At 44.9% G+C, this 143,738-nt stretch overlaps 1 protein-coding gene and 2 long non-coding RNA genes across 12 annotated transcripts; 1 reads left to right on the forward strand and 2 right to left on the reverse strand.

The window, feature by feature from the left end:
- Positions 1-4,824: 4,824 nt before the first annotated feature.
- LOC116484763 (uncharacterized) lies at positions 4,825-11,271 on the reverse strand. Of its 2 annotated transcripts, none has more exons than XR_009210325.1 (3): positions 11,042-11,271; positions 10,303-10,785; positions 4,825-6,266 (listed from the first exon to the last, which is right to left on the reverse strand). It is a non-coding gene; the product is annotated as an uncharacterized LOC116484763 (long non-coding RNA). The 2 variants fall into 2 exon arrangements; XR_004252662.2 differs by lacking the exon at positions 11,042-11,271 and having other exon boundaries at positions 4,825-5,736; positions 6,149-6,266; positions 10,303-11,018.
- A 225-nt stretch (positions 11,272-11,496) lies between these two features.
- MAP3K9 (mitogen-activated protein kinase kinase kinase 9) lies at positions 11,497-99,000 on the forward strand. Of its 9 annotated transcripts, none has more exons than XM_058429667.1 (13): positions 11,497-12,108; positions 20,214-20,627; positions 60,080-60,260; positions 71,444-71,592; positions 72,522-72,697; positions 78,891-79,131; positions 81,324-81,590; positions 83,078-83,231; positions 85,451-85,519; positions 86,999-87,111; positions 87,699-87,740; positions 88,155-88,958; positions 90,660-99,000. In XM_058429667.1, exons 1-13 carry the CDS (start codon positions 11,742-11,744, stop codon positions 91,142-91,144), a joined length of 3,462 nt encoding a protein of 1,153 aa, XP_058285650.1. In that variant the 5' UTR covers positions 11,497-11,741; the 3' UTR covers positions 91,145-99,000. The 9 variants fall into 9 exon arrangements, with proteins under 9 accessions (XP_058285650.1, XP_058285649.1, XP_032035550.1 ...); XM_058429666.1 differs by having other exon boundaries at positions 11,750-12,208; XM_032179659.2 differs by having other exon boundaries at positions 11,750-12,208; positions 81,324-81,446.
- Positions 99,001-109,322: 10,322 nt separating this feature from the next.
- On the reverse strand, positions 109,323-123,067 carry LOC116456223 (uncharacterized). The gene is made up of 4 exons (XR_004244572.1): positions 122,909-123,067; positions 121,559-121,764; positions 117,623-117,715; positions 109,323-109,466 (listed from the first exon to the last, which is right to left on the reverse strand). It is a non-coding gene; the product is annotated as an uncharacterized LOC116456223 (long non-coding RNA).
- Between the last annotated feature and the right edge of the window lie 20,671 nt (positions 123,068-143,738).

Raw genomic sequence — 143,738 nt, forward strand, 5'->3', positions numbered from 1 at the left:
AAATGTTGGCTGTGATTACAGTGAGTGGTACAGTTGGTAGGTCGGTGGCTTCGTCTTTGTATACTAATGGAGGGTATGTCTATCAGTGCCCAACCTACTGCCTAGTACTCAATAAGCTGTCATCACTCTGCCATCCCTTGCCCACATCCCAGGAAGGAGTGTACCCATGCAAAAGAATGGCAATTCCATCATGTACAGAGCTGGGGAAGAGGGCAGACTATAAGATAATGAAGAGACATCATGAAGCTGCAAGCAATTGCACCTGACCGGGTATCAACAAAACCCAAGGAAGCAAAGATGGGAAGACTTCAGATTGGAATCTCCCCTACTTTTCATAAAACACAAAGCACGGGAGAGTTTCCCTGATGTTCCACTGGCCAAGCAGGCTGCTCTCTGGGGCTCCCACTGACTTCACAAAGGGCTCCATCCAGTAACCCAGAGAACAGGCAACTGTCTTAAAGGTCTCATCAGTGTCAGGAGACTCGTGTCTCATGTCTGTGAGCAAAAGATTCACAGCCTTCAACTAGGAAAGGCAGAGCCACTTAAAAGGTCTCCTTGAGGCCGGGCGCGGTGGCTCACGCTTGTAATCCCAGCACTTTGGGAGGCCGAGGCGGGCGGATCACAAGGTCAGGAGATCGAGACCACGGTGAAACCCCGTCTCTACTAAAAAAAATACAAAAAATTAGCCGGGCGTGGTGGCGGGCGCCTGTAGTCCCAGCTACTCGGAGAGGCTGAGGCAGGAGAATGGCGTGAACCCGGGAGGCGGAGCTTGCAGTGAGCCGAGATTGCGCCACTGCACTCCAGCCTGGGCGACAGAGCAAGACTCTGTCTCAAAAAAAAAAAAAAAAGGTCTCCTTGAGTAGAAATCTGGAAAACCACGTTAAAGTAGAAAGTATTTTATTATTTGAGTTTGAATGTTTTCTAATCATTATTGCGCCCTTAGTCATTGTATGGAGTTAAGGTTCTCAGGACTAGACTGTTGTCATTTAACAGTTCTTGAATGAACTCCAGATGATGTAATCAACTGCCCACTTGACATCTCCACTTGGGTATAGAACAGTGATCTCAAACTTATCATGTCTAACATTAAATTGCTGAGATTTGCCCCCAAACCAGCTTTTACCACATTCTCCATTAATGGCAGTGCTAGCCTTCCAGTTGCTCAAACCAAACACCTTGATGTCATCCTTGACTCCTCTCTTTCTTTTATTCCCTTTCTGATTCATCAGCAAACCTGGTTGGTCTACCCTCAAAATGTATTTCTAAATTCTGACCACTTTTCACCATACCCATTGTCACCTCCCTTTTCTAATTTGCTGTTATCCCTTGACAGGCTTATTGAATAGCCCCTTCCTCTCACAGTCCCTGCACTTGTTTTCTGAAGCCTGTTGCAAACCCAGTAGCCAGAGTGAGCTTGTTGAAAAGGCAGACCACACCATTCCTCTGCTCATTAAAATCATTGGTGTGGCAGGGCATGGTAGCTCACGTCTGTAATCCCAGTACTTTGGGAGGCCACGGCAGGAGAATTGCTTGAGCCCAGGAGTTCGAGACAGTCTGGGCAACATAGTGAGACCTTGTCTCTACAAAAAACAAAACAAAGCAAAACAACAACAACAACAATTAGCTAGGTGTGATGGCGCATGCCTGTAGTCCCAGCTACTCAGGAGGCTAAGGTGGGAGAATCGCTTGAGCCCAGCAGGTTGAGGCTGTAATGGGCCGAGATCACGCCATTGCACTCCAGCCTGGGCAACAGAGTGAGACCTTGTCTCAGAAAAAAACGAAAACAAAAGCAAACCTCTTCAATAGCCTGTCTCATTTAAAGTAAAACCAAAGTCCTCCTTTGACCTGAAGGACCCCATGTGAACAGGCCATCCTACCTCTTATAACTCTTACTACCCTTGAGTTTGCTATCTTTTCCTGAATACACAGGCATTTTCCTGTGTTAGGGCCTTTGTACTACCGTGCAGTTTGCCTGAATGCTCTTCCCCTGTATCTGTATGGCTGGTTTCCTAAATTCTTTCAGGTGTCTTTACTCAAAAGTCACCTTGTTGGCCGGGTGCCATGGCTCACAACTGTAATCCCAGCACTTTGGGAGACCAAGGCAGGTGGATCACCTGAGGTCAGGAGTTCAAGACCAGCCTGGCCAACAAGGTGAAACCTGTCTCTACTAAAAATACAAAAATTAGCTGGGCATGGTGCCATGTGCCTGTAGTCTCAGCTACTTGGTGGCTGAGGAAGGAAAATCACTTGAACTGGCAGGCAGGGGTTGCAGTGAGCTGACATCATGACATTGCACTGCAGCCTGGGCAGCAGAGTGAGACTCTATCTCAAAAAAAAAAAAAAAAAAAAGTCACCAATCACCTTATCAAGGAGGTTTTCTCTGGCCACTCAGAAAAGTAGCCCCTCCTAACATTTCACATCCCCCTTCCCTTTTATTTCTTCTTTGCATTTACCCCTCTCTAATCTGGTATTATGTATTTTAGTTGCTTACCTTGTTTCCCCTATTAGAACATGAGCTTTATGAAGGGAAGAGATGAAGGGATTTTTGCAGGAAGGGATTTTTGTTTGCTGTGTTTACTATTTTATCTCTAGTGCCTTGAATGGTACCTGACACGTAGTTGACACGTGTATAAATATTTGGTGAAAAAAGGAATGAGTAGAATAAAAAACGAAGGACCCCAAATTAGCACAGACCTTTTAGCAAGTCACTTATCCTCTCTACACTTCAGTTTCTTTGAATGTGAAATTGAGTTTCGCGTAAGACAGCTCCCAGTTTCCCTCCAGCTATGTGCAGACATCCCTGAGTTAACTTGAAAAGCTGGGAGCACAAAGGGTCTGAAGATTTGGGTTCAAGCCCCAGTAACATCACTTGCCTGAGTCTTCGTTTCCACACTTAGTTAGCCCGCACAACAAATTGAAAGGGCTCCACCCAGCGGCCGCGAAGGTTAGTCTCGCTCTTAAACTAGAAAAAGCGTAATTAAAAAAGAAGGCGCCATACCCCTCAATACCACACGGCGGCGCAATGGTCCACCTTTGTCCCTAAGAGGGCACTGCTGTGCCAAGTCCATTACGAAACAGCCCCCACTACCGTGCAATGTATTATTCAGACAACTGTGACGGTTGCTCATTCCTCAGATCTTATTGGTTTGTTTAAATAACAAAAACATTTAAATTGTTACTGTTTTAGATAAGAAGGCACAAATCTCAAAACCAAAACAGAGAGCTTACGTTTGAGCTCAGTCTTGCCAATGCGATTTGAAGACCAAGGTTTGCCGGGCACTGTGGCTCACGCCTCTAATCCCAGCACTTTGGGAGGCCGAGGCGGGCAGATCACCTGAGGTCAAGAGTTCGAGACCACATGGTGAAACCCCGTCTCTACTAAAAATAGAAAAATTAGCTGGGTGTGGTGGGTGGGCGCCTGTAATTCCAGCCACTCGGGAGGTTGAGGCAGGAGAATCGTTTGAACCTGGGAGGTGGAGGTTGCAGTGAGCGGAGAGGGCGCCACTGCACTCCAGCCTAGGTGACAGTGTGAGCCTCCGTCTCAATAAATAAATAAATAAATACAGACCAAAACGTTTGAAAAGCCAAAGAAGTCTAAATCCGTGTCAGGTGAGGGGTGCCACAGCCATGCTAACTTAGTCCACGTATATGTCTGCACATAACCAAGAATTTCCCTCCATGAGGGAATAAAGGGACTGTTTGGATTCCAAGACCTTTTGTTTGCTTGGAAGAAGCTGTTAAAGCCTCTAGCAAATAAAAAAGACTGTGAACCTAAGTAAGCCCTTAAGTAACAGGAGTCATTGTCATTATTGTTACTTATTAGTAGTGTCATCCTCAGCTTCTGTTTTCCTTCCTCCACCATCTCTCCAACTAACAATAATGCTTTTAGTTTGAATTTCATATTTAAAAAGATAAAAGTGATTTTGTAGTTCTTTATTACAATTACACAAATATCACATGGTTATTTTTGCTGTAGGAAAAATAAAGAAAAGTAAAATGAAGGTGACATAGTTTGGCCATCTGTCCCCACCCCAATCTCTTGTTGAATTGTAATCCCCAATGCGGGAGGTGGGGCCTGGTGGGAGGCGATTGGATCATGGGGGCGGATTTTTCATGAATGGTTTAGCACCATCCCCTTGGTGCTGTCTTCAGGATAGTGAGTTCTCATGAGATGTGATTGTGTAAAAGTGTGTGGCACCTCCCCCGTCACTCTCTCTCTTGTTCCTGCTTTCACCATGTGACGTGCCTGCTCCTCGTTGCCTTATGCCAGCATTGGAAGCTTCCTCAGGTCTCCCTAAAATCAGATGCTGCTATGCTTTCTGTAAAAGCTGCAGAATCGCGAGCCAATTAAACCTTTTTCCTTTATAAATTACCTTTTCTCAGGTATTTCTTTTTTTTTTTTTTGAAACAGAGTTTTGGTCTGTTATCCAGGCTATCTCGGCTCACTGCAACCTCCACCTCCCAGGTTCAAACGATTCTCCTGCCTCAGCCTCCCCAGCAGCTAGGACTACAGGCACGCACCACCTCACCTGGCTAATTTTTGTATTTTTAGTAGAGATGGGGTTTCACCATGTTAGCCAGGCTGGTCTCGAACTCCTGAACTCAGGTGATCCACCCGCCTTGGCCTCCCAAAATGCCGGGATTATAGGCGTGAGCCACCGCACCTGGCCAGGTATTTCTTCATAGCAATGCCAAGAACAGCCTGACACAGAAGGCACTAAAAATTACCCATGCTCCACCATCTAGCTCAGAAATAGCTGTTAAGATTTTTATATTATCCATCCAACACATTTGTAATTATATTTTATAAGGATTTTTTACTACTCTTTCATTTATTATTATACTGTACACATTTCCACATCATTAAAATTTTTCATAATTATCAACAATAACATACTGTTTTTTTAATAACCTGTTTAAAATGGACAAAAAGTGTATATATTTATAGTACACAACATGATGTTTTGACATATGTATGCACTGTGGAGTGGTTAAATCAAGCTAATCATATGCTTTGCCTCACATATTTTTTTGTGTGGTGAGAACACTTAAAATCTACTATCTTAGCAATTTTAAAGTATAAAATATATTGTTATTAACTGTATTGACCATGGTGTACAATAGATCTCTTGAACTTATTCCTTTTTGCTAACTGGTAACCATCATTTTCCTCTTTTTCTATGAGTTCAACTTTTTTAGATTCCACAAGATCTGTTCCATAAGAGAGTGAGAGTTCATATGATATTTGTCCTTCTTTGTCTAACATACTATTCTAATTAGAAAATCAGAATATTTTAATGGTAGAAAATATTAAATAGTACAGGACAAAGAAAAAAATCACTCCTGATCTCATAATCCAGATTGGTGATAATTGCTGTTCACCTTTTGATATATTTCTTTCAACAATATTAATGCATATATGTTTTTCATAAGATTAGGAATATATTACATATATAGTTCTCTTAATTTTTCAAATTTATTTAAAAATTATTTGAAAATTACAACAGATAGATTTCTTTTTTTTCCACTTAACATGATTATTTTCCCAGTCATTTCATGTTCTTCGAAAACCCCGATGATAGTAATAATTTTCTCTTTCCTGAAATCTCTCTTCTTGTGATTGGATCTGTTTGAGGTCCTGGACGGAAAGGCTTGGATGAAGTCCTTGCAGACTCAGCATGGTTGCAAGCAGTATTATTTCAGAGGGCTGTCCCATGGGCTCACTCTGCAACCAGGCTGGATGAAGCAGAAATGATTTGACCTTCACTCCTTAATTAAAGGCTCTGATCATTGTTAAAATGCAACTTGCTCTCCAGAGATGCGACATTCTAAACAGCCCCCCATAGTTTATTGCTTTTCTTAACTGAGGTTTTCCTAAAAGACGAAAGATTCCTTACCTTTTTGGTGGTTCAAGCTGCATTAACTCATAATTCCTCATAGAGGAATTAAATACTATCAATTGTAATAACATTTACAATTTATTAAGCACTTATTATTATGTATTAGGCACTGCCAGGAGGACCTCTTACTTCATCTAACCTTCATAGCAACCCCATTTTATACAATCTCATGTTACCAACAATGAGACAGAGGCTCAGAGAGGTGAAAGGCCTCCCACAGTCATGACAAGTTGATAAAGAATTCAAACCTGGGTCTGACTCCAAAGGTCTGTTCCATCAGCCCTGCCACACATCTGCCCAAACCATTTGCTTAAAATCATATTTAATGCAAATGGAGTTGATGAATCAGGAACTAGGGCTTCTTTCCTGAAATGGAACACATGAGAGGTGAAGGTGGTGGGCTGGCTCTTTTAGAAAAGGTCAAAGGGGCCAGGCACGGTGGCTCAAACCTGTAATCCCAGCATTTGAAGAGATGGAGGCAGGAGGATCACTTGAGGCCAAGAGTTTGAAGCCAGCCTGGGCAACACAGTGAGTCCTTATCTCTACCAAAAATTAACAAAATTAGCCAGGCGTGGTGGCATGCACCTGTAGTCTCAGCTACTCAGGATGCTGAGGCAAGAGGACCCACTGAGTCCAGGAGTTTGAGGCTGCCATCCATGTGATCAGTGAGCTATGATTGTGCCACTGCTCTCCAGCCTGGGTGACACAGTGAGATCTTGTTTCTTAAAAAAAAAAAAAAAAAAAAAAGGTAAAAGTCTGCTTGAGGGATTTTTTTTTTTTTTTTTTTTTTTGCATCAAAGTACTAATTATAATATTTCCCAAAAGAATCAAGGAAAGGGTGACATTCATTAGCTAAGTCACAGTTTAGGCTCAAATAATAACAGTAACTACATGCTAGATTATGTGTTAAGCACATAACATATATAGGATAGGTACAATTATCCCTAATTTCCAGGTGAGGTATCTGGGGCACAGCAGGGTTAACTTGCCTAATGGCACACAGGAAGCACAAATTCAAATTCAGTCAGAAGCCAAGACCCCAAATTCTTCATTAGTCTATGACGCCTGCCCTCTTTCTTCCTTCCCTTCCCTCCTTTCCTTCCTTCCTTTTCTCCCCTCCCTGCTTCCTTCCTGTTTCTCTTTTTCGTCCTTTCTTTCTTTCCCTCCCCTCCTGCCTTCCCTCCTTCCTTCACCCCTTCCTCTCCTCTCCTTTCTGTTCCTTTTTTTTTTTTTTTTTTTTGAGAAAGGGTCTCGTTTTGTCACCCAAGCTGGAGTGCAGTGGAGGAATCTCAGCTCACTACAGCCTCAACATCTCTGCTCAAGCGATCCTCCCATCTCAGCCTCCCAAAAGCTAGGACCACAGGCACCACCATGCCTGGCTAATTTTTCTATTTTGTAGAGATGGGGTTTCACCATGTTGCCCAGGCTGGTCTTGAACTCCTCAGCTCAAGTGATCCACCCATCTTGGCCTCCCAGAGGCCTCTGTTCCTTTTTCCTTCCTTCCTTCTCTCTCTTTCCTTTAGGGAAAACCCTGGGTTCAACTTCCAGTCAAGAGGCCTGAGTGTAATTAAAGAGTGTTTCTTGGGGGTAATGGGCAGGTGAAAGAAGGAAAAAAATATGTTGACTATTTGCTGGGTGTGAGCAGCAAGCTAAGAGCTTCTGCATGTCCTGTCTCATTTAATCCTATAAGCATCCATTAAAACCAGGTATTATTGTTACACCTACTTAAAACTGAGGAAACTGAGGTTCAAACAGGTGTCTTGCCCAAAGTCACTGCATTTTTAAAGGACAAAGCCAGGATAAACCATGATCTGTTGACTTAAGTCTAATGCCAACTTGCATCTTGATTGCTATTTTCTCCCTTCCTTATGCTATGCTTTTCAGCGTGGTAGAGAAGATGTTTCTTTTTTGGGGTGACATCTGCCAACCCCCTTCTCAAAAACTTCATAGTGGTAAAATCTTGGTAATTCAACCCGATTTTCAAAGTCTTTTACAATCTGCCTTTCTTTTATTTCATCAATTTTATTTCCCATCACTCCCTTTTCGCATTCTCTCCTCTTCTCTGGCTGAAATTTCTATTATTGCTGGCCTCTACATTAATTTCTATTTCCACATCTTTTATTCTCTATTAATCAAGTTGTATATATCTTTCAATGCCCAACTTAAGCATCTCCTCATCCATTCTAGTCCTCAGGGAAGGCAGTATTTGATCACCTGACAGCCCTACTCAAAACCTTTCAGTGATAATCTTTTATATGCTGAACAAAACCAAGGTTTCTTCGCCCAGGATTCAAGTCAGCCATCCAGTTGCAAAGAAGTACTGAGAGTCAATTATGTGCTAAGCACTCTCTAGGTGCTGGGAGAGCTGTGGAGAACCAGACAGACTGGTTCCTACCCTTATGGTGGATGCACTAGACATTAAATAATTACAAATAATCACAAATAATCAATTACGTAATTACTAGTGTGAATCAAGTAATTACAGGGCCCTCTACAATCTGGTCTCAACCTATCTTTTCAGTTCTTTCTCATCCTTCTGTTCCATGCAAATGGTCCCCCTCTCCATGCTTTCCTACCTCTGTGGCTGTGCCTATTCCCACCCTCCTTTCCTGAACACACTCTTCCCTGCTCCACCCCATTCCTCTCCAGGACCAGTTCTGGTTCTGCTTCTTCCATGCAACCCTGCCAGACAAGTTTAGTCTGAAAGATCTACCCTCATTTGAGTTCCTAGCACTTATCCATTCAACAAATATTAACTGAATGACTTGTTGAAATGTTTGATGAATGATTCTTTACGAGATTCTAAACACACGCTATGGTATTAAAGGTTTAAGTTGTGCAGGGAATTAGTTTTCCTATTGGGAAGGATCAATGATTTTCCTCCTCTCTTCCCCTCTTCCCAGGGAGTGGGAAGGAATCCACAAAACTAAATAGTAGAACATACAAAATTACGGAGAAGCGAAATGACAATAAACTTACCCAATTACTCAAAATCCGACTACTTAGAGACCCACCACTGACATTTTTCTCTTTTTAGTACTTTTTTTCCTGTTTCTGTTTTGCTGTGTGTCTACAGTTTGTAAAACTCTTTTTCCCTCAAGTTAAAAAAAAATTTTTTTTTTTGAGATAGGGTCTTGCTTTGTCACCCAGATTAGAGTGAGGTATAGCAAACACTGTTCACTACAGCCTTGACCTTCTAGGCTCAAGCAATCTTCCTGCCTCAGCCTCTCAAATAGCTGGGACTACAGGCTAGCACCACCATGCCTGGCAAATTTTAAAAATTTTTGTAGAGATAGGGATCTCGCCATGTTGCTCAGGCTGGTCTCCTTCCTGGGCTCAAGTGATCCTCCTGCCTCAGCCTCCCAAACTGCTGAGATTTCAGGCTCGAGCCACCATACCCAGCCCCAGGTTAAAATTTTATCAAGACAATTATTTTCCTATGGCCTTTAAAAAAACAGAAAATACCTCCATCCCCACACCCTTGCTCTCTTCTGCTTGAGGGTGGAATGGTTTTCTCTAAAACAACACCTAGAGAATTTACTCAGACTCATCCATATCTTTTCCAGTTCATGGATCCTATGTATAATAAGAACCTGAGCATTGTTTTAGGGTCTTTACTTAAACAGAAATCCTTTCTCAAGACCCACTCTGGATGCGTTTCAGAACAAGCCTCATCTCTCTCCTTCAAAACCTCAAATGTGTGCTATGACTATACAGTGTAGTCATATTGATGAGCAAACCACAGAATGTCCAAACTATGAGGACATAGGATATCTTCCAGTTCACTCCCCTCACTTTAAGAGTAAGTACACTGTTAGGACACCTGCCCAAAGTCATGCAGCTGCCTAGTTATCTTTCCAAATTGCCCCACTGTCTTTAGTTTGTGTAATAATAAACCCCAAACTAAAATTCAACAAAAGCACTCACTCTTGCTAAATAAATTATGTCTATTCCTACCACTGAAGGGGAAAAGGTAACAAAGTTTGGTAGAGATTGGGCTAGATCCTTCAGCACTGGCTTATTTAGAAATTTCAGAAGACTAGGTGAGGTGGCTAAGGCCTGTAATCCTAGCACTTTGGGAGGCCGAGGCAGGTGGATGACTTGAGCCCAGAATTCAAGACGAGCCTGGGTGACACTGTGAGACTTTGTCTCTACAAAAAAATAAACAAAATTAGCCAGGTGTGGTGGCACGTGCCTGTACTCCCAGCTTGGGAGGGTGAGGTGGGAGGATCGCTTGAGCCTAGGATGTTGAGGCTGCAGTGAGCCGAGACTGCGCCACTGCACTCTGGCCTGGGCAACAAACTGAGACCCTGGAAGGAAGGAAGGAAGGAAGGAAGGAAGGAAGGAAGGAAGGAAAGAAAGAAAGAAAGGAAAAGAAAAGAGAAAAGAAAGATCAGAGAACCTTTCTTACTGGAAGTCAACGTTGCCATGACAGGATTAAAGCAAGAAGAAACATCGTGGGCCTCCTATCTCGTTCTTAATGTTCAAAACGCAGGGTATAGCAAAAACATATAGGAAGAGGTCGTCCTCACTCATGAACTCAGCATCGGCTTCTACGTTTATTCTGCTTTGGTTCTTGTTAATCTGACCTTTGTAGGTTTCGCCACGATCCAAGGTGTAATTCCAACAGGCAAAAGATGCCTAAGGATTGTCGAAAAGTTGGCTCCCTTCAGACAGACCAAGCCCAATTCATGGCAGCGTTCCCAGCCCCAGTTTGAAGCCCAGTAAGGTGGTCTCTTGTCTTTCTGAATTCTGAAAAAAGAGTGGTATTGGAATCTCTTCTTACCGGATCCCAGCAGAGGGCGAGCTGTGGTGCAGTCCTCATAAAGGGGAGAACTGTAGTTTTCAGAGTTCTTCTAATGAACATCCCAATGGGCCTAAAAGGCTTCAAAAAGAGATGAAAGGTTCCGGGTGAGAGTGGGCGTGAGCGAAGCTGATCCCTCTAGGTTGGACTTAGGCAAAGCCAGATCCAAGAGGGAGAATCCACCTGTAAAAGGGATCTGGGGAAGAAAGAGCTCTGTTGGGGGTGCAACCGAATGAAGAACACCGGTGCTGCTCAGTGCAGCCCCTACTCATCCATGGCAAACAAAGGCAGCGGCCTCCCTTCCAGCCTTTTAGTTTGAATGAAGGCTCAGCATTACCTTTTAGGATCCACCCTTCCCTCCTCAGGCACCCAATGAGGCCGGAGCCTCTTCCTGCCGGGAGGTGCTGAACTCTCCCAGGAAACGGACAGGTGCCGCCAGCCAATGGTGGGAGCTGCGGCGGGCCAGTGGGCGGGAAGAGTGGGTAGACCTGGGTTTGAGAATGAGAGAGCCCGCAAAGGGGGAGGGCACGGTGCGTCGGCGGCGCAGGGGGTGAGAGGGACCTGCGAGGCGGCCAGCTAGGATGCCCCAACCACGGCGGAGGAACCGGGGACTGGGCGGCCGCAGCCAATGGGAAGGCGGCGGGCACGGGGCGGGGCGGGCGTGGGGTGGGGCCCCCTCGGGTCCGCAGGGCTGGGGCGGAGCCAGGCCCGCGTCAGGTGGTCCCGGCGAGCGGGCGGTGCGGGGGGCGGGGCACGGCACGGCGCGGAGAGGAGAGCGGCGGCCGGCGGGCGGCGGCAGGCACCGGCTGCGCGAGCAGGTACTGGCGGCAGAGGTGACGAGGCCGCCCCCAGGGGGGCGAGCGGGCAGGCGGGGACTCGGCCTGCTGCGCCCCTAGGCTGCGCGGAGCGCTCGCGCTCGGCACTCTTCTCGTACCGCGGCAACAGCGCCGGCGAGCCGGCTCTCCCAGCCCTGCCAGCCCGGGCCCTACCTGCGGCCGCCGTCGTGGGGGGGGTTCCTCCCAGCTCTGCGGAGGCGCATGAACAATAGGCGGCGGCGGCTCCTGCGGGCGGCGGCGGCCCCGCACCCTATGGATCGGCCGCTCCATGGAGCCCTCCAGAGCGCTTCTCGGCTGCCTAGCGAGCGCCGCCGCTGTCGCCCCGCCGGGGGAGGATGGAGCAGGGGCCGGGGCCGAGGAGGAGGAGGAGGAGGAGGAGGCGGCGGCGGCGGGCCCCGGGGAGCTGGGCTGCGACGCGCCGCTGCCCTACTGGACGGCCGTGTTCGAGTACGAGGCGGCGGGCGAGGACGAGCTGACCCTGCGGCTGGGCGACGTGGTGGAGGTGCTGTCCAAGGACTCGCAGGTGTCCGGCGACGAGGGCTGGTGGACCGGGCAGCTGAACCAGCGGGTGGGCATCTTCCCCAGCAACTACGTGACCCCGCGTAGCGCCTTCTCCAGCCGCTGCCAGCCCGGCGGCGAGGACCCCAGTTGCTACCCGCCCATTCAGTGTAAGGCGAAGGCGGGGCCCGGGAGCCGGGCGGGGAGGGGGAATGACGGAGGCCTGGGGGGCGGTCGGGGAAGGGGGAAGCCCTGCGCGAGGGCTAGGATGAGGGCGGGGGATGGGGAGGACGATTGACCTGGGTGTGGGTGGCGCACGCTTGGGCTGCCTGGGCTTCGCTTGATGCGCTAGATAAGCTCGAAACGCCTCAGGGCCCTGCCCGCACTTCAGGCGCTTGGGCTTCTTCACCTTCATTTGGCCACCTCAGCAGTCGCTCCCGATTTCCACATCCTGAAGTCCCAGCCTGAGAATTTGCCAGTTTTCCAGTCCCTTCCTCTCTTACCCACCCCTCGCCGCCCCCATTCCCAATCTGGAAGTGTTTATGGCAAGCTGGTGGTTAGTGTCCTAGCCTTAGTCCCCAAATCAGGGACCTTACCACCACCACTTCTAACGCCTGTCCCCGCCCCTTAAAGGCATTTGCTTTCAAAGAGATGGGGGTGTCTCCGCAGGGCTGGGTTGCCTCACAAGTCCTGGAAACGTGTGAACTCAAGGCTCAGGTGCCTGTAAAATGTCGGGGTGATTTCTTGGATCCTATTCCTTATATCTCAGAAGTTGTACCTTTAGGAGTCTCACTGATTAATGTGCTAAGAGGGATGTGTGTGTTGAGAGTGGGGGTGGGACAAGTGATGATTAGAGAGGAAAAAGTATGTCGTTCCCCCATGGGAGATCAGGATTGTAAGGTACAGTGGCTGAATCCCAGTCCTTTGACAGTGAGGCTGTTTGGGAAATACATTTTCTTCTTTCTTCTCACCCTAGATCCTTGCCTATATTTGGAACTGGTCAAATCTCAGGGGGACCATGCTCAGGGGTCCCTCCCAGGGCCTTTCTCCCAGTGTCCTGGTTTCCATCAATTTTCCAGGAGCCCCATATTTCATACCCTATAATGAAATCTTTGTTTTTTTGAAGGGAGTTAAATTGCCATCGGAATCCCTTAATCATACTAGTTTCAGAAAAAACACGTAAATATCTCTTTAGTGCAGTTTACACTATTTTGTATTTGAGAGTTTCCATAATGTCTTATCTGTTAAAAAGGTATCGTTAATATGTATTAATTACTGTTTATTCCTTATGTTGTATACTTTCATCTTAGTTGATTTTTTAAAACGTCATTAGCAAGGACCAACTTTAAATATTTAGTTTTAAGATTTCCTTTGTAACAATTACGTTTCTGGCTCTGTAACTTATTTTTTACCCCAGCAATTGTGTTACTTTAATCTTGAGTTTTTTTGTTTTTCTGTTTTTTTGAGACGGAGTCTCGCTGTCTCCCAGGCTGGAGTGCAGTGGCACAATCTCAGCTCACTGCAACCTCTGCCTCCCGGGTTCAAGCAATTCTCCTGCCTCAGCCTCCTGAGTAGCTGGGATTACAGGCGCCCGCCACCATGCCTGGCTAATTTTTGCATTTTTAGTAGAGATGAGGTTCACCGTATTCCCAAACTGGTCTCGAACTCCTGACCTCAAGTGATCCGCACGCCTTGGCCTCCCAAAGTGTTGGATTACAGGCGTGAGCCACCGTGTCTGGCCTGTCTTAAGATATTTTTTAAAAACTAGCACATAATATCAGAATCATAGCCTCTTCGCTTGTTTTTCTGCTCTTCTTTTTCTGTTCGTGTTTTGGCTATCAAATCGATGTTCAAATCTTTAGGTTCCCCCTCTCCCTCTCATTCAGTTTAAAACTTCATTTTTCTTCATTTTGATCTTTAAAATGCCTGGAGGTAGCAAATTACTTTAAATTGTTTCCAGATACTACATCTTTTTGGGACTAGTTTGGTAGGCTTAAGGCTAAGCATCCTGGCATAGTGTTTTGAAAGTGTTGAAAATGAACTTGGTCGTATATTGGAAGAAATATGAATAGCCTGGCATGTTAGAAAACATAGTGTCATTTTAAACATAAGTCAGATTTTGATTCTGTGGGTGAAGTTTTATGATTTTGTTTTTAGGGACAGCTAATGTCAAAGTAGAAGAGCTAGGTGAGGTTCGTGATCAGGAACTCAGTTTCTTTAATATCTTGTGCTCTGGCTGCTGGAGCAGTCAAGAGTCAGTATGACTTAGGCTGAAAAACTGTCCACAGAGCTAGGCATGGTAACAGTGTGCTACTTCTTCATTTGGTGGCCAGGACTTATCTTCATTGTCATACAAGTTACCTTGGATAGAGTGGATTCCTAAATCTGGAACCCAGATGTTGAGAAAGTAGGAAGTAACTTGTTCTAATGGAAAGAATTGACTTGAAGAATATGGCATTTGAAAGACCCAACACGTTCTTTTATTTGGCCTCACCAGGAGTTCAGATCTTGACTAGAATTAATTTTTGATAATTCAGAAAATTTAGTTTCAGTCAAAAACTAATTATTGAGTACCTAGTGAATGATAGATACTGTGCAGTGTGTTAAGTACCAGAACATAGAGAAGTGATAAGATCAGAAGGTGCTTATAAGTTACATGAGGGAGATTAATGATGTAAATATAAAACTTCAGTGCAGTGCCTTGGTGAAGATGCAGTGCCTTGTTTCATCAGAGGGTGAACTTGGGCTGTCATTGACATCTATGTGCTCTACCAGATCAGTTCGTGTCACTCGGAAAGTGAAGACAATTGGCAAACCTTGTCTCCGAAGACTTGGAATGAAATTGAGCCGCTGACACCTCATCGCCAGAGTTACCCTTTTGAACTTCCCCTCTGAGCATGTGTTGTGACATTGCATTCTGGACCATGAATAGAAGACATTAAGTCAAGCAATAGCGTTCAGCATTAGTTTCATATTACTGTTTCTTAAAGTGAAAATTTAGCTTCAAACTTTATTTAAAAGCTTTTTTTGTTTTTTTCAATTTTTAGAGACAGGGTTTCTCTCTGTCACCCAGGCTGAAGTGCAGTGGCATAATCATAGCTCACTGCAACCTTGAACTCCTGGGCTCAAGAGATCCTCCCACCCCAGCCTCCCAAAGAAGCTGGGACCAGAGGCGCACGCCACCATGCCCAGCTAATTCCTTTTATTTACTTTTTTAATAGAGATGAGGTCTTGCTTTGTTGCCCAGGCTGGTTTCGAACTCTTGGCTTCAATCATTCCTTCCGCCTCAGCCTCCCAAAGTGTTGGGATTACAGGTGTAAGCCACTGTATCTGGCCTCAAACTTTATTCAAAACAGAAGGGGAAATTACTAAATATTATGACAAAGAAAACATATAAAAATGGTACTATAAATCGTTTTACATTCATATAGTGCTTTAATCCTCTCCATTGTAGGTACTTGTTAGAGTTTAGCTGTCTATGGATGACAAATATAAATAACCCAGGCGCTCACCCATCTTCTTTATTTTAGTGAAAGATGAAAAATGTGTAGTTCCAAACTCATTATCTTGGGAGATGCAATCCTAGGTATTATACGAAAGTTTCTCTTACAAGAGAGTTGTTTCAGTTCTCAAACAGGGCATACGTTAAAGTTATTAGTTTATGCTTTTTATTATCTACATCCACTAGAAATAGAAGGACATATTTTCAGATGTACCTAAGATTTTTAAGTGAGTGAAGTATATACCATTTACTTACTCAAAACCCACCAAAATGTGCCTAAACATTCCGTTTCCAAGCATACGATTGAGAGGGAATAACATCTTGACTTTAAAAATGGAAGAACTAAGGATTTATTCCTGATATTCCTGGAAATGTCCTTTCACAGAAACTGAAAAATGTGCTGAATGCAGCTTGACCTGATTCTTATTTAGAACCAGGTCTTGACTGGAGCAGGGAAGGGAAGGAGAGCCCCACATACTCTGCTGCGACTGAAGGTCTAGTTCTTTTGTTCCTATCCAAAGGGACTGAGCAGGGAAGGAAAAAGAAGGTCCTTCCTCCCTCCCTTCTTTCTGGGTTCTGTCTTTTATCTGTTTGAAAGCTGTGTTCTATAGTTTTCTTGGAGTCAGGTCATAATATTTTCTTGACTAAATAGCAAGAACCTGAGATTTTTATGTTCTACCCAAAGAGAGGTTATTGCTTTCCCTTTCCTGCAGAGGTTTTTGGAGGAGCTGTCCTTTCAGCACCGTAGTACTGAATCATATCTTTTAAACCTCCCTGCATTTATTTTTTCAATCCCTCCTGCATTTAAATAAATATTTAACACCTACTGTGTGTTTACAACTATGCTTAAGACTGGAGGAAAGAAGGGAGGGTACAAGAGAAAGTACAACAGTTAAAATTCCCTCAAGGAGAATTCAGATACTCAGTTGAGGAAATAAGAAAACAGATACAAATTTGTTAAGTAACCACACATCTTTTCATATGTGTAAAAGCTGCTAGAAAAACATGAATGTTCCTTCCCTCCATGACCAGGAAGACTCTTAACATGTATTTCTCCAAGAGGGTTTCTAATCTTTCTTTATAACATAGGCATATTTTTCTCATTCATATAGATGACATCAGGCACAAATTAGTAATCAGTCGGGATTCATTTTGGGGCTCAGAAACGCTCAAGCTATTTTGAGCAAGAAAGAGATTTAGCACAGGAAATTCTGTGCTTGCAGAATTGTTGGAAGGGCTGAGAGAAGAGGCTCTCAGCTGGACCTATGTGAACAACGTTCAGAACATAGCAGAACTGGCCCACCAGGTCAGCTGCTACTTCTCTAATTGGGAACATACAGAATCAGGAGCTGCCATTGAAGCTGTTGGCTTCAAAAACACCTTGTATCTGCAGCCCAGAGATTAGGCAACTACTTGGCTATGAAACATTCCTCTCCACATCTACAGACTTAGTGATTGGACAGCAACATGCTGTTGCAAAAAATCCCCGCAGCAAGAACATGGTCTTCATCTCACTTCTGCCTCTCAAATATTGTGCATCTAACTGCAGAAGTTCATTTGCATTCAGAACTTCGGCGTAAAGGAGTCTGGGAAATGTAGTTTTTAGCTTCCTAGCCTCTGTAGTACTGAAATTTATGCTAGAAGGATTTTGGAATGGATGCCGATTGCTAGTCTGCAATATTCTTCCACGACATTCATTATTCAGGAAGATTGCTAGATAAGGTGATAACCTCTTTAAACAGTTGGGATTTTGGGGTCAGGATGGGCTATACTTTTTGTATATCTAAAGACTATCCACCTAACTTATCCACCTAAGAGTTTCCTTTGTGCAGACTGCCAGTTGCATTACAAAATACAGATGGGATAGCCCCAGATGGGATAGAGGTACTATAATTAAGCAAGAACAGATTTTTTAGCACCACCAGCATCTGAGTGGAGAACGGAGGCGTTACAGGGCTGGCTGAGTAAGGAAGGGAATAGTCAGCAGTGGCAGTTCCTCTTTTGGTCTTGCCAAAAGTTCCGAAATGTATCTTCGTTTTCTTAGTTTTTTTTTTAGTAAAGTGTGATTATTTCCTGTATTTGTTTCAGAAGGTCCAGTTCCAGTTCATTTTTTTTTTTTTTTAAGATCTGAATTTGATTTATTTCCTATTGAGATAGTGTGTTAGTCCATTCTTGCATTACTGTGAAGGAATACCTGAGGCTGGGTAATTTATAAAGAAAAAAAGTTTAATTGGCTCACGGTTCTGCAGCCTGTACGGGAAGCATGGCACCAGCATCTGCTTGGCTCTGGTGAGGCCTCAGGGAGGTTTTATTCATGGCGGAAGGTGAAGTGGGAGCAGGCATGTCATGTGGTGGGAGCCAGGAGCAAGAGAGAAAAACCAGATAGGTGTCACACTCTTTTAAACAACCAGGTCTTGTGTGAATTCGAGCAAGAACTCACTCATTACTGTGAGGAGGGTGCCAAGCCATTCATGGGGGATCGGCCCTCATAACCCAAACACCTCCTACCAGGCCCCACCGCCAGCATGGGGGCTTGCATTTCAACATGAAAATCAGAGGGGACAAATATCCAAACCGTATCAAGTAGTTTTTTTTTTCCATTTTATTTCAAGGATCTCTTGGTCACCTACAAAATGTTTGGCATGGCAAGTGCAGTGGTGAATAGGGCAGACAGAATCTCTGCCCTTGTGGGTCTCATAATCTGGCCTGGACAATAGGCATTGAACAAGTAATTAAGTAATTATAACCTTGATACCTCTTGTGGAATGGAAACTGCCATGGAAGTGTTTGATAGGGGCCTGACCTCATTTGGTCTTGGGGATGGAGAAGTTCCACTATGAAACTGGTATTTAAGACCTGAGGTATGAGCATGAATCAGCCAGGTAAAGACAAAAGAAAAGAAGATAGAGAACAGGGTTTCATGCAAGAAATAAAACACACTTTGCTCATATAGCACTTAGCACCATATGTAGCTCGATTTATAATCACTGACAGCTATTATTATCTACCCATGAAAGCCTTTCCACACACAACAAAATATATAATCAAATACCTTAGGTTCAAACTCTGGATTTGGGAAGGAGAACGATTGGTTGGGATACTGGGTGGGATACTGGGACCATCAGGGCTTGAACTGAGGCACAGATGACTGCTGGAGTAAGATATCTCTTATGGGCCAGGTGCGGTGGCTCATGCTTGTAATCCCAGCACTTTGGGAGGCCGAGGCGGGCGGATCACGAGGTCAGAAGATCGAGACCACGGTGAAACCCCATCTCTACTAAAAATACAAAAAATTAGCCGGGCGTGGTGGCGGGCACCTGTAGTCCCAGCTACTCGGAGAGGCTGAGGCAGGAGAATGGCGTGAACCCGGGAGGCAGAGCTTGCAGTGAGCCGAGATTGCGCCACTGCACTCCAGCCTGGGTGACAGAGCAAGACTCCGTCTCAAAAAAAAAAAAAAAGATATCTCTTATGAGGCTTCTTTCCCATGTTTCAGTCACCAGGTCCAGGTAGAACCAAGTTCTGAAAGTCTCCCAAATTGACTGCGTACTCCCCATATTCACTGCTGCTGAGGTTCAGACCTCTGAGCTGCAAGGCCTCCTTAGAGGGTCCTTTTGCTGTTAGGTCTCTGTCCTCCAAGTTAGTTTCCAGCGGCTGCCAGAGTTGGTTTCCTTTCTAAATTACAGGTCTAACAACATTCCTTCTCTGAAAGATACATGACTCCTCTTGTTTACAATGTGATATTCAAGCCCCTCAGAATGGCTTTAAAGACATTTCCTGGCCTGGTTACCCTCAACAAGGCTTTGAGCCTCCTCTCCAATCCTGATGCACATGACCTGGCCACAGTAGACTCCCTGGAGGTCCTAATATGCCATATACTTCCTACTCCATGTTCTTGGCTCCTGTCCTTCCCTCTGCCTGATTGTCCTTCCCTGCCCTGATTTCCTTCATCGCCTGAGGTCTCTCCCACTCACTCTTTAGGGCCCATTTCAAATGTTGCCTTCCCTGAGAATCCTTTCCCCACTCACCTCCTTAGTGCTTTGTGCTGCTGTGGGAGCTAGTGATTTTCCTAAGCCTCTAATCATACTTCTGCAGAACCTCTTCTCATCCTATGGTTTGGTTGTTGGGTGTCTGCCTTGGCACTGAGTTGGGTGCTTCTCACCACTGAGCACACAGTAAAGCTGAGTAAGTCTCAAAGAAAGGATCTCGGCCAGGTGCAGTGGCTCATGCCTGTAACCCCAGCACTTTGGGAGGCCAAGGCGGGAGGATTGCTTGAGCTCAGGCATTCAAGACCAGCCTGGACAACATGGCAAAACCCCATCTCTATATTTAAATGTATTTTAAAGGAAGAAAGAAAAAAAAAAGGACCTCCCCCATGTTCCCTTTAGTTACAATAGTTGGTTTTGGTACAGGATTCTGCATGATTTTCCAGGTGGGATTTTTTTTCATGAATATTTATAGAATGCCTACCGTGTGCTGACCATCACTAAGGAAAATGCAAAGGAAAACAAGTTAATTGCAGTTCCTTCCCTTATGGAATTTGCTTTATAATGAGGAGACAGAAAGGCCCAGTAAACAGACAACTTGCCGTGTTTACCCATCCAGGTAAATGAAAGGTTAAATACGATGTTTTCAAGATGTTTTTGACTTGCTTCTTTTTTTCTTCCCTTTCTCAGTGTTAGAAATTGATTTTGCGGAGCTAACCTTGGAAGAGATTATTGGCATCGGGGGCTTTGGGAAGGTCTATCGTGCTTTCTGGATAGGGGATGAGGTTGCTGTGAAAGCAGCTCGCCACGACCCTGATGAGGACATCAGCCAGACCATAGAGAATGTTCGCCAAGAGGCCAAGCTCTTCGCCATGCTGAAGCACCCCAACATCATTGCCCTAAGAGGGGTATGTCTGAAGGAGCCCAACCTCTGCTTGGTCATGGAGTTTGCTCGTGGAGGACCTTTGAATAGAGTATTATCTGGGAAAAGGATTCCCCCAGACATCCTGGTGAATTGGGCTGTGCAGATTGCCAGAGGGATGAACTACTTACATGATGAGGCAATTGTCCCCATCATCCACCGCGACCTTAAGTCCAGCAACAGTGAGTATGAAGAGATGGGGCTGGAGGGGCTCAGAGCAGTTGCAGATGCATCCCACGACGTCAGTAGGAGTGGACTCCTAATGGAACCTTAGAGGGCAGTGAAACTCCTTGCTTAAACACATTCCATCCTTGAATGGAGATGTAGGAGGTGAGATGAGTGCCAAGAAAGATTGGTTTAGGAAGAGAGGAATGAGGCGCCTGAGGAGTTTGGTATAATTGTGAGCTTTTTTTTTTTAGCAGTCAAGAGTAGCCTTGCCTACTATTTTTCCACATATCAGAATGTGTAATTCTGATATGCTGTGCACAAAACTGTGGGAAGTGTCAATAGTATCACAAAAGGGATTTTCCTCTTTGTGGAACAAGAGGTAGAGCAAGCCTTTATTATCTGTTTGAATGTTTACCTAAACACCTCAACTTGACATACCCATCACAGAAGGGACTATAAGAGAGAATCCTATTGTTTAAACTGTGAGCTGATTCAGGTGGCGATGTCCATTTAGAGAACATGACTTCCTGATAATATCCCCGACCTCCTGGTAGCCCAAGGGTGGTATTAATTAAATGCCATAATTACCTAGTGTTTAATAGCAGGGAACTGAGAACCAACTGTTTATTAAGCATCCAGAATCCATAAACTGGATTTAAAGCAAGTGTTAAATATTAAATGGTGAGTTAGTAGAAGCTCCAGTCCTTCACGTTGGCTGACTCAGCAGGGCTAGGAATATGCTTCTTTTCTTTGGTACTTTGTGCTCTCTCTCGCCTAAACTGGGTGATAAAGAGGACACAATTGCATAATGGTATGTACTTAAAATCACTTGGAGCATCCTGTCCTAGAGAGGAGGGCATTTGAGTTGAAGGACTTTCGGGGTAGCACGGGCCCCCAGGGACTTCACTCTCTCTGCATCCTTCAGCTTTGAGCCTGGAAATCCTTCAGACTTTGTTTTGCTCCAGGCTGTTCCAGATGTGGTTTATTTTTCTGTTGATGCTATTGTGAATCTGTTTACTTTAAAAACTACATTTTAAGGCCAGGCACCGTGGCTCATGCCTGTAATCCCAGCACTTTGGGAGGCCAAGGCGGGCGGATCACGAGGTCAGGAGATCGAGACCAACCTGGCTAACATGGTGAAACCCCATCTCCGCTAAAAATACAAAAAATTAGCCAGGCGTGGTGGTGGGCGCCTGTAGTCCCAGCTACTGGGGAGGCTGAGGCAGGAGAATGGCGTGAACCCAGGAGGCAGAGCTTGCAGTGAGCTGAGATTGCACCACTGCACCCCAGCCTGGGTGACAGAGCGAGACTCCATCTCAAAAAAAAAATCCAAACAAACAAAACTACATTTTAAAATTATGTAAGTAGTGGCGGGGCGCAGTGGCTCACATCTGTAATCCTAGCACTTTGGGGAAGCTGAGGCTTGAGGAGGAAGAGGATTGCTTGAGCCCAGGAGTTTGAGACCAGCCTGGGCAACATAGTGAGACCCCATCTCTTAAAAAAATCGTGTAAATAGTGTCTATTGTAGAAAATCAGAAAGTGCAGCTAAAAAGAAAAGGAAGTTAACCTATAATGTTTCCCTTTAGAGAGAACGACTATTACATTTGGCATATCCTTCCTGACATTTTTAAAGCGTATCTGGTTTATACATATACAAATATACATTTATCTTTTCTACCTGTGTTCTTTTCTCCCTTAATAATAGAAAAACTCCTTCTTGTAAGGGTATGGAACATTAGATATGTATTTTAGATATGATGCATGTGAAGTATTTAAGTTACATAAAAAAATCTGGTTTCTCTTTTTCCCTTTGCCATTTTCCTGTCTCTTTATCATGATGATTTTCATCCCTGACCCCCCACTCAAATTCTATTCTTTAAATAAATTAAAACTTTTGGTGACCTCTTTTCAAAGTAACTTCTACCTAGCGATTGCTTTAAGTGATAGGGTAAAAAGAAGCAGATATATTGCTGGAAAATGTGATGGAGAAGCTGAATTTTTATTTTACTTTTTCTAATATTTTTTATCATGTTGAGAGAAGTAGGCAAAGTACTGTAGTGTTACATAATTGAACCCATTTAGAAAGTTGGGCTAGGATAACAAAGTTGTAAAAGTTAATAGTTTACTTGATGAAGTTTTGAGTTTGAGTATAATTTTAAGCTCTTCATACACATTTTTACCTCTTATGAGATTTGTATTTAGGAGTGGAGGCTCTTATGCAGGAAAATTTACCCTGTTAAGGTTCTGCTGTTTGTAGGAGAGGGCGAGAGACCTGAGTGTCATTCTGTTATTCAGGAGACAAAACTCTGGTCCTTTCTTTTTCCTTATGTGGGTTTTGCCAAGGGAAGCCATCAGGATTGCAGAAGTTGTATAATACTTAAACACTCGGCAGTATTTTAAAGGACCTTCTCAATACAGTTGATGCCAAGTAATGTTTATGGTCCATTGGACTGCATGGTTGGTGCTGATGTTGATGCTAGTTGTAAATCTTACATGTGTGGTGGGGTAGCACTTTGACGTTTGTCTGTGGGTGGATGTTTGCCAAGGATTGTATACATCTAATACGAACCTCGATGATACCACCATTCTTATTCCATTGCAATGTGTGCATGACTTGAAAATGATTGTATTTTATTTTTATTTATTTTTTTTTAGAGACAGGGTCTCACTTTGTCACCCGGGCTGGAGTGCAGTGGTGCGATCTCAGCTTACGGCAACTGTCGCCTCTCAGGTTCAAGTAATTCTCCTGTCTCGGCCTCCTGAGTAGCTGGGATTACAGGAGCCTGCCACTGCACCCGGCTAATTTTTGTATTTTTAGTAGAGACGGGGTTTCGCCATGTTGGCCAGGCTGGTCTCGAACTCCTGACCTCAGGTGATCCACCCGCCTCAGTCTCTCAAAGTTCTAGGACTACAGGCGTGAGCCACTGCACCCAGCCTTTTTTTAAAAAATTTTATTATTATTATTATTATTTTTGAGACGGAGTCTCGCTCTGTTGCCCAGGCTGGAGTGCAGTGGCGCAATCTCGGCTCACTGCAAGCTCCGCCTCCTGGGTTCACGCCATTCTCCTGCCTCAGCCTCTCCGAGTAGCTGGGACTACAGGCACCCGCCACCACGCCCGGCTAATTTTTTTTGTAGTTTTTTAGTAGAGACGGGGTTTCACCGTGGTCTGGATCTTCTGACCTCGTGATCCGCCTGCCTCGGCCTCCCAAAGTGCTGGGATTACAAGCGTGAGCCACCGCGCCCGGCCTATTGTTATTTTTTTAATAGAGACGGGGGTCTTGCTTTGTGGCCCAGGCTGAAAATTATCTTAAAAGCATTAGGCCACTTCTTTGTGCATTGCCTCCAGCTTGGGAGCCATAACTTCTTTGTATTTTGTAGACTTGGGAACACTGGCTTGTTTTCCTTGCTTTGTTAAGGGTTCCGGAGAATTGGATTTTGGTCATTGTCATGTGAGGGCAGAATACTAGGAATTATATGTGTTAGTTGACTTTGACCATTCAAGAAAAGAGTATGTATACACGGGAGCTGTCTTTGTGGGAAAGAGAAAGCAGTTGGTGATAAACGCCTAGCTGTTAGAAAGGTTCAGTAAAAAGTGTCTTATTAAAATGTTTTATTATCCTGGTCATCTACTTTAAAAAGTCATTTGCAGTTTACTGGCAGTGAAACGTGTATGGCATATAGTATCCCATGTTGATATAGAATCTACATTGAGTTTAGATTGACCGTATGTAGCCTGAAAAGCCAAACAAAATAACAGCAGCTAAACAAGGTCTACATTGACTTGTCTTTGAAAAGAAGCCCGGAGGATTTTAGGGCAGCTCCATGTTGTTGTCTGGGACCCAGGTTCCTATTTTTTACTCCCTCATCCCGGTACTTGGCTTCCATCCTCATTGTCACCCTGTGGTCCAGATGGCTGCTGGAGTGCCAGTTATGAGGTCCAAGTCACAGGCCTGAAGGAGGAGGGGAAGCAGAAGCACAGAAAAGGTGCCTCACATGGCTGAGTTGGCTCCCATTAATTTCCCAGAAATCCAGCATGGCGTATGTGCTTGTGTTAATTGGACAGAGTGTGGTCGCTGGCCATCACTAGCTGGAGAGGGGACAGGGAGATGGAGGCTTTTATGCTGGGTGTCATTGAGCCCAGCTGAGAATCAAGGTCTGTTACCAAGGAAGAGCATTGCCGCTAAGGAATTGGCAGCTAGCAGTCTTACCATGGAATCTTAATGCAGGACACGCATCGGTATGAACTATTACCTCAGATGTCTAGCAGCATACAGCCAAACAAGTTTAGCCAGGCCCTGGGACGTGTGGCTCAGACCCCTGGCTTAACTACTGGTTTATACTACTTTACCATATCACATCATTAACTTAAGCATCACACCTCAAAACTACTTGTAAAAAGCCTCTGGCTATAAAAATGGATTTATGTGTCTCTTCTCCATCAAATTGGGGAAAATCAGTTACGTGACTGTTAGCAAACACATTGTTGAAAGATGGTCGTAAATGTAAAGGTTGTGCTTTTGGGGGCAGGTAGATGGACTTCAGGATTTTTTATAGTAGGTGGCTTGGCGTAATGGCATTTGGCAGAAGAGCAGTTTAATAGTGGCCATTAAAAGTTATATAAGTGGCCAGGCGTGGTGGCTCACGCCTGTAAACCCAGCACTTTGGGAGGCTGAGGGAGGAGGATCACCCGAGGTCGGGAGTTCAAGACCAGTCTGGCCAACATGGTGAAACCCTGTCTCTACTAAAATACAAAAATTAGCCAGGGGTGGTGGTGGGTGCCTGTAATCCCAGCTACTTGGGAGGCTGAGGCAGAATCACTTAACCTGGGAGGCAGAGATTGCAGTGAGCTGAGATTTCGCCACTGCACTCCAGCCTGGATGACAGCCAGACTCTGTTTTTTAAAAAAAAAAAAAGAAAAAAGTTAAATAAGTAAAGATATGAATATTCAAGTAATATGAAAAAGCTTTGGAAAGTAAAAACATTGAAAGTGAAGGTAGTCTCATTACTTTTATATTCATATTAAATAACTTCTTTCCTTCTCTTAGAAAATACAGAAAAGAGCTGGGCACAGTGGTTTAAGCCTGTAATCCCAGCACTTTGGGAGGCTGAGGTGGGCGGATCTCTTGAGCCTAGGAGTTTGAGACCAGCCTAGGCAACACAATGAAATCCCATCTCTGTAAAAAATACAATAAAATCTAGCTGGGTGTGGTGGTGCATGCCTGTGGACCCAACTACTTGGGAGGCTGAGGTGGGAGGATCGCTTGAGCCTGGAAAGTTGAGGCTGCAGTGAGCAGTGATTGTAACATTGCACTCCATCCTGGGTGACAGAGTGAGACTGTCTCAAAAAAAATAAATAAATAAAAGAAAAAGAGAGGCTGGGCATGGTGGCTCACGCCTGTAATCCCAGCACTTTGGGAGGCCGAGGTGGGCAGATCACGAGGTCAGGAGTTTGAGACCAGCCTGGCCATCATAGTGAAACCCCATCTCTACTAAAAACAAACAAAAAAATAGCCGAACATGGTGGCATGCGCCTGTAGTCCCAGCTACTCAGGATGCTGAGGCAGGAGAATCGCTTGAACCCGAGAGGCGGAGGTTGTGGTGAGCCAAGATCGAGCCACCGCACTCCAGCCTTGGCAACAGAGCAAGTCTCTATCTCAAAAAAAAAAAAAAAAAAAAAAAAAGAGAAAAAGAAAAAGAGGCCGGTCATGGTGGCTCATTCCTGTAATCCCAGCACTTTGGGAGGCCGAGACAGGTGGATCATGAGGTCAGGAGATCGAGCCCATCCTGGCTAACACGGTGAAACCCCCATCTCTACTAAAACTACAAAAAATTAGCCGGGCATGGTAGTACGTGCCTGTAGTCCCAGCTACTCGGGAGGCTGAAGCAGGAGAATTGTTTGAACCCAGAAGGCAGAGATTGCAGTGAGCCAAGATCACATCACTGCACTCCAGCCTGGGTGACAGAGTGAGACAACATCTCGGAAAAAAAAAAAAGAAAGAAAAAGAAAAGAGAAAAACACGGGTAAAAACACTGTGGTTTTTTTCCAGTTTTTCTGTGCATTTTTGCGTGTTTATTTTTACCCCTAGAAAATATCCTAACAAAAATATTGCTTGTAGCATGCGTTTCTCCTCCCTCTGTCAGTGTGTTGTCAGCTTGTGGCCCTAATCACTACACTCTTGCCTGCACACTCCTGTTGGACAGCTGGGGTATTTCGTTGTTGTTCTGTGTAGCCTAGTGCTTTAGTTTCATATAATTGGGAATAACGTCATTCTGCTCACAAGGCCACAGCATCCACATTGCATTAATGTTTGATTTATCCCCTGCCTATACCTTCTTTGGGTTTCAACCAACTCATTCTTAACTTTATAGCTGAAAGAGCAGAGGTGAGTGGTGAACTGTATTTGGTTTGGGACTGGGCACACCTGTCTTCTTCTTTTCAGATGTCAGCTTAAATGCTCATGAGATGTTTGCTGCCTTCTCTTCTTCTAGAGGCACTTTCTTCTTTAGCCAAGCTGGTCTCCCCTTTCCTCCTTGCTGGCAGGGGTGCCCTCGCCTCATCTCTCTGCCTATCCAACCCCTCCGCAGTTTTCTGTGCTCAGCTCAAACCTGGCTGGTTCTGGTAGCCCATCACATATCCTTGCTGTAGTCAGTGCTAAGTCATCATTTGATAAATGTGTCTTACCTGGTAGTTCGTAGAAGAATATTGGAGTGACAAGAGACTAGAACCCCTGATCTAATGGCTGCAAGTTCAACTGCCATCCAGCCAGAGTGAGTCAATTTAAAGTGCTGGTAGGCATTCACAGGCCATAACAAAACAAAACACCGTGCTGTCCTGCAGGCCAACCTGCCAAGTTACACAACCTGGCCTCTTTTTTTGGCTATGATTTCAGGAGTATCCCTTACATCTCCACATAGGTTTTGTGTCTTTCGCTCCCAGCATAGTTCCAGGTGCATAGTAGGGTCCTCAATAAATGTATAGATAAAAGGAATGAATGAATGAATGAAATATCACGTGAACTGGTTTACTTATGGGATCCCAAAATGTAAATATTCTCTTTCTCTTACCCATGGATGTCATTCAGACCTCACTTGTGTGGAATTATTTATTTATTTATTTTATTTTTTATTTAGTAGAGACAGGGTCTCGCCATGTTGCCCAGGCTGGTCTTGAACTTCTGGGCTCAAGCAATCCACCTGCTTTGATCTCCCAAAATGTTGGGATTACAGGCGTGAGCCACCAGGCCCGGCCACATGGAATTTGCTTTTCATCCTCATTAGAATCCCCTGGCCCTTGATCCATCTTAATTGTCTGAGCCCAACCACCTGTTTTGGATGCTGGAGTGTGGTGTTGTGACAGTACATTGGTTATTGATCCCAAAAGCCTCTGACTCCTCCCCTCTTCACACTTTTCCTGATCACCAGCCCTGGCTAACTCACTGGCCCACGTCTCCACTGTAGCCAGTTGCCGGCTGCTAGGAGCTGCTGGAGCAGACCACTGCCCGGTGCTGTTGGGTCCACTCCCAGTCTGTTCTGTCCAACCTCAGTACTCCCTTTGTTCCCAACTTGGGGACTGCCTGTCATGCTCCTCATAGTGCCTGTTCCAATTTTGTTGAATTGTTGGATTGGCTGCTCTTCTTGGAACTGGAGGCCCATGTAGCATCTCCCCCTCCCAATTCTGTTCACTTACATCTTGTCCTCATCTCCAACCTTCTCTTGGAGTTCACAAGGTCAGGAAGCTGAAGACATGCTTTCACCAGTGTGAGGATGACAGAGCTTTTGTCTTACCCTTGGCCTCAGCTCAGCAGGCTCTAACATTCCAAGCCCTGGAGTATACCTGGACCACACACTAGCCAAAGCTCCTGACTGGTCTTCCTGTGTAGGATTTCTCATGGCTGGTGAGTTTGCTGGCTGCCAGACCTGTGGCACCCTGGGACCCACTGGATCCCAGTCTCTAGTGTCCTTCTCCTGCACGCGTGGTAGAGCCCATTCTGCCTGATGGAGGAAGCAGCTAAGGCTCAGGCACCCTGGCCAGGGATGATGTGGCATTAGACTTGCCTCGAAAAAGGATGAGGAGTAGCCGTAAAGGCAGTTTTTTCCTACAGGAGAATGAAATAGGCAATAAAACATTCCCAGAGTGGACCTGGAAGGCAGTGAAATATCAGCTGGAAAACCCAAGTCTTGGTCCTTTTTGAGAGGTAAGTAAATGACTTTTTGTATGCTTCATGGAGGCCTCTCCAAGTGAAATACTTCTGGCATTACCTGGCTCAGGTACTTCTGAATTTCTCTCCCTGTTTTTTCCTTAGTCAGGTCCTTTGGTGGTTTTTGCCACATGTTCCTTCTTAACAGAGAGTTGGAGGATGATGGATGTGTCTTGAGGATTTTCCCAGGCAAAAGTGTACAAGCGCTCAAAGAATTGGATTTATCTTTTGGTTGCAGGAGGCTATGCCAGAGGTTAGCTAGCAGCCACCTGGCATGTCTCAGAGCATCCTGTTCAGTTGATGGGTAGCATTTCCCATGAATACAGAGACATGTTCTGCAAGCCAAAATAAATACATAAGTGAATAAAGCTGAAATGAAGCAAATAACCAGCCAGGTGAACAGGACTCAGCAGAAGGAACCATTGAGGCCGGAGATCTGACTTGCAAGTCCTGTCACATCTCTTGGTTCTTGAACGTGGTTTGGGAACCTTGCCTTTCCCTTTTGTCCTGTGCCTTTGTGGCCATCTCCTGCACAAAGTTGGTTTTCTTTTATGGGCCAGTCTGAGTGCCTGGTGTTAAGAATAGAGCAGCAAACAAAAACAGACACAGGCCCTCCCCTCCAGGAGCTCCCTGTGGGTTCAGGGAGAAGGACCTTGATCAAAATAAAGTGGCACAAAATGTAAAGTCAAGACTGTGGTGAGTACCATCAGCATGGCTGATAATGGGACATGCCTCAAGAGGAGTGCTGGAGAATTCTCTGAGGAAGTTTTGTTTCTGATGTGATATGAGAGAGGCAAGAGTGGAGACAAAGTGGAAAGGGAAGGTGGGGCAAGGAGGTTCCAGGCAGTGAGGCCAGCAGGCCCAGTGCCCCGTACAGTGTGGCCTCCTGGGAGGCAAATTGCATGCTTGGATTCTCTTGCCTCCGTCCTTTCCTGTGGTTGGTGAAGAAGGATTTATAAGGGGAATGGATCTCTTTGTGGGCCACGTGCCTTCATTTCCCAGCGGTTGCTCTAGAGTCCTACCTACCTCTTCTTCCTATTTCATCACCGTGGAGGTTCTCTGCAGCTTACTCAGTGGGGCAGCAAGTAGCTCAGGACACTGGCTGAGCCCAAAAGCCCAGGTAACTTTTAAGCTCTCATAATGCTGTGCTGGAGTTGGAGCAGAAGCTTGTGCTGTATGAAGGGCCTTGGTGGGGGTTTCTGGACTATGAGCTTTTAGCTGCAGAAAACAGCCTTGGTGAGGGGTTGAGTTCAGGGCAAGAAAGGCTTTGAAAGGCGTGTGGGGTCTGATTTCCAGATGAATATTCAGTCTCTTCCTCTTTGATCTGTTTCCTCTGATTTGAGCCACTATTGCCTTGAAAGTAAATAATACATTTTATTGTATCTTCCCTTCCCCACATCCCTCCCAACCAAACCTGGTAAGAGCTAGGTATTAACCACAGTTTGTGGGTTGTCTGTGGCACCGTCATTGCTCAGGTTCAAGATTTGTCCTTCAGGATCTCTAAGGAGATGAGAGAAGAGCCTGCCTATCTCTCCTTTCCTCCGCATCTGTTGGAAAATTTTCCATTCCTTAACCTGGTTCTTCACCTCGTTTCGATGAGGTAGCTCAGGGTCACTTATGGATGACACACAAAGCAGTCATGTCAGTGGTCCGGTTGAGTCAGGAGAAAAATGTAGCTTCCGTCCCAGGTCCAGGGAGCCCAGGTCTTTACCGTGGAGTCCCCTTCAATACCCCTGACAGCCTCTTGTAGAACCACACTTTGTTCCTCTTATAATGTAAAGATTAACATAGGGCCAGGGAACCACCTGGAATCTATGCAAAATGTGGATACGTTCATTTTGGAGGAAAAAGGCCAGGGCTCTTATTATTGTAAGACTGAGAGAAGGTTATAAATCAATATCATTACAGAGAACTTAAATTGGGCATCTGTGTAAGAGGTGTTCTGGTACAGTGGAAAGAACATGGGCCCCAGGGCTGTCCTTGACACTGACTGGCCGGGTGGCCTTGGGCACATCTGTGATCTCTCTGGACCTCAGATTCTTCATCTGCAAAATGAGAGGTTTGGACAGATGGTCTCTGAGGCCCTGCCCAGGACTTAAAGCATGAATGTCTGTGTATTTGGGAATGTTAGTGACTACATGGTTTGTCTGCCTCTGCATGTCAGGCTGCTGTGTGCTCAGGTTCCCCACTTCGGGGCTTGTTCTGGCTGGGGCTGAATCTCCTGAAAGGGAATCTTTGCCGAGTGGTTTAGTGGAGAAAACAGTTGACAGGAGCCCACAAGTGGTCCCCTTCCCCCACTGCTGCTTAGGGCATGACAGATGGCCTTGCTGAGAGAAGATGCTCTGGTCACATGAACCATCCTGGAGATTCACAATAATCCAAGGACAGCCTTCCTCCTAGAAGCGGGACACAGTTAGTCCCCTGCTACTCTGTCCTTGGAGCTAAGCAAGGGGCATCCTGGTGTCTCAGAGCTTTGCTGCTGCTTTGATTTACACTTGCTTCCTGCTCCCTTTTTTGAAACAACATAGGGCTTTTCCAGGTGGGGCTCAAGGTCACTTAGGCGACTTTAATTGTGTGCCTTATATATCCCCACTCATCAGCAGAATAACAGGAAGAACATGTCCCTGTGTGATCCACTATACTGTAAGAATGAGACATATAAATTAGACATATTAAAAGCTGTGGGTTGCATGTCCCTTTCCCTCCTAACTTTCCTAAAGTTTTTGCTCTCTATAGGAAACTTGAAGGTTTTGATCTGAGAAGAAAGCATTTTCCCCTTAAGATTGGTTTTGGGAACCACTGTGGTCTAATGGAAGAAACACTGGCTTGGGAGTTAGATAGACTTGGATTTAAGCTACTTCTTGAGCACTTGACATTGGGCACGTGGCCAACCTCTTGGAGTCGCAGGAAATCTCATCTGTAAAATATGAACAACACAGAAATGAGCAGTACTGTTTTAAGATGATATGAGCTATTATGTGTCAGTATCACACAGGCACTGCATTCAGTAAATGGCACTGTGCTTTTTTTCCTTTCTAAGGAGTAGGAGAAACTTCTTTCCATTCCTTGTTATTTTAGTTGCACACAGGATATGGCTGAATTTCCCTTTTTAAAGTGGTGCAAGAGGATTTTAGGCAGCCCTGAGTAGCCCTCTCCTAACCCAGCCAGTCATAGTTTTACTATTCCCACCGAAACAGGCAGATTTAATTCTGCTGAAGCCCCTGAAAGGGATTGAGCCCCACCAGCCCCTTCTAACTGTGCAAAAGCCTCTTGTGGAAACGGCCCGTGCGTCTTGAACCCTCTGGACTCAGCCTTAACTTGAAGTGCTCGGTCCTCTGAAAAATGCAGCCTCGTCCCGTCTCTTACAGCCTTTGGCTTGATTGAATGGGACAGCTGGCCAGTTTTATGGCTCTGCCGGACTCTCAGTTGATAATTAAAATGCTTTTGCCCCAGGAGGAAGGCAATATATTTCTTTCCCTCCCTTCTCTGCTGCATTAGTCTCCTTTTTTCACATCTCTCCTGGCCTCCCTGTGTCAACTTAGCTTTCTTGTTACACAGTGTCATTTAAGACTCTGGAGTATTCAGGGTGGATTGAAGAAATTTTATTTTGAGTTTTGTGGTCTTGTTTTGGAAGGTAAATGGAGCATGTCTGGCCCTTTTTCATCTCTGTATAAGAGCTTTGTTTCCTACAGCTACTCTCTAAATCTGGTTGTGTCCAGCACGTAGTAGGTCCTTAAGAAATGTTTATAGTTTTGATAATCACAGATTCTAGCACTGTGTCTTTCCCATACATACCTCCTTCCCGCATAGACATTCTCCAAACAACACCACATCTCTTCTCCTTTAGAGCCCTCATTTAGGATGTGAACCCTCTCTTCTTTTAGAGATGAGCCCATGTGAACCGTGGGTGAAACTGGATTTGAGTCTTACCTGGCTCTGTTACTTGCTAGCTAAGGACCTTGAGCAAATGATATACCCTCTGTGGCTTAGCTTTTGCAGATGTAAAGCGGGAATAATGATAATACCACCGATCTCATCTTACGGGGTAGAAGTGAGGATTAAATAAGATCATCTAGGTGAAGTTCTTAGGAGTGCCTGGCACGTAATAAGCACCCAGTATATTGACCATTTTAATTATAATTCCATCTGCTACACTTATTCCCTTAGTATTTAGATCACAATTGGTGATTATATTTTTGGGTGGTATCTTTTGTCTTGTACTTGCATTTTCATTGTTTTAGTCATATTCTTTCCAGTTGTACTGTAGAATTTAAAAAATTCAAAATGTAACGGATACACGTGGGTAAAAATAGGACAAAATTGAAATACAAAAAAAAGTCTATCTCCAGAAAAAGAGAGAGAGAAAAAAGAAAAGTCTCTCTCCTTCCCACCCTAAACCCTGTTTACTTCTTAGAGGCAAATGCAATTAAGTATTTTTTTGTCTCTGATAACTTTTTTTTATGAAAACATAGAAATGCCAATAGAATTATCGACAGCAGAGGTGTTGCTGTTTTTCTTCCCTTGCTCCCCCTGTCTCTCTCTCCCCTCACATCATCCCCAGTATAAGACTTCGCATGTAGCAGCCCAGGTGTTTGGTGGCAATTCCAATGTGGCCAACCAAAAAATCTTGTTTTGTTTGTGTTTTTTTTTTGTCCTTAGTTCCTTTCTGGATGGACTCAAACACTTCTACTGAATGAGCTTTGTTTGTTCTCTTCAAGCCTTTGCTTTTATGTATCTATTTCATAAACTTTTCAGGAGCTTGGGACCCTAGAGGAAGGTGTTCCTTGGAGTAGCTTGTAAAGTCAGAAGCCCAGTGTGTGTCTTAGGAATTGCCTAGCTGTGAAGGTACTGACTGTCCATCCATCCCTTGGAGCAGGTTTGGGAGTGGGGCCCATTGCAGCAGGGGTACATCAGGATGCTGGCAATGACCGATCTTTTTTTTTTTTTTGAGGCAGAGTCTTGTACTGTTGCCTGAGCTGGTGTGCAGTGGTGCCATCTCGGCTCGCTGCAACCTCCGCCTCTGAGTTGACAGAGTTTTTCTCTTGTCACCCAGGCTGGAGTGCAGTGGTACAGTGGCATGATCTCAGCTCACTGCAACCTCCACCTCCCGGGTTCAAGCAATTCTCCTGCCTCAGCCTCCCGAGTAGCTGGGATTACAGGTGCCTGCCACCACGCCCAGCTAGTTTTTTGTATTTTTAGTGGAGACGGGGTTTCACTATGTTGGCCAGGCTGGTCTCGAACTCCTGACCTTGTGATCCGCCCGTCTAGGCCTCCGAAAGTGCTAGGATTACAGGTGTGAGCCACTGCGCCCGGTCAATGACTGATCTTATAGTTAAGATCTTTCTCTGCAAATCCTTGTGACTGTAAGCTGATATGGCTTATGAGGCAATATAACAGGAAAAAGTATCATTGAAAAAGGAAAAAAAAATAAAGAGTTATGCTAGATTCCAGTGTGCAGATACAACTGTTTTCATCTTTATATTTGGCTTTCCTATTATCTATATACCTCATCTCCTCCTGCCATTTTATTCACGGTGTACATGCCATCTGGACACTTAAAATTTGTTTTCATTTCTGCATTCTGTTAACCTTCAGGGTCCAAGAGGAAGGAGGATGCCTTAATCAGTGAGTACCAAGAAAAACCAAAAAACTAAAAATAAAAACAATAAATAAGAGGAAGGAGGAAAGGACTGTGGTTGGGGAATATAGCGATAGTTTTTGGATTCTGGTCATTCTTGACTTTCTTTTTTGCGTATTGATATGATTAGAGCTTACCGGAACCTTACAGTTGTGACCCAGAGAAGCTGAGTGACTTGCCTAAGGTCATCCTGATACTCATGACAGTGTTCCTTCTTTTAGCCCGACAATGGAACTCTGTTACTCTGCCAGGCTTTCCAGCTAGGACCAAAGTATTTCAGACAATAGTGGAAAGAGGATCTGTACCCCATTCGAGGAACCAGGGGGACAGTTTCCTTGTAAGGTCCCAAGGTCAAAGTTTGGGGTGAAGTCAGTGTTTTTCCTGGTTACTAACATGAACTATGTTATGTAGAAGGATAACAGTGTTCAGTATTCTTCTAGGTGGTACAATTTTTAGGAAGAAAAGAATAATAAAAACATTTTTTATTTCCTAAGCAGTAGACTCCTGACTCCCTGTGCTTAGAGATAGGAATCCCTGCTGAGAGATAGATGGGAATCCTGGAGTGGATTGTTAATAATCTCCTTGCTATTGGCACAGTTGTGTGATAGAGAGTTGTTTTCCCCTCTCCCCTGCCTTAGGAGACCTACCCTTACTAAGTATTTGGATTAAATTAATAATAAAATAGCTTGCTTTGCCCAAGTGCACAGCAGCTGGTGACAAGGAGAGATGCCACATCACATCCCATGGATGGCAATGGAAAATCAACTAAGGACTTAAAATTTTCCCACATAAGCTTCAGATGATTTAAGATTATTAGTGTAACCTGACATTATCTGATACTCTCCTTGACTTATTATTCATGGTGACAGTAATACATGGCCCTCATGTCCTTCATCCCCCAAATAGTCCTAGAGGTAGTAGAAAGAGTATGGTAGTCCCCTCTTATCTGCCATTTCACTCTCCCTGTTTTTAGTTACTCATAGTCAACTGTGGTCCAGAAATATTACATGAAACATTCTAGAAATAACGATTCATAAGTTTTAAATTGCACACCATTCTGAGTAGCGCAATGAAATCTCATGCCTTCCCACCCCTTCCTGCGTGGGATGTGAATCACACCCTGTCCAGCATGTCCACGCTGGGTGTACTACCTGCCCATTAGTCATCCACATGGTCTGTCCTGACATCCAACCATTGACATTGTCACAACGCAGTGATCCAGGGTCATCCAAAGCAGACGATCCTCTGACTACACATCAGAAGGTTGGGAGTACCAAACACTGTGTCACTGTGTCACCTTGCGTATGTCATCTACTGTACTTCATCTCATCACGTACTCATTTTTTCATCATATAACCTCAGAAGAAGGGCGAATACAGTACAACAAGATCTTTTCAGAGAGAGAGAAACCATGTTAATAAAACTTTTCTTATAGTATAGTTGTTCTATTTTATTGTTAGTGTTAATCTCTTACTGTGCCTAATTTATAAATTAAACTTTATCGGCTGGGCGCAGTGGCTCACGCTTGTAATCCCAGCACTTTGGGAGGCTGAGGCGGGCGGATCATGAGGTCAGGAGATCGAGACCACGGTGAAACCCTGTCTCTACTAAAAATACAAAAAAATTAGCCGGGCGTAATGGCGGGTGCCTGTAGTCCCAGCTACTCGGAGAGGCTGAGGCAGGAGAATGGCGTGAACCCGGGAGGCGGAGCTTGCAGTGAGCCGAGATTGCGCCACTGCACTCCAGTCTGGGCGATAGAGCGAGACTCCATCTCAAAAAAAAAAAAAAAAACTTTATCATGGGTATGAATGTATAGGAAAAAACAGTATATACAGGGTTCTATCCATGGATTGGGGCATCCACTGGGGATCCTGGAATGTGTCCCCTGAAGATAAGGAGGGACTACTGTAATCATGCTTTGTCTTTGGTCCTTTAGAATTTTATTTGAAACAGTATCTACCTGAGGTACTCCAGGAAGAGGTGGTAGTATCCCCATTTTATAACAGAGGAAGCTGAGGCTCAGGAAGGTTTAACAATGCCTTGCCCAAGAACACATAGCTAGAGAATGATAGGGCCTGGACTCAAATACCAGGCTCTTGAGTGCTTGCATGGTTTTCTTTCTGCTCTGCTTGTTGGGAACAGACTGCAATAGGAGATCCTCCTCTAGCACCTTGTTCTGCAGGACGGACCCTGTGACTCACCAGAGTCTGGGTGCAACAGGGCTAGACCTGGACATTAAACCTGGTCTTGGGGACTTTGTGGGGTAGATCATCCCCACATTTGGAACTACAGGTAGGGGATCCTTCACTTCTCCAACCCAGGACCTCTGGTACCTCCAGACCTGATGGTCCTAAAATGCACAAGACCTGAGAGCTAGTTTCTCATTTCTCTTTTCCCCAGGGCCCCTCCAAAAGCACAATTTGAACCTCAGCCATCCTTCTGTAGCCTCAGCTTTGCTTCTCCTTCTGTCTTACTCACTCTATCTCCCAGGCTGGAGTACAGTGGCCTCCCCTTCCTGGGTTCAAGCAGTTCTCCTGCCTCAGCCTCCTGAGTAGCTGGGATTACTGGCGCCTGCCACCACACCTGGCTAATTTTTGTATTTTCAGTAGAGATGGGGTTTCAACATACTGGCCAGGCTGGTCTTGAACTCCTGACCTCAAGTGATCTGCCCACCTCGGCCTCCCAAAGTGCTGGGATTACAGGCATGAGCCACTGTGCCCGGCTTCAGCTTTGCTTCTCGTTAGTGTTTGTCCTGAACCAAAATTGTGCTTGCATACAGCTGCCCAGAAGTTGGGCCATCACAAAAGCTTCCATGTTACTGGGCTCTTGTACTTACTTGTGTTTGTGTTGTGGTTTTGTTTTTTATTTTATTTTATTTATTTTAGTATTTTTTTTATTTTGAGACGGAGTTTTGCTTTTGTTTCCCAGGCTGGAGTGCAGTGGCGTGATCTCAGCTCGCTGCAACCTCCACCTCCCGGGTTCAAGCGATTCTCCTGCCTCAGCCTCCCAAGTAGCTGGGATTACAGGCATGCACCACCATGCCCGGCTAGTTTTGTATTTTTAGTAGAGGTGCAGTTTCACCATGTTGGTCAAGCTGGTCTCGAACTCCTGACTTCAGGTTATCTGCCTGCCTCGGCCTCCCAAAGTGCTGGGATTACAGGCGTGAGCCACTGCGCCAGGCCGTGCTTTGTTTTTGTTTAAACAAAAGAAGTATATATAGATATCAGATACATTCACAGATGATTGTTTATGGAATTTAAAACATTTTAACCAGAAAAGAAATATAAACATTTAAAAAGGGTTTGGACACATCTGTTAATTGCAGAGCCCTGTGTGGTTATTCAGATGCCACGTCTTTCAGCTCTGTGTAGTCTGGGAGGTGAGCGGGCCCTTCTGGGGTGTTTCTTTGCAGCTGAGTTTATGGCCAAATGGACCATGCCTGAGCAAGAGGGCAGTTCCATTCTTCCTGGAGGAGCGCTGAGCATGCTTTGTGGTGCCCACTTAACACTTTTAGATGAATATTATGAAAGACAAATTTGACTTCACTGTTCATTCCTTGATGCTCCAATTTGGATTGATTGCTGGTGGAATAACACCTGCACTATCAATGGGCGAAGCCTCCCGGCTGTTTCCTTCTTCCACCTCACAAAGATAATTTTGACTTTGCTGCTCCTGGAACTTTAGAGCTTTGTGGTGGGAGGAAAGGGGAGGGGAGGGGACAAAGAGTAGAATCCTTCAGGAGCTCTTTTGGGAGGAATTTTGAGCAGGAAATGAGGGAGCTTCTTTCTATAAGGACAGTGGATGGAATTAAAAAGGGGTATTTGAGGAAGCGTTGCTGTGGATCATATGAAACCGTTGGATGCTGAAGAAAAATAAGAGTCAGACTAATTTGAATTTACTTTAGGATGCTGTCTTCCTTCCCACCTTACCCTCGTTTGGACACAGTACTGTCCTGGGCTTCTAACATGTGAGTCCGTGGCCTTATATGCTTGACTCTAGTTGCATGGACCACGAATCTGGCCAATTTTAGGTTTCTTACAAGCATTTTGATGCTTGATTTGATGTGTAGTATATTGGTGGAGAGACTGGGATAATGACCTTCCAGGAAGAGTAAAAGTGACCCCACACAGGGAAAATAAGATATTCTAAGACTTTTCCTTACATGGGCATTCACTGAAGGCAGGGAGTACGGCATTTGAGCATTTTCCCAGCAGTTTCTGGGTATGCCTGTTATGCCCACCTTCCGCGAAGCAGGGAAGGAAGGAAAGGACTGGCTTTCACCTGGAAATTGAGGTGTAACATCTTGAGAATTTATATGGTTTTGAATTTTCCCTACCATGGTGAGATCCTCAACTCTGTCTCATGGGGAACAGGATTTGTAGAGTAGTTTTCAGAGGTAGACTAGGAAGATGCTAGGAAGTCTCATCTTCCCCATCCAATGGACATGGAGGTGGGAGGAAGGAATTAGAAAAGCATCCATATCGCAGACTGAAAGACAGTGAGTCAGAGCAAAGCTAGTCTTGGCCTGAGGAGGTACTTGAGGTTGGTTCCTCCCTGCTCTTACATGGAGAGGTTAAAAAGTGATTCATAAGAAATTTTAATTGGTGTTTCATAGCTTTCCAGGGCTATTAAGGACTTGTGGTTCAAAATGGCAACTCCCAGTGTTTTGAGCCTTTGTGGTTGGGACTTCCTTGCCTGCAACGTGATGGGATGAAGGTGGTACCTGTGGTGGGTTGTACCGCTTCCTCCTCTGCCCTCAAATCCTTTCTTCTCTGCGATGCCTGGGGTGAAGTGCAGGTCACAGAGCCTGGAATGTTTTCTTTTTGTGTAGATTATGATTCTCAACCAATATGGGTAATTTTATTACCCAAATGTCCTCATAAGAAATTGACGTGCCTGCTATTGTATACATGCTGTAAGAAATATGATCAATTTATTATATACATAACATAGAAGTCACTTCCACTGCATTCTTTCCATCCTTAGGAGTTGTACTATGTAAACACATCCCAAACAACCAGAACAGTGTGATGTAGTAGGGGACAGCATGTCAAGATACATGAGATGGGGTCTGAAGAAGGCAGAATTCCGTGGGAGGCCTTGATGGAACAATTAGGCCTTAAAGAACGGGAAGGATTCAAGAGTTGGTAATAGGGCAGGTAGGCCATAGCTATGACCTCCCAGGGAAGGCGGCCTGCTCCAGCTCAGACAGAGCCAAGTGTTCACTGACACTGTGTCCCATCACCTGGGTTCTTTAGGCAATTCCCAGACCTGGAATGTTGACTAGGAAAGCCATGCTCCCAAGAAGTTGAGTCTTCCATGTGAAACAGCTCCTCTTTCTAAGTGGCCAGAGAACCTGGGCTGGTACAGTTGTGGGCTGGTACAGTTGTGGGCTCTGAATCAGGCAGACCTGGCTTTGGGCAAAGTCCTCGACCCTGAGCCCATTTCCTCCTCTGTAAAGTGGGGATAATTCTAGTATTTACTCATGGCATTGTAATGAGGATTAAATGAAGTTATGTGTGTGTAAACCCTTATCATAATGCCTGGCACAAAGTAAATGCTCAGTAAAAGGTAGTTTTTCCTTTTTAAAAAATTCAAGAGCAGCAGCAGATATGAGACTAGACTCACAGTGTGTCACCTACTGTTCCCATTACTATTTCTTTAGAACAAATGACCCCAAACAAGAACATTTTATTAAGCTCATGGAGACTTGGGTCAGGAATTTGGAAAGAGCTCATGAGGGATGGCTTGTCAATGTCTGGGGCCTCACCTGGGAAGACTTGAAGGCTAGGGGAGGCTGCAGATGGAGGCAGGAACCATCTGAAGGTTGTTCACCCACATGCTCAGTGCCTGAGCTGGGAGAAGCTGGAGGCCAGGACTGCTGATGGGGATGCCCATGTGCAATCTGTCCATGAGCATGGCTCTCTTAGGGCTCTTGGCCTTACGTAGTGGCTCAAGGCTGCAGGCCCAAGTGTTCCAGTGAACATGAGGAAGCTGTAGCATCTTTTCTGATCTAGCTTAGAAGTCAGGCATTGTCATTTCTTCTGCATTGTGTTAAAGTGAGTCTCAAGACCACCCAGCTTCAAGTGGAGAGGACATAGACCCACCTCTCAGTGGGAAAAGTGTCAAGATCACACTGGGGAAAAGCACAGAGGGTGGGAGATGATGGACCACTTTGAAAATGCAACCTTCCATGCCTGCTAAGGGAACTCTGCTAGCAGAGCTTGGGCATACAAGGCCCTGGAGAGCCTGTGCGGCAGCTGCACCCCATGGCCACATGCCAAGAAAGAACTGCTTTCTGTTGACAAAACTATCGAGCATCTGATAGGCTTCCTCTTTTTTGGTTATTTTTATCTGATATGTAGCTGGGTACTTCAGAGGTGTGACGGAGATCTGGCAGCTGTTCTCAGTCAGTTTGAGCTGGTAAGATGAGAAAATTCAGGGCAGGCAGGTGTTTAAGGAGATGTTCTTTAGTAAGGAAAGTGGCTGCACAAAAGCCTCTGGCTTTCTGTTTCCTGCTGGTGATATCTGTGCCTGGATGAGGTGAGGGATGGAGTCCCAGCTGTGTTTTCTGGGCTTAATTTGCACAAGATGGCAAGGGCTGTAGGTGTCCAGGTTGACGCCTTTTGAAGCAGTTATATTTTAGGATGTTAGAGAGATCTAGGTGTCCTGCAGGCACATGTGGGAGGTTTGGTCAGGGAGATAGTGCTTATTCTTCTGTTTTAATCATGAGAACCTTTCACTCAGCAGCATGGGAGATGTGGGAAGTGGGTATGGCCTCCAAGAAAGAGATGAAAGTGAAGTTCCCATAGAAAGTTGGGGCTGGTTAAAGGAGTCATTTTTCAAGGCTGATGAATTGTGCTGTGCCTACAGGAGGCCTATAAATATATTAGTTCCCTATCGTGTCTCCTTCTATCCTCCAGTCCAACAAGGCAGCAGAAATCCACACCACATGCTGTTAAGTCATGCAGCAGGCACGGATGTGGGCACATTATGAGGAAGGCTGGTGCTTTGGGTTGTTTCTCCAGTGCTGGTCCACATGAATACATCTGATTTGTTCCCTTGTTCCCCAGGACACATATTCGCATTATGGCCAGCCAGAGTTGTTTGGGAGTGGCCTGTAACCCTGGACACCCTCCAGGTTCAAACTATCACCCTAGTATCCCAATCTTGTTAACTAACCAGCCTGTCTGAAAACTTTGCATAAGGCCTGGGTGCCTGTCTGAAGGATCAAGACACCAGCCAGCCCCAGGAAGCTCATCTATCCATTCTGTCTCCTCTGACATCATTCTTAGCTTGTGCCATTCCCTGAGTTCCTTGCTGCATGCCCTTGGCTGACATTGTAAAGTGCATTGCACTGAAATCTGGGGGCTTGCCAGAGATGTCCCAGATGAATGCAGGACTGAGCCGCATTCACAAGGAGTGGCTGTTCTCAGCATGCCAGAACTATGGAATTGCATCAGGTCTAGTTAGTAGCAGTCAGTAATATGTGAGTTGGTGGCTACAACTGAAAATGAAGGAACCCTGTTTCTAGGTGGCTGCAGAAGCATGGGAAGCTTTAGTTCCTGTTGGAGGGGAAGAGTGGTGGGTGAATGTTAACCTAGAGATAGGAGGAGTGGGACCACTAAACCCCCCTGAACTCACTAAATGCTAGTATATTCCTGTGAGATTGGTGACATACAGGGACTTAGCCAGAGCAAATAAGTGATGTGATGCCGGAGAGATTTCCTAGTACTCATGGACCACTCTTTCTCCGTGTATGTGAAATTAATTACTCTGTCTGACTGTCCCATCCTTCCCATCCCCAGTACTTGAGTTTGTCGTTCACCATTGTCCCCTGGACAATTGTAATAGGTTACTTACTGTGCCTCACTGCCAGTCTGTTGCTTTTTCAGTTGAATTTGTCTCACTGCAACCGTAGTTGTTTTGCTGAAACTCAAATCTTGTCACAACACTTTTCTGCTTAAAAACTACTTGTGACTCCAGGGTCATTTCCAAGCTCCTTGGCAGGGTCTGTAGTTTTCCAGTCCTGCCCCAGCCCTTCACTGCAGCTCCTTCTTCTCCCTTTCTGCCTCATGAAAGTTCTGCTCCAGCTACAAGGGACTATTTCTTAGATATGTCAAGGCCCCTCAGCCCTCTTAGACCTGGACTCACGTTATTCCCTCTGCTGGGAGTGGTCTTTCTTCTGATTCTCCCCCTGGACCAAACCCTGTCCTCTCGTACAGCACAGAGAGCAGTTGTTTATTCTGTGAGCCCCTTCTAAGGAGGCCCTTCCTCTGTACATTCTAGTTTCAGCATCCTCCACGTTAGGTGTTCAAACAAGATGGGTGGACGGGGTAGAGTAAGGCATCATCAAGAGCGTGAGAGCAGCCAGTGGTCCCCACTTTACCACTTTCTGGCTGGGTAGCTCGGGAATATCCTCACTTCTCAGCCACAGCTTCTTCATCTGTAAGTAGAGATTAAAACAGTACATATCTGTAAATAGAGATTAAAACAGTACATCTGTTTTTATATAAGTTACTGCAATGTAAAATGCTTAGCACAGTGCCTGCCATGTGGTAAGTGCTCAGTAAATGCTAGCAATGATGATGACAGTGTTATAGGTGTAGACTTATATGGCCAGAATGAGATGTGAGAATGAGAGAAGTTTGGCCTGGTGCAGTGGCTCATGCCTGTAATCCCTGCACTTTGGGAGGCCGAGGACGGTGGATCACCTGAGGTCAGGAGTTCGAGACCAGCCTGGCCAACATGGTGAAACCCTGTCTCTGTTAAAAACACAAAAATTAGCCAGGTGTGGTGGCGCATGCCTGTAATCCCAGCTATTCAGGAGGCTGAGGCATGAGAATTGCTTGAACCTGAGAGGTGGAGTTGTAGTGAGCAGAGATTGCGTCATTGCACTCCAACCTGGGTGACAAAGGGGGACTCCGTCTCAAAAAAAAAATATATATATATATATAGCTGGGTGTGGTGGTGTGTGCCTGTGGTTCAGGCTACTTGGGAGGCTGAGGTGGGAGGATTGCTTGAGCCCAAGGCAGCAGGGGGAAGACGTTGCAGTGAGCTGAGATTACACCACTGGACTCCAGTCTGGGTGACAGAGTGATACCTTGTCTCAAAACAACAACAAACAACAAAAAACAAAAGGGAGAGAGAGAGGTTCCGTCCTAGTTCCTTTATAGGATCATGTATTTATCCCTCTCTTTTCCTCTCCTTTTTTCTGTGTAGGTGACTGCTGTAACCACAGCGGTTGGTATCTTTTACCAATTTCTGCCAAAGTAGGTAGATTCTCAGGCATGCATGTTGGCTGGGAGGAATCTTGATTTTTTGGAGTAAAATCTTGGATTCTCTCCTGGTTATAATTCTGGTCTTGGATGTTGTGTCTTAGAGGCTTTAGCCCTTTCCACCCGTGGTGCTGGTGTCTCTTCACAGAGAACTAGGTGGACACTGCATTAGTCAGGGTGGGGCCTCATGGTCCTGATATATCTTTTCACAGCCAAGGGTCTAGTGTCTCAAGAGTTGACTTGCCAGGGAGTGTGACCCTCTGGTGACCAGTGGTCCTTATGCTTTGGGACTCCAGCCAGTATCCCCTGACTACTTTTAATAGCATCAGACTGGTCTGATAGGGAAGACTTTCTGAACCCTGGGCTGTGATGAAGCAAGGAGACCCTCCTTCTGTCAAATAACAATTCCCTCTGCTTTTGAGTATGTCAGGAGGGTCTTTCCTGGGATGAATAAGCAGTGAGTAATGCTTCTCCCTTGGCTGACTATGGTTGCTGGTGAACAGTGGAGCTGGGGTCCAGAGGTTTTGGAGTGGACACTTATTCTTTTCCTTTCTGATATATGAGCCTCAGCCTTTCTCACCACTAAGAGTGCTTTCTGCTGCTCTGGGGATGAGTCATTAGATAGGGCACACATTTTAGAAAAGAAAAAAGATAAGTGGATGGTGATTTGCTATGGATGGGGGTAGGAACTGGAGATTCCCCTGAGAAATGGCTACCCCTTTGAGGTGGGCATTGGTCGAAGCAACAGCGCCCTAGAGATGGGTAGAAAGTGAGAGATCTTTGGTCGGGTGTGGTGGCTCACGCCTGTAATCCCAGCACTTTGGGAGGCCGAGGTAGGCAGATCACCTGAGGTCAGGAGTTTGAGACCAGCCTGGCCAACAAGGTGAAACCCTGTCTCTGCTGAAAATAGAAAAATTAGCTGGGTGTGGTGGCAGGCGCCTTAATCCCAGCTACTTGGGAGGCAGAGGCAGGAGAATCATTTGAACCCGGGAGGCAGAGGTTGCAATGAGCTGGCACCAAGCCATTGCACTCAAACCTGGGGGACAAGAGCGAGACTTCTCTCAAAAGAAAAAAAAAAGTGAGAGATCTTTTAGTTCAGGGTGTTTCATAGTTTTTATAGCCTAGTGTCTTAAGGGCTGATGGGAGAGGATTTTTTTTTTAAATCAGAGTGGAGGTTCTAGGTTGAGAATGCTTTATTTGGGGCCCGAGTGAACAGCTATATGGGACCTACCTGCTACTGCTAGTGCCAAATACAAACCTATTTTGAGGGTGAATCTCTAACAGAGAGAGCAGAGCTTTAAGATCGTAGGGATTCCTTTGCTTTATTAATTTTTTTCTCACACTTGTGAACATTTAAGTTTTTGTCTCCTAGCTCTTCCACTAACCTTCCTTATAGTTTATCTGGATATACCGTGTAGAGGATGAGGGGTGGTATTGAGTTTGCAGGGTCCAGCCTGTACTACTCAAAGCAAAACTCAAAACTTCTGAAATGGTTTCAGACCTAGTGCAGGAGGGTTTCTTCTCCTGCCCATCAACACTCTCCCGGCAAGCCACAAGCTACTGTCTCAGCCATGGTGCTTTTAGCACGTATTTGTCCTAAATTATGCCTGGGGAGATGCTGCCTGCCGGTAAGCTTTTGCCACCACACCTTGCCAAGCTATTAGAGTTTGATCCTGACTGTCCGTGAGCTTCCCAAATACTTATTTTATTTATTTATTTATTTTGAGATGGAGTCTCACTCTGTCGCCCAGGCTGGAGTGTAATGGCACGATCTTGGCTCACTGCAACCTCCACCTCCCAGGTTCAAACGATTCTCTTGCCTCAGCCTCCCAAGAAGCTGGGATTACAGGTGCCCGCCATCATGCTCAGCTAATTTTTGTATTTTTAGTAGAGATAGGGTTTCACCATTTTGGTCAGGCTGGTCTCCAACTCCTGACCTCAGGTGATCCACCCGCTCAGCCTCCCAAAGTGCTGGGATTACAGGCTTGAGCCACCACACCCTGCCCCAAATATTTAGTCTTAACTTCTTAAGCACTCTCATTTAAATATAAAAGCCTAGTTCCCTTCCCTAGAAGGATATGAAATAAGACTCAAGTGGTTTGGTTTTTAGTCCAGGACCTCCTGGGTTCTAGTGGAAAGTGCAGTGGACTTAGAGGTAGAATTAGGTTTGACTGCTAGCTTTGGTGGCTTCTCTTCCGGTTCTCTTCTGTTCTAAACACGGGTTTCTCTCCTTGTCCCTGACAGTGAGAAGTAGCCATCAGCTTGATAGTGCCATGTAGAGACCCACTTCTAGTGCTGGGCTCTGTGTTCAGTAGTGTTATGGGCATTGGTCCATTCCAGATGTAGGATTCAGCAAGGTTATGCCCAGTGGATTTATAGTATGAGACTGTCCCCAGGCAAATAAAAGTAAGTTGTGGGTCACACTGTGGCCTGTGAGAGACTGGTATTGTAGAGATGTATCTTCTCAACATTTGACCCCCAGATGGAGGGCGCAACAGGGTATAGTGGAAGGAGCATAGGCCTAGAAGCCAGAGCAAGATTCATATCTTGACTCTTTCGCTTCCTAGATGTAGAAAAGTTACTTGCCCTTTGAGTCCCAGCTTCCTCAACTATAAAATGAGAATGCTACCCAACTTGCGGGATTGCCATGAAAACTGCATGAGGTAATGTGGGTGTGAAGTGTCTAGTATTGCACCTGGGACATAGTAGGTATGCAAAAAAAAGTAGCTGCTATTATTATTAAATAATTTATGAAAGTAACAAAAATACATGTTTATCCTAGATGATTTTGGATTTTGACAATGATGAAAGTGAAGAAAAACGTTTCGCTTATCATCTTATATACTAATGTTTTATTATAGTATAGTTACATATATTAAGCTGCCTACTATATCTTTTTTTGGGGGGGGGACAGTCTCACTCTGTCACCAGGCTGGAGTGCAGTGGCGTGATCTTGGCTCACTGCAACCTCTGCCTCCCAGATTCAAGTGATTCTCTTCCTCAGCTTCCCGAGTAGCTGGGACTACAGATGCGTGCCGCCATGCCCAGCTAATTTTTATATTTTTAGTAGAGATGGGGTTTCACCATGTTAGCCAGGATGGTCTTGATCTCTTGACCTCATGATCCACCTGCCTTGGCCTCCCACAGTGCTGGGATTACAGGCATGAACCACCGCACCTGCCCTTTTTGACATAAATTTTGTTGTTGTTTGTTTATGAGACGGAGTCTCTCTCTGTCACCCAGGCTAGAGTACAGTGACGCGATCTTGGCTCACCGCAGAGGCAACCGCTGCCTCTCAGGTTCAAGCGATTCTCCTGCCTCAGCTTCCTAAGTAGCTGGGATTACAGGCGCCCACCACCACGCCTGGCTAATTTTTGTATTTTTAGTAGAGATGGGGTTTCACCATGTTGGCCAGGCTGGTCTCGAACTCACCTCAGGTGATCCACCCACCTCGGCCTCCCAAAGTGCTGAGATTACAGGCATGAGCCACCACGCCCGGCCTGATACAAAATTTTTGAAGTGACATGTGTACATAATCTAGTTTAAAAAGCCGAAATGTATTACAAGGCTTGTAATAAATAACAAAGGTCTCCTGCTTTATCCTTTCTCATTCACTGACTTTTCCTCCTGGCTGGTGATCTTGAGGGGAGATATTGGTTTAATTTACACAGTATTTGAACACCCGGTGCCTATTAGCACAGTGCCTGATACATACAGGCTTTCAGTACATGTGGGTTATTATATTATTTTTGAAAGGTTTAAATCAATACTTAGTATAGAACATAGATTTCAGGTTGATTAATTTTACGGCAGCTTGGAGAGGCTATCCAAATCTTTCATTGTATCATACTGAGACTCTGTTGACTGGGATCTTGGTTTTGGTTTAGATTTGCAATTTTAATATGTCTGTGTCTGTTTTGTCGTAGTAATGAGCAAGATATTTTGTAGGAATTGAACTCTGTATTAATTCAGTTAGGTTAGCTGTGAGAAATAGACACGTAAAGTAACAGTAGCTGAAATAAGTGTCTCTCTTGTATGTAAAAGTTTGGCAGGAAAAGGCCTATGATTGGCAAGACATCTCTGTTTCATGAGCCTTACCTCCTTCTCGTTCACAGCTCTGCCAACTCTTGGGGCATGATCATGTCCTTACGGTCCAAGATGGTAGCTAGACCTACAGCTATCACATTCACTTTCCAGATAGCACAGTGTAGAAAGGGATGAAGAACAAAGTCCAAAGGCCTGGAGCTGGAATCTTTTAAGACAGGTTACAGAAAGCACCTACAATGACAGTTTTTAGTTACCTGGCTACATCTCAGAACGAAGAGGCTGGAAAATGTAGTGAATGTTGTGAGTGGCCTGGTGCCCATCTTGCAATTGTGGGTTCCATTACTATGGGAGGAGGGGAGAATAACCACTGAAGGGCGACTAGCAGTCTGGGTCACAGATTTCAGGCTCTTTTCCTATCATTAATCCCTTGTTAGTCCTTCCCTGATATGCTGCCAGGATTGCTAATGTAGCAGTCCCTTTCTGCTGTGTTTTCAATTTGTTTTCTCTTTCTGCTGCTGACTCTGTCCTTCTGCTTTAACCCTTACTTGGAGATTTGTCTCCCATTCACCCTTTCAGAGTTGGAGGCCTTGAGATGCTTGCTTGGATGTGCGATGGAAGCAGACAGGTAATTCCTTCCTTGGGGGCAATGACCTACTGCTTTCTGCATAACGTGCTTATAGTTGCAGCATTGAGATCAGTGGTTCCCTTGGAAGGGGGTTACTGAAAGGTATCTTTGACAGTGTTTGTATAAAGTGTAAATATTTCTGTTTTTCAAATGTGCATGGGTGCTGTTGTGTTGAGAAAATATGAATTCATTTAAAAGCATTTTCTTAGGGTGTTTAGTATTTTCTTAGTGTTTAATATGGCGTGGTGGTCTGGGGTCCTGACTGATTTCATTCAGGCCTGGGCTGAATGAAATGTCCTGGCTCCACCTCTTCCCACTTGTGGACCAGCCTGCCTGAATTTCAGTCTCCATATCTGAAAGTGGGCATAGTTATAGTGCCTATTTTCCAGTATTGATGAGAGGATTAACTAAGATTATAGGTGTAAATCACTTAGCCTAGCACCTTGTACGTTCTAAGGACTCCATAAACATTAGCTGTGGTTATTATTTTCTTCTTAATCAACACACACTAAAAGTACAAATGGCATCATAATGGCTTTTTTTTCAGCTGAAAGGACATATTTTGAAAGGTTGGAAATCATTACTGTAGCTTCTCAGGGCACTCCAATATAGCTAGCCCTGGAACAGGTAGCTGGGGACCAGTACCTAAACTGATTTAAGCAGACACCTTTTGGGATGATTTGCATTCATTTATTAATTCCAGATGAATGTTTATTGAGCACTTATTATTCCTCTTCAGGTTACAGGCACAGAAAGGGAGACCACTGTAGTTCAGCTTTATTCTAGCTCAGGAAAAGGTCACTGTATTGAATGCTCTCTCTCTCTCTATCAGGGGTGTTTTGTGCCCATTCATTTGCTTTGGTTTCCTCTTTTATACCAAAAGGGAGTGACTCCTAAGTGCCCAAGGACCCAATTCTCTCCACCTTTCTGTAGTTACTGTGGCAGGGACTCTTGGCCGCTGTGCCTGAGTCCTTGTCGGGAAGCATAGCTTTGCTGGTTGTGCCAGTGGAACCCGGTGCAGCTCTGCTGACGATGCAGAAGCTGCTGGGGCCACTGTTGCTGCTGGCATCTCCCTTCCATCTCTAGGCAGCACCACAGCTCTGCTGAGGTCGAGTCGGGGAGTCTAGGTGGTGAATCATTTGCCTTGGTAAGCAAGTCTGGCCTCTCTTGGCTTTGCCTGGAGAGACAGAGCGGGCAGAGCACCACGGGCCAGGAAAAGCTGGGGGATGCACACTGGCCGTGCTCTGGCTGCCTGGTAGTGGTCCATGAGTCAGGCTCTCCCATGCAGCTCTTGCTGTGTCAGCACAGCAGGGAGCCTGCTCTATGTTGGGTCTGAGATCATCTTCCTTCCTCCACTGGAGGCAACATGCTGTAGGAAGCAAATGTCTCAAGTGCCACTCACGCGCCCTAAAGGCTGGCTGTGTCTAATGAATAGGGCTTTTCTCTGGGGTAGAATCACTTCACCTAACTCCTTTTCCCCCTACATTTAGCTGTTCTTCAGCTTAAATGGATGGTGGAGCTTGGCTGGCTCCTGGGAAGGACTGACACAGTTTCCAGGGAGTTACAGACTCCAGGAATGTCAGAGGTAGGGAAATGGGGGCCTGATGAAGGTCACACAGTGGTGGAGCGAGAACCCAGACACTCTGGGTCCCCATCTGTTGCTTTTTTCTTTTTGCCTTGGTGTAGCTCAGAGACTGTTTTTATTAAGGTGAGACAGGATGCTGTGACACAGATCTGGAGTTTAAGCCCTGGGCTTTGGCAAGAACAAGCAGGAGTACATGTATGCCTTCCTCTATTACACCCTTCCAGGATGGATTTTGCATGTCAGGAGAGATGGAAGAACCAAGTGATGGAATGCTGGAAGCCTTTGAAAGTTTCCTTTGTGGGGTATGCTAGTTTCCTTCTCCCTACCCCAAGAAAACAAAACTGAAGGCAAGGTTCTATGCTAGGGTAGCAGATTGAACATGTGAAATGCTACAGCTACCTTTACTCCCTCCTGAAACCCAGTGAAAGCCACAGCAAACCTACAAGGTGCATGGGAGAAGAGATGATAGCGGTTATGTTTTGGAGACTGGAAAACTGATGGAGAAGTGGTAATTGACTTAGAACATTTGAGAAAGATAATTCTAAGCTGACAGTAGGGAAAGCAAAAAAAAAAAAGCAATCCCTTTATACCAAGAATCTTCTCCACTTTATGCAGCCACTTGACTGCCTTTTCTTCTTGGAAAGGGTAAAACAAGAGTTACTGGACTGGAGACACCAAGCACAGAAAAAAATAAAACAAAACATACCTCCTACACATCCTTTCTAAGGAACTACTGGAGAGTGCACACCACCAAAGCAGGGGAAGGAATCAGTAAAGAGGGGAGTGGGGTACAGGACACGGGGATTAACACAGGAGGGAGATGAAGGGAACCCCTTGGGACTGTGTGCCAGACGTAGAGGATGGGCAGCTTAGATCCGAGCAGCGTGACTCAGGATGTCACCACCAACTTACCTGCAATCATTGTGCCATTGATTTAACTGGAGGACTGACTGCCTGGGGAAGCCTGGGGCAGATTGTGTCTGCTCTTGGCTGTCTTGCTCATGTGCTGATGAAGCTCTTGTTGCCCCTCCTTGCCCTGGTGACAGATAGACTCATTTTATATTAACAGAAGTGTTTTCTTTGCCCAACCCTCGGTGCTAAAGGTAGGCCCAAGTGAATTTAGAAACAGAAAATATGAGCCAGGCACGGTGGCTCTCTCCTGTAATCCCAGCACTTTGGGAGGCCGAGGCAGGCGGATCACTTGACGTCAGGAGTTCGAGACCAGCCTGGCCAACATGGTGAAACCCCATCTCTACTAAAAATACAAAAAAAAGTATCTGGGCATCCTGGTGTGTGCCTGTAATCCCAGCTACACGGGAGGCCGAGGCAGGAGAATCACTTGAACCCAGGAAGCGGAGGTTGCAGTGAGCTGAGACTGTGCCATTGCACTCCAGTCTGGGCGACAGATTGAGACTCAAAAACAAACAAACAAAAGAAACAGAAAATACAGAAGAGTCCCACTCTCCCAATTACCTTGACCCCTACCACCAGGTGCTCCCACTGTGGTTACCTGCCCTGTGTTTCCAGGACTTGTTCATGATCTTGCCTATCAACTTTCCCAGGAAGGGCTCTTGTAAATTCCATGGGAATTCTCCAGAGACTCTGTTTAGCTTATTCCCTTTGGGAAGACTTCATTTAGCAAAGGCAGTATTTTTACTCCTCCATGGTATTGTGGGTAGAATAGGGTCCCCCACAACCCTCCACGCAAACAATATGTTGAAGTCCTAACCTGTGAAATTTGGAAATACCGTCTTTGCAGATGTAGTCAAGTTAAGATGAGGGCATACTGGATTAGGATCGGCCCTAATCCAATGACTGATGTCCTTATAAGGAGACAGAGACAGATAGGATAATGTTAGGTGAAGATGCAGACACACACACAAAGGGAAGATGGCCAAGTGAAGATGGAGGCAGAGCTTAGACTTAACGCTGCTATAAGCCACGGGACACTAAAAACTACTGGCAACTGCTAGAAGCTAGAAGGGTCAAAGAAGGATCCTTCCCTAGAACCTTTGAAGGGAGATGGCCCTGCCGACACCTTGATTTTGGACTTCTAACCTCCAGAACTGTGAGAGAATAATTTCTGTTGTTTTAAGCACCCAGTTTCTGTTAATTTATTATGGCAGCCCTAGGAGGCTACAACACAAAGCTTCATTTTTTGTTTGCCACTCACTTTTTCAAAACTAAACATTATCTTATTTAGAGATGTGTACATAGCTGGGAAAATCTTAAAGAGAAGTAAAGAAATGAATAACAGAAGTCACGGTTGTCAGATGTTTAGGGAGAGTGGAAAGGGGTAATGGAGAGAGACACATGGAACTTCTAAAGGGACTAGATGGGGTTATGTGGGTTTTCATATTATGTTCTTTAAACCATATATACATTTTTAAATTTTAGAAATGGAGTTTCACTGTGTTGCCCAGATTGGAGTGCAGTGGCTGTTCACAGACACAAACATGGTGCGCTACAGCCTTGAATTCCTGGGCTCAAGCCATTCTCCTGCCTCAGCCTCCCAAGTAGCTGGGACTATAGGTGTGCTCCACCACTCCAAGCCATATATACATTTGTACATATTACATGTATACATTTTAATGTACTCTCCTATGTGTATAATACATTTAACAATAAACTTTAAAAAATAAAACAAAACAAAACATAACCCTCAAAACCAAATTAGCTGAGTTATGTAATGTAGGAGAGATGGCATTGAATCATCTGAACCAAATGCAGGCCTGAGGACATGAGCCTTGGCACCAAGGCGAGCATTTAGCAAATTGGAGCCCCTTGTACTAATGGAGATGAATAATAAATAAGAAATCTGAAAATGACATAGATCATCAACCAAAGCTAAGTTTACCATTAGGACCTAATGGGAGAGTCTCCTCAGTGATGCCAAGTTTTGAGAGCCTGGCCTCAGCTAAATGATATTAGGTCAGATTCACAAAGCCCTTTGTGGCAAGACACCCCCCATTTCTCCCGCTGACCTCCTAACGGGATGGCCTTGAGACCATTTTAAGTGGTCTGCATTAAGCAACATTGAATCCCAAAGAAAGTCATTCAACTTCTTTGTGTAAATGGAGGATCAACATTCATTTTGGTGCTGTTTGTCTATAATTCCTCTCTAACACTTCAAATCTTTCTTCTCAAGCAGAGAAGGCAGGCCTTAGGCTCAGCACTTTGACCATATGCAGATCTGCTACTACACCATTTATTTTTCTTTCGTTTTATTTGTACAGGTTACTCAATGTTAGGAGAATTTTTGGCTTTCCCATTTACAATAGTGATATAAAATTTCTTCTTTAAAATTTTTTTTCAATTTTTAATTTTTGTGGGTACACAGTAGGTGTATATATTTTTGGGATACATGAGATATTGTGATACAGGCATATGATGCATAATAATCACATCATGGAAAATGGGGTATCCATCCCCTCAAGCGTTTATCCTTTGTGTTACAAGCAGCTCAACTATACTTTAGTTATTTTTAAATATACAATTAAATTATTTTGACTGTAGTCACCCTGTTGTGCTATCAAATACTAGATCTTATTCTTTCTATTTTTTGATGCCCATTAAATATTATTTAAATAATAATATTAAGTGGTATATATAGGTGGTGTCCTAATTGGGAAATAATCAAGAATGATGTCTTTGTGCCAGGCACATTGGCTCAATTCTGTAATTCCAGTGTTTGGGAAGCCAAGGCAGGAGGATCGCTTGAGGCCAGGAGTTCAAGATCAACCGATCTATATAAAAAATAAAAAATTAGCTGGGCTTGGTGGTGCGCACCTATAGTCCTAGCTACTCAGAATGCTGAGGTGGAAAAACACTTGAGCGCAGTAGTTCAAGGTTACAGTGAGCTATGATTGTGCCACTGAACTCCATTCTGGGCAACAGAGTGAGACCCTGTCTTGACCTGATACTCACTTTTGTCACATTATCTTTACTTATAGAAGGCAAAAGTCCATTGAGATAAGCTGAGAGTCTTCAAGTTATCTTTCTCTGTGTGTCCCCTACCCGACCTGGCACTAACTGGGTGTGTTAGTCACTGGTGAACCCCTGGCTGAGATATTACTCTTTCTCTAGTCTCCTCCCAGTGCCCCTCCACCCCCTGCCCCAATACCTGGCAATAATAAGATGGGAAAGTGGATAGTTTGAGAAGATGCACAGATATCGCATTGGTCAAGTATGTGACCAGCAAGAGATGAGTTCTTTTTTTTTTGAGACTGAGTCTCACTCTGTTGCCCAGGCTGTAGTGCAGTGGCACAGTCTCGGCTCACTTCAACCTCTGCCTCGTGGGTTCAAGAAATTCTCCTGCCTCAGCCTCCCAAGTAGCTGGGGACTACAAGTGTGTGCCACCACGCCCAGCTAATTTTTGTATTTTTAGTAGAGACAGGGTTTTGCTATGTTGGCCAGTCTCGTCTTGAACTGCTGACCTCAGGTGATCCGCCCACCTCAGCCTCCTAAAGTGCTGAGATTACAGGCATGAGCCACCGCACCCAGCTGGGATGAGTTCTTTCAAAGAGCCTGGTCCTGTGCTTGGTTTCTAAAGGGGACATGGCATAGGTTCCAGAAGAAAAAGAATGAGGTTTTTGCGTTCTAGGAGTCATACTGTATCATATGCTAGCGGAAATGATGACACCCATATATATGCAGCAGTCAGGAATGATTAGAAGTGCATATAATGTTAGATTATGTGGTATTTGGATGCTGAAGGAAGAATTCAGGAAAAAGAAGTGCAGGGTAGACTAATCAATGACAGCTTTAGGGATTAGGCAGAAACGGAGGCAGGGCTTAAAGACACATAGGATTTCTTTCTGGCCTCTGTACGGCATGGCACAAAGGTGAAGAATGTGGTTCTGAAGTCAGACAGATCTGGATTTGATTCCCTTCTCCATCCCTCACTGACTGGGCAACTGACTTAACCTTTCTGTGTCTGATTTGGAGTGCATAAAATGGGGAAAATAATTACACCTACTGCTGAGGGTTGATTTAAGGATTAACAAAAGGCGATGGACATAAACAGCATCGTGCTGCTACATAGTGAGTGACCCATAATGAGTAGGTGTCATTATTAATCAAGCATTCCATTTATCTATACAGCAAAAACGTATTGCATGGTTATTGTGTGTCAGGGACTGCCAGGCCTTCCATATCAGTCCCTTGAGCACTGAATCCTATGATTTTCATTTACGTACAGGATACCTAATTACAATAATAACTATAGTGCTCCAAGTGCCAGGTACTCTGCTAGTTGCTTTATTACTACGCCTTTAATCTTTATCCCCATTTTGTAGAAGCAGGAATTGAGGTACAAAGTTTAAGAGATTTGTCCAGGGTCACATTAAGAGTGTCAAGCCTAGGATTTAAATTATCTGCTCTTTTCCTGTTCCATACTGACTCTTGTTACTGTGAACCTAGACCCATTATGTCCAAAACTAAACTTGGCTTCTTCAAATGGGCCTTTTCTCTCAACTTCCCAATCAGGGGCACCACCATTCTTCTGCTTGTCACCCAAACCTTAAAAGCTGGAGATGTCTTCCTTCTCCATCAAGCCCCTACATCTGGTTAATCACTAGGTCTTTAGTTCCAATGTATCTTTTCCTTTCTGTTCCACTGCCTGGCCAGGCCCCCATTGACTTACGCCTGGACTAGTTAGCTCAGTACAGTCACCCATCACTTAACGGCAGGGATACGTTCTGATAAATGCATCATTAGGCAATTTCATCATTGTGTGAACAGCAGAGTGTACTTATACCACACACCTGGGCTGTATGGTGTAGCCAAAGCTTGTCCCGCTGTGGCTCAGGACACTTCTTCCTTTTTTTTTTTTTTTTTTTTTTAGCTTATCAGCTGTTGTTAGTGTATTTTATGTGTGGCCCAAGACATTTCTTGCAATGTGGCCCAGGGAAGCCAAAAGATTGGACACCCCTGGTGTAGTCTGCTGTTTCCAGGCTACAAAACTGTACATGTTACTGTACTGAATATTGTAGACAATTGTAATACAGTGCTAAGACTTTGTGTACCTAAATGTATCTATACATAGAAAAGGTACAGTAAAAATATGATATGAAAATAAAAAATGGTACTTCTTTACAGAACACTCACCATGAAATGGAGCTTACAGGACTGGAAGTTGCTCTGGGTGAGTGAGTGGTGAGTGAATGTGAAGATCTAGGACATTACTGTACACCACCGTAGACTTTATAAACACTGTACACTTAGGCTACACTAAATTTATAAAGAAAACTTTTTTTTAGACGGAATCTCACTTTGTCACCCAGGCTGGAGTGCAGTGGTGCAATTGTGGCTCACTGCAACCTCTGCTTCCCAGGTTCAAGCAATTCTTCTGCCTCAGCCTCCTGAGTAGCTGGGAGTACAGGCACGCACCAGCACACCCAGCTAGTTTTTTGTATTTTTAGTAGAGATGGGTTTTTGCTATGTTGGCCAGGCTGGTCTTGAACTGCTGACCTCAAGTGTTCCTCCTGCCTCGGCCTCACAAAGTGCTGGGATTGCAGGCCTGAGCCACCGCGCCCAGCTGAAAAATTTTCTTTCTTCAATAATAAATTAATCTTAGCTTACTGTAACTTTTTAACTTTATAAACAAAAATTGTTTACTTAACTCTTTTGTAACAATAGAGCTTAACATAAACACACTGACTGTACAGCCGTACAAAAACATTTTATTTCTTTTATCCTTATTCTATGAGCTTTTTTCTATTTACTTTTGTATGTTTGTTTGTTTGTTTTTTGAGAGAGAGGTCTCACTCACTCTGCCACCCAAACTGAAGTACAGTGGTATGATCACGGCTCACTGCAGCTTTGACTTCCCAGGCTCAAGTGATCCTCCTACCTCAGCCTCCTGAGTAGCTGTGACTACAGGCATGCATCACCACACCTGGCTAATTTTTCAATTTCTTTGTAGAGACAAGGTTTCACTATGTTTTCCAGGCTGGTCTCCAGCTCCTGGGCTCAAATGATCCTCCCACCTTGGCCTCCCAAAGTGCTGGGATTACAAGCATGAGCCACCACCCTCAACCTACATTTTTTTTTTTTTTTTTTAAGAGCCTGGTCCTGTGCTTGGTTCCTAAAGGGGACATGGCATAGGTTCCAGAAGAAACCTCAGCCTACATTTTTTTTTTAACATCCGTTTTTTGTTGTTTTTTTTTTACATTTTAAACTTTTTTGTTAAAAACTAAGACACAAATACACACTTTAGCTTTGGTCTACACAGGGTCAAGATCATCAATATCACAGTCTTCCACCTCTACATCTTGTTCCACTGGATGGGGCAAAACACACCTGGAGCTGTTATCTCCTATAATAACAATGCCTTCTTCTGGAATACTTCCTGAAGAACCTGCCTGATGCCGTTTTACAGTTAACTTTTTTTTACATAAGTAGAAGGAGTGCACTCTGAAGTAATGATGAAAAGTGTAGTTTGCTGGCCGGGCACAGTGGCTCCCGCCAGTAATCCCAACACTTTGGGAGGCCGAGGTGGGAGGATCGCTTGAGCCGAGGAGCTTGAGACCAGCCTGGACAATGAAGTGAGGCCCTCTTCTCTACAAAAACTAAAATAATTAGCTGGGCGTGGTGGCACATACCTATAGTCACAGCTACTCAGGAGGCTGAGGTGGGAGAATCACTTGAGCCCAGGAGATTGAGGCTGCAGTGAGCTATGATTGCACCACTGCACACCAGCCTGAATGACAGAGGAAGACCTTGGGTCCAAAAAAAAAAAAAAAAAAGTAAATACATAAACCAGTAACATAGTCGCTTATTAGCATTATCAAGTATTATGTATGGTACATAATTGTATATGCTATGCTGTTATATGACTGGCTGCACAGTAGGTTTGTTTACAGCAGCATCACCACAGACAACATGAGAATACGTGGTGCCATGACATTATGACAGCTGCCATCGTTACTAGGTGACAGGAAGTTTTTAGCCCTATTATTACCTTATGGTACCACCATCATGTTTTTGGCCTGTCATTGACTGAAACATCATTATGCAGTGCATGACTGTTTTTGCCATTGCCCGACAGGAGAGGTGAGGTTTACACAATGCACTCTCATGGACTTCACCAAAGTTTGGTAAAACATTCTTACATTTTTCAAGATGTAAAAGCATGACAGTTTGTTATTGCCACAGCTGTTTGTCAGTGGTAGAAGTTTACAGTGGGCTTACTGCAGTGGTACAAATATGTAAACTGCTGTGAATATAACCTTTCTCTTCCACTCAGGCAGGCATGTTGGGAGATAACAGCTCTCTCCTCTGTCTGTGTTTTAAAGCTTTCCTCTTTAAACAAATGGGGCTGGGACAACTGCATAGCCACATGCAAAAGAATGAAGTTGGGCCCCTATTATATGCAGAAATTAAAAACGGATCAATGACCTAAATGTAAGAGCTGAAACCATAAAACTTTTGGAAGAAAACATAGAATTAAATCTTTATGATCTTGAACGTGTTAATGGTTCTTAGATATTATACCAAAGTTGTGTGCAATAAATAAAAAAAAAAGTGGACTTCATCTAAATTAAAAACTTTGGTGTATCAAAAGTATCAAGTAAGTGAGAAGACAGCCAATAGAATGGGAGAAATATTTGCAAGTCATGTATCTGATAAGGGTCTAGTATCAGAATATATGAAGAACTCTTATAACTCAATAATAAAAAGACAAACCACCCACTTTAAAAATGGACAAAGTATTGAATGGACATTTCTCCAAAGAAGATATACAAATGGACAACAAGCTCATGAGAAGACAGATGTTTAGTATCATTAGTCATCAGGGAAATGCAAACCCAAACCACAATGAGTTACCATATCACATGCACTAGGATGGCATGAAGAATACCAATAATAAGGAAAATAACAAGTATCCGTGAGGATGTGGAGAAATTGAAACCCCCATAGTCTGCTTGTGGAAATGTAAAATGGTTCAGCTGCTGTGCAAAACAATTTGGTGGTTCCTTAAAAAGATAAACACAAATTACCATGTGATCCAGCAAATATGCTCCTAGATCTATACCCTCCAAATGACAAGTATACAAATATATGTGTACACATGTTCATACACACTAGTCACAGTAGCCAGAAAGTGGAAAAACCCATGTGTCTATCAGTGGACAAAAGGATAAACTGTAATATGTACATACAGTGGAATATTATTCACCCGTAAAGAGGAATGAAGTACTGATATAAGCTGTAATGTGGATGAACTTGAAAACATGTTCAGTGAAATAAGCAGGTGTGTCACATATTGTATGATTGCATTTACATGAAGTATTCAAACTAGGTAAATTTATAAAGACAAAGGAGATTGGTGATTGCTAAGGTTTGGGAGGAAGAATGGAGAATAATTGCTTGATGGGTATAGGGTTTCCTTTTGGGGTGGTGAAAATGTTTTGGAACTAGACAGAGGTGGTAGTTGTACAACATTGCGAATGTACTCAATATCAGTAAATTGTTCACTTTGAAATGGTTAATTTTATGTTTTGTGGATTTCAGCTCAAAAAAAAAAGGTCTACAAAAAATAAAATAAGGCTTTCACAAGCTTTGGTGCTTTAATGATTAGTAGTAACGGGTGCTTGGTAGATACCAGTATTTGAGGACATGATTATTGAGAGTCACCGGTGTGCACTACCACGCCCAGCTAATTTTTTTGTATTTTTAGTAGAGACGGGATTTCACCATGTTGGCCAGGCAAGTGTCGAACTCCTAATCTCAGGTGATCCACCCGTCTCAGCCTCCCCAAATGCTGGGATTACATGCGTGAGCCACTGTGCCCAGCCAGGAATTTATTTGTGACATGTGTGTCTTAGTTTCTTCATCAGTAAAACTGAGATGGCAATAGTACCTGCCTTGTAAGTTGTTGTGAGGATTAGAGATAGTGGCTATAAAATGGATGGTCCAAAAATGGATGCACTATAGGTGTTTACGAAATGATGGCTCTGACCATCAATCCATGGCAGCTAAATGCTGGAGCCCACAGGAGAGGTCAGGAGGATGGCAGAAGAGTTCTGTTCTGTGGTTTCCCTCTGATTAATGCAGACTCTGGTTTCTTCTGTATTCCTTTCTTTGCCTAGTATTGATCCTCCAGAAGGTGGAGAATGGAGACCTGAGCAACAAGATTCTGAAGATCACTGATTTTGGCCTGGCTCGGGAATGGCACCGAACCACCAAGATGAGTGCAGCAGGGACGTATGCTTGGATGGCACCCGAAGTCATCCGGGCCTCCATGTTTTCCAAAGGCAGTGACGTGTGGAGGTAAGGTCCAGGGGGGCAGGGACAGCATTTCCCAGGTCCATCTTGGCAGCACACACATTTCAAGACTTGGAGAATTGAGGTTACCTAGGATCCCAGGCACCTGAAGTAGGTCTAAGTGACCTCCCCTAAGAGTCATCTATGCCAGTTCCCATATTGCCAGGGGACAGTTTCTAATGCTTTCATCTACCAAAAAAATCCCTCAAGTGCTATACGCAGGCCACTTTTTGCTGGTGATTGCTCCCTAGGAAAGGCCAGTAGATTCCAGGGACAACATGTACTCCCATCTCTACCCTGTAAGATGGGAAGGACACTCAGTCCCTCTTGGAGAGCTTCGTGAGGATCAGTCTGGCTTGCTCAGCAATGCTAGGCTTTCGTGGCCGGTACTGCTGAACTTGGGGAGAGGATTAACCCAATGTCCTCACTCTAAGCTCCTGAGCCAATGAGTGTTCTTTGTGCAATCTCTTTTTTCTTGATGGCCTAAAAATTATCTTTTCCAGTTAATCTAGTTCATCTTTTAGTCAAGGCTCTATCTGTTGACATTGATCCAGAAATCGGAAAAAAATGGGTCCCAAATATGTGCCCAGAACTGCAAAGCCACAGACTAGAAATGACCAGCCATCCTCCTAGTAAATGTGAGCCCAAAAGGTTGCAAGGAAATAGATCTAAAAATTTTCCCAGCTGAGGAAGGATGAGCAACTACCTAGTATATGTTGTCATGGCTGTGGGACAGTGGCATCACCTTAGTATACAAAAGAAAGGACTGTAGTTTATCATTATATATCAGTCCATGGAGTTATTGTCCTGATGTGTTGTAAAGTGAGCTGTGTGTGTGTGTGTGTGTGTGTGTGCATGTATATTTTAAATAATAGCTTTATTGAGCTATTATTCACATACCATAAAGCTAACCCTTTGTACACTTTAGAGTGTATAAGTTGGCCGGATACAGTGGCTCATGCCTGTAATCCCAGGACTTTGGGAGGCTAAGGTGGAAAGATCTCTGGGGCTTGGGAGTTTGGGACCAGTCTGGGCAACATAGCGAGACCCCTATCTCTACAAAAAGTTTAAAAAGTATCCAGGTGTGGTGGCATGCACCTGTAGTCCCAGCTACATGGGAGGCTGAAATGGGAGGATTACTTGAGCCTGAGAGGTTGAGGCTGCAGTGAGCCGTGATTGCACCACTGCATTTCAGCCTGGGTGACAGAGAGAGACCCTGTCTCAAGAAGTAAATAAGCATGTAAGTCAGTGGTTTTTAGTATATTTAAAAAGCATGGGTCACCATTGTTATTAGTTTCCTAGGGCTGCTGTAGCAAATTACTAAACCTAGTGGCTTAAAGCAACAGAAGTGCGTGCTTTGTAGTTCTTGAGGCCAGAAGCCTGAAAGTGATGTGGGCAGGGCCATATCCTCCAGAGACTCTAGTGAAGATAATGATTCAAATAAGGATTCTGGGTATTAGGAAATAGATATACCTTTTTAGGGCCACCATTCAGCCCATTACAACCACTATCTATTTCCAGAACTTTTTTTTTTTTTTTTTTGAGATGGAGTCTTACTCTGTTGCTCAGGCTGGAGTGCAGTGGCATGATCTCGTCCCACTACCACCTCTGCCTCCCGGGTTCAAGTGATTCTCCTGCCTCAGCTTCCCAATTAGCTGGGATTATAGGCGCACACCACACCTGGCTAATTTTTATATTTTTAGTAGAGATGGGATTTCGCCATGTTGACCAGGCTGGTCTTGAACTCCTGATCCGAAGCAATCTGCCCACCTCGGCCTCTTAAGGTGCTGGGATTATAGGCATGAGCCACCGTGCCTGGCCAATTTCCAGAACATTTTTATCATCCAAAAAAGAAGCCCCATGTCTATCATCAGTCCTTCCCTAATCCTTCCCCCTTCTACTCCCTAGCAAACACTAATTTACTTTCTGTCTTTATGAATTTGCCTGTTCTGGGTGTTTCACATAAATGGAATCATACCATATGTGGTCTTTTGTGACTAGGCATCTTTCATTTAGCATAATGTTTTCAAGATTCATCCATGTTGTAATACAAAATTAACCAGGCGTGGTGGCTCATGCCTGCAATCCCAGCTACTCAGGAGACTGAGGCAGGAGAATCACTTGAACCCAGAAGGCAGAGGTTGCAGTGAGCCGGGATTGTGCCATTGCACTCCAGCCTGGGAAACGAGCGAAACTCCGTTTCAAAAAGAAAAAAAAAGATTCATCCATGTTGTAACTTATCTCAGAATTTCATTCCTTTTTAAGGCTTAATAATATTCCATTGTATGGATAGACCACATTTGTTTATCCATTTATCAGTTGATGGGCATTTGCATTGTTTTTGCTTTTTGGCTGTTATAAATAATGCTGCTATGGACACTTGTGTACAACACAAGCTTTTGTGTAAACATATTTTTTTCAGTTTTCTTGGGTCTATCCCTAAGAGTGGAATTGCTGAATCATGTAACAGTTCTATGTTTAACTTTTTGAGGAAACACCAAACTTTTTCATCATAGCTATACCATTTTATTATATTCCCATTAGCGATGTATGGATGTTCCAATTTCACCACATCTTTTCAATACTTGTTACTGCCTTTTTTTTTAAAAAAAAGTTATTATTATGTCTATCCTTGTGGATATGAAATAGTATTTTATTGTGATTTTGATTTGCATTTCACTAAATGACTTATGATGTTGAGTATCTTTTCATGTACTTATTGGCGAATTATATCTCTGAACCTGAAGAAATATCTATTCAAATCCTTTGCCAATTTAAAAATTAAAGTATTTGTCTTTTTATTGTTGAGCTGAAAGAGTCATTTCTATTCTCTCATCAGATATATGATTAGCAAATTTTTTTTTCCGTTCTGTAGATTGTTTTTCCACTTTCTTAAGGCTGTTCTTTGAAACAGTGTTTTTAATTTTGATGATGTCTAGTTTATTTTGTCATCTGTGGATTGTGCTTTTGGTGTCATATCTAAAAAACATTGCCTAGTCCAAAGTCATGAAGACTTACATGCCTATATTTTTTTCTAAGAGTTTTATAATCTTAGCTCTTACTTTTATGTCTCTGATCCATTTTGACTTAATTTTTGTATGTGGTGTGAGGTAGGGGTCCAACTTTATTATTTTTCATGTGGCTATTCAGTTATCCTGGCCCCATTTATTGAAAACACTATTTTTCCCATCGAATTATTTGGTCACTTTTATCAAATGTCAATTTACCAGAAATATAAAGGTTTATTTCTAGATTCTCAGTTCTACTCCATTAATCTATATCTGTCCTTATGCCAATACCACCCTTTCTTAATTAGTATGACTTTGTGGTAAGTTTTGAAATTAGGAAATGTGATTCCAATTTTGTTCTTCTCTTTGAAGATTGTTTTGGCCATTCTGAGTCCTTTGCATTTAATGAATCTTACGGTAATTTTGTTAATTTATGCAAAATAAATAGCTGGGATTTTGATAGGAATTGCATCAGATCTGTAGCTTTGTGGATTATTGACACCTTTTTTTTTTTTTTTGGACAGGGTCTCAATTGCTTGAGCTGGAGTGCAGTGGTGTAATCCTGGCTCACTACAGCCTTGACCTCCTGGGCTCAGGTGATCCTCCTTCCTCAGCCTCCTAAGTAGCTGGAGCTACAGGCATGCTCCACTTTTTCTATTTTTTTGTAGAGACAGGGTTTCACCATGTTGCCCAGGCTAGTCTTGAACTCCTGAGCTCAAGCTGTTCACCTGCCTTGGTCTCCCAAAGTGCTAGGATTAGAGGTGTGAGCCACTGCACCTGGCCCTATTGACATCTTAATAAGTCTTCCAATTCATGATCATGGGATATCTTTCCATTTATTTAGACCTCCTTTAACTTCTTTCAATGTTTTGTAGCATCTGTATATTGAACCTCATTTTACTATGCATTAATTACAGGGCAAAGTATCTAATGAGAAGAAGTGAGTTTAACTTTCCTTAAACTATCTGACCTGATCTCATTAAGTTGAGTTGTATACTGATATTCAACTATTTTTGATATATAAAATCAGCAATTTCATGTTTCAGTTTAACACTTCTATTGCTTGGCCATATGCTAATGAGATTAATACATCAATTAAGCTAAGCTGCTATTACAAAGAAGCATACAGATATGGAGGCTCACGTAAGATAGAAGCATATTCTCTTTCAAAAACTAGCTAAGTAGCCCAGGCTAGCAGGGCAACTGTGCCCCATGAGATCATTTAGGAACCTAGGTTCTTTTAGATTCCCTCAGTGCATTGACCTTGACCGAATGATTAAATTGGGTGACTGTTATGTGTGTATTACAGTTTTCATAAAAGAGGAAGGAGAACTTACTCATGGAAAGCACAGTTTATCTTTAATTTGGAAACCATCCAGAAGTTGTACACATCTATGCACACCCGATTGCCTGCACTTGGTTATGTGAGCACACCTGGCTCCAAGGGAAGCAGAAAAATGTACGTTCTAGCTGGACAACTGTGTGCCCCACTATGGAAGACAGGAAGGGTGGATTTGAGGGGACAAGCAGCCACTTGTCACACTCAACTCTCTCTTGCCTTTTTTAATGGAAAACCATGACTTCTCAGTAACATGATTGTTTTCTACCTCCAGTATTCCCACTAGCTTTCTTCTCCCAGCCTAACCCTGAAATTGCTCAGGTTTTACTGTCACACACTCCAGAGGTTTCTGCTGGCGATGATTTGGACAGAGTTGTGTCATGTATCCAAGCACCTTCCCAGTGGGAAGGGAAAGCACAAATGCCTCGTGTAGAGTCTTCTCAGGATGACAGAAATTGTAGACAAGGAAGGACAAGGCCATTGCAGAGCTTTTTTCTCCACCGAAAGAACAAGGGCAGGACCTTTCAACTTTTACCCTAAGTATCCTTGTTGTAAGACTAACCTCTAGGTCTTGCCCTATAACCATGATCCTAAAAGCAGGCTTGAAGGAAGAGCCTCTGGTGAGAGGCATCTGATGAAATTATTCTACTCTCTAGAGGAAATTGTTTGGAGGTAAACCTCAAATCAGAAGCACTTTGGATGGTGTGTCTTGGATATTGTCACATGGTCTGCCAGCAGGTCTCTAGTTGCTCTAGTCTAGACTTGTTTCCAGGACTTAGGCCTCCTGACCCAGTTTGGTTGATGATTGTGGTTTGAAAACATAATTCACCCTGCTCCCTTTCAGCTGTCTTAGCTTCTATGCTGCAGGATTTCCTTCAAGGCACAATTTGTAACCCATTAAATGGGCCTTTGATTCCTCCTTCCTCAAGCCTACCCATCTAAGTAGCTCCAAATGGTCTCTCACCTTTAGCAGAGGAAAATGTGTGCCCACTGCTGTACATACAGCAATGCTTGTACACTGGTAACAGTTGTTACCACCTACAAATGCTTAAGGGCTAGGGTCTGTGGTAAATGTTATACATCTTCTGTAGTCTTCACAAGAATCCCCCAAAGTAGGGATCATCATTTCCATTTTACAGATGAGGTAATGGGGCTCAGACAATTGAAGTCACATGCCTAAGTTCACCCAGGTGGCAGACATAAAGCTATGATTAGAACTAGATATGTGTGTAGTGACAATCTGTGCTTGTAGTTATGCCACCATCTGTACGGTCTTGTTCCTGCACTTAAGGCAGCCTCTTCTGAATGATCAGCCCACCGTGCCTAGGGCCCAGCAGGGTGTCCCAGAGAGAGCCAGGGCATGCCTAGGAACTTGGTACAAAGCGGTTTCCCAAACTGACTTGTAACTCACTGACTCATTCAAGAAGTGTTTGTGGAATGCTTGCCCTATGCCAGGTACTGGCTGAGTCTGAGTGCCCCACACCTCACCCCTCCTGGAACTCATCTAGAGCTGGAGGCCTCTGCGCCTCTGCTATTCTAGGTGCCCAGGGCCATATGGTTTGTCTTCCCACTCTTTGAGTGTGCTTCTAAAGTTCTCCTGCAAATGTTGTGATGGAGGGTGAGATGATAAAGGGCTGGATCCTCAACTGTGTAAGTTTCCCAGTCTGCTTGGATTGGGGACTGCCTCAAGAAGGCTATTGCTGAAATCGTTCCCTTTCTTTGCGTTGTGTTGGTAGAGCAGTGGTTACTGTCAGAGGGCATCGTCCCACAAGGCCTTCTTGCCTGTTGGTTGTGGGATGAGGTGGAGGCATTTTCTTAATCATTTTAAGTTTAAAAAATTACAATAGTGGCTGGGCACGGTGGCTTACACCTGTAATCTCAGCACTTTGGGAGGCTGAGGTGGGCAGATCACGAGGTCAGGAGATCGAGACCATCTTGGCTAACACGGTGAAACCCCATCTCTACTAAAAATACAAAAAATAGCCAGGCGTGGTACTGGGTGCCTGTAGTCCCAGCTACTCTGGAGGCTGAGGCAGGAGAATGGTGTGAACCCGGGAGGTGGAGCTTGCAGTGAGCCGAGATCACGCCACTGCACTCCAGCCTGGGCGACAGAGCGAGACTCTGTCTCAAAATTACAATAGTAAAACGTTTTCTATAGAAAAAATTTGAAAATATGGGTAAACAAGAAAGAAAAGACAGGGAAAGAAAATCACCCTGAACCCACTTATAGAGATAATGCGTATTGATATTTGGGTGTGTTTACTCCTATTCATGTGTTCATCTGCCTATCCCTAGTGGGATCTTTCTGTTTTATTTATTTATTTTTTTCGAGATGGAGTCTCGCTCTTTCACCCAGGCTGGAGTGCAGTGGCGCGATCTCGGCTCACTGCAGGCTCCGCCCCCTGGGGTTCACGCCATTCTCCTGCCTCAGCCTCCCGCGTAGCTGGGACTACAGGCGCCCACCACCTCGCCCAGCTAATTTTTTGTATTTTTAGTAGAGACGGGGTTTCACCGTGTTAGCCAGGATGGTCTCGATCTCCTGACCTCGTGATCTGCCCACCTCGGCCTCCCAAAGTGCTGGGATTATAGGCGTGAGCCACTGCGCCCGGCCTGGATCTTTCTGTTTTAAAATTTGCTTTTTGAATGTAATATAGCATGAACATATAACCACATTAATAAATATGTTGTTATGTCAATAAGTTTATCAATGTATATGTTACATATATACATATGTTAATAAATACATCATCATTTTGAATGAGGGTTTAGTTAATAAGAATAATTATATGTTACTTTCAGTTTACAAAGTGCTTTCACATATGTTAGTTCAATTATTTTTGTTAAAGATTATTAAACAGTCAGTGTGGTTCCTGGAATGTGGAATCACAGATAATTACCAAGTGCAAGACATTCCCCAGCCCACCTCATTCAAGGGAGAATGGTCACCTCCTTTCAGAGCATGGACCCTGACCTGACAGTCTAGAGATGGTGCAGGTTACTACAAAATAGAGCTCTGGCCCAGCACAGGCGTGGAGTTGCTGTGCCTTTTGTCAAGAAAAGTAGCTGTCCACTTTTCCTCACTTTGAAAAAAAAGAAAACATCCCTCCTCCACCTCTGATCCTAGGAAATGGTTGAAGGGATTACCAAGCCTCGGGAGGTGGTTAATTATTGACTCAAGAGTAAATTCTATGAGGGTTGGGTTAGGCAGTGAGGACTTTTAGGAAATTACTGGCAGCACTGTGGGACCTGTGTTGCGGGTCTGTCACTCAGAGGCAGTGACTTAGCTGAATGAGTTCTTCCAGGCTGCTTGCAAATGGTCATCAAAGGACTTGTTGACCTTTTAACCTTGGGAGGGCAACTAAGTTGACTAAACCTGAGGTAAATCACATTGACTTCTGCTGCCCACCTCTCCCTGGAGCTCAGATCCATGTAAACTTGTATTTCTCTTGAATTTCTCCAGTCTTTTTTCCTGCCAACAGAATACCAAGTCTTCATTTATATCACCCACTTTCCATTGTAAAAATAAAGCGGGACATTGGCAGAGGAAAACTAGTTTAGTCAGCCCCAGAAAGACTTCTTCTCTGAATGCCAGTGTCCCTCAGCAAATCTCTCACCAACATTGTAGCTCTACATAAGCCTCCTCAGACACATTCTCATTTCAGGCCCTTTTGGAGAAACCACAGGTCTACTAGCCATAGATGGTAATTTCTGGATGAGGGTTAGTTGTTGGTGTTAGTGATTCCATGTAACTCTTCTGTAAGGTTGGTATTGCTGTTTGTTGTAGGGATGAGGAAACTGAGGTTTGGAGAGGTGAACTTGCTTCCTAAAGACACATAGCTGTTAAGTGATAAAACAGGCATTTGACCCAAGTCTGTCTAAATCTTTCTCTGGTAGCATTCTGCTTACTTGGGCGGTAGTTCTCACATTCCTTTTAGCTATAGAACCCCTGAAGTGGGATAGAATGCAGACAAAGAAAGAAACAAGCCAGGTAAGAGTAGAGCTGCCCTGACTGGAGCTAATGGGGCCAGTCCCAGTCCCATAACCCCCCACCCCCGCCTCACCCCCCACATGCTTCCAGGCGGTCTGAGACACCTTCACAGGACACTTAGAGCTCAGTGTGAAAACTATCATAGAAGGGATGCAGGGACACAAACAGAACATATTTGGATCTTTGAAACACTCTGTGATCTTTCCAGGTAGTTAGGGCCCAGATACCGACTGTCTTCACCTGATTGGGAGAAAGAGGTTCTGTGGGACCTTTGGTTTTTATTCTCCAGGATGGAGGTGGGCATTTATTCCAAGAGCAAGCAATGGAGGATAACAGTGGCTTTGACCTAGGAATCTGGTTGGCAGCGCTGAGAGTTCCTGGAGGTCACTTGGTAGAAGCTCCCCAGCATGACTACTACCTGGATAAGTCACATGAAAGGTTTGTCAGGAAGTGTAATAGTGCAATTCTTGATGATGTTTGGGTTTTCCTCTAGAGGACCCAGGGCAGCCTGCAGGACTGTGTGACCATGCGCTCGCTCCCATACCCACAGACCCACTCACTCACATAGCTATGAGTGCTTCCTGTGTACCAGAGCTTGGGCTAGGTCCTGAGAATGCAAAGATTAAGAACAATTCTCCCTGCTCTTTAGGAGCCCATAGGCTAGCAGACAAACAGCTACAATACATGGCAGCCCAAATGGGCTGAGTAACATCTGGAGATGTCGGGAAGGCATCGTAAAGTATCCAATACTATTCCCATAAGCCTCCAAACTAAAATCCATCTCCTGTCTAGACGAGTCAAGACCAACTGGCTACCAGGCTTTTTGTTTTTTCCTGGCAAGATGCATAAAGAAAATGATAGTATTTGAAGGCCTCACTGGGATAAAGCCGTCATCTGATGAATGAATAAATGGTGGGACATTTGAGTTGGCTCTTGAAAGATGATTAGCGTTTACCAAGCAAAGAAATGGTAGAAGGCATTCTAGGGGGAAGAAATTGAGAATTGGTCTGGGCCCACCATGATGTACTCTGTGTATGCCCTTAGTAATATGCTCCTAAACATGTCTAAAACTTGCTTTCCTCGTGTGCAAAATGTTGATAATACCTATCAGAATTGTTGTAGAGATTCATAGTGATGTTTGTAAAGTGTCTTAGTGGCCTTCACATATAAGGTTTCATGATAAATAGCTACTGGATTTATTATTATTACTGATTATTTTGAGACAGAGTCTTGCTCTGTCACCCAGGCTAGAGTGCAGTGGCGTGATCTTGGCTTACTGCAACCTTTGCCTCCTAGATTCAAGTGATATTCTGCCTCAGCCTCCCAAGTAGCTGGGATTACAGGCGTGCACCACCACACCTGGCTAATTTTTGTATTTTTAGTAGAGACGGAGTTCTGCCATGTTGGCCAGGCTGGTCTTGAACTCCTGACCCCAAGTGATCTGCCTGCTTCTGCCTCCCAAAGGCTGAATTTACAGTTTGGGATTACAGATTTGAGCCACCACGCCTGGCCTATTATTATTTTTTAAATTAATATGACCTTTGTTGCTGGTTGCAAAACTTATTGTTGAGTTTGGTGTTGAAAATATAAGGAGAGCCATTCTTCTAACTATTCATAGCCTTACGGTTTCTTGTTCTGACTTATTCCTGGAAGGACTGAGTGCTGTGTGATTGTGTCTGGTTCTGATCGTGAATTCACAGAATAATTCTTCCGTTAAGCTTTGTACTCCACATTCACTGACTCATAGGACACGAGAAAAGAAATTCTTTATGTGGACTTGAAAGATAGGGAGGGCACACTGAAGTTCTCACAGCTGATGCGCTGCTCTGTTCTACCGATGTGGTCTACCCTTGTGAAACTTTTCCGTTTGAATTAGACAGAGATCTCCGTTAAGAACCCACTCACACTGATCTGGGAGCAGAAATCTGTTCAACCTAGTGGGCATTTAAAGAAATCTTTTATAGGAACAAAATCTACTTTGAGTGGTTAGTGCTCTGCTTTTTGTAAAGCTAAAAAAAAAAATCTGTTAATCCTGGCTGTTTGGGGAAAAAAATGTATCTGTGACAAAAGCTGAAGTTTTCTTAAAACAGAAAAAAATTATACTTGGGAGGCTGCCTCTTCTCTCAGTTTATTTCATTAATAATAATGATAACAGGCCAGGTGCGGTGGCTCACGCCTATAATCTCAGCACTTTGAGAGGCCGAGGCGGGAGGATCACAGGAGGTCAGGAGTTTGAGAGACCAGCCTGGCCAATGTGGTGAAACCCTGTCTCTACTAAAAATACAAAAATTAGCTGGGCGTGGTGGCGCACGCCTGTAATCTCAGCTACTCGGGAGGTGGAGGCAGGAGAATCTCTTGAACCCAGGAGATGGAGGTTGCAGTGAGCCGAGATCACGCCACTGCACTCCAGCCTGAGCGACTGAGCGAAACTCCATCTCAAAAATAATAATAATAATAATAATAATGATAATAAAAGAGCTATGGCCATTGGGCACTTATTTAAACACTATAGTAGCTCATTTAATTCAACAATAGCCTTGCCAGACTGACAGTGTTATTCGTGCATTACAGATGAGGAATTAGGGGCTTAAAGAAGTATAGTGCCTCACCCAAGGTCATATAGCTAACGAATTATGGAAGAAAACTTGAAAACCAAGTATGCTTGACTCCAGAGATTTTGCTTTTAGCTAGTAGGCTTTATGGTTTCCCTTTTATATCACATTAGTATTTCTGTTTCATTAGTCTCACTATGTGTTGGGGAGAATGTGGGATGCTCAGAAAAGACTCATGAGCTATTGCAGTGAAGTTGTACCTGAAGCTTATTACATGGCTTCTGTCTTCTTCCTCTCCTTAGCTACGGGGTGCTACTTTGGGAGTTGCTGACTGGTGAGGTGCCCTTTCGAGGCATTGATGGCTTAGCAGTCGCTTATGGAGTGGCCATGAACAAACTCGCCCTTCCTATTCCTTCTACATGCCCAGAACCTTTTGCCAAACTCATGGAAGGTAAGTAAGCCCTGGCCTGAACCAAACTGGAGACACTTTGCCTCTTGTAAGCATGGGTAGAGTTTGGCCAATTCTATGAGATCAGTTACTGAAAGAGGAGATAAAGTTTCAGTCACCTAAGGAGGAATCCTCTGGGCAACTGGAAAGGCTTCTTCAAGATGACGTCCACACCCTGCTGCAAGCAGGTCATATCTCCAGGGACTGTAGGAGTGAAATTAGTAACAAAAGCCTGCTATCCGGCACCTCAGCATATTATTATTTAATGCAAAATCAGAAAGTACAACAACTTTTATGTCAGGACCTCTGAATACCTTAAGAGACGTGAAGAACATCTTAGGAGAAAGAACTCTAAAAGTCATCTAGTCAAACCCCATAATTTTGTAAGTAAGGAATCTAAAGCTAAGCGAAGTTGAGTGGATAGGTGGCCACCTCATTAGGGAGTGGCTGAGCTGGGATTAGGTAGAATTCGCTTTCCCTGACTCTCGCTAGAATGCTTTTCATCCTCGCCTCTTCATCATCCCATTGTGGGTAGGGGAAGGCTAATTCATTTATTTATGGGAAACTGAAGCCCAGGGCATAATTCCCCATTGTCTGTTCTTGAATCAAGGTAGTAACATGGTAAATTGTGTTGTGGTGGTGCTTTGTACAAGAAAACTCTTTGGGCTCACTTTTCTTATCCTTAATTAACAGCCAGAATGGAATGAGTACAGAACTGCTGCATTTAATTTCCATTTTCACTCTTGATGGTTGTAATGGTGGGCAGCTTGCTTTACTTCCTGAGACTTATTTGAGGTTACCTAAATTCTGATCTCTGTTTCTGGAAGAAGTAAGAGGTAGTTTTCTGGGAAGTGAGGCCATGTAATAGCCTAAGTCTTACATGTTTGCTTCTGTCCTTTCATGCTTTCTGAGTATTCACATATTCTATTCAGACTGCTGGAATCCTGATCCCCACTCACGACCATCTTTCACGAATATCCTGGACCAGCTAACCACCATAGAGGAGTCTGGTTTCTTTGAAATGCCCAAGGACTCCTTCCACTGCCTGCAGGACGACTGGAAACACGAGATTCAGGAGATGTTTGACCAACTCAGGGCCAAAGAAAAGGTAAAAAAATTAAAAAAAAGAAAGAAAAGAAAAAAGGCATGCATTGAATTAGTAGACCTCACTCACGGGGACCTCTGGACCGAGTCTGACTGACCATCTTGATTCTAGCATGCCCACCTTCCAGCTTGGTATCTACTTAATTGTCCAAACCAGAGAAGAATGCAGTTGGGCAAAATCCCAGTGCTGGGATTACAGGCCTTTTTTCTTTTCTCACAGTGGGATGTCTCACCCTGCCAGCTGGAAATATGAGAGGTTCTGGAAATGTTTCTTGATTCTACAATAGACTTCTAGAGGAAAGTTAACTTGATATAGGGATACTTCAACCTTGAGGATAGTTACAGAACATCCTTCCCGTGTCTTTTGACATCAGAATCAGAAATAGAATATGGGCAAAAAATACCATGGGTCTGAAATTGTGTGGCATTTTTCATGTTTTTATGAAAAGTATTTCAAGCCCAAACCAACCAGGGAGTTCAGAGACTCCTAGCCTACCAGAGATCTGCTTTTTTGTTTTGGTGGCCATTCCCTAAATGGCCCCTTTCTGTTCCCTCAGTGTGTCCCTAGCAGTCAGTGTACACACAGGTGAAGCCAGTCACATGCAACTATATTGCTTATATAGGGGCAGGACTAGATCTAAGGGATGTAGCTAGGGGCAAGAGAGAAGTCTTTATAGATTTGGTTAATTTATTTTATCTTTTTTTTTTTTTTTTTGAGTCAGAGTCTCGCTCTCTCGCCCAGGCTGGAGTGCAGTGGCACGATCTCGGCTCACTGCAGGCTCTGCCCCTGGGTTCACGCCATTCTCCGGCTTCAGCCTCCCGAGTAGCTGGGACTACAGGCACCCGCCACCTCGCCCGGCTAATTTTTTGTATTTTTAGTTGAGACGGGGTTTCGCCATGTTAGCCAGGATGCTCTCGATCTCCTGACCTCGTGATCCGCCCACCTCAGCCTCCCAAAGTGCTGGGATTACAGGCCTTTTTTCTTTTCTCACTCTGCACTATGGGAATTTGGGAAGTTAATAGCCATATGATAACAATGATAGCTAAAATTGTTTATGGCTTTATGGTTTCCCACTTTTTCCACTTGAAAAATTTGATGAGACCTTTTTGTCTGTTATCCAGGAGTCCTATGGCTCCTGCCATCAGTATGTAGGCCAGGTGTTATTATTGTTTCCATCTCAGAGCTGAGGGTCAGCAACTTGCCTGAAGTAACAGAGTTAGTAAGTGGGGAAGCCGAATCTTGAATGTGGGTCTTCTGATTCCAAAAACCTATATTCTTTGTAATATTATATTCTCTGTTCTCATGCTGCTAATAAAGACATACCCAACACTGGTTAATTTATAAAGGAAAAGGTTTAATCAATTCACAGTTGCACAGGGCTGGAGAGGCCTCAGGAAACTTACGATCATGGTAGCAAACAGGTCCTTCTTCACGTGGCGGCAGGAAGAAGAAATAAGTACCCAGCAAAGGGAGAAGCCCCTTATAAAACCATCAGATCTCCTGAGAACTCACTATCACGAGAACAGGATGAGGGAACCACCCCCGTGATTCAATTATCTCCACTTGGTCCCTCCCATGACCCAGGGGGATTATGCAAACTACAATTCAAGATGAGATTTAGGTGAAGATACAGCCAAACCATATCAAATGTCACTTTTGTTCTACACAAATGACTTACAAATAATTTCTGGAGCTGATTTGAAGAGATTAAACTCTTTTTATGGAACATAGCAATTCTGAACACAGTACTGTTTGCCAAGTCAATGAGCATTCTCTAGAAGAATGGAGTGAGCTTACAGTGACTCTTTAGGGACCCTGGTGGGTGGACTTGCACTGACTGTTGAGCAGAATGATTACAAAAGACTGTTCCTCTCACTAAATACTATTCCAGCTAGAAGAATCCCAAGAGTCGCTGGCCTTTTTTTTTTTTTTTTTTGATTGCTGCATCACTGACACTTGGTTACCTTTCTTTTAATTGATGAAATTATAAGGGTACCAGCCAGTAAGAAAAATGAAGGTTGGATTTGGTCAGTAAGTAGTTACTAGGACGTCAAACTCATAATAGCTAACATTTGTAGAGCATGTGCTATGTGCCATGCTTTCTTATAATTTATATGAATTATCTTATTTAATGAGATAATAATTGTTGTGTCAATGATGTCAGTGCTATTAACTCCATATTACATGTGATGCCCATATTAACTTGTCCAAGGCCACACAGTTAATGATGGTGAAGCTGGGACCTAAACAGGCAGTTTGTTCCAGAGTCCTTTCTCTTAGCCACCGTGCTATGATGCTTCTCTGTTATAAGGCTTGTTGTTTGGTAAGTGAGAGAAAGATGTGCTTTCTCTCTGGAGAGATTCTTCTTAACTCATTCTGTATGTGAAAGATGTGATTTGCAAACTGTGCAACACAAATAGGTGTTGCAAAAGTAGGAGATTTGGCATGTTTAAGGGTCCTCCAAGTGAATGGTGTCATAGGCATACATTCCACGAATGTCCTGATTTACCCTATGATTCAGCTAATTCCTCAGGTTGGATCAACCTATTGTTTCTAAGTATTATTGTGAGAATGCATTGGTGTTGTCTGGGGTTTGTGTTCCATTAAAGAGAGCGACTTAGAGCCAAACCATCCCTAAGACAAGAGCATGGAGGAGACGAGGACCTAGGAAGCTTGAAATTTGCTTTGACTTTTAAACTTTTACACTTAACAGCAAAATCAACCAACCAGGAATATTTTTTCTGCATCTTCCATGAATTTTTCTTCTCTTGGTAATGAAAACAAAGTCACGGGACAGAGAAACAAAGGATTTGGAGGGCGCACAACAATTAATTTGAGGTTTATTTCATCAAGGAAGAAGTAGTTCAACTCTCAGATAAATCTATGTTCCCATAAAGAAGGATTGCATTCACAATATTACAATCTCCTATTATTATTTCTCCTCATTCATTTATTGACTCAATAGTTACTCAACCACTGAGCACCTAGGCCTACCACATGCTAGACACTTTTCAATGTGCTAATTCTTTTCTATCACTTTTTTTTTTTTTTTTTTTGAGACAGAGTCTTGCTCTGTCACCAGGCCAGAGTGCAGTGGCATGATCTTGGCTCACTGCAACCTCCGCCTCCCGGGTTCAAGCAATTCTCCTGCCTCAGCCTCCCAAGTAGCTGGGATTACAGGTGCACGTCACCATGCCCAGCTGATTCTTATGTTTTTAGTAGAGACAGGGTTTCACTATCATGGCCAGGCTGGTCTCAAATTCCCAATCCAGGTGATCCGCCTGCCTCGGACTCCCAAAGTGCTGAGATTACAGGCATGAGACACTACGCCCGGCCTTCTTTCTATCACTTTTATGGCTATTTTGACATTCTCCTGGGGATGGAAGACAAGCTGAATGGAGAGTTTATAGCATCAGAATATTGCATTCATTTCTTGACCTCTTTCCTTTCTTCCACTGTTTACCTGCTGCTCAGCTTCCCCAATATGGGTTCACATGCTTGTTTTCTAGCTCCAGGTTCCGTTTCTACACTATTTTGTTTTAATCCAGAATGGTTACTTATAGTGATTATTTCATTGAGTAATTAGGTTTCGACCACAGAAGTGTTGCTGTGGCTCCTTTATTGAAGAAATATCCTGCTTTTTCAGACATAGCTCTCTCCAGGTTCCACCCTACACCCCACTTTAATCCAAAGCCCAGGGTAACCAGCATTAAGAGTTTAAAATCTAGATTTAAAAATTTTGTAGACATGCTTTGTTTTCTTTCCTGTTTTCTCTCCTGTTTCCTGATTCTACATCCCCTCCCCTCTTTCCAGGAATTCAGTGCTGGGCTCACTTATGAACTTATGCGGAAGGATAAAGGGGAGGTAGGGAAGAGGTTCTGCCATCTGATGTGGCTCCTGCTTCCATTCTCAGAGCAGGACAAAAGGGCTTGTTCTTGGGTCACAAGATGCAATTCCAAATGGGACTTTGTCCCAGTTTCATCCTCTAGCTTTCTGGCTTCAGCTCTCCCCCTAGCTGTGTGACTGACTGTCCTTCAGATTTGCAGGGGCACGGTCTGCTCTGGGGTGACATCTCCTGTGCTCATTGAGCAGTTCATTTCAGGGGAGTGTGATAGAGCAGCAGCCAAATTTGGTTCTAGAGCAAGTGCCTGAAAAAGACCTCAGGAAATGTTCTCTTTTTTCCTTGCTATGCTTTCATGATTCTTCTAGAGCAAATCATTGTCCTTTAAGATAAGGTGAGAGTTGAAACCACATACTTCAGTGGATTCATTCCTCAAGTGAACATGAAGATTTAGGTGACATGCCTCACATAACTTTTGAGCAGCCACCCTGGAAACATATTTTTATTTTATTGTTAGATGTTACCTGGAGGATGATTTATGTACAGTGGATACATTTTAATCTGGATTAAGTTGGCTCTGGTTTAAAAATATCTTTTTTTGATTTTTGTTTTATCGTTTATTTTTAATTATACTTTAAGTTCTGGGGTACATATGCAGAATGTGCAGTTTTGTTACATACACGTGCCATGGTGGTTAGCTGCACCCATCAACCTGTCACCTACATTAGGTATTTTTCCTAATGCTCTCCCTCCCCTAGCCCCCCACCCCCACAGGGTGTGTGACGTTCACCTCCCTGTGTCCATGCGTTCTCATTGTTCAACTCCCACTTAGAGTGAGAACATATGGTGGTTGGTTTTCTGTTCTTGTGTTAGTTTGCAGAGAATGATGGTCTCCAGCTTCATCCACGTCCCTGCAAAGGACACGAACTCATCATTTTTTATGGCTGCATAGTATCATGGTATATATGTGCCACATTTTCTTTATCCAGTCTATCATTGATGGACATTTGGGTTGGTTCCAAGTCTTTGCTATTGTGAATAGTGCCGCAGTAAACATGTGTGCGTGTGTCTTGATAGTAGAATGATTTATAATCCTTTGGGTATATACCCAGTAATGGGATTGCTGGGTCAAATGGTATTTCTAGTTCTAGATCCTTGAGGAGTCGCCACACTGTCTTCCACAATGGTTGAACTAATTTACACTCCCACCAACAGTGTAAAAGCATTCCTGTTTCTCCACATCCTCTCCAGCATCTGCTGTTTTCTGACTTTTTACTGATCACCATTCTAACTAGTGTGAGATGGTATCTCATTGTGGTTTTGATTTGCAATTCTGTAGTGACCAGTGTTGATGAGCTTTCTTTCATATGTTTGTTGGCTGCATAAATGTCTTCTTTTGAGAAGTGTCTGTTCATATCCTTCACCCACTTTTTGATGGGGTTGTTTGTTTTTTTCTTGTAAATTTGTTTAAGTTCTTTGTAGATTCTGGATGTTAGCCCTTTGTCAGATGGATAGATTGCAAAGTTTTCTCCCATTCTGTAGGTTGCCTGTTCACTCTGATGGTAGTTTCTTTTGCTGTGCAGAAGCTCTTTAGTTTAATTAGATCCCATTTGTTAATTTTGGCTTTTGTTGCCATTGCATTTGGTGAAAAAACATCTTTTATATAATAGAAAAAATTTGGCTGGTCACAGTAGCTCACGCCTGTAATCCCAGCACTTTGAGAGGCTGAGGCAGATGGATCACTTGATGCCAGGAGTTTGAGACCAGCCTGGCCAACATGGCAAAACCTAATCTCTACTGAAATACAAAAAAATTAGCTAGGTTTGGTGGCACATGCCTATAATCCCAGCTACTCTGGTGGCTGAGACATGAAAATCACTTGAATCAGGGATGCAGAGGTTGCAGTGGGCTGAGATCACACCGCTGCACTCCAGCCTGGATGACAGAATGAGTTTCTGTCTCAAAAAATAGAAAGTAAAGTAGAACCAAGTCTGTAAATAAATACATGATTATATTTTCTATTCAAACATATATATATATATATAAATCACAGGCAATTTTAATGAAGAAGGAAGGAGCAACTAGAAACTCTTGGCCCCCATTTCTAGGGCTTGGCCTATGGCTTTAGCTTCTCTGACTGTCCCCTCAGTATGGCTGTTCTGAGCCTTCCTTTCCCCACCGTTCAAGGTGGTGTGATGTTCATTTACCAGCTATCAAGTCCTCTCTCTTCACTGAGCAACATAGGAGAGCTTTCCTGGACACCATGAGCCCCCTGGGAGCTCTCAGGCCTCACCCCAGAGCCCCTCTGCACTGAGCACCCCAGTCTTTTCTCTGATGGTTCTGCCTATCCTGCAGGAACTTCGCACCTGGGAGGAGGAGCTGACGCGGGCTGCGCTGCAGCAGAAGAACCAGGAGGAACTGCTGCGGCGTCGGGAGCAGGAGCTAGCCGAGCGGGAGATTGACATCCTGGAACGGGAGCTCAACATCATCATCCACCAGCTGTGCCAGGAGAAGCCCCGGGTGAAGAAACGCAAGGGCAAGTTCAGGAAGAGCCGGCTGAAGCTCAAGGACGGCAACCGCATCAGCCTCCCTTCTGGTCAGTGGCCGGGGACCAGCTGGGAAGTGGGAGCAGGGCAAGGAACTCGTGTGGCAGAGGATTTGTGGGAGCCCGGGACTGAGCTTGGAAACATGATACTCTGGGGCTCAAACTCCAGCCTGTTTTAAATGGGCCATTCTGTTCAGTGGAAAGACTGGCATGTTGAAAATCTACCCTACTCCAGGGAAATTGTTGCATGTGAGTGAACACAGAATATGAAGTGCGGACAACCTGGCAAGGTCCAGGCTGCTAGAAGCCTGGTGGCTCACAGGGACACATCTCACTTTAGGCAAACCTGGAGAAGGAAGCATGAAGTTGGGGGAAAACATTCCAGGGTGTGCATGTGTGAGACACGAGAGGTTTTGGCTCTGCAAAATAACTTGTCTCAAGGTTTCTTTTTTTTGAGACAGAGTTTTGCTTTTGTTGCCTAGGCTGGAGTGCAATGACAAGATCTCGGCTCACTGCAACCTCCAGCTCCCCGGTTCAAGCGATTCTCCTGCCCCAGGCCCCCAAGTAGCTGGGATTACAGGCGCATGCCACCACGCCCAGCTGATTTTTGTATTTTTAGTAGAGACAGGGTTTCACCCTCAAGTGATCAACCCACCTTGGCCTCCCAAAGTGCTGGGATTACAGGTGTGAGCCACCACACCTGGCTGACGTTTTTTTAATTAGTCCCCTGAGTGCAGTTGAGACTGGGTTTAATAATGTGTGAGAATTTACATGATAAGATTTACATGTGACCTTTCAGACACACACATCAGTTGAATAAATGTGCATTTGTTGTACTGCAGCCTTGGGGAAAATATAAAGAAATATGAAACTATTAATTAGAATCTTTGTGGTGTGTAATATATCCATGGAGGGAGCTGAATGCTAAAATGTATGTTGATGTAGATAAAGATATTCACTGTGTTCTGAGTCTATGAGGCCCTAGAAAGCAGGCTTATTAGAAGTGTAAGGAACAGGCCGGGTGCAATGGTTCATGCCTATAATCCCAGCACTTTGGGAGGCCAAGGCGGGTGGATCACCTGAGGTCAGGAGTTCAAGACCAGCCTGACCAACATGGAGATACCCCGTCTCTACTAAAAATACAAAATTAGCCGGGCAGGGTGGTGCATGCCTGTAATCTCAGCTACTCAGGAGGCTGAGGCAGGAGAATTGCTTGAACCTGGGAGGCAGAGGTTGCGGTGAGCCGAGATTGCCCCCTTTGTACTCCAGCCTAGGCAACAAGAGTGAAACTCCATCTCAAAAAAAAAAAGTGTAAGGAACAAAGAAAGAATGGTCTAATAGGGGCAGGAGTAGATCATGTTAAGCACTAAAGTGGTGGCTTAATTAAGTACAGATAAGGGAACTCATTCCATGCAGTTGAGTGAATATGTTCATGAGCCGTGTTTGCTGGTTTCCTTGCTGCACATTTGTTTTTCCTTTTCAGACAGCATGGACTCTTTAAGTACCCCTTGAGCATCTAGCATGTGTCAGCATATTGTTGTATGCCAGGATGCAGATAGAAAAGCTATAGTTCCCACCTGCAGGGAGATCACAGTCTAATGGGGAGACATAGGTGCAAGCAGCAGCTGTTTATTTTACCTCTTTGATAGATGAGGAGACTGAAACTCAGAAATTCAGAGCTGTAAGTTTTACATTCTTTATGCTGTGCTGTAACTTCCTTTGGAATGTGTCCGAATTGCAGCCATTTGCTCCATCTCCCTCATTGCCCTAGGTTCCCACAAGGGCTAGTCATTGATACCCTGCTCTGCCTGCACTTAGTGAGAAGAATCAGTGTCCCTACTTCAGTCCCTGAGAAAAGAGGACCAAATCTATCTGATAATAAATTACGTGAAACCGATAATTTTAAGTTAAATTTCCTAGAATAATCAACAATATCTCATGAGCTAAACAGCTATTCTTAATACATAACTGCTTGAAGTATATTCACTTAAATAGACAGCTTTATGAAGCTCACAAATGAAGTTCACTTGCACAGTGAATTTTCCGTCTTTTTATACGTTCATCTCCCCATGTCCCTTGGGAAAAAGAGACGATTCTAAAAGAGAACATTTCCCAGGTGAACAAAGAGCTTTTCAGGAAACTGGGGCCTGTCCCTCAAGGATGCTGAGGAATGTCATATTTCTTATATGAATTTAATTATGGGAAACGTTAACGCATACACGTGTTTGTCTTTCCCCAAGCAGATTTCCAGCACAAGTTCACGGTGCAGGCCTCCCCCACCATGGATAAAAGGAAGAGTCTTATCAACAGCCGCTCCAGTCCTCCTGCAAGCCCCACCATTATTCCTCGCCTTCGAGCCATCCAGTGTGAGACTGTTTCCCAAATTAGCTGGGGCCAGAACACACAGGGGCACCTGTCCCCTGCTCTGTCCAGCCACCGACTGGTCCAGGCTTGCTCCATCCATAACTTCTGCCACCTCTCCTCGACAATGTGTATATACATGCACATATGTACGCAAACCCTTAGCCCTTTCCCTTGTCTCTCTCCATTAACTTTACTACTGCCCCCTCTACCTTTTAGTCACATATCAGCAAAGGGATTTGTGGGTACTAATGGGATCTTTAGTGGTTTGCAAAGCAATTTAGAAACTGGTGTGTGATGTAGATACAGGTCGCTACCTGGCCTGAGAACCTAGCACACTCTTTGCCATATTTGGGGCATCGTTGTTTTTCTTTCATCCACGCTTCCCAAGGAAGGGTTTTTTTTCAAAGTACAGGTCCTAAGGAAATTTGCCATATACTTTATAATAGGCCAAATCTGGACCAATTTTATCTTTGCTACAGTATTTGCTTAAAAAAAATACACATACATGTAAGTGTGTGTGTGTGTGTGTGTGTGTGAATATACACCTATATGTGAATGAATTAGTTTCCCTGATTTAAAGACAGAATTTATTTAAAAATCCAAGATTTCGGCTGGGCGTGGTGGCTCATGCCTGTAATCCCAGCACTTTGGGAGGCTGAGGAGGGCAGATCATGAGGTCAGGAGATCGAGACCATCCTGGCCAACATGCTGAAACCCCGACTCTACTAAAAATACAAAAAAGTTAGCTGGGCATGGTGGCACCCATCTGTTGTCCCAGCTACTCGGGAGACTGAGGCAGGAGGATCGCTTGAACCCGGGAGGCGGAGGTTGCAGTGAGCCAAGATTGCGCCATTGCATTCCAGCATGGGCAACAGAGTGAAACTGTCTCAAAAAAGAAAAATCCAAGATTTCTAGCATTCCTTGGAAAATGAAATCAAATCAGTAGGTTTCTTTTTTCATGTGGCTACAGCTGGCTGGCACTAATAGCAGCTTCCATATACTCCATATTTTGCCTCAGCCCCTTCAACTCCTTGTGTTTTGGTAACCAGTTCACTCGTTTATGATATAAGCACAGTCCCTGGGGCATTTGGGTCTCAACCCTTGTTCCGAGGTATTAATGTCAGAAAAATATTCCTCCTCTCCTATCTTTCTCTAGGCCTGTTCCTTCCCCCTCTCCTACTCCAGACTTCCTTTGCCATAATCTTGAACTCCTCATTTTCTTCCCAACCTTTTCTTTCCAAGATTTCTGCATTTCCACGCCTTCCTTACCCCTTGTCTTTTTCCCCCCCTTACCTGCCCCCTTATTTGCTCACTACCCAATCCCACCCAACAAAACAGGTTAAGTCAGATCTGTTTGGAACTCTGATGTCTGGCTGGCTAAGCTCTAGCTTTACATTGGATTTGTGAAAATTGAAGAAGTCTTTCCATGTTTAGTACTTTGAGAGAGCTAAATGATTGGTGGCTGAGAACTCCATTACTTTCCTGGAAGGGTCCACTTGGGCACAGAGTTTTTGATAAGGTCTAACTTCCCTGCAGCTCCAAATGTGTGTGTGTGTCTGGTGGTATAGAGGCTAGTTTGGGGGAGCCCTGTCTGTCCATTTTCTAGATCCTGTCCAACCCTTGTGATTCACAGTGACACCAGGTGAAAGCAGCAAAACCTGGGGCAGGAGCTCAGTCGTGCCAAAGGAGGAAGGGGAGGAGGAGGAGAAGAGGGCCCCAAAGAAGAAGGGACGGACATGGGGGCCAGGGACGCTTGGTCAGAAGGAGCTTGCCTCAGGAGATGAAGGGTAAGTGCCAGATGACATGAAATTCTTTCTCTCTTGAAGATGGATGTACCATTTAAACATAGGATATGAAATAACTTTTTTTCTCTGTCGTGTGTTTGATTGCTTTCTGAGAAATTACAAGCTTCTTGATCTTTACAACAGTTTTTCACCCTCCAAGCTCCCGGAACCTCCTAGGACAGGCCTGGAAAACTTTTTCCATAAAGAGCCAGATAATACATATTTTAGGCCTTGTGATTCCTATGGCCCTGTCACAACTCTTGAGCTTCACTGTTGGAACACAGAAGCCGCCAGAGACCATGGACAATATGTAAATGAGCGAGCATGACTATGTTCCAGTAAAACCTTATTAAAGCAAGTGGCGGGCAGGGTTTAACCCACCAGTTATAGTTTGCCAACCCCTGAAGGCGTTCTACTCAGAGTAGCAAGTAGCCCAAGCATTAACCAAATTTTTTACATTTGGTTCTGCCAGAGTGTTCTGCTTACACCTGGCTCTTCTTCCAGCTTTAAAGCAGAGGAAAGAGAAGAAAGAGCAGAAGTTAACAGGACTCTCTTGCCTAGAAGCTCATGCTGGAGCAGGAGCAGGCAGAATAACCCAGCTCTGGTAGTACAGTTGTATACAACGCCAGGGCCGCTAGAACTTCTTTCAGATCTCACCCCATAGCCACACTGCCATGTATGACTGCCTCCTCTGGGCAGGGCACAAGGGGGCTGAAAGCCTGGGATATGCTTGTGTTCTCACTCGTGGGCTTGAGGCCTGGGGGTCAAATTCTCCCTCGAGTCTGGGTTCTTCACAGGCAAGGCACTCATAGTGTAGTAATGAAGATCTTTGACTCTGGCACCAAACTGCCTGGGCATGAACCCTGGCACCACCACACCTAGCTGTGTGACATTATGTTTTCTCATTTATAAATGGCATAACATTAGTACCCATCTCATGGAGTTGAGGCAGGGACCAAATAAGTTCATCTTTGTGAGTGCAGGGAGGATGAGCTGGCCCATAGTGAGCGTATGTAAATATTAGCTGTGATGAGACTTCCTGCTTCTCATGCAATTTTACATCATACCTGAAGAATGGATGGAACCATTTATACTTCATATTCTTGGTGTTGGAAGCTAGCACAGTGTTTCTTGATGTTTCTATTAAATACGTGTGAGGATAGCCAGCAGTCTCCTTCCACATTTTTTAGTGACTTTCTAAAGAGCTTCTCAGGTTGAATATTAGGCTTACAAGTGCCCCGAACCTGCAAATGGCCTTGGTAATCCTTTAAATACTAAGATTCCATGTCCAAAATCTATGATTTTCCCATGTCAGATCTGAGCTGAAGGTAAAAATAACAGTTTGATTCATAAAGGATTGACTCTCTGAAGCTAGGCTTTGTAAATCACTAGATACCTTTGAGCAGAAAGTTTAGATATGTAGGGCAAACTACCTTAGCTATGTAAGAATCCAGTGATGGAATCCTTGGGGGATGGCAGATTCTTCTACTAAGTTTTGTAGGAGCAAGAGCTCTCCAGTTTGTCCTTTGAGCTCTGGGCTAGAGTAGGGTTGAGCTGAGTCTGAGAAACTCAGTCACCCCGAGTCTCTTGATTTAAATATTTTTTTTCTTTTGGTCTTGGTAGTAAATTAACTTTATTTCACGTTGCAAAATATTAACTTTGGAATTTTCTTCTTCCTCACGAACTTTTGAAGGAATTAAAAAATATGACTTAATTTTTTCATGATTCTTAGTTCCTATTGAAGAAATAAAAGTATATTCTAACCAGACTTGAGTGAAGACCTCTTTAATGTCAGAAATTTTGAGAACTTCTATGTGATAATATTTCTGGTTTTAGTATCTTTTGACTAAAGAAAACATGTGATGAACAAAAGCCCTTTTGAATTCAGTAATGTTAAGTGAGTTTTGCATCCTCATCCTTTTAAAAAATAATACATATTTGTCCAAAACATGCATACCTGTCTATAGACTGCTTGGGTATCTATGGATTCACAGGCCCCCTGCAACCATGCTGCAGCTGCCCAGGGATCTTCGTCCTGGGCCTGTCTTGGTTTAAACAGGACCATCTTGTTAAGATTCTCTCATGGTGTGGGCTTTGTGTCTGGACGGTGGGAAGGCAGCTGGTGATGTGGTGTGAGTCCAGCCTTGGGTGTTTTGGTGTGGGACAGGCTGAGCTGGATATGCCCTCCGTTGCCTGCTACTGATTCTCTTTATTCATTGAAGATCCCCTCAGAGACGTGAGAAAGCTAATGGTTTAAGTACCCCATCAGAATCTCCACATTTCCACTTGGGGTGAGTCTCATCTTCACCCTTTCACCAACTGTCCTGGTAACAATCTTCCTTCCATTTCCTTTTTCTTACAGCATACCCTGTAGAATCAAGCCTCGTTATTGCCAGGGCTGAACTGACTTTTTTGGTTTTTTTTTTGTTTTAAGCAGTACCATTGTGCACCTTGGGAAAATTCCTGTGTTGATCTAATTTTACCATATTCTTCACTCCACTGACCACTCCAATTAGAATACTCCTGGCACTCTTGGTTTTAGAGAGGCTTAGATATGTGGCTATTTATCCTTTGGTCCTCAGCACTGGTTTTGACTTTACTAATCTGGATTTTCCTGGATCCAGAGCTGGAAGTAATGTTACGAGAGTCTCAGTTGGAAGCCCCAGGCTGTGGGTTTGGCAGCAGGTTTATCTCTGACTGTATTTTGGTTGAAACCAGTGGTGGTTGGGATGTACTTTAATTTGCTGGTATTTCTGATAGCACTTGAAAGAGAATTCTGAACAGGGAAAAAGTTGGTCCTCTGTCTCTCTCAAGATGGCTAGGACTTTGGGGAAAGTGGTCTTTAGTTGAATGATTCTTCCTAGCCTTAAAAAAAAAGAAATAAATAAAAATAAAAATAAAAAAGAGCCACTCTGGTCATAATCCCAATATTTCCAGGGCAACCATAGCCCACAGATTCCTCAGTCCTCCCTTTTACTGTCCTCTAAGGAAAAGACCAGTGCTTCTAGGCCTCTGGTTCCCCCCTCCTACAAAGTGGTTGGCGGGGTGCCCAGGCGGTATCCTCGGAGAGTTACCAGCTTTCCATATGGGCTGATGACAGGGATTTGAAAGCAAGCTCCTGTCCTGTCTCTCCACCCCGAGACAGACCAAGGGCTCTGCTTCAGCACTGTGCACTACCCACATAGGTCTGTCCCACAGTGCACTGGGTTGGTGCAGCTTTGTGGGTTGATTTTTCCTTTTGAAAAGGGGATGGCTTTGAAAGTTGCCTAAGCATGCCACAAAGCTTGGAAGGAGAGCCTGAGAAATGCCTTATGTGGAGTAGCCTGGTCCACCTCTGCTAGCTCGGCTGCCCGGTGCTTGCCTGGCTTCGCAGATCTTTGCATCACAGTAACTGTCATGCCATGAATGTGTTGTGTCCAGTGTCTGCTTTGAGTGCTTCTCTCTTAAGATGGGCTCAGGCAAGATCCCCGGCCAGCAGGGCCATCCTTATTCTTTCTGTCTGCTTGCCAGCCTGCCCACTAGTCCTTTCTACAGTTCCACAGCAGCATGTGAGGGGGATGGGTCATGCCATTGCCCTTTTCTTCCCTGGAGCATGTGCATTTCTGTTTGTGAAGCAGGTGGGCTTGCTAAGAGTCATTGCCTGTATGTACTCCAAGGTTCTTTGGTAGAATGAAGCAGGCAGGGAGAAACGTCTCCATAGACCCATAGAGCTGAGAGTCAAGTAAGGAAGGTAACCAGTTCTGACAGTTTCCTCTTTTCCTCTGATTCAGCCTCAAGTCCCTGGTAGATGGATATAAGCAGTGGTCGTCCAGTGCCCCCAACCTGGTGAAGGGCCCGAGGAGTAGCCCGGCCCTGCCAGGGTTCACCAGCCTTATGGAGATGGGTAAGCATAGCCCCTCTTGAGAGTCTTGCCTGTCTCCCTGCTCCCTGGGGGCATTCTTGCCCAAGCTTCTAGGACCGTTTAAGAACCCCTAGCACTGCTTCATGGAGGAAACATTGGGAATGTTTTTGTTCTAGAATGTTCAGTGTTCTAGAAACTCATACTGCACTTGTGTTAAGGGGCCGGTATTAGTCAGGGTTCTCCAGAGGGAGAGAACCAATAGGAACCAAAAGGAAGTTTATTAGGGAGAATTGTCTCACACAATTACAAAGGCAAAGTCCCATGATAGGCCGTCTGCAAGCTGGAGAATGAGAAAAGCCTGTAGTGTGGCTCCCAGGGAAGACAGTAGAGTGGCTCAATCCCAGTTTGAAAGCCTTAACTCCAGGGAAACCAGCAGCGCAGCTCCCAGTCTGAGGCCTGAGAGCCTCCGAAAGGCCTCTGTTACAAGTCTGTGAGTCCAAAGGCTGAAGAACCTGGACTCTGATTTCCAAGGGCAAGAGGAGAAAAAGTGTCCCTCTCCAGAAGGGAGAAACAGAGAGAGGAAGCTCAGCAAACTGAGCATCCCCCTTTTTCTGCCTGCTTTGTTCTAGCCTTGCTGGCAGCCAGTTGGGTGGTGCCCATCGACATTGAAGGTGGGTCTTCCTCTCCCTGCCCCCTGACTCCCATCTTAGTCTCCCCTGGAAAGAGCCTCACAGACACACCCAGCCACTGTGCTTCACCAGCCATGCAGGCATCCCTCAGTCCAGTCAAGTGGATACCCATGTCACCATCACAGATCCCTTATGAAAGAAATGGCAAATTAGCGGATCTTTTATTCTGCTCTAAGGAAATGGGCTCTGGAATGGAGAGTGGTTTCCCTGTGTTGGGGGGTGGATAAAGTCCCCTTGGTTCAGTGTTCATTTCCATGTCCTGCTCATCACACCATTGAACCTTTGTGTCCCTGAGACTGAGACAGGAGGCCTGGGGTGAGGGGAAAGGGCCAGATTCTTATTCCTGCCACCTCATTTCCATTTCCTGTTTCTCTTCTGCTCTTGTCATCTTCACAGAGGATGAGGACAGTGAAGGCCCAGGGAGCGGAGAGAGTCGCCTACAGCATTCACCCAGCCAGTCCTACCTCTGTATCCCATTCCCTCGTGGAGAGGATGGGGATGGCCCCTCCAGTGATGGAATCCATGAGGAGCCCACCCCAGTCAACTCAGCCACCAGTACCCCTCAGCTGACGCCAACCAACAGCCTCAAGCGGGGCGGTGCCCACCATCGCCGCTGTGAGGTGGCTCTGCTCGGCTGTGGGGCTGTTCTGGCAGCCACGGGCCTAGGGTTTGACTTGCTGGAAGCTGGCAAGTGCCAGCTGCTTCCCCTGGAGGAGCCTGAGCCACCAGCCCGGGAGGAGAAGAAAAGACGGGAGGGTCTTTTTCAGAGGTCCAGCCGTCCTCGTCGGAGCACCAGCCCCCCATCCCGAAAGCTTTTCAAGAAGGAAGAGCCCATGCTGTTGCTAGGAGACCCCTCTGCCTCGCTGACGCTGCTCTCCCTCTCCTCCATCTCCGAGTGCAACTCCACGCGCTCCCTGCTGCGCTCCGACAGCGATGAAATTGTCGTGTATGAGATGCCAGTCAGCCCAGTCGAGGCCCCTCCCCTGAGCCCGTGTACCCACAACCCCCTGGTCAATGTCCGAGTAGAGCGCTTCAAACGAGATCCTAACCAATCTCTGACTCCCACCCATGTCACCCTCACCGCCCCCTTGCAGCCCAGCAGTCACCGGCGGACTCCTTCTGATGGGGCTCTTAAGCCAGAGACTCTCCTAGCCAGCAGGAGCCCCTCCAGCAATGGGTTGAGCCCCAGTCCTGGAGCAGGTGAGTCTTCTTCCTCTTTCTCTTTCCTTTCTTTGTGCCTCCTCAGGGAGTGAAGATGTTTGCAGGCCTCATTTTCTCTTTCCACTTCTAGATTTGAGTGAACACCATTCCTCCTCTTAGCCAATCAAGAAATACAGATCTGGGATCAGGGAGGCGGCCAGGGCTGGCTGACTTTTCTCTGACCTGTGCCTCAGGGGTCTTCCCTGAGGATTGAAAGAAGACAGGCAGGTTCTAGGAAGAATCAGAAGACCTGGGACTCCTTTGGAATGTCCAGACCCTGAGTCTAGGGTAGGGTAGTGTTTTCAGGGCACAGGAAGGGCAGGAGTCTAGCTTCTAGTTATTCCCTGAGGAGGAGGATGCATTTTCCAGGAAGGAATCTTACACTGCATGTGGGAGCGATATTTTCTGCCACATAGCTGGGATTTTGCCTCTCATTATAGCATTAGTTCACACACACTCAGAAGGCAGGCTTCCACCCATTCATCACACCCTTCAACACTCACCCCTGACTCATACCTGCCTCTTCAGGCATGGAGATGAGTCCAGGCAAATTGCTATCCCTGTGCATATGACTGCCCTCGACACCTGACACCTGGGGACACACACTCTTTCCTGTCACCATCTCTTTCCTGTCACCATCTCTTTCTCCCTGGAAGACCTAAGTCTGACTTGGAAACAGCCTCTAATCCAGTAGGAAAAGGGGGGATGGTAATACCCTTTCAATGAGATTTAAGTGTCAACAACAATTGTATTTAACTGTTTGGCTTGACCTGCCCTCCTGTTTTTTGTTATACTCTGATATGTGACCTCTTTGGGAACAGAAACCCTACATTACTCACCTTTGGACTTCTGATACCTAACTCTGTTCCCATCACATGTTTATTACATGGATGAACAGTAAATGAACATGCCCTTAACATGCCCTTAACAGACATGCCCTTAAGTCAGGAGGCAGCAAGCTTTTTTGGTGAAGGGCCAGATAGTAAATATTTTAGGCTTCGTAGGCCATACAGTTTCTGTTGTAACTAAACTACGCTGCCGTAGTGGGAAAGCAGACACTGGATGTGGCTGTGTTTCAATAAAATTTTATTGTATACCTTTTTTTCTTCTTTTTGAGACAAAGTCTCACTTTGTCACCCAGGCTGGAGTACAGTGGTGTGATCACAGCTCACTGCAGCCTCGACCTCCTGGGCTCAAGTGATCCTCTTGCCTCAGCCTCCCAAGTAGCTGGGACTACAGGCATGGACCATCATGCCTGGCTAATTTTGCAAAAAAATTTTGTAGAGATGGGGTTTCATCATGTTGCCCAAGCTGGTCTTGAACTCCTGGGGTTAAGTGATCCTCCTGCCTTGGCCTCCCAAAGTGCTGGGATTATAGGCATGAGCCACTGTACTCCACCTAAAACCTTGTTTATAAACACAGGTGGCCAGCTTGTGTGTCATTTGCCAACATCTGCCTTAAGTTATTTCATTACAGATGTGACCCCCAAATGTCCTATTATTCTTACCAGATAACAGGGATCATGGCCTTCTAGTTCACTACTGTATCCCCAGTGCCTCCCAGTAGGTGCTCCACAAACATTTGGTGATTCAAGTTCTCCTGAGTGTGTAGGGATATGGTAGTGTTGGGGGGGAGTAGCGGATATCTAACCCCGAAATATGGTGCATCATCTGATGCTTCTCCCTTTGTCTTTTTGACCAGGAATGTTGAAAACCCCCAGTCCCAGCCGTGACCCAGGTGAATTTCCCCGTCTCCCTGACCCCAATGTGGTCTTCCCCCCAACCCCAAGGCGCTGGAATACTCAGCAGGACTCTACCTTGGAGAGACCCAAGACCCTGGAGTTTCTGCCTCGGCCGCGTCCTTCTGCCAACCGGCAACGGCTGGACCCTTGGTGGTTTGTGTCCCCCAGCCATGCCCGCAGCACCTCCCCAGCCAACAGCTCCAGCACAGAGACGCCCAGCAACCTGGACTCCTGCTTTGCTAGCAGTAGCAGCACTGTAGAGGAGCGGCCTGGACTTCCAGCCCTGCTCCCGTTCCAGGCAGGGCCGCTGCCCCCAACCGAGCGGACGCTCCTGGACCTGGATGCAGAGGGGCAGAGTCAGGACAGCACCGTGCCACTGTGCAGAGTGGAACTGAACACGCACAGGCCTGCCCCTTATGAGATCCAGCAGGAGTTCTGGTCTTAGCATGAAAAGGATTGGGGTGGGCAAGGGGGACAGCCGGCGGAGATGAGGGGAGCTGGCAGGCACAGCCCTTTCTCAGGGTTGGACCCCCTGAGATCCAGCCCTACTTCTTGCACTGATAATGCACTTTGAAGATGGAAGGGATGGAAACAGGGCCACTTCAGAGGGTCTTCTGCCCTGCAGGGCCTTTCTACCCATGTCCACTGGAGGGGCTGTGGCCATCAGCTCTGGCTGTGTAGGGGAGGGAGGGGTCCATGCATGTCCCCCACCCTCCACAGTCTTCCTTGCCTTTGGAGTGACTCTGCAGAGTCACTCAGCCAAATCTGTCTGCTGCTCCCTCTCCTCAGCCAGTTGGGTGTGCGCAGAGCTGTCATGGGGTCCCTTTGTCAGCCCCGAGTTCAGCTTCCCAAACACCAGTATTGGATATTCTGTGATTGATTTTGCTCCTCCTCCGCTGTCCCCCAACACCCAGGAATGGGAATCTGGCTTGGTTCGAGATAGGAGCTTTTCTGTGTCCTAAGCCCTTTCATGCTAGCAGGAATACTGAAAGTGAGGTGGCCCAGTGTGGGGTCATAGGGCTTTATAGACCTGGCACTACCTATCTGCACTTCCAGGTGCCCCACCTATTTATCTGAGCCCACAGGTGGAAAGGGGAACTGCCTCAGTGAGAACAGGGGGATGGGGGTATTAGGAAAAATACAGTAAAGTTGCAGTGAAGAGGTTCGTGAAGTATGTCCTTGTTCTTTTTGGAAACTCTCGGCAAAGGGCAAACCAGCAACTGTTGAGGGTACCCATCTAGCTACTTGGGGTCAGGACCTTTTCAGACCAGGTTCGGATACAATCATCTGCTCATCCCAGGAATAGTTTCTTGGGGGACTCGCTCACTGGTGCCAGTTCTAAGTCAGAGACAAAATTCCACTGTCTGTTCCTTTTGTTGTCTGAACTTCATGTGTTACTCCCTTCCTTTGGTCTTCACTCTAATCCCTGGAGTTTGTGGGCTTTCGGTTATGTTCGGTTAGTAGATATCACCGCAATGCCCTAGAACAGCTATGAAGCAGAATACCAAATGGCCACTGGACACTGGGACTTGGGAATTCACTCTCAACTGGGCCATCCATGTTGTGATGCCCTTGAAGTAAAATGGAGCCAGCAGGATCTGTAAATGCATGTGGCAAAGTGCTATTTATAGGGTGCCCAGGGAGCCGCTGATGTACAATAACCTTTAGGTCCCCCATACTGGAAACTGACCAAGGCCTGTGCACAGGTAGCCCCTCATGCTGGGCTCTGGACCATAAGCTGAGTAGGAAGGATAGCAGAGGCCAACCCTGACCTTTCTGGAAGTTGTTTCCTTAACTTGAATGTTGAGTTTCCTCTAAAGCTTTCTCATGTATGTCTTCTCCATGCGACTGCTCTGAGGCCTCCTGTGTTATGTGTGAACAGTTGTCTTTATGTGGGAATGACGACTTGATTGGGAGTAGAGTCTCAAGGTCATTCCCCTCTTCCCTCGAGGCTCTCTGAATGCTGCTCCACTGTCTTTTGTCTTGGAGGTCACTCAGCAGGTTCCTTGCATTTGCTGCCTGGATGTGCAGCTGGCAACAGTGATGAATTGGTCACTGCCCTTTCTCTATAACTGGGATAGATGTCCTGCCTTGGGGATCACTAAAGGGGTGACCTTGTTCCTTGCTTTATGAGCCCATTAGCACTTTGGTTCAAGGGGCCCACCAGTCTTGGATGGGAAGGCACTACTGGTTTTGTTGCCCAAGGTTTTGTTATTGCTTCTCTTCTGTGTCCTTCTCTTTGTTCAGTGAAGCCAATATGTAAGATATTGTTACAGTATTTTATTGTTCAGTGAAGCCAATATGTAAGATATTCCCCTACTCCTGGGCTAGGAGGAAAAAATGTAAATCTTACCAGCAGTTCTAGCCAACCAAGTGATTCTTCGTTCTTGATGGGGAGAAGTACATACAAAGTCTGTTCTGACAGGGCACGGTGGCTCACGCCTGTAATCCCAGTGCTTTGGGAGGCAGAGGCAGGTGGATCACCTGAGGTCGGGAGTTCGAGACCAGCCTGACCAACATGGAGATACCGTCTCTACTAAAAATACAAAAAAATTAGCCAGGCATGGTGGCACATGCCTGTAATCCCACCTACTCACAAGGCTGAGGCAGGAGAATCGCTTGAACCTGGGAGGCAGAGGTTGCAGTGAGCCAAGGTTGCGCCATTCCACTCCAGTCTGGACAACAAGAGCGAAACTCTGTCTCAAAAAAAAAAAAAAAAAAAGGTCTGTTCTGTGCCCTCCTTCCCCTGGACCCTCCATAACCTCAGGCTAAGCCACGAACACATCTGTATATCCTTGGCTCCACTAAATGGCCCTCTTGTGGCCCTCCAAACCATGCTGCCTATACACAGTGCTCTGTGGTATGAAGCAGAGATTTTTCCTTTGCTCATTTTCAACTTGCCATTGTGGTAGGTTGCAGCCATCTTTCTAGATGTAGTGTAACTGTTGTAGTGTAACTGAATGATGGTCACCTGCCATTGAGTGAGAGGTTGAATGCCATCCTTACTTGTCCACTGTGGGGAATGATAAAGCAAGGCTGGGTCTTTCTAAGGAAATAATTGTACCTGAAAGAAGCAAAAGCAGGGTTATCCGAAGGTGCTACTGTGAGCATCCATGAAGAAGGAACAGTTACCATCTCTCAACTCCTATACACCTGGTCTCTGATGGGCCCCTGACTGCTGCACTCTCTCAGTGGGGCAAGGTTGGAGATGGGCTAAGGATCTGTATAGTAGTAGCAGATCTCAGTGGCTTTCTATTCACTCAGGTTCGCTTGTTCTGTGGTCGTGGTCAGGAGCAGGCCCTGGAGCTGTGGATGAAGCCACTTGAGTGGCAGTAGCCGGCCCCCCTTTTCCCTGCCTTCCCTTTGCACAAAGACACATTCCTTCTGCTCTTGGCAGGTGCTCACTTCATGGAAGATGGTAATAGGAACAGATACTGCTCTCTGCCCCTGCTCCTTGGATTCTTCAGCTCCTACCGCTGATTCGGATTATCCCCTGTTGACTCCCTTGGGGATCCAGACTGCTGCCAGGAGGCTGAGTAGATACCTCAGTTATCTGTATGTTATTTCTGAGAGGCTTTGGCGGATCTTCTTCACTTGGCATCCTGTGGCATCCCTAGGGTCTGGTAGTAACAATAATAGCAACAATGATATCTTACATTTGGACAACTCAGAATAGTGCTAACTTTTCCTCCTGACCTTTGCAAAATGACACATTTTCCTTGTACATTTGATACACTTGCTAGTAGAGAAGGGGACATGCTTAAAGATGAAAATTCAAGTGAAGAGAAATGAAAAAGTGGCTTGGACTAATTGCTGAGTGAAGCCACCGGGCTCAGAACTGAACAGGTTGGCTGCATTCCCCATTCTGCTTTTGCTGTGTGGCCATAGGCTTGTCTCTTTAGCCCCTCTCAGATTTCCTTCCTTTAAAAGCAATCATCACATGCCTTCCTCTCAAGAGGGTTGGGTGTATGTATCAGAGAAGGTCAGTGAAGCACCGTAGCTCCTTGCCAGCTCCTAGAGGAAGCTGCTTTCATCTCTACAGGATGAATCGCTGAAGTTGAGTGTGTGGCTCTCGTCACCTTTGCCTTGAGGGAACTTGCCTTTTCTTTCGTCCTTTAGCCTCTGGAAGAGGAGTGATTTGGAGGTGGCTGAGCATGACTAATGGGGGCCCCAGTCAGGCCCATGCCCTTCTGCCGCATTTATGTAGCAGCTGGTGTTGACAAGCATTCTTTCCTAATTCCCCCACTTAACTTGTCGGACGCTGTCTGCCAATGTCATCCTCACCATTTGTGTCTTACAGAGAAGGAAATGGGAGAGGGAGGTTGGTAGCAACATCAGAGTGACAGTTGGCTGTCTCTCATTTCTTGGGGTCATCAGTCTGATTTGTTTAGAGCCTGGAATCACCCCAGTTCCTGGAAGAATCTTTGGAAAAGGGTTCCCTTGCTCTTGGGACATGTGTCATGGTCACTAAGCCCCCTTTCCCTCAGGCTACTGTTGCTCAGGGACACAGTGAGATACCCCTAGGACATCTAGACCTGACTTTTCATGAACTCTTTTGCCTCTGTGGTCCCGACATTGGAGTCCTCCCTCCCGCCTCCTTCATTTGTGTGAAGGAGACACCTCCCGAGCAATCCTAACTCATCCAGCTCACTTTTTACAAAGCAAAGAGCAGAGGGCACTGAAGACTGGATGGCTGTGAATGGCACACCTTGGGGTGGAAAGTGTGTTGGCAGGAACCTGGTGATAAAAGCTGCCTACTTCCTGGGTGTGTGAATTTGCACACATCTTTTCCCCTCTCTGGACTTCAGAAGCCTACTGTGAACTGGGGACGATGCTACTTTCCCTCCTGAAGCCCTTCTAACTTTCAAATGTATGGTCCTGGAGCCATGAGCCCTGCACAGAAACTGCAGCCTTGCCAGCTTGCTTCCCTTGGTGCAGAAAAGTGTGCGTGTGTATGAAATATATGTACGGTTTTACGTCAAAAACAGTCAAATATCAGCTGTTTCATATGGTTCACCCTAATGTACCTGCCTCTCTCTTTGGCTTTAGGTCTGAGAATGACTTGTCTTTGTCAAGGTATACTATTGTTAGAAACACATTACCAAATGCATCTCTTCTGTCGGGATCAGCGTATTCCTAGATTAGGAATTCAAATTAATGAAAATTCACATGTGAAAGGAAAATCCATTGCTGTTTCTGGAGAGGACCTCAGTCCTGGGCTTTACCCTGGCATTGCTACCTGGGTGGGTGCTCACCACTTCAGGTGCTGGTGTTGGAAGGCAGGAGGAGGAAGCTGAAATCCTGCAAATTAAGGCTAATTAACAGGGCTTAGGTGCCTAATTAGCGTGACTCAGCCCCGGACTTCTGGTTAGCTGTGCGGGCCAGGTGAGTCTCTTACGGACTTCCTCTCAGACTGCTGTTTCTCATTTTGTCCTGATGAGATATTGACAGTCATGTCCACCCGCTTCCTCATCCATTTCCCGTCTTGGGCCCTGGAAGTACCGGGGCCTCTGTAGGCTGCCTAGGGAGCCCTGGCGTTGCTCTTCATGTTGGACTCACTCCGTGATCAGGAGCCAGTACGACTGCTCCTTCCTGATTCTTACCGCCTGTGGTTCCCCATCCCCTACAGCGAGCCTGCTTTGGGCCTTGAGCTGGATAGAGGGAAGAGCTTTGGGGCCCAGCTGGTTATGGGAGCTGAGCTCTTCCACACTTCTCTTTGTTAACCCTTGGAAACAGACCTGCCTTTCCCCTGACCCGTCTTCCTACCTGTCTGGTCTGACCTGCCCTCCTTGAAAGCACTCATCACCTAGTTTTACTAGGCTGATTGGCAGATGTGGACATGATAGGTGTCTATCGAGATAGGTGTCTACCTAGTTAGGTGTCTCGGGATTGGACAGCAGAATGCCATTCCAGGGGTGCACAAACAGGCCTCTCCTACCGGAACACGAGGGATAGACGTCTGGGCATTCTGAACTCAGAGGTCAGAGTAGTCACAAGCGGAGCCCAGGGAAGTGAGGGCCCCAGGACATGCCCTGCGCTCACTGAAGTCCAAGGCTAGGTTTCAGAAGTAGTATGCTGCCCGTTCCTGAGATCCTTCACACCTGGACACCAACCCAGACAAAGCCTGACTTAAAATTTTGATACTGTATTCATCGTGGAATTTTTCAGTAACTGATTTTTAAAAAATACTGCATTGCAATATGATTTATCTCGATTACTGAGGTTCTTTTTTGTTTTTTTTTGGCACCCCCTTAAATTTTAACCCAAGGTGAGGGCCTCACTCCACTCTAGACCCAGCTCTGCCTGCCCCTCACCTGGACCTGTGAGAGGGGCTTAGATAACACTGTGAAATAGGTTTTATGTTTTTTTCTTGCCCTTCCCCTCAGGTCCTGAGTGAGGCAGCGGCTCTCTTGGGGTGCTCGCGTTTAAATAGGAGTGTGTAGACTTACAGCAATGAAACATCTAGGAGCTTTTAACTTTGGATCTACACCTGGGTGTGACATTTCCTTGGTGTTCTGGCTGCCTTTCCGGCTCTGCAGCTCTGAGGGCACTTTGTGTGTGTGTGTGTGTGTGTGTGTGTGTGTGTGTGTGTGTGTGTGTTCCCTGGAGAAGGGAAGTGATTACGGCACAGAGGCTCCTTTAGATTCTCATCTTAAACCTCTTTGAAACATGTTTAAATTCCAGAAGTGAATGAACTTCATTCATTCTCTCCTCCAGATTTCAGAAGGGACTGAAGTGAATGGAGGCTTTTTCACTCCCTGGCATGCCAAGAGCCGCATTCCCTAGCTCTGTGCCTGCACAGTGAGTCTTCAGAATTTGGCCCACCACACCCTCTGCTAGTATCGTTTCCACCACCCTCCTCATCCTCTGTCATCTTTATTTCATTCTCATCGTTTATCTCTACCTCCAGTTCAGACGCCATGCTGGCTGTGGCTCTTTTCTTCATCACCATCAGAGTGAGGCAAAGATGTATCCCGGCCTAGTTATAAAGACAAATAATACATGATAAGAAATCATTAATTTTTTCCACGTGGGGGGCGGTCCTGTCCTAGTGATTCATATATATATAATTTTTGACTCCTTACAATAATTCTGGGATGTGGGTATTACCCCCATTTAAGAATGTGGAAACCAAGGCTCTGACGGCTGTGTAATTTGCCAAGGGTCACACAGCTAGGAAGCAAGTTGCTGATCTGCTTGGTTCCAAAGTCACCTTTTTTTTTCCTCTGAGCACATTTCTCAGCCACTACTTAGAAGCTCTTGAGATAAAGCTGGCCTAGCTCAGGTCCACCTAGGTTTTGAGATTGTCCTTTGCCCAAGGAGGAGTTGTGTCCTTGGCTCACCTGTCGTCTGTCTGTGACTGGACTTGAACCCTTGCAGGTCTCAGCTGACATCCTCGATGCTGCCGGCTGCCTTCCTCTCCCTGTTTCCTCTCCATGAATCCAGGGGTTGGAAGCACACAGGAGTTGGACATGTCAATTCTGTAGCTCTTCTCCCAACACCACTGAAGGCCATGAGCCTCTCTCCTGTTGCCAGCCTGCAGGTGCCCCATTGCTGCTCTTCATTCCAGCTTCTCCTCACTTTTCTCTCAGTTTCTTGAGCTTGGAAGCCATACTGTAGCTTGTGTCTCCTCCCTGGGCACCTGAGGTCAGGCTTTTGCCTTTTTGTCACATTGAGCCACATGCCCTTGACACACAGTTGTAGCAAAGAAGGGAGGTGATGAACTTGCTCACTTTGTTTTCTGATTTCCCTCCCTACTCATCCTGCACATTCACCCACAACCACTCCCCACCGAAACCCAGACATCTTATAGTCTAAGGCTTGTAGAGGAATAAGGAAAGGAATTGGAGGTGGGTTTTACTTAGTTCACAGAAAAGCTTTCTTTGGGATTTTTCCTCCCCCTTAGGGCTTTTAAGTCTAGGTGAAGTGAAAGTTCACGTGTGTGTTTGTTTGGTTCCTCTGTAATTAGCTACTAGTTTTTAACCCTAGACCTTCTCTGCTCCAATGTCTTGTCCATGTGTCCTGACCCCGTGTCCTTGAATTCCCACTTTGCTTTGGGATTTAAGTTATTGTATGTTGTCAACAATATTTAAAGATGAAAAAGTCCTGAAGGAAACTTATCAGGTTCTTTCCTTTGGCTTTTTTTTTTTCTTTCAAGGTACTGTAAATTGTTAACTAGGGATGCCAAGCAGGCTTGGTTCAATGGCTAAACCTCTTATTGTATTACAGTGTAATGCTGATCTCAGCCTGGTCTCAACGCCAGAGCACACAGAGACTTGAATAAAACTGTTACAACGATTACCTCTGGTTTGTTGTGGTTCTTTGTAAACTCATCCTTTCCTCTTTTTTTTTTTTTTTTTCGAGATGGAGTTTTGCTCTTGTTTCCCAGGCTGGAGTGCAGTGGCGCGATCTCAGCTCACCGCAACCTCCACCTCCCGGGTTCCAGCAGTTCTCCTGCCTCAGCCTCTCAAGTAGCTGGGATTACAGGCGCCCACCACCACGCCCACCTAATTTTTTGTATTTTCAGTAGAGACGGGGTTTCATCATGTTGTCCAGGCTGGTCTTGATCTCCTGACCTCGGTAATCCACCCACCTTGGCCTCCCAAAGTGCTGAGATTACAGGCGTGAGCCACCACACCCAGCTTCTTTTTTCTTTTTAATTAAACTGAAGGCCATGAGCCTCTCTCCTCTGTTTCCAGCCTGCAGGTGCTCAAGTAACTGAGCTGTTTCCAGGGAGCTTTCATATGTAGGAAAGAAATAACTGGAGAAAGACGGAAATGCTGCAGAAAAGAGGAGGTGGGTGAGAAGCCTCTCTGAGGGTCTAGGAGCCTCTGGCAGGACCATGGGGGCCTTTGTGAATGATGGTGCTGAACAGTGCAGTCTCTGCTCACAGTTGACTTTCACACAGCTCGTGGATTTTGGCTTTCAGAGCCGCTTGTGAATATGTGCTGTTTCCTACTCCCTACAACTAATCATGCTAACATTCCTGGTGAAGTTGTGAATGGAGCTAAGAGGACAAACAGATGGAGTTATAGACATGTGAATAGGATTTGCCGGCTATGAGTCATAGATTCCTTGTGGCTCTGATGCTCTTAATGGCACTCATGAGCTGTGTGACCTTGGCAAGGCACTTAACCTCTCTGGGCCTCTTCTGGAGCAAGCTGATCACAAAGCAGCCTTTGTGCTCTCACTTTCCATGATTTTGTGTTAGGTGGGGATGAGGATAAAAGCAGACAGGATGAATCTTGTTTGAGGCCATTCTTCACTGCTTGAATCCTCTATTTCATCACTCAGCTACAGGTGGAAGAAAATGACTTCTGAACTTAAATATTCAGACACCTCATGCGTGAATGCTGTAACCTTTCATTTCTCTCTGACCTCTTTGCTCTTTTCTCTGACACCTGGGGAGGGGTGACTCCGAGGTGGGGTTCTGTGCTGGATGCTTGGATTGTGAGGGCAAGGCTGACCTTTTGCTGAGCCTTGAGGTTAGTTTGACCAGGATCCGGATAACCTTTGTAAAGCCAACTGGGCAAAGATGAAAAATTGACCAATCTCCTTGCTGGTGCCATATGGAAAGGTGCCATACTGTTTTTGTTTTGTTTTGTTGAGACAGAGTCTCGCTCTGTCACCCAGGCTGGGGTGCAGTGGCGCCATCTCAGCTCACTGCAACCTCCGCCTCCCAGGTTCAAGTGATTCTCATGCCTCAGCCTCCCCAGTAGCTGGGATTACAGGCACACATCACCATGCCCAGCTAATTTAGTATTTTTAGTAGAGATGGGGTTTCACCATGTTGGCTAGCCTGGTCTCAAACTCCTGATCTCAGGTGATCTCCCCACCTCGGCCTCCCAAAGTGCTGGGATTTCAGACATGAGCCAGGTCACCCGGCCAGGCACCATATACTGTTAACATGCATACAAATTGCTGCATGTTTCTGGAAAGCAGCTTGGCCGTATGGTATTAAAAACTACAACACAGGCCTAGTAATTCTGTTACTACTCTATAGTAATAAAAACTAGTTTAATGGTTGCTTAAAGTCAACCGTTGCACTAAGACCTAACCTATGTTATCTCATTTACAATATTTCAACATCTTTAAGAGTAGATCTGTTATTATCTCCTTTTTACATTGAAGAAAGTGAGGGCCAGAGGGTTGAGTAACATGCCCAAGACCACACAACTGGCAAATAGTGGAGCTGGGACTTGTCTGATTCTGGCATCTGCGTTTGTATCACAAGATTGAGTTGGGGCCTGGCGCAGTGACTCACACCTGTAATCCCAGCACTTTGGGAGGCCGAGGCGGGTGAATCACGTGAGGTCTGGAGTTTGAGACCAGTCTGACCAACATGGAGAAACCCCATTTCTACTAAAATTACAAAATTAGCCAGGTGTAGTGGCACATGCCTATAATCCCAGCTACTCGGGAGGCTGAGGCAGGAGAATCGCTTGAACCTGGGAGGCAGAGGTTGCGGTGAGCCGAGATCGCATTATTGCACTCCAGCCCGGGCAACAAGAGCGAAACTCCCGTCTCAAAAAAAAAAAAAAAAAAAATGGATTGAGTTGGATGCAAAGATTTACAAGTCATCCCAATGTTATTTACAGGATCATTCAAGAGACTACAAATGACCCAAATAAGAATGCGGGTCTTCTTCCACCCTCTTCCTCACCCAGCAACATGGAATCTGATACAGTGAGAGCAAGAACGCTCTCTTTACAAACCAGAAAACTGTCTAAATGCCTGACAACAGGAGGTTGCTTAAAGTCTGCTTCTTTTCAAGGCATTTATTGAGTACCTTCCTGTGCTAGGTACCATCTGGACACTAGAGATTTGCAGCTTCTTTAGCCAGGTTCTCAAAGACTATATTGTCTGGTGGGAGAGACCAAAATATGAAGAAATCTGTTTAATATAATGTAGTCAGCGCCGTGATGGGGTGCTAAAGGAGCACTGTGGGCTGGGTTTAGCCTGAGCTGGGGCTTCACCTCATGGAGGAGACAGAACTTGAGCTGAGTCATAAAGAATAAAAGATACCAAGGCAGGAGATGGTGAGATGCTCCCTCTCCTCTCAGGCAGCACAATTCTGTGTCCACCTTTTTAAAAAAGTGAACCTTGTAATGCCTCACCCTGGGTTCCTAGGGCTGGTTTTATCATGGACCATGTGAAATATTATGTGGCCATTAGATTATTCGTGAACAGGTTATTCATGAAGCTAAATTTTTCATGAATAATTAAGAAAATGTGAAAATGCTCATGATAAGCTAAATGGTAGGATACAAAAAATTTCAAAAGCGATTTGATCCCCATTATATACAGAAAATATATTTACATTAAAAAATACACACATGATAGGCACAGGAAAAAGACTGGGAGAAAGTTATCTTTGTGGGGAGGTATCATAGATGGTTTAAAAATGTTCTTTTGGAATTTATTAAACTTTAAGAAAATGAATATAGGTTACTTTTCTATTCAGCAAAACAATGGCAAATAAAGTAGTTTGAGGATGCTTTCCCATGCTAACCAGGTTCCTTTGCAGATGTTCCAGAGGCCACTGGCTTCAAGGTTGTCCCCTGCCCTGAGGAGTATAACGAGGTGATTCCAGAAGCCTTGCTTATGGAAGGTAGAACTGGGGCCAACTTCCTGGTCCCCCTCACCCCTTTCTTCATCCCTTCCCTCCAGTGGAGAGATGGTGCTGGAATGGTGAGCACCTGCAGACTGCTAGCAGAATCCAGTGAGGGCACATGAACAGAGAACGTTCTAAGAAGGAGGTGCTGTGGGTGTTTCCTAGGGGCACAGCTGGTTAGGGATGTCAGGTCCTGCACAGGCAAATAGCACGTTCCTACAATACAAGTGCACGCCCCTCTGTGAAAGGAGCTGCGCCAGGCCTGTGTCCACCACACCCTGTTTACACGCCTGTGGAATGTGGTTCATTCAAGGCTGGGGCTGATGTCCTAATCCTCTGAGCCCTTGGTCCCCACCCAATCTAGTCCAACTAGCTCAAGCTGGAGAACATGTTTTGGCATAAGGGGGTGGGGTGGAGATGAGGGTGGGGGTCTGCCACTCTGTCCCCTCCTCCTCTCAGTCATTGGTCACACTGCTGCTATCCAACCAGGAGAGCCTGTTATGGGGTCTCAGTGGGAGGCACTGGACACTTTGTGATAGAAGAACAATGGGGAGGCTTGAGAACGATCAGTCTAGGAAATGTGCTCATGGAACACAGGTTGGATCATGCCACGCCCAATGTCTGCAGGAAAGGATCCACATTCTTGAGCACGGTCTTAAGGACCCCACCCAATCTGACCTGAGTCTACCTTCCCAAATGCCCATCACAATTTCCCTGCCTCCAGTCCTTCCCCATCCCTAAGACTCAACACTTCTCTGCTTCCTGAAACACTTGATTTTCCAGGAATGGAGGCCTCCTGCTTGAAAGAGTATTATCCTCTTTATGAACTGACTTTCTGGCTATCTACCCAGGTGTCTAAGAAGACTGTAACCTGTAAGTGGTCACCATGGGTGCCGTGGCTCACGCCTGTAATCCCAGCACTTCAGGAGGCAGAGGCGGGTGGATCAACTGAGGTCAGGAGTTCGAGAACAGCCTCGCAAACATGGTGAAACCCTGTCTCTACTAAAAATACAAAAAAAAAAAAAAAATTAGCTGGGTGTGGTGGCATGCGCCTGTAGTCCCAGCTACTCTGGAGGCTGAGGCAGAAGAATTGCTTGAACCCGGGAGGCGGAGGTTGCAGTGAGCCGAGGTGGCACCACTGCGCTGCAGCCTGGGTGATACAGTGAGATTCCATCTAAAATAAATAAATAAATAAATAAATAAGTGGTCAAATGTGAGGGAAGGAGACAAGGCAAGATGGGAAAGAGAAGAAAGGAATACAGATCAGATTTCATCCTCTAGAAGATTATAGTCTCCCTGGTGAGACTGAACACGCTAGGATGCAGTGGAGAAGTGTGCCAAGCACCACGGGACACCTGCAGATGGAGGGACATCCTGAGGGCCATGGCTAGTGTGGAGTGGCCTGATAAAGTAGCACCGATTCCCACCTAGTTCTGTACTTTACCCAACCTGAAAGGAAAAGACTCATCCCTCCGATCCTGTGACAAATGGTTTTCGAGGGACTACTCTGGTCCCAGTTGCAGTGTGACTAGCAAATTCCAGTTCTGTGTGGGACCAGACAAGTCAACGAGTGAGGCACTCTTATGACAGTAAGATGCAGTGCGGGATGGCGCTGTATGGAAAGGCATTCCCCATCTAAAAGCATGGCCTTAACTAATGCTCAAACACATCATCTCTGTGTTTTAAAACCCCTGAGAGTGAATGGTACAGAAAATGACTGCCACTTTTTTGGAATTTGCCATCTAGTGGGAAAATCAGCTTACCCAACAATTAAGGCACTATGATAATCTATATTTCAATATTATCTATCTGTCAATGTCTATCTCTGTCTTTATATCTATATTTCCTATATGGAGAGAGGGAGAGAGATAGGCACAAACAGGCAGACAAGAGGTGAGAAGTGATGCCCAAGTTGAGACCTGGAAGGTAAGTAAGACTTAAATAGTCCTGGGAGTGGTGTTAATGGGGAAGCCAGGTGTTGGGAGCAGCTGTGTGAAGGGGATTTTATCCTCTGCCAGCTCACTTATCTTAAATTCCTTATCTCACAGAGCACTTTGTTCTTGCAGTCTTTTCTTGTGATAAGCTCTAGTGTTAGGCGATAACTGGTAGGGAAAAAAAGATTAATTTTTACATAGGTGGGAGATGAAGAGGGTGCTTCCAGCTGGGTTCTGCCTGTGCTATTTAGTTTGCCCTGAGGTAAGGAAAAAAATGCCTCTCAGGACACATTCTATGGGGAATCAGAAAAGGAAATGGAAAATAACACATGGGGTGACAGGTTTAGGAGATAAATTTCAGGCATGGGGGATCTTTTCCTCGCTCCTATCTCTGAGCAAATGATATTGAAGTCAGAATATAACAGCACCTCCCTCTTTCCTCCTACAACCCATCTTGGGAGTTTTGTCCCAGTAATGTAACAGTTTTCAATGTTTGGCCCATCGATCCCTGGGGATAGGTGAGGTCAAAACTATTTTCACAATAATACTAAACTGTTGTTTGTCTTTTTCACTGTGTTGACATTTGCACCAAAAAGCACGGCAGGTCAAACTCCTGGCATCTTGGGACAGGCAGAGACACCAAATGGGACAGCACTCCTTGTATTCTCCATCACCAGGCATTTGAAGTAATGGGAATGCCAGTTTCACTTAAGAACGCCCTTGATAAAACAATAGTTACTTAGTAACATTACTACGTTAATTAGATCTTGACCCTTGCTTAAGTATATCTTTTTAACATTCTCTGAGATGAGATTAAATGTGAAGTCACGTCGTCACATCAAGTATTTCTGCTGTGTATTGAACTACAAGGTTGCCTGGAGGAAAAGCGCATTATGTGATTGAGTCGTGAGCTGAACTAGCTGCCCTTTTTTTTTTTTTTTTTTTTTTGAGACACAGTCTCCCTCTGTCACCAGGCTGGAGTGCGGTGGTGTGATCTCTGCTCACTGCAAGCTCCACCTCCTAGGTTCAAGCGATTCTTGTGCTTCAGCCTCCCAAGTAGCTGGGATTAGAGGCATGTGCCACCACACACAGCTAATTTTTGTATTTTTAGTGGAGATGGGGTTTCAGCATGTTGGCCAGGATGGTCTCGATCTCCTGACCTCGTGGTCGGCTCACCTTGGCCTCCCAAAATGCTGGGATTACAGGCGTGAGCCACTGTGCCCGGCCTTTTTTTTTTCTTTTCTTTTTTAAATGAAACACCGTTTTTACTTGAAAGAATAATTGTCAAGCAAACTATGTTATTCAGGATTGAGTATTTCACAGATATTTTCTTGTAGGTGAACAAAGTTAGCCTGTCACTTCACTGAAAACAACTGTATTTGTTGCCAATGATGAAATTCAAGCTTTCAATTGAAAATTAGAATTTTGGAAAATTTGTGTCTATCATGAACTTGACCCTTCCCTTCCCTTTCTTCCTTTTTCCTCTCTTTTTCTTCCCTTTTTAATCCCCTCCTTTCTTCCTCCCTGATAGGATCTTACCCTGTCACCCAGGCTGGAGTGTAGTGGCATGATCATGACTCACTGCGGCCTTGACCTCCTGAGCTGAAGCAGTCCTCCTGTCTGAGCCTCTGAAGTAGCTGGGACTACAGGGACTGCAGGCACATGCCACCACTCCTGGCTAATTTTTCTTTTCCTTTTCTTCTTCTTCTTATTTTTTGTTTTTTATTTTTTGTTTTTTGGTAGAGACGGGATCTTGCTAAGCTGGTCTGGAACTCCTGGGGTCAAGCAATCCACCCGCCTCAGCCTCCCCTGCTGGGATTACAGGCATGACCCCTCACCACACCTGGCTTTGGCAGTTTCTTGGTACCTAAAGATTTTTTTAGGAAATTGGTAACAGTATCAATAAATGTGATTTTTTGATGTCATATGATGAAATGTGTCAACATTGAAGATCTGTATAACTCAAGGAAGCAATATTTCCCAAATGGCAGTGAATGAGATTACAAAATCATGCATTCAAAATGCATTCAAAGTCGAACAAAAGTTCATGAATGTGGTTTCAGATTCCCCATTCCAGCTAACTTTTAAGAAACCATAACTTGTGGAGTTTTGGGATAGTATCAAAGAAGAATACCCACAATAATCTTAAAAGGCTATTAAAATACTCATGTCTTTTCCAACTACAAATCTGTGTGAGGCCAGATTTTCTTCATATGTTTCAGCTAAAACAAGATATTGGAACAGATTGAACACAGAAGCAGATATGAAAATTTAGATGTCTTTAAAGTCAGACATTAAAGAGATGTGCAAAAATGTAAAATATTTCCACTCTTCTGAAATTTGTTTTTGTTTTGGAAAATACAGATATTTTTCATTAAAATTTGTTATTTATGTTAAACATTTATTATTGTTATTTTAAAATGGATCAATACATGTTTTCCAAAATTTTTTGGTTTCATTTTTCTTTTTTTCTTTTTAGAGATGGAGCCTTGCTCTGTCGCCCAGGCTGGAGTGTAGTAGTGGCACAATATCAGCTCACTGCAACTTCTGCCTCCTGGGTTCCGGTGATTCTCCTGGATTGAATGCATCTTGAATGCATGATTTTGTAATCTCATTCTCTGCCATTTGGGAAATATTACTTCCTTGAGTTATACAGATCTTCAATGTTGACACATTTCATTATATGACATCATTTCATTATATGACATCCAGCGATTCTCCTGCCTCAGCCTCCTGAGTAGCTGGGATTACAGGTGCCTGCCACCGTGCCCCACTAATTTTTGTATTTTTAGTAGAGACAGGGTTTCACCATGTTGGCCAGGTTGGTCTGGAACTCCTGACCTCAAGTGATCCGCCCACCTTGGCCTCCCAAAATGCTGGGATTACAGGCATCAGCCACCGTGCCTGTCCAGTTTCATTTTTGAATAGGATAACTGTGATAGATATGACACATACTCAGGTGCTCTTTGGGGTCTTCAATCTTTTTTTTTTTTTTTTTAAGGGTACCGAAACATTTGAAACACCACCAGATGGCGCTGATGAGACTAAAGAACAGATTTTGTGTGTGTGTGAGAGAAAGGAAAAGATGGAGAGAGGGAAAATATAAAAGTGGGATCATAGTAGTGAGTTTTATGATATGAAATCTCCTAATGGCAGTGATATTTGTAGTCGCTATAGGGAAAAAGTGACAGGCCTGGGAACCTAATCAATAGGTTTCTACAATCTAAATTAAATGAGTAGATTTATGCCAAATAATATGTTGGGCTTTTTTTTTTTTTTTAACTTCCTCTAACAAAAGCTAAGCACATTCCTTGGAGGAGTTCCCTGCAGCCTCAGAAACTCAGCAGATTAAACTGAAAGGGTTCAGTCTTTTCCATTTTGTGTTGCTAATAAGATAACATGAATCTCTGAGGCTTAAAAGTGAAATTTAGGCAGAGTCGTTCCAGGAAGGAGTGTACTATAGAAACCTCACAGCCTGCAGCTTATCCTCATGGGTCCTTCGAAGCCCTAAGTGGGGAGGAGGAAGTTGGAGTGGAGGCTGCTGAGGCGGGGACGGGAGAGGTGCCTCTGGGATAGAGTTAGCTGGGTCTCTGGGTGACAAAATTGTAGAAACGGCGGAGCTTTGTGTGAGGAACTATAAACAGGCATGGGAAAACTTGGAGCCAAATTTATTTTTCTTTCAAGGGCTGTCGGAAATAGCTGACAAAGGCTAGAATTCTTTTCCAGAACTGAAGTTTTTATTGGCAATGCTCTTTTAAGGGCCGCTAATAAGAAGAAAAGCAAGAGTCTGACCTGAAGGCTGGCTACATAAGTGGGTTCATGAGCTGCTGAAGAAGTGGGTGCAGTGGGGTATCAACCCTCCCTCCCCTGCAGGCCGGGGGGGTACTCACACATTCACAGACACTTTTGGGCAACCCACTATCTCTGCACTATGCACTATGCAAGGTGCTGGAGCTACAGCGGAGACTGAAATAGACATGGCCCCTACCCTCAAGAGGACTTGTTTGACAAAACAAAGTCAATACTGAAGAAATCTAAACATTTTCATGCCAATGCCCCCACCCCCACTGTGCCCCACAACTGAGTTTTAAAGTGTTTTCCTAGTCCACTTGGCTCATCCTCCGGTAAAACATAATCAGTGCAATTGGCCAAGTCGAATGGCAGGTTTTCCACATGAAGATGAGAGTCAGCATGATACTTAAAGGGGCTCAGAAGGGTGGGGGTGCTGCTTCACCTTGACTGCCTTTCTTCTTGCCCTTCCCCCTTCCTGCCCTTCTTCTTCCTACAAATATTTATTGAGCATCTGCTAAGTGGTACGTGTTGAGACAACAAAGTTGGACAAGACATACTTTGCCTCTAGCCCGGTATGTGGAGCTTACATGTATGTAAATGACAATAAGAAGGGAATTGCAAATTGTGGTTAGAGATATGAAGAGCATAGGGGATGGGAACCAATTTGAGATAAAGATGGTCAGACAAAGTCACTATAGGAAAGTGATTTTAAGTCAGGATTTCTCAACTTTGGCACTACTGATATTTTGGGTCGGAAAATTCTTTGCTCCAGGGGACTATTCTGTGCATTGCAGAATGTTCAACAGCATCCCTGGCCTCTGACCACTGGATGCCAGTGGCACCCCCTGACTTCTTCTTATGACAAACAAAAATATCTCCCAACATTGCCAAATGTCTCTTACAGGGCAAAATTGCTCCCTTTTGAGAACCACTAATTTAACCTGAGACTTAAAAATGATGAGCCCATCCAGAGAGGATTGCACTGAGGGTTTTATAGGCCACCATAAAGAATTTGGGGTTTATTCTAAGTAGAAGGCAATCAACATTTTCCACTGGGGTGTCATTACCTACTGTGAATTTTGAAGAGATCATTCAGGTGGTGGAGTGGAGGATGGATTAACTGGAGTTGTAGAGAAAGTCACAGCAGTCATAGGTGGCTGTTGCAATTGTCCACCCAAACCCAAGAAATGATGGTGGCCTCAGTTGGGTGTTGATACTGGAGATGAGGAGAAGATTAACGTTCAACATTTTCAATGTTTCAACATTTCCAAGAACATCCAGGTCTTGCCGATGGATTTGATGTGGAGATTCCATCCCCAAGAATATCCCAACGGTGTTCTCTTCGCTCCCTGAGTTCCTGGTGCTCTGTCCGCCATGATTCTGCTTGATGGTGAGTATCTCTTAAGCAACGGTTTCTGCTCATAAACCTGGAAAGGTAGAGAAAGCAGCACTGATTAATGAATGAAGGCCAATCATGGCTAGATCCCGATACTTCACTTCCAACTTTCAAAGCCACTGGTGAGGCAAAATCCACTCAGCATCCACAATGCAGTTGAGGAATCTTGTGTTCCTCAGTATGGATTAATGGAGGCATAGTTATCTGGAAGCTCAGAGTGGGAATAAGCAAAGCTGTTGGTTTGCATGACACTTGGCCATGGGCCTCTTGACAGAAGCTGGAGGGTAAGTGACAGGCATTTGGGATGTGGGGACTGAGGCTCTTTGGTGAAAAGCAGTGTTCCCAGGAAAGTGGGTGAGCAGCAGGGACAAACTCTTAACAACATATTAGAGGCATAAGTAAGGCCTGTTAGTGAGTTTGTTTTTAATTGCACAGAACATGGTTGCCAGGATTTTAAATTGTAGTGCTCTAAGCATGTAATTAAGCGAGAAGGCTTAGTTGGCACCAGTTGGGATCCCAAGTTGTTGATGCAGCTTATGATAATGATCTTCTGATATTAAAATTCAGAAGCTGAGTGTGTGTATGTCCCTAGCCCTATTTGTATGTTTTTCTTCTGGGCCTCCAAGCTCCAGGTAAAAATAATCAGGCTCCTTAAGTGTGTTTTTCGTTGTTGGTGTGAAAATCCCTATCTAGGTCTCGGTCTGGCTTGTGGCAATGAGGTTCAGGTGAAGAGGTTTCTGGATCTGAAACAAAGGTCGATCATCTCAGCCCAGTCATGAGCCATCCCAGTCACTAAAATGCTCCATGCAATCTCTTCTTCTGCCTAAAATCACAGGATTTTAGAGCTGGGTGTGAACTGAGCAATTATCTTCTCATTTTCTATATGAGAAATCTGAGGGCTGGAGTCATGAACTGACTTCCTCAAAGCCACTCAGCTGATGCATGGCATCAAGAAATAACCAGGGGTCAGGTGCAGTGGCTCACACCTGTAATCCCAGCATGTTGGGAAGCCAAGGCGGGTGGATTACCTGAGGTCAGGAGTTCGAGACCAGCCTGGCCAACATGGTGAAACCCCCCCCATCTCTACTAAAAATACAAAATTAGCCAGGCATGGTGGCGGGCGCCTGTAATCCCAGCTACTTGGGAGGCTGAGGCAGGAGAATCACTTGAACCCGTGAGGCAGAGGTTGCAGTGAGCCAAGATCATGCCACTGTACCACTGCACTCCAGCCTGGGTGACAAGAGAAAAACTCTGTCAAAAAAAAAAGAAAGAAAAAATAAAGAAAGAAAAAGAAAGAAAGAAAGAAAAAAGAAAAGAAAAGAAAAAAGAAATCAGGCCTGGAACCCAGTGCAGAGTCCCTTCTTGTGTAACCCCGAGGTCCCTCGCTGAGCTCCAGAGCAGTTTCTCTCTCACCCTCCCTCCCCTACCTCCTTCCATATAAATTTGCACCCTCTTTGAAATCAGTGGCTTGTTTTCCCAGTCTTTCTGCCGGAAGTGTGATGGCGACCCTGCTGCAGAGGTTTCACGGAGAGAGAAGGGGAGCATCACAGCTCGGTAACCAAAATGCAGTGTGAAATGGTAGGAGACAGTTCACTCTTCAAGTCATCACGGAGCCATTTCACCTGGCAAAGGCAGCTTACTTAGTGGACCGTAATGGCCTGAAAGAGTTCCTGCCCCTCCCTGAAGTGAGCAATTTCCTCTGTTCAGCTCTGTCTGCACCGGCCCATTACATCCTAAACACACGGTGCGTTTACCTAGCAATTATCTGGGTGGGAGCCAGCCCTTTCAAGAGGTCCTCTTTGATCCTTCCTAGGAATATCCTGGGAGGTAAGTGGGCAGATGGAGGGCCTCTTGCTGGAGGAGGGAAAGTAAGGCACACAGAGGGTTCTAAGAGTGTCCCGGAGTCAGGACTGGGTCTCTGGGACCCCTGGCCACCTAGCCCCCACCCCTGCGTTCTGCCCTCTTGGACTTCGCTGCTGCCCTGGCAGGTAGAGGACTTTAAAGAATCCCAGCTTGCTCCTCCCCAGGCCAATGAAGGAGGTGCTTCTTATTAGAGGTGGATAAAGGTAACGTGCCTGAGGATCTTTGGGATGGAAAAGCTTTTGTGCTCATTCGAGGTCCTGGATATCCTGGATGCCCTACTTTCAAATGTTCTGTCCTACCTGCTTGTAAGTTCATGTACTTATTGAAATTTATATTCTGATTTTTGGTTCCGAAGATAGAGACATTACCCTTATTTGGAAATAGAATTCTTCACCCCCACTAGCTGGTATGCAGTGTTGGACCACACAAAACCCTCTCTAGAAAGAACAGAATCAACTCAATCACACCAGCCTGTCATCTAGGGAGCCTGCAATGGGGCTGAGCAAGGACTTGGGAACCAGTTCTGAGTTTGAATCTCAGCTCCCAGCACCATAATTAGGGTGTTTTCTAACTTCAGCTTCCATGGCTCCTCCCTGCACTCCTGTTTCAGAGCACTCGCCTCCAGGCTCTCCTTTCAATATTTGGTGCTTGCCTCGGGGCCTTTGCAAGCATGCTTCCTTTTCTCTGGAATGCTCTTCCCTGTGAGAGCCACAAGCCTACCCCTTCCCTTCTTTAGATCCTTGCTCAATGCCATTGTAGCGCCGTCATTTGTCTGGGGTAATACGCGAGCTTTGTTGTCTCACACCAGGGAAATCAAGGACGCAGCTGCACAAGAAGTGAGTTTAAGAGCAGACGTTTAATAGGCGAAAGAAAGAAAAGAGAATAGTTCTCTCTCCTGCAGAGAGAGAAAGAAGGACTCCTGAGTGGGTTTTCTGGTTCTGTGGTGAAATGCACGGAGTTTTATAGGCGAGCTTGAGGAGGTGGTGTCTGATTTACATAGGGCCTGCGAGATTGGTAGGACCAGGTGCACTATTCGCATGGCGCACAAAGAAGCTGGCCATCCCACCCTAATCTTTTATTACACAGGTGGAGTCTCCACCTGGCTGGCATGGGTTGCCTGCCTTTCTACTTCACATGTGGTGACAAAGAAAAGGGAAGAGGGAACCTCCATGTTGAACACACCTGGCCCCCAGGTAGCCTTTTCCTATAATAGGCACAGCTGCCGGCATTTACCTATGCAAGCTTCCAGCTTGCTTATTTATGTCTGCAGATCAATTTTACAGGTGGCTGTTTGTTAGAAAAGAAATGATTTGGGGGCTGCTTTTTGTTAAAAGGGAAGCCTGAGGACTCTCTTACCCTCACCAACTGCCTAAATAATTTCTTTTTAGCTTCTTTATTACCATCATGTGGAGGCTTTCCATGACCACTCTCTCTAAAACTGCAACCCTCCCTTCCCTCTCTCCATCATCTCCCTTGTTTTATGTCTCTCAATAACACTTATCTCCCTCTGGCATTTCATATAATTCACTTGTACTTTTTGTTGATTGTCTGTCTGCCCCAACTACAATGAAAGCTCCATGAGGGCAGGGATTTTTGTTGCCTTTATTCATTGCCATATCCCCAGAGTCCAGAACGGAATCCAGCCCCTTGCTAGGAGCTTAACAAATATAAATGAATACATAAATTTGAGCAAGTAACTTACCAAGCTCATGTCCTGTCTCTCTTAAAAGGATGGCATGAGAATTAAATACAACTTAATTGCTATAGGGAAAAATAATTGCCAACATATATTGAGTGCTTATTCAGTGCCAGCTTTTAAATGTGCTAAGTGCTTTACATAAATCACCTTATTTAGTCCCCACAAAAATCCTATGAGGCGAGTATTCTTTTAACCTTCATTTTACAGGTGAGGAAACTGAGGCTTAGAAAAGTTGGGTCACCTATTCGAGGTCACGCAAAATTCAGACCCATATTTGTTTGAGCTCAGAACCAGTACTATTTTTTTTCTTTTCTTTATGATTTTAAGTTTTGGGGTACATGTGCAAGATGTGCAGGTTTGTTACATAGGTAAATAGGTAAACGTGTGCCCTGGTGGTTTGCTGCATCTATCAACCCGTCACCTAGGTACTAAGCCCCACATGCATTAGCTATTTATCCTGATGGTCTCCTTCCCCCACTGCCCCCAACAGGCCCCAGTGTGTGTTGCAGAACCAGTACTATTGACCCCGACAACATATGGGCAGGGCCTTGTGTGTAACCATAGCTTGGCTAGTGCTAATTCTCTTCTCCAAAGCACATAGCGCAGCAGACCTGCACTGTCTGTCTGGCCTCTTCTTTTGGGAGCCTGTTCCTTCTACTGAAACCTGACATCTTGGAAGCATCCCCTGGTCTCAGGAGGCAGTGTGGTGTGGCAATGAGATGGCAAGTTTATTAACTGGGTGAGCTAGGTTCTGACACCTCCTTTGCCCCCAAATTACTGTGTGATCTTGGGCAATTGCTTCCCCTCTGTGGGCCGGGTTCTGATGGTATAATGAGCACTGAGGTCCCTCCCAGCTTGAACAGTGCTGGGACTATTGGAGGACTCCACAGGGGTGTGTGGTGTGTGACTCATCTCAGAGGATCCTGCCCCCTGGCTGTGGCCTTGGCCCAGATCTGCTCATGAATGTAGAGTCTCCTGCTTTGATGATTGCTGGGCTTTCCCTCCCACACCTCTTGAGCTTGAATTTCAGGTTGCTGGATTTGAGTGGGAGGTTGGAGGAAGTAACCTTCTAGTGATTTTCTAATCCCTTCTCTAGGGGAAAGCCCAAGAGAAAGAAAAGGAAGGCATGAGAGTCATTCCCACCCAACATGGCACAGAGTCATTGCAGGAAATACAGTTCTCTCTGGGGAGCCCAGCACCCTGCAAACCTCAGGGACTGCTATAGCAAAGGACATCTGCCCAACAGCCTCTTTCCCATTCCCCAGACCTGCCTTCTGCCAAAAGCATCCCAAGGATCCCCTTCTTTGCTGACCCTAAAACTGTCTCACTTGAATTTCAAGTTCTTTTGTTGTTGTTTGTTTGAGACAGGGTCTCACTCTATCACCCGGGCTGGAGTGCAGTGGCATAATCACAGCTCACCGAAGCCTCGACCTCCCAGGCTCAATTGATCTCTGCACTTCAGCCTCCTGAGTAGCTGGGACTACAGGCACATGCCACCACCCCCGGCTAATTTTGGTATTTTTTTGTAGAGAAGGGTTTTCGACATGTTGCCCAGGCTGGTCTCAAACTTCTGGGCTCAATTGAGGTGCACACCTCGGCTTCCCAAAGTGGTGGGACTACAGGTATGAGCCACCATGCCAGAACGAGTGTCAGGTTCTAAATTGAGAAATCATTTCTTTCTCCTTGTGAAATGGAGGATGAATAAGCCAAGCTAGACAATGGCTTGCGTTGTTTTCCTCAATTCATTTATTCATTCATCCATTCATTCAACATTTATGTGCTAGAATCCTTGCCAGGAACTAAAAGAGGAAATTAATTGGGTCCTGGCAAACTTAAATTGGGTAATTGGTAATTTGAAGAGAATTTAATAAAGAGACTATTTTCAAAGGGGAGGGCAGAGTGCAGGAAAACAAGGGATAGTGCCGTCTCCTGGAGCCAGCAACATCAGGAAGATATTATCAAGCCTAGGCTGAAGGGATAAAGGGAGAGACAATTCCCAGAATCCAGAAGCAATGAGTCAGGTGGAGAGGGCCACCGGGCAGAAGCTGTGCTTTGGTTGAAGGGCTCATCTAGCTGGTGAAATGATGACCTTGACCTTGACTTCACCCTCTTCTCTGCAGTGGCTGAATTCCATTTATGTATTTACTACAGGTCAGCCTCCTGGGGCTCACAGGAGGGCAGAGAAGGGCAGGGAGGAGATATGGAAGAAAAAACAGATGACTTCTAGCACAGAAACCAGACAGTTTCTGTCCCCAAGGAGCCTGCATACAGTGGGGGAGCAGCAGTGCAAAGCTGAATAAATGCTTTAATAAAGATATGAACAAAGTATAAGAGGAGCACAGGTGTTAGGAAATGAGCTGTCAGAAAGGGGTTAATGTGCCTGAAGGTGAGGGAGACAGTTGGTTCCAGGGAAGAAGATCCAGAGGAATTGGTTCTCAAAGGCTGATTAGGCTTCTTCAAGGAGGTAATGTCTAAACTGAGATTTGCAATATCAACAGAAATTAGCCAGGAGGAGTCCAAACATGGTGAAAAACATATGTAAAAGCTGGAGGTTGAAAGAGAGTATAGAACTCTTTGGGAAACTGTAAGTGAAGAATAAAGAGTGTAAGGTGTGTGGGGGGTGGGCGGGAGATGAAGTGGAGTAGAGAAGAAGGACCCAGGGATGAAGAATTATTTTGCCTGACTAAGGACTTTGAGAATGTGTCTAAGGCCAGTGGTAAGTTTTTAAAAGGTTTTCATCAGAAGAGTGGTAGCATTGTGTTTATGTTTTAGAAAATCACTTTGATTGAGGGGAAAAGAGTGGGTTAAAGGCAGGTGGATTAGAAAGAATATTGTTTTTGTAAACTAAATGAGAGATGACAGCAGCCCAAAGTAAACTGGTAGAAGAGGGGATGGAAAGAGGTATTAAGAAGTCAAACTGGATGGGATTTGGGGATTGAATATAGGAATTTAGGAAGACTTTAGTTCTGGGGAGATGGTGATATGGTTCACTGAGATAAGGAGCTTAAGAGAAGGAACAATGTGTGTGTGTGTGTGTGTGTGTGTGTGTGTGTGTGTGTGTGTGTGTGTATTGAGGAGAGTGAATCACGGTGGAGAAGATGTAGGGGATTGATAAATTATCGGTTTAGAGCATATTGAAGTGATGATACTAGGAGGATAACCAAATAGACCTGTTAGTGCTTTCTTTTTTGAGATGGAGTCTCGCTATGTCGCCCAGTCTGGAGTCCAGTGACTATTCACAGGCATGATCATAGTGAACTGCAACCTTGACTTCCTAACCTCAAACAATCCTCCCTGCACAGCCTCTTGAGAAGCTAGGATTATAGGTGCACACCACCATGGCTGGCTCTGTTAGTGCTTTGGACAAGCTGTTTAGAAGAGGTCTGGATGGACGCTATGGATTTGAGAACCATCAGATGCAAACGATGATTGCAGCAATGGAGTCCATGAGATCACTGTGGAAAGAGCTTAGAGTGAGGAGAATAGAACACTATAGAATGCTGACTTTTAAAGGATGGCCGGAGGTAGAGGAACTCAGGGGATGAAGGAGTGGCCTGAGAAGAAGGAAAAGAACTTAGACAGAGTGGAGTCAACAGCCAAAGAGAATATTGAGTTCTAAGGGGAAGCAAGAGGAGGAGTAACATGTCAAAACATTGCTGAGTGGCCCTGTGCACAGGAGTTAGTTAACAGTATGATTAGCCTTTCTCTTTCTGAGTCTTTTAATCAGATAGATAAGAAGCATTTCCTGGGCATCTACAGTATGCTTATTATGGGCTACATTATGTCCCCCCTACAAATTTATAGGTTGAAGTCGGAACCTCCTGTACCGCAGAATATGACTGTTTGGAGGTAGAATCTTTATCTGTCTGCTTGGGCTGCCGTAACACTATCCCACAAACTGGGTGGCTTAAACACCAGAAGTGTATTTTTTTTCTCAGTTCTGGAGACTGGAAGTCCCAGATCAAGGAGTAGCAGGGTCCATTTCTGATAAAGGCTCTCTTCTTGGGTTGTAGATGACTGCCTTCTCTCTGTGTCCTCACATAGTGGATGGAGAGTGAGTGATGTCTCTTCTTTCTTTATTTTTATTTTTTAAGACAAGGTCTGGCTCTATTGCCCAGGCTGGAGTGCAGTGGCGCAATCTCAGCTTATCGCAACCTCTGCCTCCTGGGCTCAAACCATCCTCCCACCTCAGACCTCCTGAGTAGCTAGGATTACATGCATGCGACACCATGCCTGACAAATTTTTGTATTTTTTGTAGACAGGGAGTTTTGCTGTGTTGCCCAGGCTGGTCTGGAACTCATGATTTCAAGCAATCTGCCTGCCTCGGCCTCCCAAAGTGCTGGGATTGCAGGCATGAGCCACTGCGTCCAGCAGATGTCTCTTCTTATAAGGACACTCATCCTATCAGAGAACGGTTTCACCCTCATGACCTCATCTGACAATAATTAATTCCCAAAGGTCCTATCTCCAAATGCCAGCAATATATGAATTTTAGTGGGGATACAAGCATTCAGTACCTAACATTTCCCAATATTTGTTCTCTGATCTGTGATAACAGAAGTTTCAGCTGGGCACTTTGCCACATAACTAAAGATATTTCTGGGCCAGGTGCAATGGCTCACACCTGTAATCCCAATACTTTGGGAGGCTGAGGCAGGAAGATTTCTTGAGCCCAGGAATTTGAGACCAGCCTGGGCAACACAGCAAGACTCTGTCTCTACAAAAGAAAAAAGAGAAGAAAAAAATTAGCCAGGTGTGGTGGTGCACGCCTGTAGTTCCAGTTGCTTGGGAGGCTGAAGTAGGAGGATCACTTGAGGTGGGAGGAAGGTACCACTGCACTCCAGCCTGTGTGACAGATCAAGACTCTGTTTCTTAAAAAAAAAAAAAAAGAAAAAAAATACATATTTTGTTAGAGCATATTGAAGTGATGATACTAGGAGGATAACCAAATAGACCTGTTAGTGCTTTTTTTTTTGAGATGGGGTCTCACTATGTTGCCCAGTCTGGAGTCTAGTGGCTATTCACAGGCATGATCACAGTGCACTGCAACCTTGACCTGCTAACCTCAAACAATCCTCCCTGCTCAGCCTCCTGAGAAGCTAGGATTACAGGTGCACCCCACCATGGCTGGCTCTGTTAGTGCTTTGGACAAGCTGTTTAGAAGAAGTCTGGGTGGAAGCTATGAATAAATATATATATAAATATATATAATATATATAAATATATAAAAATATATATAATATATAAATATATAAAAAATATATAATATATAAAATATATAATATATATGATATATAAATATATATATTATATATGATATATAAATATAATATATAAATATATATATAAATATAAAAATATATATATATATATTTCCCAGTCTCCTTTGTAGTTGGGTGTGATCACGTGACTAGGCTCTGGCCAATAGAATGTGAGTGGAAGTGATATGTACAGCACCGCAATGGTACCCACATAAGGAAAGAGGCATATTCTCCCCTTTCACCCTTCTTTCTTTCTTGCTGCCTGGAAGGGCAGACATGTGGTGGGAGCTGGAACAGCCATCTTAGACCATAGGATGGAAACCTTGTGTTGAGGATGGCAGAACATGAAGCTAGAAAGAGCCTGTACACCAGACACCATGTGGGCACTCTATCAACCAGGACTGATTTTACGTGGACTATTACTTATTTAATCCACTATTATTTTGTTTCTTATGATAACAAGTAAATGGCTATTCTAATATGTCTAGGATGGGGCTAAACCATGGTAGAATCTCCGGTTTGTACTGTGCACAATGGGCCCCATCCCATTGTGCTATTATCATGTGCTAGGTATTGTGTTAGGTCTGTGTTATATATTAGAATTATTTTATCTAATTCTCCCAATGGCTCTGTAAGGTAGGCATTATTAGCCCTGTGTTAATGTTGAGGAAACTAGGCTTCAAAGAAGTTATGTCATTTACCCAAAAGAGCTCTATCAGTAGGTGACAGAGTCAGGGGTTGAATCTAGGTCAGTGGTTCTTAACCAGAGGCAATTTTGTCCCCCAGGAGACATGTGGCACTGTTGAGAAATTTTTGGTTGTCACAAGTAGGAGTGGGGAGGGATGCACTCAAGGGTAGCAGGAATGCTGCTGAACATCTAAATATGCACAGGACAGGCCTCACAGTGAGGAATTATCTGGCCCCAAATATCAACTGTGCCAAGGCTGAGAACCCTTGAGGACCCATCTACGAAAAGCTCAGGCTCCTTCCATTACACCAAATTGGGAAATGGAAGTTAAAGAGGAAGTTATGAAAAAAGATACAGAATAATGTCATGAAAATAATATTTCAGGAAGCTAAACCTGGAGTGGTGAGAAAGATGAGCTGGAGATGGGAGAAACTGAAGCTAAGAAGACTATTATTGGAAGCCACAGACTGGTCCAAGTGAGAGGCAGGAAGGACCTAGAGGGGTGGATGGCTGAGGTCCATAAAGGGAAGACAAGTGCCAGTGGCAAGAACTTGACTGAGAGCAGGTAGAGGATGCAAGAGGCAGGGAGAAGTGAAGGCAGACAAGGCAGTGGTGATTTCTCTTCTCCATGTGCATCCCCTCTTCCTCCCCTTCCTCTCCTCTTCCTCCTCCTCCCCTTCCTCCTCCTCCCCTTCCTCCTCCTCCCCTTCCTCCTCCTCTTCCTCCTCCTCCTTCTCAACCCTCCTCTTCCTCCTTTCCCCTCTTCCTCTTGTTCCTCCTCCTCCTCTTCATCCCCTCCTCCTCCACTTCTTCCTCCTTTTCCCCCCATCCCTCCCTCTTCCCCCTCTTTTCCCTACAGCCCCCTGCCCCATTGGCATCTGCTTCTATCTTCCTTCTCACTAACCCCTTTCTCTAATGGGCATGCTCTGTTTTCCGCTGACCCCTAGTTCTAGGCCATGGGTCCCACCCCCATCAAATGCAACATGGAAAAATCTTGGTTTCCTCAGCTTTGTTTGCTGTGACAAGAAAGAGTAAGCTCCCACAGTGACAGCAACAGACTCTGACACATCTTTTCAATCTTACTTCTCTTTCCGTTTTCTTGAAAACTTTTGGCCTTAAAAACTTTGACCAGTGTGTAGGATTGTTATAGAGACAGACAAGTGGTCCAGGAAAGAACCTCAGGGAATTTCTGACATGAGGGAAGAGGAAGGAAATCCTTTGTCTCACTTTTGTTGTTTCCTTTGGAGTGTTTTCCAAAGGACACTGGCCGGTTGACAAGGCATCCCAAGGGCTTTGGGGCTGGCCCTTCCTTTTCCTTGTGCCTGGTCTATGTCTGTCCTTGTAGCCTGGTGCCTGCTTCAGGGCTGGGAGCTGGGGTTGCCAGATGTGCTCTGAGCACTGCTGGCGGAAGCACTTGTGTTTGGCTTCTATCTCTGCTTCCCTGCCCTTCTCTACCCCAGGTCCTGAGTAGCCCTGTTGAAAGGCCAGTGGCATCTCATGCCTTCAGAAAAGTTTAGACAATAAAGAGGCTGCAATGATGAGCTGATTGCTTTCAGGCTGACAGCTAAAGTCTGTGACAGCCTGATTGCTTTCAGAGCTGACAGCTAAAGTCTGTATCGGCACTGAGTCAACCATCCAGAGGGAAGGTGAGCACCTTCCAGCTAATGCTGGGTTCCCAGCTTCTCCCACTGGCTTGTGAGACATGCTATGTCCATTTCATCTCTTCTCTCCCTTCAGCCTGTGTGCATTCCTCTCCTCTGGGCCCATTGCTCACCTGCTCTCATTCTGTTCTTTAGTATTCTGTTCCCTCTCTCATCCCACCCTATCTTCAATGAGAGCCAGGCCTTGGAGAACGGAGGGAAGTCCAAGTTCCCCTTTGGCTTCTGGCTCCCAGTGTCCCCTTTCTGTGCCCTTTGCTCGCCCTCTTTCCAGGATCTGCCTCCTCCATGCTTCTCCACCCGTAGCATCACCACCTATTTCTAGGAAGGATTTGGATACGTCATGTGTATCTTCAGCAGCCTCATGGCATGATGTTTTGGAACACACATGCACTTGGGAACTTAGTAGCTTGGGTTGGAATCTGGGCCCTGTTCCTTACATACAACTTTGAATATGTTAACAAAAGTCTCCATGGGCAAGTTTCCTCAATCTGTAAATTGGGGCTAACAGTATATATCATGCGATTGTGAGGATTAAATGAGTAATGCATGTAAATACTTTGGACAGTGCCTGGCACTTGAGGAGGTTTTTTTTTTGTTTTTTTTGTTTTTTGAGACAGAGTCTTTCTCTGTCCCCCAGGCTGGAGTGCAGTGGCGCAATCTCGGCTCACCGCAACCTCCACCTCCTGGGTTCACGCCATTCTCCTGCCTCAGCCTCCCCAGTAGCTGGGACTACAGGCGCATGCCAACACGCCCGGCTAATTTTTTGTATTTTTAGTAGAGACGGGGTTTCACCGTGTCAGCCAGGATGGTCTTGATCTCCTGACCTTGTGATCCACCCGCCTCGGCCTCCCAAAGTGCTGGGATTACAGGCTTGAGCCACCACGCCCGGCCGAGGAGTTTTATAAAAATTAGGTATTACTACCATATGAATATAAATGAATGTGCTATACCTCAATAAGGAAATCGGTGAGTAGGAGAGGCCCCCTTCCATGCCATGGCAAGCTCAATCAAGGGCCACCATGGGGTGACCAGGCTGTGGGAATGGCCAGATCCGTGCCTGCTGCCATCAGCATGGCCAGGTGAACGTTGGTGATGACCAGAAAAGGCTGAGCCAAATGCTCAAATCAGCACAGTGGGCTTGAGACTTTGGGAGCCACTGTGGAGAAGAAGAGCACAGTTGAGATAGGGAATGGGAGGTAGGTTCTGCACAGGCAGGGGTGATGTCATTCCTCCTGTCACTGGGCTGCAGGGTGAGCATCAAGCCAGCCATGCAGGAGAACGGAAAGTGCACACTGCTGTAGGAGGGGTGTGTGCATGGCCAAATGGAAGACATGCTGCTTCCCTAGGAACCTGCTAGCAGACTGGTAGGAGGGACCACAGTGTGTGGAGGGCTGATTGCCAATAAAAACCATTTCGTTGTCACCTCCCTCCATATCCTGTGCCCTTGTTCAGGTCCTCAATGCAATTCATAGGCTTTTCTTTCCCCTCCCAGGAAAGGTCCCTGGGCAAAGCCTCTGACCACAGCCACACCTGAAGGTGTGTGAATTATAGTTTTCTATGTGTCTTCTTTGCTTTCTCTAAAAGGGAGGGGTGGAAAGCTTTTTATTTTTATTTTTATTTTTTTGACAGGGACTCACTCTGTCTCCTAGACTGGAGTGCAGTGGTGTGATCATAGCTCACTGCAGTCTCTGCCTCCTGACTCAAACGATCCTCACACCTCAGCCTCCTAAGTAGTTGGCACTAATAGGCACATGACCTCCATGCCCAGCTTTTTTTTTTTTTTTTTTTTTTTTTTTTTTGGAGAGATGGGGTTTCTCCATGTTGCCCAGGCTAGTTCTGACTTTTATGAAAGACATGGTATCATTACCCAGCAGGATGACAGATGTTAGAGATCCAGGACCTCCTCCTGGTGCTCCCTGGCTCAGTGGTGGGGCTATCTTCCCAAGGGAGTGGTGGCAGATGGCACACAGGGTTCCCCTGCTCAAGGCTTTGGGGGCTCTGTTCCTCCTGGGGCATCACTCACATCTGCAGTCCCAGGAGTTGCACAGGGTGCAGATTTGCCTGGGGACCCCAGCCTCAATTGGGGTCAAAGGGACTCTGACACAGGATCCCTTCCTCCCTGTTCTTGGCTCTCTTTTGTGAAGAGCTGTGGGTGGAGAAAGGTGACCATGGGGACTGAGAGCAATCAAATTGAAATGCAGGGCTAAGAGGCCATTGCTTTGGGCAGAAAGAGAAAATTCATAGCAGAGGGAAGAGCAGGTCTCAAGCTTCCCCACCACCCCCCATGTCCCTGGTCTCACCTCAAGCTTCAGAGGGCAGGATCCTGCCTTGGAGATGATGTACCAACACAGCTACCTCCCCACCAGTTCATTAGGAAGACAAATACCTGAGCCAAATTCCTTAGGATTTGCCAAGAACCAATTCCTTAGGATTCTTTTTTTGGCAACTTCCATAGTATTGCCAAGCTAATGGAAGGATCCCAGGGATATATCTGATACCCGGAGCAATAGGAAAAGCGGGAGCCCACAAGACGATCAGTCAGGTGTGTGCACCTAGCACAGTGGCAATGCCCAATGTCCTGATATAGACCTTTGTTGTTCCCCTGGGCTCAGGAGGAACCATAATGCCAAATGACACAGTCATATGGAAGGGCAGGGCTGCAGCCACAGTGACTCAGCAGGAAAAGAGTTAGTTCCCCACAAGGATCTAGCTTGAGGAATATCTGAGGCCAGAGTGTAGTGGTTGGTCTGTTTGCTTTTACACTCTGCAACCCATTTATTGATAAAAGTGTTGTGTTTTTCAGTGTTAAGTAAAACGCTATGCAAAAGTATCCTCAAGCCAAGTCCCCTAGCTCCAGGGGTGATTATCAAAATAATGCCAGAAATTAATCCTTTTATGCAAGGATGTCGATGAGGTCCTGGAGTCCAGGGGAAGGGGCCTTGGGTGGTTCAGGGTAGTGCCATTTACCAGCCTGGAAGAAAAGCAGTTTAGTATTTTCAACAATCTATATTGATACACACGTGTTGGCTGAATGTCAGCCCTGCCTAGCCCTCACCTCAAACTGAAGCTTTATTACATAAGCATTGTGGTACTTACTCTTGCCTGAATATTGAAGAAACCCCATTCCTCATCTCCAAATCCCTCATATGGCTCTTTCTCTAACGTGAGTTTCAGAAGACTCTGAAGTGTGAGAAATCTCTCTGCTTTGACCAGTCTTTTGGGCAAGACCTCATGTGTCAATAAGGGTGTGTCTCCTTCCTTTCCAGCTCAGTCCCAACTATTTTCTTTCATACAACACGTACTGTCCAGTGGAACTTCTTGCTCTTTCTTTTCACACACACCCTAAGCGTTCATGTCTGTAAGCCTTTGCTCTCTCAGTTTCCTCTACCCGGATGCCTTTTTCTCTTCTCTCCTTGTGTCCAACTCATGGTCATCCTTTAAGGCCTTTGCAAATGCCACCTTTTCCATGAAAGTCTCCAACTATTCCTCTCTTCATAAATGATCTCTCTCTGTCCTGTGACATCTTAAAACAATTTTTTAAAACTTCAGTATGGCACTTTAGAATTTTGTCGTCATCATTACTGACATCATCAACATCATCATCATTTGGCAGGATTCATTGAGAATCTACTACGTGCCATGAAAATATTCTGTGCTCTACAGTCTCATTTGCTTTTCTGTCTTGTAAAAATAATTATGTATGTATGTATGTATGTATGCATATTTTCTTCCTTTCTAGCATACAGTAATAAAGGAAATGGAATTTGGAATCAGATTTGGGTTTGGACCCGAGTTCCATTATTTGGTTGTAGGACTTTAGGCAAATTACTCGGGCTTCCTAAGCTTCAGCTTTCTTGTTGGTAAAACACTGATAATAACACTTACCTCATAAGGGGTAATTGTATTACATCAAATAATAATAATAATTGCCAGCATTTGTTCAGTGCATATTATATGCTGGGCAGTGCTCCAAGTACCAATTCTGTATTATTTTAATAATTTAAATCCTCACAGTAACCCTATGAAATAACTAATAGTACCCTTACTGTATGGAGGGAGAATCTAAGGCAAAGAAGCCAATCAGTGGAAAGCTAGAATAAGAATTTTTACTTCAGAATCCTCACTTTTATTTTATTTTTTTTTAAACTGAGTCTCACTATATTGCCCAGGCTGGAGTGCAGTGGCACTACCTCGGCTCACTGCAACCTCTGCCTCCCGGGTTCAAGCAATTCTCCTGCCTCAGCCTCCCGAGTAGCTGGGACTACAGGCGCCCGCCACCATGCCTGGCTAATTTTTGTGGAGATGGGGTTTCACCATTTGGCCAGGCTGGTCTCAAACTCCTGACCTCAAGTGATCTGCCCACCTCGGCCTCCCAAAGTGCTAGAATTACAGGCGTGAGCCACCGCGCCTGGCCAGAATCCTCCCTTTTAATCATTACCAACAACTGCCTCTGTAGGGTGGATGATACCTGGCCTGGGCTGGATATTGTCTGGACAGTACATAGCCCAGTATCTGGCAAGTATTTCAAAATTTGCAGCTGTAATTCTTATTCTCATTCTTATCGCTCAGGGCTGGGATCTATCCTGTGCATCTCTGTTTCTCCACAGCACCTCATAACACTAAGAGCTTGCATTTGTTTAGTATTTTCCATGTGCCAGAGATTGTGCTAAGCCTCTAGCCCTAGCAAATGAATAAATGAGTGATTGAATAAATGAATGAATGAAAAGATTAGACAAAAGCTCTTGAACAGTGGGCAAAGACTATCTGAAAAGAGGATTCATCCCTTCCAGTTTACTCGCCAGGCAAAAAGATGATGGGGTGGAGGAGAGGCCTCCCAGGGACCTGAATAACTCCCAGTATTCATCAGTATTTTCATTAACAACTTGAAAGACGGAGTGCAGAGTATGCTAATCAAATTGGTGAAGCCTGCGAGGCAGAATAGAAGCTGAGCACTTATGAGGGAAGCTGGAGCTTGCAGACAGTACTTGACAAATTGGAGAAATAAACAGAGTTAATAAACAGAGCTTCAGGAGCTGCAGACTTCAAGTGGCTCCAAGGGATCAGCTGTCACTAATGGATTTGCCCAGAGAGATCTTTGACCCTCTTTTCTTTGGTCTTCGCCTGGCTTGATTGCATCTTTGGAGCAAGCCTGCCTGAGGGGTACACAGTTTCCTTGATGAGGGGACTTATTTGGGCCTGGAAGCCTGGTGGGCGAAGTCTCCACTCCAAAAGCTAAGCTGTCCCCACACTTCTTCCTGGCCTATGCCTTGCTCACCTTACCCATCTGCCTGGCTGTGTCTCCATGGAGAGAAGGGGCTGGCTCCACCTGCTCCCCAAAAGAATCAAGACTCAGTAAAAACATAAATTGACCCCACGTTGCCTGATCCCTACCCATCAAAATGGTGCTGCCCTTCTCTACTTCCTATACATTCCTATCATCAAATTCTTTTCCCATTTGAGGCTGCCCTGGAGGTGATTCTGACCTTGGCTTTTCTTGGGAAAATGTACTGGTGTGAAAGGAGGGGAAATGAGACAGTGCGATCTGCTGGGGAAGCTCCACCTCTGCCCTGCCAACCTCTAAGAAGAAGACAAAGTCTGAGTGGTTTGGCAGTTATAGGAATGTGCGGGCGTTAGAGTTCCAGCTTCATCCTTCTTAAGTTACGTGGTGTTAGGTAAGTTTTTTAGCTTCTCTGAGTCAAGCTCTTTTGGTTACAAACAATTGAAAGACACTTGGTTTATCTTTTTTTGGTTTTTTTTTTGAGACGGAATCTCATTCTGTCGCCCAGGCTGGAGAGCAGTGGTGCAATCTTGGCTCACTGCAGCCTCTGCCTCCTGGGTTCAAGCAATTCTCCTGCCTCAGCCTCCCAAGAAGCTGGAACTACAGGTGTGCACCGCCACGTCTGGCTAATTTTTTGTATTTTTTGTAAAGACGGGGTTTCACCATGTTAGGCAGGATGGTCTCGATCTCCTGACCTTGTGATCCGCCCATCTCGGCCTCCCAAAGTGCTGGGATTACAGGTGTAAGCCCCCTCTCCCAGCCTTCCTCTTTCTTGATTGGCCTCAGGGTGCCTATGACCAGACACTGATGTTCCAGTCCCACCTTTATGAAGAGCCTAACAGGGAGGACAAATATCTCTGTATCCAAATCCATATTTCTGGGAAAAAGATACTGACTGGCCCCACTAGAATCAGGTTTCTGTATTGGCCCAATCAGTCAGGGCTGGCCTGAGGAGTGGAGGGTGGTGTTGCTGGGTACCAACAGGCCAGCAAGGGCCCATCTTTGTGGGTAGGTGAAAAGTTCTCAGAGAAGAGAAAATCACCCAAGTAGGTGTTCAATGCAGTCTCTGAGCCTCAATTTTCTCTTGTGAAAAATGGGGATAATATTACATGTCTCATAAGAATTGAACAAAATATTCTATGTAAAATGCTTAGCATAGTGGCTGATACATAGTAAGGGCTGCCAGTTGAACAATTGCTCTTTATTCTAGATAAGCCTCACTGGAGTTGGTAGGAAGATCTCTGAGGTAGTGTGGGCTTGGGAGGGGAAGGGTAGCGCAGAAGGCACAGGCTGGAGTGATGTGAGTATGGGGAATGCATCTCCATTCATTTGTCCACTGGGGGAAACAGGGTTGTAAACCATCGGGGGGTGTGGACACGCAAATGTTGTTCCTTCAGGAGGCCTGACTCCTAATTCCCAGCTGGAGAACAGGCCAGTGCTACCATGTCATGGGTTTAAGCACCCAAACCATCCGTTCATTTATTCTTTCATTTAACAGATTTTTTTTTTTTTTTGAGACGGAGTCTCGCTGTCGCCCAGGCTGGAGTGCAGTGGCGCGATTTCGGCTCACTGCGGGCTCCGCCCCCCGGGGTTCACGCCATTCTCCTGCCTCAGCCCCCCGTGTAGCTGGGACTACAGGCGCCCGCCACCTCACCTGGCTAATTTTTTTGGTATTTTTAGTAGAGACGGGGTTTCACCGTGTTGGCCAGGATGGTCTCCATCTCCTGACCTCATGATCCGCCCGCCTCGGCCTCCCAAAGTGCTGGGATTACAGGCGTGAGCCACCACGCACAGCCCATTTAACAGATATTAATTGAATACCTACTATGTGTCAACCTACTAGCTGCTGGAGATATAGCATATTTGCATTCTAGTAGGAGAGAAAGACAATAAATAAAGATAAACAAGTAAAATATATGTTACTGGCAAGTGCTAAGGAGAAGGCATAAAGTGGGAAGAGGTATATGACATGTCAGCCAGGTAAGTGAATGTTAACATTTTAAATGGGGTGGCCAGGGAGAGCCTTACTAAGAAGGTATCTTTTGATTAAAGACCTTGAAAGAAATGATGGAGCTAGTCATGTTGTCTGTGGGGTGGGGGTTAGGGTGGGGGAAGATAATTTCAGATAATGGAAACAGCCAGTGCAAAGGGCCTGAGGTGGGAGCCTGCTTGGCACCATTAAGGAATCACAGAGAGGCCAGTTACCACTGAAGCAGATGGAGAGAGCAGGTCAGAGTATTATAGGACCCAATGATGTTGGACCCTGTAGTTCATAGTAAAGTACTTTAGCTTTTACCGTGAGTGAGGGGGAAGCCACTGGAGGATTTTAAGCAGAGGAGTGACATGATCTGAATCAGGTTTAACAGGATCACTCTGGAATAGAGTGCAGGGGTCAAGAACAGAAGTAGTGAGTCCAGTTAGAGGGTAATGCTAGGGGAGCTAGAGTTATGTCTTGGAGTGGGGTGGTAGTAGGGGTGGTAGAAGTAATCAGATTCTAGATATATCTTGAAGTTAGAACTGACAGAATTTGCTCAACTACTGCTTTGGCCTGCTAGCAATGACATCGATTCCAATTCCAGGCCTCCAAGGTGTAAGTTGGTACACGATCCTTCTTCCTGCCACCCAGTCCTTCCAAAACATGTCTGTCAAACACGCTCAGAGGTCACCCCCATTTCCACGGAGACCTGAGGTTTAGAGGACTCCATGGGGTCACAGCCATGGCTACTGGAGTCAGGAAGCTCTGAAGCTCTCAAGAAGCGTGAGGGATTTTGATGGTGGCTGCAGCTCTCTCTCAATTTAGTGACCTGACAGTGGTCCCCGAAAGTCACATCTTCTTTCCCTTTTTAGTCTTGGGGTGCCTATTTAGGGGTCCCAGGATTGAGTTGCCAACCCATGAACAAGTTGCCAACCTAGAAGGGCATGGAAGAACCAAGAACCATTAAGAAGTACTGAACTTGGAGTCCCCAAAAAATCGGTTTGTGTCCCAGCCCTGTCACCATGGGCCTTAGTCTCTTTAAAGGGGGTCCAATTAGATGAGCTTCTTTCAAGCTCTAAAGGTCTGTGAAATTTGGGCAGGAAAAATGTTTTGTTCCAGGTGCGGTGGCTCACGCCTGAAATTCCAGCACTTTGGGAGGCCGAGGTGGGTGGATCACCTGAGGTCAGGAGTTTGAGACCAGCCTGGCCAACATGATGAAACCCAGTCTCTACTAAAAATACAAAAACTATGGCTGGGCTCAGTGGCTCATGCCTGTAATCCCAGCACTTTGGGAGGCTGAGGCAGGCAGATCACCTGAGGTCAGGAGTTCAAGACCAGCCTGGCCAACTTGGCAAAACCTCATCTTTACTAAAAATACAAAAATTAGCCAGGCGTGATGGTACATGCCTGTAATCCAAGCTTCCAAGCTACTTGGGAGGCTGAGGCAGGAGAATCACTTGAGCCTGGGAAATTAGGTTGCAGGGAGCCAAGATCGTGCCATTGCCCTCCAGCCTGGGCAATAGAGGGAGATTCCATCTCAAAAAAAAAAAAAGTTTTGTTATCGGAGATATTTACATCTGTGGACTTTGGCTCCATCAGAGTCCTCATTTTTTCGAATTGAGCCTCCTATACATCGAGAGATAGGTGAATTGCATTTTTCCAAAATGGCATGATGACAGAAGGGATGCCTTCCAGCTAGACTAGCAGGCCTGGGCTAGGAAAGCTCATCACGCTTCCATCAACAGGCCTCACTTCTGAGCCAGAGCTGGAGATGCTCATCTGGGAGGCAAGGAGTGGGTCAACAGAATGAGGAGCGCGGAAAGGTGACACCAGCAGTTTCGTTTCCTTGTTCCTAGTTGCCTTTACTCTCATGTTTCTTGTGAGTTGCCTTTTCAGAAAACAAACGAAACTTTGTGATTAGCCCCAGGGCTGCATGGCCCCAGGGCTGCATGCATGACAGAGGCACTGGGAGAGTTCTTGACAGAGGCACCAGGAGAGTTCTTGGGAAGGGAGCCTGTCTGTATTTTCGGTGCCACCAGGTCATTCTCCTTTCACTAGCTCTTTCAGGGCATCTGTCTGATGGGAGGAGCTGTAGAGAATTTGAGCTCTCTTAGCTTTGGACAAAGGGAATCCTTCTTTTGTGACAACACAGGGCCTGCCAGCCATCTTGAAACCAGCTTGGGAGTTGCTCCTTCAAACCAATGACGTGAATGCCCCAATTCTCCCTTTGACACTCCTGAACTGGTCATCATGGCCCTTAAGACTGAAAACTAAAAAAAATGTCCTAAGCCCCTCAACCATATGAACAGATCCCCTCTTGGCCAAGGGGACCCTAGAGAAACCTTAAAAACTGAGTTCCCAGCCAGGATGGGATGGGTGGTCAGACACGCCTCCTTGTACGCCCTCCCTTTTGCAGTTTAGACACAGACCAGCACTAATGTTAAAATACAGACCATGGCCAGGTGCGGTGGCTCATGCCTGTAGTCCCAGCACTTTGGGAGGCCGAGGTGGGCACATCACGAAGTCAGGAGATCGAGACCATCCTGGCTAACACGATGAAACCCTGTCTCTACTAAAAAATACAAAAAAATTAGCCGGGCATGGTGGCGGGCACCTGTAGTCCCAGCTACTCAGGAGATTGAGGCAGGAGAATGGCGTGAATCCGGGAGATGGAGCTTGCAGTGAGCTGAGATCGCACCACTGCCCTCCAGCCTGGGCAACAGAGCAAGACTCCGTCTCAAAAAAAAAAAAAAGAGAGATCATAAGACTGATAGAACAGATCCGTTGTGGTAATAAGATATCAAGTTATAGGCCAGGTACAGTGGCTTATGTCTGTAAGCCCAGCACTTTGGGAGGCTGAGGTGGGTGGATCGCCTGAGGTCAGGAGTTTGAGACCAGCCTGGCCAACATGGTGAAACCCCATCTCTACTAAAAATACAAAATTAGCTGGGCGTGGTGGCACGCACCTATAATTCCAGCTACTCGGGAGGCTGAGGCAGGGGACTTGCTTGAACCCGGGAGGCAGAGGTTGCAGTGAGCCAAGTTTGTGCCATTGCACTCTAGCCTGGGTGACAGAGTGAGACTCCATCTCAAAAAAAAAAAAAAAAAAAGAAAAGAAAATAGATACCACGTTATAAACAGGACCTAAGGCCATGCCAGGCAAGGTTAAGTCATGCACCCCTACATTTAAAGAATAAACTATATCCCAACTGCCACAAGGGTTTTCTTCTCTAGTAATCAAGCACTGGCCTCGGGATAAGCAATATTAACAATTGTAGCTTGTGCACTGCCAGATGCTAATGGACCGACCTGTTCCACAAGCCAAAACTACAGCTTTGATTGGACAAGAGGCTGATTTCAGTAACTTTCTCCTGATAAGTACCCACTCACCATGGACTGGTTCTGGCATTTACAGAGCCTGTGCACTTGAGTGACATCATGTCCCTGCTTCACCTTTTGACATACAGGGCTTAATCGCAGTGCATTTAAATGGTAAGTCTCCACCCCAGAATGAACATGGGACACGTGAAATGCATGTTTGTTCAGTATGCATGCATCAGGACCCCCTTCATGAATATTTATAGTTCCTCCTATTACTTGTTGAATATGTATACTTAGCCAAATTTACCCTTCAGCATAAATTTCTGTTGCAACTTCTCCTCCCCTGAAGTGCCTGCTAACAGTCTCTACCGAAGGCTACTTTCCAGCTTGTCAGGTTTGCCACCCTGCAGGCTGTAAACCTGTACCAGAAATAAAGCCTCTTCTCCAAACTTAGAGATCTCATGATTTTAAAGCTGACAAGACCATGTTTCCTGAATGGCCCCCAAATGAGTGATGCAGGCTTACTGGTGATGCTGTATGGATGTCTTGGAGGAAGATTCATATACCATATAGTTGTTTTCTTCCCCAGTTGAGACTCGGTGAACAAACTATGTCAGAATTACAGCTGACTTAGGGATTTTGCTTTATGATACAAAATCTGGGATGCTTAGACAATAATGAGATGGGTGAAATGCAAAATGAGAGCAGTGGAGGCTGAGGAAAGGAGAGGTTTTCATTAGGGCAACTTTAGGGCAAAGGTCTGCCCTCGTCTTAAGCTTTGTGCAGGAGTAGGTGAAGCCGAAATGGCTCTAGCTATTCAACTTATTTTCTTTGCCCTTAATTTTTACTGAAACTCTTTTTCTTTTTTGTGACACAGGGGCTCACTCTGTTGCCAAGGCTGGAGTGCAGTGGTGCAATCACAGCTCACTGCAGCCTCGACATCCCAGGCTCAAGCAGTCCTCCCACCTTAGCCTCCCAAGTAGCTAGGACTACCGTCAGGTACCGCCATGGCCAGCTGTTTTTTTTTAATTTTTAGTAGACATGGGGTTTCACCATGTTTCCCAGCCTGATCTTGAATCCCTGGGCTCAAGCGATCCTTCCACCTTGCCCTCCCAAAATGCTGGGATTACAGACATGAGCTACTGCTCCGGGCCTGTTGTGAACTCTTTCCCCTGGCTATTCACTGTTGAGACCTCAGTGGGTTATGAACACTATTATATGCCTATCACCAAGGATGCAAAAAATGAGTAAGACACATGGTCTCACTGGGCCTAATAGCATGTGCCTGTAATCTCAGCTGCTTGGGAGGCTGAGGCAGGAGGATTGCTTGAGCTCAGGAGTTCAAGACCAGCCTGTGCAACATAGTGAGACCCCATCTCAAAAAAAAAGAAGAAGACACATGCCCTGCCTTTGAACTTTTGTCTAATGTGACAGACAAACATGTAAACTAATAATTAGATGCTCAACCCTTGGCTGAATAGCCAGAGATTACCTTTTAAAAATTCAAGTTGTTCTTAGAATAAGCTAATTCTTATTCAGGTCACTGCCCAAATATTTTGTGGATGAACCTTTCTTTTATATTTTTAGCAAGATGCTATACTGGTTAAAAGACTTCACTTAAACACTTACCATACTCTTATCCCACACTTGCCTATGTAAAAGCTCAAAATTTCCCCTCTGAACACCCATGCTAACACCCCCATCTTGCTCTTTGTTCTTTTGAGTAGGCCCTTACCAGTCAAATGGTTTTTGTTCCCACCTCAAGATCATGGTATGTCTTAGTAGATGATAAAGAACTATTTGCTCCAGCTCATATTATTGGCCTATGCCTATGATCACAGCTTCCCAGTGCATCCCAGGTTCCTCTTCCTCGGTCTTCTACATTCCATTCTGTTCTGGTCTGGTCTACAGTATTCTTTTTTTGAGACAGGGTCTCACTTTGTCGCCCAGGCTGAGTGCAGCTCACTGTAGCCTCGACCTCCTGGGCTTAAGCAATCCTTCTCTCAGCCATCCGAGTAGCTGGAACTACAGGCATGCACCACACCCAGCTAATTAAAAAAAATTTTTTTTGGCTGGGTGTGGTGGCTCATGCCTATAATCCCAGCACTTTGGGAGGCCGAGGCAGGTGGATCATCTGAGACTGGGAGTTGGAGACCGGCCTGACCAACATGGAGAAACCCTGTCTCTCCTAAAAATACAAAATTAGCCGGGCATGGTGCGCATGTCTGTAATCCCAGCTACTCAGGAAGGCTGAGGCAGGACAATTGCTTGAACCCGGGAGGCAGAGGTTATAGTGAGCCGAGATTGCGACATTGCACTCCAGCCTGGGCAACAAGAGCAAAACTCCATCTCAAAAAAAAAAAAAAAAAACAACTCCCAACTCAGCCTCCCAAAGTGTTGGGATTACAGGCATGAGCCACTGCGCCTGGCCGGCACTATTCCTATTTTCTTTTTAGATGAGGGTCTCACTATGTTGCCCAGACTGGTCTTAAACACCCGAGCTCAAGCAATTTACTTGCCTTATCCTTCCAAGTAACAAGGATTACAGGCACGTGGCTATCACACCAGTGAGACCATGTGTCTTCCTCACTTTTGCATCCTTGATGATAGGCATATAATAGTGTTCATAACCCACTGATCTCTCAACAGTTAGTAGCCAGGGGAAAGAGTTTACAATACAGGCCCAAGGGCAAGGAAAAGAAGTGCACCTCGAATACTTTTTTTTTTTTTTGAGATGAAGTTTTACTCTTATTGCCCAGGCTGGAGTGCAATGGTGCGATCTTGGCTCACTGCAACCTCCACCTCCTGGATTCAAGCGACTCTCCTGCCTCAGCCTCCCAAGTAGCTGGGATTACAGGCATGTGCCACCACGTCTAGCTAATTTTGTATTTTTAGTAGTGACAGGGTTTCTCCATGTTGGTCAGGCTGGTCTTGAACTCCCGACCTCAGGTGAGCCGCCCGCTTCAGCCTCCCAAAGTGCTGGGATTACAGGCGTGAACCACTGCACCCGGCCATTGAATACTCTTCTATTCAGAGGTGCAAAGCCATCAGCCAATTCTAGACCCCTTGAGCTGCCTGAAATTTAACCAGAAGCTGATTTTGCTACTGTCTGCTTGCTTGTTTGCTCTTAGAAGAGCATCCATAACTTCCCATAACTCAGACAAGTCAAGGGGTTGAAAAGTGAGGCAAGAAAACTGAGCTGCACAGAGACAATGGGTAGAGCTGCCAGGTTATGAACTAGGCCAACATGTGACCTTCCCAGCAAAGCTCAAGATTCTGGTTCCCATTCCTGATAGGGCTCCAGAGGTCAGAGGCCAGACCCCAATCATTATGCAGCAATTCCAGAAGGAGAAACTGTTTGGGGGCCTGAATAGCCAAATGTGCCGGTGGGAAGGTAAAGGAAGCACCTCCACCTTATTCTCTTACGACAAGCACCTTTTGGTTTGAAATCACAGCTTTTCTTTTGTTTAAGTGGTAACTGGTAGAATTTTTATATTTACTTTTAGATTAACTAGTTAAAGGAAAAATCAACTCATATGGTCAGGGGAGGAGAGAAGACACATATTATGGTTTTTAAAATCCAACTGTCTTTTCTTAGAGTTGGATAAAAGGCAGGAAGGGAGACCAGAGGTTTTGCAGGGAAATCCCTTAAATATGGTCTCTTTTCTTTGCTTCATCAGCAAACATTTATTATGATATGCATATTACAATATGCAAGAATATGTCCCTCTGCCTGAAATATCCTTCCTTCTTCTCCTTTCCTTTACAGCTTGGGCCTAATCAACAACCATTTATTCTTCAGACCTCAGCTCCCTGGGACTTTTCTCCCTTGAATAGTGATAAGGCTTAAAATGCAAACTGCCCCAAATCCTGAAGTATGTGGAGGTATTATTAATCATTTGTAGATTTTTCGCTGAAGGCACTTTTGATGTGGAAGGGAGGAAGGGTAGAGAACAGGGGCTTGAAGTGAGTGGGAGTGGGGGGCTGTAAGGTGGTCCCATAGAGGGTAGAAGGGAGGTTTAGGAACGGGAGGCTGGGGATCTCACAGATTAATTTGGCCAACTTCTCAAGTTCTGAGGATGCTTGAAATTTAAATCAGATTTTTATCCTGGACATTCAGAACCTGATGTGGTTTTATTCCAGGTGAAGGAGAGATTAAAGTAGTCAGAGAGGGTTAGTACTAGATACAATTTAGGCTGAGATGAGGATGTGCAAGCCCTTGACGTCCTGGGGAGAATGGAGTGCTCACCATCTTGGGAAACAGTTTCCAACATTACAGTGGGCCAAGAACATGGGCTTTAGAGTTGGACAGCCTGGGTTCACACCTTGGTATTTCCATTTATTAGCTGTAAGACTCTGGGCAATTTATTTGATCCCTCTGAGTCTCAAATCTCTCATCAGTAAAATAGAGGTTAGAATAATAAGTACTTCATAAAGTGACGTTTACAAACCCAATAAGGATAGCAAAAAACAGTTCTGGCACACAGTAGTCAACAGACGTTTTCTATTATAGGATTGGATTATTCTGTAGGGAGGAAAATGGGGAATGAAATGGTAGGGTTGGGGGGATGGATTATAAGGGATGGATTAGGGTTGTGCAAAGAAGGACTTAGAGTTTAGTCGGGGACGGGTGGTTGGAGGCAAAGGTGGTGTGTGGAGTCCTTACCTTGGTCCTCAAGATTTTTGTAATGGTGACATGCCAAAAGCCTTAGCGACACTTAAGAATACTGTGGTTTATTTATAAACAATATGTGGCTAGATAAAGGAATTGTCAGAAGGAGTATCTGGATACAGGGCTGGGGATTAGCTGACTCTGCAGGCTGTCGGCCTGTGCTCATGAGTCAGGCCACTCCATCCCCTCCTGTGTAGTGTGGTCCACAGACCAGCTGCATAGCACCACCTGGGACCTTGTTAGGCAGAGCCTTGGGCTCTGCTCCAGTCCTGCTGAATCAGAATCTGCATTATAACAAGATTCCCGGGTGATTCATGCATATATTTAAGCTTGGGGGAGATGTGTGAGCTGCTGAGATTTAAAAACTCTTTACACCAGGACAGAATGCCATCAGGTGATGCTAAGAACCTGATTACATTCTAATTGTAAACTAACTTTATACTTTAGTGGGCTCATTCTTGAATAAAATCTTTGTATATGGACCAATAGCAGGAGGAAACCATACTACCAATGTGCCCTTGACATATTTAACCTTCTTGACCCTGACTCACGTGGGTACGCGCACCTGCATACATGCATGTATGTGTACAAGCACGCATGCACGCACACACTATAACATAAGCACTATTCAGCATGAATTTTGATTACCAGACATAATTCCTATATTAGTGATTCACTAGACATTCTCTAATGCATAATTTCTATTAATAGTCTTATTAAAAATTCCCCTATTGCCACCTACCAGGGGATGCAGGAAACCAATTCAAACAACCTTCAGCAGTCCTGAAGGGAAACTTTTAGGTCTCTGTGCAGAGAATCCAATCCCAGAAGGACTGAGAGCCAGGTTAAAGAGTCTCTTGCTGTGTCCAGCATGGTTCCTTGAATACACCATTGCTCTGTGCCTCAGTTTCTCTTCTCCAAATGAGTCACACGATTGACAAAGAGGGTTTTAGCTTATTGAACAGACTCTCCCTTTCCTCTTCTGTTTTACTCTTCCTTTTTCTGGGTCCTAAAGAGACCCCAGGTTCTTTTAACTAGATGCTGGTGTCAACCTGGGAAGGTGTAGATTTAGACTCAGGCTAAGACAGTGAGGCTTACAGGCTCAAAAAGTAGTTTGGTTACAGGGAGTGAAAGGAGAATAGAAGAAGCTAAAGGATTAGGCCCTTCTGCAAGCTCAATGCCAGCTCGGATGATACTTGAGAGTCCTAAATTATCTCATGCTCACAGGTTTACAGTTCAGTCCACTGTGGATGAGGTATAAGTACCTTGCTTACACTGAATTACATGCCAAATGGGCCACTGGCATGCCTTTTTAATTTCTTCATTTCCTTATCATAGATGTTTCCGTAAAATGAAGTCTACCAAGAACCTGTAACCATGCCTGATAGTCAGATACCCCATCCCCATTGTTCTTACCTCCATCCCTTTGTCTTTTCTCAAGCCCCTTTACGTGGACCAGGAAGGATCAATTCCATATGGAGTTACCTAGGATATCCTACCATGTATTTATGGAATATTAGGACTGTAAAAGACTTCACAGTTCAGTAACTCCCAAATACCAGTTTATGAACCAGTACTGGAGTTCTAGCTTCAAAATAAAATAGTTTCTTAGACCCCATCAAGTATATTTTTTAAAATGCTGGCTGGCTGATTCTGACACTCTGACAGATTTCTGACTCACCGTTGCCCATTTATAGGTGAGTATAAGGCCTGCTACAAGCTCAAGTCCTACAGCCAGGGATGGCAGATCCAGGTTCACACTTCCTCAGGGGTGGGTCCTGTGCTTACCTGCATTTCTAAGCCTACGTCTGTGTCAAAGAAGCAGAAGCCTATAATGCTGAATCAAAAATAATCAAAAAGTAAAAATGTAAGGAACATTTCGATAAGGTGGCCTTGACTTTACCAGAATTCTCCCCTGAAAGAAGGGAAGATCGATGTGTTTCAAACCTACCTCCCTGACCCCTACCCCCTGCCCGTACTCTGCCTGTCCCCAAAGCCTCACTGCTCTGAGGTTGGGGGAGTGAGGGAATGGACTATGTCTCTCCATGATTGCACAATTTCAGTTACTTCTAAATCTAGAAATATCATTTGCCTTATAGGCTGCCAGACTCCACTTAGGACTTATCAAAACAAAAAAGCAAAGCAAAACATAAAACCAGACCAAACAAGAGCTTTCACTCAAGACTCCTCAGATGACCTTGGAAACCTTCGCGGCCCTCTCTTGTAGGTGACTGACCCAGCCCTCGTTTCTTCCCTTTGGGAGCTCTTTTCCTCCCTCCACATTGGTAATTTCTATGCAAGTGACTCTCAGTCCTTCTTCTGAGCCATTCCCCTTCCCTAGCACACATCCCACCAGGATGTTCTGTCATCACCTCCCTCTTCACTGCATCCTAACAAAACACAGCCCTCTCCATCCACACGTGTTATCTCCGGGTGCCCCCATTTGGCTGGCACTTTCACAATGCTTCTCATTTCCTAAGCTTGAAAATTGAAGGGAGGTTTCTAGTTAAGTACCCTGGACTCCATCACTGGTTTTGTCTTATGTTGGATAAAGGACAGAAGGAATTATTAAGTCTGTAGGTGGCATAAAGTTAGGGAAATTAGCAGATATGGTTGGCAGAACCAAGATCAAAATGTTCACAAGAAGCTATGAGGAAATATGGAAAGCAATATGATTATATTTAATAGGAATGAAATTGTATTGCATTAAGATAAAGTTACAATACTGTATTTTCCCACTTATGTGAATGTCAGAAACAATTTTTGTTTTTGTAAAATGAATCTATAGGGCTAGAAATCAGAACAGTGGTTGCCTCTAGGAGTTTGAAGAGGAGATTGGCTAGAAAGAGGCATGAGAGAAGTTTCTAGGGTGACGATGATGTCCTATATTGTGATTGGTGTATTGTTGCAGGAGTGTATTCACTTATTAACTAATGCTTGAGATCTGTGCATTTTATGGCACATAATTATAACTCAGTAATACAATATATGAAATTTCTTTGGAGTAAATATTGTTTTATTATTATTTTATATTGCATTATTCTTTAAAAAGTAATGGTACAAGTAAGAGATGGGGCCACAAGCATGCTACATTCCAACTGTGGAATGATTGGGTAAAAAGGCAAGACATTTTGCAATCCAGAGGTAGCGAAATGATGATGGTTCCCTGTTTTCTGTGCTGGCCAGTATAGTTCTGTGTGCCATATTTAAAGAGGGACACTAGACCAGGTGCAGTGGCTCATGCCTATAATCCGAGAATTTTGGGAGGCCCAAGCAGGAGGCCTGTTTGAGCCTAGGAGTTTGAGATCAGCCTGGGCAATACAGTGAGACTCCCATCTCTACAAAAATAATAATAATAATAATAATTAGCTGGGTGTGGTGGCATATGCCTGTGGTCCCAGCTACTCAGGAAGCTGAGGTGTGGGAATCCTTTGAGCCCAGGAGTTTGAGGCTGCAATGAGCCATAATTGTGCCACTGTACTCCAGCCTGGGCAACCTCGTCATAAAAAAAATGAAGGACACTAATAGACTGAAAAACAAAGCTCAGAGCTGAAAAACCTGTTAGGAGAGGAGTTGAAGGAACTGAGAACATATAGACTGGAAACTAGGAGGTTATAAAGACAGCTCAGATGACTGACTGTCCTTAAATATTTGGAACAATGTTATATTGAGGAGAAGACTGTCTTTCCCTGGGCAGGGCCAAGGCAATTGTGAATAAAAGCCACTGAAAGACAGATTCAGCCTGACATAAGAAGGTCCATTCTGTAAGGCAAAACGAACTAAATATGGAATGTGCTGTCTTTGACATAGGACTCCCTGGAAGTGTTCAGGCTGTGGCTAGAGAGCCAACTGTTGAGGACATCGTAAGATTCTAATGTGAAGATCTATGGTTTCCCGAGAATCTGCTATGTGCCAGGCACCCTGCTAAAAGCCAGAGACAATCAACACCATAAGACATGGCAAAATAAGTGAACAAATAAATAAAACAAAAGCCAGTGACAAAATTAATGATATGATTATTATTCCCCAATAATTACCTAATACCAAATAATGCTTACTTCGTACCAGACACCATCCAAAGTAGTTTACATATATTATGACATTCCATTCTCAAAATAGTTACGAGGGAATGGTACTATTACATTCCTATTTTCATAAATGACACACACCACTCATACATGGTGAAGTCTGAAGTTGAACCTGACAAAGGGTGTGTGCACCAGCACGGGGCCAGAAGTGGAGGCTCACCGCACAGACCGTGGAGCCCTCTTCCCTGCTAGGGCTCTCTCTCATGCAGACTGCAATCTTGACTCTGTCTTGATTCAGTGGCAGAGCCCACAGAAGGGTCTGGGAGTGGGCGCACTGGACATTGCATGAAGGAGCTGGATTAAAAGAACCAGTTGGCCCCACTGATCTGGGAACTGTTTGGTCTTCATAGGATCTTCCTGAAGGCTGTACAACTTTGGTGTCCCATATGGTAGCCACTAGCCACATGTGACTGTTGAGCAATTGCAATGTGGCTAGTCCAAATGGAGATGTGCTGGAAGTAGAAATTACACATTGGGTTATGAAAAATATATATAAAATGTATCATTTGTAGTTTTTATATTAAGGATATGCTAAAATGGTAATATTCTAGGTATATTGGGTTGAATAAAATATATTATTTAAATAGTTTTATTAAGACATAATGCACCATTTAAGATGTACACTCCCTTATACTTTTAGCATATTTACAGAGTTATGCATCCATCATCACAGTCAAGTTTAGAACATTTTCATGACCTCAAGAAGGAACCCCACACCCTTAGCTACCACTTCCCAATCCTCTCATCTCCCTGACCCCTTCTGCTAGGCAACCACTAATCTGCTTTCTGTCTCTATGGATTTGTCTACTCTGGAGATTTCATGTGAATGGAATCATAAAATATGTGATACTTTGTGCCTGGTTTCTTTCACTTAGAATAACGTTTTAAAAGTTCATTCATGTTGTAGCATATAGCAGTACTTCATTCCTTTTTATTGTGTATAATATTCTGTTGTGTGGATATATACCAAGTTTTATTTATTCATTCATTATCAATGTTAATGGGCATTTTGTTTTTTTTCTCTTTGACTTTTATGAATAATGCTGCTATGAACATATATATATATATATGTATAGGTTTTTGGGTGGACACATGTATTCAGTTCTTTTGGTATAGTCTCAGGAGTGGAATTGCTGGGTCATAGGGTCACTCTAGGATTAACCATTTGAGGAACTGCCAGACTCCTCCACAGTAGCTGCATCATGTTGTGTTACCACGAGCATTGTATGAGAGTTTCAGTTTCAGTTTCTCTGCATCCTCACCAGTACTTGTTACCTGTCTTATTCATGACAGCTATCCTAATGGGTGTGAAGTGGTCCTGCGTTGTGGTTTTGATTTGTATTTCTCTAATGGCTAATGATGTTGATGATCTGTTATTGTGTTTATTGGCCATTTGCATATCTTCTTTGGAGAAATGTCCCTCAGATCCTTTTCCCATTTAAAAATTGGATTGTCTTTTTTATTATTGAGTTGTAATAGTCCTTTATATATTCTGGACACAACTTCCTTATCGGATATGGGATTACACACATTTTCTCTCATTCTGTGGGTGGCCATTTCATGATGGTGTCCTTTGAAGCACAAATATTTTTAGTTTTAATAGATAAAAGGTCTAGTTTTTCTATTTTTTCTTTTGCAGCTTGTGCTTTTAGTGTCATATCTAAGAAACCATCAACTAATCCAAGGTCATGAAGATTTATACCTATGCTTTCATCTAAAAATTCTATAATTTTAGCTCTTACATTTAGGTCTTTGATCCATTTTGAGTAAATTTTTATATATAGAGGTAGGGGTCTAACTTCATTCTTTGGCATGCAGCTATCCAGTTGTCCCAGCACCATTTGTTGAAAATACTCCTTTTTCTCCATTGAACTATCTTGGTACCCCTGTAGAAAATCAATTTACCATAAATACTAGGGTTTATTTCTGGGTTCTCATTTCTAGTCCATTGATCTATTTATTGTCTGTCTTTGTGCCAGTACCACACTATCTTGATTACTGTAGCTTTGTCATAAGTTTTGAAATGAGGGATAGTGGGTCCTCCTACTTTGTTCTTTTTCCATATTATTTTGGCTATTTTGAGTCTCTTGAATTTCCATATGAAGTTTAGGATCAGTTTTTTCTGCAATGACATCAGTTGGAATTTTATAGAGACTATGTTGAATCTGTAGGTCAGTTTGAGGAGTATTGCTATCTTAACAATATTAAATCTTCCAATTCATAAACATGGGATCTCTTTCCATTTAATTTAGGTTCCTTTAATTTCACCCAACAATCTTTTGTAGTCTTCAGAGTAATAATTTTGCACTTATTTTGCTATTTATTTCTGAGGTTTTTTTGTTTGGTTGGTTTTTGAGAGACAGAGTCTTGCCCTGTCGCCCAGGCTGGAGCGCAGTGGCGCTATCTCGGTTCACAGCAACCTCCACCTCCTGGGTTCAGGTGATTATCCTGCCTCAGCTTCCCAAGTAGCTGGGACTACAGGAATGTGCCACCATGCCCAGATAACTTTTGTATTTTCTAGTAGAGACAGGGTTTCATTATATGTTGGTCAGGATGGTCTTAAACTCCTGACCTCAGGTGACCCACCCACCTCAGCCTCCCAAAGTGCTGGTATTACAGGCATGAGCCACCGCGCCTGGCCTATTCCTGAGTATTTTATTCTTTTTAAAATTTTATTTTAAAGAGACAGGGTCACACTCTGTCGCCCAGGCCAGAGTACAGTGATGTGATCGTAGCTCACCATAGCCTTGAACTCCTAGGCTCAAAGGATGTTCCTGCCTCAGCCTCCCAAGTAGCTAGGGCTACAGGAATGCACCTCCATGCCTGGCTTATTCTTGAATATTTTATTCTTTTGGTTTGTTTCCATAGTTTTATTTTCACATAGAATGTATTATTGAAAGAAATTTTCTGTATTTCTTTTTACTTTTTAAAATGTGAGTATTAGAAAATTTAAAATTATATAAGTGATTCATACCACATTTCTAATGGGCAGCACTGCTCTAGAATAAAAAGGCTGAGATTAGAGAAAACAAAGGAACATAAAATAATGGGATATATTCAAGGTACTCATGACATTATGCCCCTGGAGCTACATGTGTGAGCTAAACTTGGTCTAGAATTTTCCCTATTATAGAAATCACAAATTTTGAAGGGTTCTGACTGCACTCAGAGAAAACACGCCTAGCCGCTTGTTCCTATTCTACGTGGAGGGGCTTTAATCAGATGTAACCTGCAGGGTCTCCTGTGATTTCTCTGCCCTTTGGGCTTCCAAAGGTAGTAAAAGTGACATTGCTCGAGCCCAGGCATGAAAAAACAGAAAAAAAGTAAGACAGCTCACGTGATGTTTCTCCTAAATCTTTTCACATTATATCCAGGAAAAGGAGTACTAGTGTATGGTCACAGGCACCAGTCTGAAGCTTACTCATCTCTTATTGCTCCTGCCCCACCCAGTTGGCTCCCCTCAAGAAATTCTTCCTGGGTCCTCTGGAGTTGGTATAGATTCCCTCTTCCATGTGTTCCCATGATTTTTTTTTTTTTTTTTGAGACAGGGTCTTGCTCTGTCGCTCAGGCTGGAGTGCAGTGGTGCGATCTTGGCTCACTGCAACCTCTACCTCCTGGGCTTACATGATCCTCCTACCTCAACCTCCCAGGTAGCTGGGACTACAGGCATGCACCATCATGCCTGGCTAATTTTTTATAATGACAGGGTTTTGCCATGTTGCCCAGGCTGATCTCAAACTCCTGGGCCCAAGTGATCCGCCTGCCTCGTCCTCTTAAAGTGCTGGGATTATAGGTG

The sequence above is a fragment of the Hylobates moloch genome, unplaced genomic scaffold, assembly GCF_009828535.3.
Source record: "Hylobates moloch isolate HMO894 unplaced genomic scaffold, HMol_V3 SCAFFOLD_16, whole genome shotgun sequence".
In the NCBI taxonomy this organism is placed as follows: domain Eukaryota; kingdom Metazoa; phylum Chordata; class Mammalia; order Primates; family Hylobatidae; genus Hylobates; species Hylobates moloch.

Excerpts from the sequence above, each read along its gene's own strand:
- MAP3K9 (XM_058429666.1), top strand. The coding sequence starts at position 11,809 with ATGGAGCCCTCCAGAGCGCTTCTCGGCTGCCTAGCGAGCGCCGCCGCT. Across the intron at positions 79,132-81,323 it reads CCGCATCAGCCTCCCTTCTG|ATTTCCAGCACAAGTTCACG; the intron begins GTCAGTGGCCGG and ends TTCCCCAAGCAG. Across the intron at positions 88,959-90,659 it reads GAGCCCCAGTCCTGGAGCAG|GAATGTTGAAAACCCCCAGT; the intron begins GTGAGTCTTCTT and ends CTTTTTGACCAG.